The sequence below is a fragment of the Coffea arabica genome, chromosome 11e (genome assembly GCF_036785885.1).
Source record: "Coffea arabica cultivar ET-39 chromosome 11e, Coffea Arabica ET-39 HiFi, whole genome shotgun sequence".
In the NCBI taxonomy this organism is placed as follows: Eukaryota; Viridiplantae; Streptophyta; class Magnoliopsida; order Gentianales; family Rubiaceae; genus Coffea; species Coffea arabica.
Genome location: NC_092331.1, coordinates 11,207,254 through 11,350,600, shown reverse-complemented (window position 1 = coordinate 11,350,600; position 143,347 = coordinate 11,207,254). Strand labels below are relative to the sequence as shown.

Genomic DNA, 143,347 nt, shown 5'->3' with positions numbered 1-143,347 from the left:
ACATTTGTGAATTGTCGTTCCTAAACTAATTTTCATACCTTTAGATTAGCTGTTTTTAAGGGTATTTTTGAAAAATTTTACTGTAACAGAGTTTTTAGAGTATGTTTTGGAATATTTTTAGAAAATATTATGGTATATTTAAGAGTATAAGAGTTTCTAGAATATATTTTGGAATATTTTTAAAATTTTAAAAAAAATTAAACTAATTTTTAGATTACCTTTCAAAGTACTTTTTAAAAATTTTTATTGTATTTGAAAAACTAGTTTTTGAAAAACACTCCCATCCAAAACTAGTTTTTAATATAATTTTTGTTTAGGGATAATATTAGATACCTCCCCTTAGGTTTCTCTTAATATCACCTGATACCCCTAAGGTTTCAAAAATATCACTTACCTCCCTTACTTTAGTTATTTGTGTAACAAAATTTTTAAAAACCTAAACTACCCTTTCACTTACTAAATAAAAATGATCCTAAGTCACTTTGTTCACTTCAAGAAAATCATCACTTCAAAAGCAATCTCTTGTAGTACTACTACATCACAATGCTACACCCTATAAAAATATAAATTTGAAAAATAAAAATGATATTTGAAAGGAAATACATTTGTATCAATTTAATTCGATATGTTCAAAATCGATTTTTTATAAATTTACATTTTTTCCACCAATTTCTTTACCCTTGCTCAAACCATTAAATTATACCAATTATTATAAAAAATCAACTCAAAATAAGCAAATAAATAGTACCCCACTTTATCACAATCACAAAAAAGTAAAAGATAAATAAAATTTAATTTATTATAATTTATAATATAATATTGCATATTCATCCAAAAAATATGAGGAAGAGAGAATGATGGAAAAAAGAGAAAAAGAAGAAAGATGACTTCCATTTTTTTTTTTGAGCTTCATTTATTTAATATGTTGTAAATTATGTGTTAAGTGAGGGTTAGTATAGTCTTTTTACAATTATTAGGGGGAAGTAAGTGATGTTTCTAAAACCTCAAGGGTGCTAAGTGATATTAAGAGAAACCTCAAGGGAGGTTTCTGATATTATCCCTTTTGTTTAACAAACATCCTTATTCTTAATTTCAATTGGAAGTTCAAACTTTAAGTAGTTTAGTATCATTCCGTAAATTTAGGCCTTGTTTGAATTGTATTTTTCTGAATTTTTTTGTAGAAAAATTATTATAACGATTTGATATGTGTTAAATAAAAAGATGATAAGAAAATATGTTCACGAAAAAAGTAATAATTTTTCTTTGAAAATTTACTGTCCAAACAGCCTTGGCTTCCTTTAACTTTTCCGACAATCCCTGCCTGTCAGCTTCCTGCTTCCTTCTTCCCTTGTCCTCATACTCCACCTTGCAACAACCCCGTTCCATGCTACTTTTCCATATCCTCGCAACCCCTGAATGCAAATTGTCCCTTCTGTAGATGCTGCATCTTTGGAGCCAAATTTTGTGCATTATTTTCATATTATCCTTTCTAAACTAATTTTCGTAGTTTCAATTTGTCTTTAGTTTAAATAAAAACTTTAAGTAGTTGGAAAATATCCTTCTCCATTTCTTTAGTCATAACTATGATATAATTTTGATTCTAATTGCTCAACAAAAGAATAGGTAAAAATATTATATTTCTTTTTTATGCTCTAACAAAATCTAACAATTCTAATAGCATGAATAACATCCGATTATATATAATTCAGGTCCAATTTTAGATCTAGGTCTGGGCCGAAATTTAGAGCTATTTTTTATTTTCTGTGCATGGTGATTCCAAAAATTGAAGTATCTGATAAGTATATTTCATTTTTTTATTCTGGGTATGATTTGTAAATTTTACTTAGGAAAGCAATACAAAAAATATTGAAATTTTTGTTGTTCTCTTTTTGTATTTTTTTCAGTCAATTTTGCTAATTCGCTAAATTGTTCAACTATATGATTTGGAATCTTGTTATATCTTGGAGGATAGGAACTTAGATTAGTTCCCTTTTTTTGGGTATGATTTGTAAATTTTAGTTAGGAAAAGAATACAAAATTGTTGAATATTTCGTAATTTTGTGTTGGGTGTGTTAGTCAATTTTGCTAATTTGCTAAGCTGTTCAGCATGTGTGATTTGGAATATTGTTATTTCTTTGGAGGACAAGAACTTAAATTATTAGTTTATGTTAGTCAAAGATTGTATTTTGGTCAATTTTTGATATTGATTATTATGGATACAATTATTTTTAGTTTCAACTACGTATAAATATTTTTGGTATATTTATTTAATTGCATTGTTAGAGGGTTGAACATTGTAGGGATCTGTTTGGACAGCGATTTTCTTCAAAAAAATTGCTACGTTTGCTGTGAACACAGTTCCCTATCACTTTTTTATTTCACATATATTAAATCGCTACAGTAATTTTTCTACAAAAAATTCAGAAAAATGCAATCCAAACCAGGCCTAAGTAAAATAGGGAATAGAATAAAACTAAGGTATGCTACAATACCTAATCCAAACCTTATGTTTGGTATGATTAATTAATTGCATTTATTAAGAGAGCGACTATTATATGCCATGTCTGGGGCTACGTTAAAATTAAGGAATTAAAAGCAACAAAGCAATGCATGACATTATGGTGAATCCAAACCGAAGACATGAATCAATTTTTGAAAAAAAAAATAAATTAAAAATCTAGAAAAATAGGATGAGTAGTTGAAGGCTCAATATGTTTTGAGCCTATTGAGCCTTCAATAACGTAGGATTGAAGGGTGGAATTTAAGAAACAAAAAGGGTTTTGAGCCTAAAAGATCTCTAATTATTGAACTCTCAACCTTAACCGGTAAACCTTTTTCTCCGTGTTGTATCACAACGCGATTGCATTTGCACCTGGACTGCCACTCAAAACTCTTTTGTTGATCCGGTCTGGGGATTGGCTTTCAATGTTGTGGCTATGGACAGCAAGGAATTTGTCTATGTTTCAGCAGAGACATATCTCGGCTGCGGACATAGTTTCTGCTGTCTTGGCTTCTGTAAAGGAAGTGATGACAGGTTAGAGGAAGATCCCTTTAACTAGAGCCAACTGGGAATTGGCTTTGGAGCTTGGCTTGCCTCTGCGTCTTAGCTCGTGATGGTTAATTCGTATGCTTAAACAGTGATTAGTTGCAAGTAACTGGATTCTATGCATTCCTGTGCACAAGCTTCACTTCTGTGATCAGTAAGAACATATTTTGCTATGAGATTATTTATATATGTGAGTCACATTCACATTGAGGTCGAGGAAAAAAAAAATTTCTTGCTTAAGACCGCGCGTCACAGCACCATCACAGCTGTTGAATGAAGGATTGAGTGGGAAAATCTTGACAACTTAAACATAATTAAATAATACCATTCACCTGTTTGAGCGCAGAAATAAGAAATCATGCCATTCACGTTTTCGTGTACGGATGTTTGGATTTTCTAGATGCTGAACATCCACTTAAGATAAACTCATCTATAAAATGGTCATGTTGGATCCTTAATCCAACATTGGACTTATATGTGAATAATTATGTATTGCAAACTGTCAATTAAGGTTAAACCCAATTAAAGTGATCAAATATAGTTTGGATTTAATGTATCTAATAGGATGTGGGCCCTTTTATGTGTAGAAACTTATGGGCTCCTATTTCAATGATGGGCTGAAATAGGGCTCCAAAGGTAACAGGAATGTTACCTATAAATAGGGTTATGGTCCCCAAGTCACAAGTATCGTTTTAGTTGTAGTATTTCCTAATACCACAAAATACATCTTCCCTGATATCCCATCGTCAGGATAGATACCAGAGAGAAACTAAAGGCCTCTCTCAAAGGATTGGTGAATACCTGTTGACCTGGAAGGCCACCCCAAATATCTAAGGGATTCAAGGATCAAGTTTATCAATATGGATTCAGGTACGCTTCCGCAATTTTACAGTTAATTTATTTCTTAATAATCGCCATATAGATCTTGGGTTTAAAGGTGATGGATTTCACCAGTGGTTAGATTTAGATAACCACACTAACAAGTGGTATCAGAGCCCATATGGTTGATTATTGGGAAATAATTTGGATTTAGAAATTCATAATTTTTGAGTTTTTGTTCATATAGAACTATGATTAATTTTGGCTTTGCTTGCACGGCTAACAAGTCTTTGTTCCGTGGTTCATTGTCAAGTTCAATAATTGTTTCATGATACGGCTTCATGTTTCGGATTTGATATTTATTTTGGAAGTCTCGGTTGCTGATGGTATGAATTGCTGTGATAAACAATTGTTGTTCTAATGGCACGCAGTGTGATTTCATCCATATTGATGTCTTTATGCTTTCGTACAATTACATCAGATAACTCATGAATTCGGTCAACACTTGAAGTTAGTGGGCTCCATGAATTCTTACATATGAATTGATATGATATTTAAGTGGGCTCCATGGTAATCAAACTTTAGCCACGGTTCATTGGTATTTTAGTGTGCCAACTTCCTTTGTAAACCAATTTGGTTTCTGGCTTCGGGAGGTCTTTCGTCTTTTTCCCTGGTTTTAAGAATTAAAATTGACATGAAATATCCTGAGTTTCAATTTTTGTCCATAGTATTAATTTAGTTAATACTTGAGTTGTTTGACCTGTTTCTTTGTTTAAGGATATATATGCCTATATTTATGTTAAGGATATTAGGGTTTCTTTAATTTAAGTGAACCCTAATAAAGCTAATAAGATATTTAAGCCCTACAAAGTCCATATGTTTGGCCCACTATATATATAATTTTATAAAGTATTTATGGACTTAAAAAAAAAAAATTGGGCTTGAATAATAAATTGGGTCAAATTATGGATATGGACCTTTGGTCCAATAAGTTTTGATTCAATTAATTGTTTGATCAGAGTTAACTAAAGTTGACTTTGATCAAAATTTTGATTAATTTGTATAATTTTAAATTTGAATATTGGTATGATTATATATATTTTGGAATGAATTAATTGAAATAATATGCCACCAAAGTGACCTCTATTATGAAAATTAATTTATTTTAGAATATAACTAGTTGAGTACTTGTAATTTTATGAATATTGATCGGCCCAAAGGAAGGTCCATATTTAATAAAATTACATGTGCACTTGTGGTAATAAATACGTGATAATTATTTGGATTTTACATGTGATTTATAAATTGGCCCAAAGGAAAATTTATTTTTCGACATGTTATTATTATCAGTATTTATTACTGCACCAAGATATCACTCAGAAGTTAATATTTTTGTCCAAAGACGAAATATTAATGGAATATCGGTATCTTGAGATGGGACTGCCATTATTTGAATTTATTATTGTTTTGATTTATGTGAGCTTGTTTTAATTATGTTATGTTTTCTGTTCAGTTGCGAATGATCTTACAAATATTACTTCCAATATCAATAATATTCCTATGCTGAATGGCACAAATTTCAAGTCCTGAAAAGAAAATCTCTTGATAGTACTTGGAATAATGGATCTCGACCTTGCGTTAAGGAATGATTCACCCCCACCTCTTATAGATCAGAGTACCTCTGATGAAAAGAGAAATAATGAGAGGTGGGAGAGATCAAATCGCTTGTGTCTGATGATCATTAAAAAGGCCGTTCCAGAAGCATTCAGGGGAACAATGTCAGAAACGACTGTAACCGCTAAAGAGTTCCTTCAGGACATTGAAAAAAGGTTTGTCAAGAACGAAAAGGCTGAAGTTAGTACGCTCTTGACACGCCTTGTTTCAATGAAATATAGTAATTTGGTTTGTTCTGAAGTTAATTTAACTTCGGTACCTAGACACACATGGTGGTTAGATTCTGGTGCAACAACTCACATCAGTGTGTCTATGCAGGGTTGCCTGAATTGCCGAAAGCCTAATGATAGTGAAAGATATATCTACGTGGGCGATGGCAAAACAGTTCAAGTTGAGGCAATTGGAGTTTTTAGATTATTGTTAAAGACCGGATTTTATTTGGATCTCAATGAGACATTTGTTGTACCGTCTTTTAAACGGAATTTAATTTCTATTTCTGCTTTGGACAAATTTGGTTATTTTTGTTCATTTGGAAATGGAAAATTTGAATTGTTTCATGATTCAAAATTGGTTGGTTCTGGTTCTTTAATGCACTACGATAATCTATATTTAATTGACACAATTACCTCATTTAATGAATCTCTGCATTTGAGTACTAGAGGAGTTAAAAGAAAATTAGCCAATGAGAATTCAGCTGCATTATGGCACAAGAGATTGGGACATATCTCCAAACGGAGAATGGAAAGGCTTGTGTCAAATGAAATTCTCGGTCCCTTGAATTTTACAGATTTTAATGATTGTATTAACTGTATAAAGGGAAAACAAACCAATAAAAGGAGATTTGAAGCCAATAGGTCCTTAGACGTCTTAGAACTTATACATACAGATATTTGTGGACCATTTCCTACATCTGCTTGGAATGGTCAACAATATTTTATAACGTTCATAGACGATTTTTCAAGATATCGCTACATATATCTCATTTCTGAAAAGTCACAGTCACTAGACGTGTTCAAAAATTTTAAGGCCGAAGTTGAGAATCAACTCAACAAAAGAATTAAAAGCGTCAAATCTGACCGTGGTGGTGAGTACTATGGCAGATATGACGGTTCAGGTGAACAACGTCCAGGACCATTTGCTAAATATCTAGAGGAATGCGGTATCGTCCCACAGTACACTATGCCGGGTTCACCCACTATGAATGGTGTAGCTGAAAGACGAAATAGAACGCTTAAAGACATGGTAAGGAGTATGATATGTCATTCTACTTTACCAAAGTCACTCTGGGGTGAAGCACTTAAGACTGCAGCATATATCCTTAATAGGGTTCCAACTAAAGCAACTATCAAAACCCCTTATGAGCTTTGGACAGGGAAAAAGCCCAGTTTAAAGCATCTACACATTTGGGGATGTCCAGCTGAGGCAAGGCCTTATAGGCCTAATGAAAAGAAACTGGACTCAAGAACGATTAGTTGTTATTTTATTGGATACTCTAAAAGATCCAGGGGTTACAAGTTTTATGATCCCACAGCCAAATCAATTTTTGAGACAGGAAATACTCGGTTCTTTGAGGATGTCGAGTTTGGGGGAGAAAATACAGTAAGAGACATTGCCTTTAAAGAGGAATATATTAATATTCCCACAGGTGTCATTGCTCTTGCTCAGGACCCTATTCCTGAACTTGATCATGGCATAACAAATCAAGACAATGTCGAAGAGCAAACTGTTATAGAAGAACAAACTCTTCCTCTTCAAGAATCAGTGCCATTAAGAAGATCCACTAGAGAAATGAGAAGTGCAGTGCCAGATGATTACATTGTTTTTCTCCAAAAACATGAGGATGACTCTGGATTGATGGAAGATGATCCAATCAACTTCCGTCAAGCCATGAAAAGTTCAAATTCTCAAAAGTGGGTCGATACAATGAATGAAGAGATTAAATCCATGAAGGATAATGACGTTTGGGATCTTGTCCCATTGCCAGAAGGAGCGAAACCCATTGGTTGTAAATGGATATTTAAAATCAAGAGGGATTCGAAAGGCAATGTGGAAAGATACAAAGCTCGTCTTGTTGCTAAGGGATTTACACAAAAGGAAGGTATCGATTATAAAAAAACCTTCTCTCCAGTCTCTTCAAAGGACTCTTTTAGAATTATCATGGCATTAGTGGCATATTTTGATCTTGAGTTACATCAGATGGATGTAAAGACAGCGTTTCTCAATGGTAACATTGATGAGACGATTTATATGGTGCAACCAGAAAACTTTGTATCTGGAGATCCAAAGAATATGGTTTGCAAACTTAAAAAATCCATCTATGGGCTCAAACAAGCGTCTCGACAATGGTATTTCAAATTTCATCAAGTGATTATCTCATTTGGTTTTGAGATGAATCTAGTAGATGATTGCATATACCATAAGTTCTGTGGGAGCAAACATATTTTTCTGGTATTATATGTTGATGACATTTTGCTTGCCAGTAACGATATTGGTTTATTGTATGAAACCAAGAAATTTCTAATTAAGAATTTTGAGATGAAAGATCTTGGTGATGCATCTTTTGTGTTAGGCATACAGATACACCGTGATCGCTCTCGGGGTATTTTAGGACTATCACAAAAGGGTTATATCGAAAAGGTCCTTAAAAGGTATGGCATGCAAAATTGTAAACCAGGTGACACCCCTATGGCTAAAGGAGACAAATTTAGTCTTGAGCAGTGTCCCAAGAATGCTTTTGAGGAAAAAGAGATGCAAAAGATTCCTTATGCCTCAGCAGTGGGGAGTCTAATGTATGCTCAAGTATGTACGCGTCCGGATATTGCGTACATTACTGGAATGTTGGGTAGATATTTGAGTAATCCTGGATTAGATCATTGGAAAGCAACCAAACGGGTCTTACGATATCTATAGAAAACAAAGGACTACATGCTCACGTATCGGAAGTCAGATGAGTTAGAGATCATTGGATATACTGATTCCGATTATACTGGATGCAAAGATACTATGAAGTCAATGTCAGGCTATGTCTACTTGTTGGCTGGAGGTGCCATATCTTGGAAGAGTGCTAAACAGTCCCTAATAGCATCTTCCACTATGGCTGCAGAGTTTATAACTTGTTATGAGGCATCCAATCAGGAAATTTGGCTGCGAAATTTCGTCACAGGATTACGTGTAGTGGATGGCATTGAAAGACCACTCAAATTATTCTGTGACAATAAGTCAGCAGTCTTATATTCCAATAACAATAGGAGCTCGACCAAATCTAAACATATAGATATCAAGTTCCTGACTGTTAAAGAAAGAGTGCAGAATGGACAATTATCAATAGAGCACATCGGGACAAACTCCATGGTTGCGGATCCGCTTACTAAGGGATTGCCACCCAAAATGTTTCATGAGCATACTGCTCATATGGGTGTCGTATTAAATGATGTATAGTTTTAGTGGGAGTTTGTTATTTTAAATGCTCTTATGATATTTTTCAGTTATTAAGGATTTAAGGATATTTTATGCATAAATAAAGTTTGGATTTATTTGCACTCTAATTTTGGTATGGTTTGATCTCATAAAATTTAAGGTGGACCAGTTGGAAATAGGCATGTTTTGGTCACATTACATGAAATTTTTCATGCTACACATCCACATCATAATTCATGTCATTCAATTGCATTGATATATGTGACCATTGATGGGTCGAGTTACGAAATTGTAACAAAGGCCGCTTTGATCCTATATTGGTGTAATTGATGGACCGAATTGGTTGCAGATACATTGTGATAATGACAGTAAAGTTGAGCTCATACGGTTAATTGCAAAACATAATTATAAGGTTACACATATAGTCCAAGTGGGAGATTGTTGGATCCTTAATTCAACATTGGACTTATATGTGAATAATTATGTATTGCAAACTGTCAATTAAGGTTAAACCCAATTAAAGTGATCAAATATAGTTTGGGTTTAATGTATCTAATAGGATGTGGGCCCTTTTATGTGTAGAAACTTATGGGCTCCTATTTCAATGATGGGCTGAAATAGGGCTCCAAAGGTAACAGGAATGTTACCTATAAATAGGGTTATGGTCCCCAAGTCACAGGTATCGTTTTAGTTGTAGTATTTCCTAATACCACAAAATACCTCTTCCCTGATATCCCATCGTCAGGAAAGATACCAGAGAGAAACTAAAGGCCTCTCTCAAAGGATTGGTGAATACCTGTTGACCTGGAAGGCCACCCCAAATATCTAAGGGATTCAAGGATCAAGTTTATCAATATGGATTCAGGTACGCTTCCGCAATTTTACAGTTAATTTATTTCTTAATAATCGCCATATAGATCTTGGGTTTAAAGGTGATGGTTTTCACCAGTGGTTAGATTTAGATAACCACCCTAACAGGTCAGTCATTGTGCAAGTGAACTCACCAAAACAAACCTGCAAAAATCACTGAAAAGAAAGAAAAAAAAATGGCTGCCTCTTTGCAACCACTGTTCTCAGCAATAACATTCCTGTTGTTGATTGCTTCTCTGATTGGGTCCTCCGAAGCTGCCGGAATTGTCCAATACTGGGGCCGAGGCCATTCAGAACCATCAAGTTTGGCTGAGTTCTGCAGGCGAGAATTCGCTACCGACGTGAATATTGCCTTTCTGGAAGATTTTGGTAGCGGCCACATGCCTGAATTGAACATAATTCATCCTTGGCCGAGCGCAGCAGACATAGAATCTTGCCAGAATAATCAGACCAAAGTGTTTATTTCTCTAGCAGGACCATCGAATCTTTCTTGCGTCGAAGATGCAGAAGAAGTGGCAGCCTTTATCTAGAACACTTACTTAGGTGGTAATTCAACCTTCCGTCCATTCGGCACAGCTGTTTTAGATGGCGTAGAGCTTCACATCCACAGCGGAAACCCGAATTACTTGGATGTTCTTGCTCTGGCACTTAAGGGATACTCAAACGTAATCTTAGCTGTAGCGGGGGAATGTCCTATTCCTGACCTTTTTCTTGACCCAATTATCAGAACTGGAGTCGTTGATCAGGTGCGGGTGGAATTTTTCGACAACCCATCTTGTGAGTTTCTGCCTCCAAACGATACCAGTCTCCTCTTCCGGAGCTGGGACAATTGGTCTGATTATCCAGGCGTTCATAAATTGTACCTGGGAATACCAATAAACTCTTCTATCGCACCTGAGGGCGGTTACATCCCACCTAATGTGCTAGTTTATCAAGTTCTTCCCTATCTGCAGAACTCTCCTGTTTATGGAGGCATCATGGTTTTCCCCTACTTTGGTCACAGGGTAACTTTCAAGTCCCTGCTACGGTCCTATGCTCGTGCTGTCTGATCAGTTCCTCTCGATCGCTATCTACTAAAGGAGGCGAAAATGATAAATAAATAAACAATGGGTTGGTTATCCATGCCCAAGTAAAATAAAATTGTCGCATGAAGCTCAATCGTGCGCGTTTGACCTTGAAGATTACGGTTTTGTTTATAAGCATTTTTCTTTCAGTTGTTCTGTGTATCATTAGATACATATTCGTTCTCCCATACAAACATATTCATGCAAGAACCTCCATTGTTCGGAACGATGGCTCACAGTGACTTGAAACAGGCACGATGACTTGGAAGTCTTCGTGGAAATCATTACAACAATATAACTACAGAATATAATGGACGTAAATATTAAATGTTAAAGACAAAATATGTAGATAGATACTGCAACAATAACTACAGAATACATAATAAATTTTATCACTCGATGAAAACATGTTAATAACACTGCTGTGATTACAGAAAATCTGAGAGGATTAAGTTACATACTTCATGGAGTAAGTATTAGTTAATATCATTATTCGGCAATTTGTTGGAATAAACAGTCTAAGAATCAGTCAGGGTAGTTGATTAATAAGCTTATTTAATGCAGCCAAGTGACAGGAATACTACTGCCAAATCAATAATAACACTGGCTAATAATGATGGAGCAGTAGTGTTAAGGAGATGCGTACTACAGTTGCGTGCAGTCTTTCATACTACAGTCCTCCCAATCCAGTGACAGGAAAGGGGCGGGACGCTGCATACAGGCAAATTACACTTTACCCTCCTATAGTTTTTTTTTTTTGTACATAATCTTCCTATAATTTTAAAAGTTATACATAATCTCCTCATGATTTGAATTAAAGTATCAAAGTAACGAAATTTACAATCCATAACGGAGTCAATTAAAATGTCAAAAATGCCCCTATATAAAGTTGAAAATTATTTATTGACTACAAGCAAATTATGTATATATAGTGAAAACAATAAGGGAGTTATATAGTAAAACATTAAATCATAAGGGGGTTATATGGTAAAATATAAAATCATACGGGATTAGAGTATCATGCATATTATATTTATATATGTTGATCACTTCAACCATTTGAGTTTTTAAACAAGGGTAATTTTGACATTTTCTTAGGTTCCTTTACGAATGATCATTTCGGTCATTTTGACACTTTAATCCAAATTATGAGGGGATTATATATAACTTTTAAAATTATAGAAAGATTATGTACAAAAATACTAAATCACAGGAGATACAGTGTAATTTGCCTTTTTTTTTTCCTTTTGTTTTACATTAATTTCCATTTGTTCTCATATTCTTGTTTTCTTCCGCTTTCTTCTTAACTAAACATAAAAAAATCATTAATTTCATATTGGATTACTATTTTACTATGCCGGTATCAACTCCAGCGCGAGATGCGGGACTCGTCCCCAAATGCAAAATAAGTAGCAGAAGTAGGGGTAGCTTGCCCTTTGTGTCATTAAAGTTCACAAACATAAACGACACATCATCGAAAACAAAGTCGAAACAAGCTGCCTTATTTATGAAACTTTTATGCATCTTCAATTAACTTTATACCTAGCCAAATTCAACAATAAATAATCCAAATTCAACAATAAATTACTATAATTTGAATAGTAGCTTCAATTTGTGAATAAAAATCAATCAAAAAAGAGAAAAAAATTTTCACAATTACCATTATTGAATAACATGACCTTAGATATTAATGGATAACAAGAATTTCCCTATCCCTCTAACAAGGATTTTCAAAGCATTCCTAGAACTAATGGCCTGTTTGGCAAATGAATTTTTGGCTAAGTTTGTTTCCTACCAATTTTTTAACAACTTTAACTATAGTAATCTCAAAAAACTTCTCAAAATTTTTAAACTACATACTTCAAAATATCCAAAACACACAAAAAAATTTTCTTCCTCCTTTCTCGTTCCACCTCAACCCACCACCACCTCGGCCGACGCCGAAGGCCATGCCTTTTTTTTTCTCTCTCTCTCTCTTCTTCCTCTCCCTCTCCTCCCCTCTTCCCCGCCACCTCTCTCCCTCCTTCTCCCTCCCCCACCACCCTTCCCTTATCCCTTTGCCCGATCTGGTCGCACGACTAGAAAGCACCCGGAAAAGGGGGGAGAGGGGAGGGGAGAGAGAAGAGGGGGAAAGAGAAAAGAGCAAAAAAAATTCTTGTTCCAACTAGAAGGAGGAGGTGACAAGGGAGGGGGAAGGGAGATGAAGAAGAAAGGAAAGAAAAGAAAAAAGAAAGAAAGAAAGAAAAAGAAAAAAAAGAAAAGAAAAAAAGTTTTTCATTTTAAAAATTTTTCCTACAATTTTTACAGTAAGTTACAGTAAAATTTTAGACAAATACCTAAAAAACTCATTTGCCAAATGAGGCCTAAGTTTCACCCAGATATTTATTGGGAGTTATTTGCCAAATAGGGCCTAAGTAATATCTCATTCTCTTATCAACTTTTATCAGACTTTATTGAAATTGCCCAGTTTTTTAGAATTTCTCTCTTTTTTCACGAATCTTTGGGCCTGTTTGGACCCTTAGTTTTTTGGGAGTGTGTCTAAAACTTTACTGCAGTACACTGTAGAAGTTTTTGAAAAAATTTTGTAGAAGTTTTTGTAAGGTGAAAAACTTTTTTGTAGAAGTTTTTGTAAGTGGAATTTTTTTTTTCCTTTTCTTTTTTTTTCTTTCTTTTTCTCTTTCTCTTTCTTTTTCTTTTTCTTTTCTTTCCTTTTTCTTTTCTTTCCTATCTTCTTCTTCTTCATCCCAGCAGCAACGCAGATGCAGTAACAACGCGACGCAGCAACGCAGCCTCCCATCAGCCCAGCAGCCTGCTCCACCCCCAACTCCACCACCAGCCCCACCTCCTGCACCACCACCTGCTCCTCCACCAACACCTCCCCCAACGCCACCACCACCACTACCTGCACCTCCTCCAACTCCAGCACCACCATCGGCTCCTCCACCAGCACCTCCTCCAACGCCACTTTCCGCCACCCCTCTCCTCCCTTTCCCCTTCTCCTCCCCTTTGCCCTTCCCCCTCCCTCTTCCCTCGCCCGGCAGTCGAGCCCGACCTCCTCCACAAGCCAGTCAATTTTTTTTTTTTTTGCAATTTTCAGCCTTCCCCTCTCCTTCCCCTCCCCGCAATCTGGTGCGTGGAAAAATCCCCCTCCCCGGCACTGTCTAGGGCACCACTTCTGTGAGCTCAAAAACGAGGAACAGTCCAAGTGTATAGGGCACCGCTTTTGTCGGGCAAAGTGTTTTGGAGTTTCAAAACAAGATGCGGCAAAACGATGTCGTTTTGCTAAAAGTTTAACAAGGCAACCGTGAGTTTTTTGGAAGTTTTTTGGGTTCCTGTAGCAAAAGTTGTATAAAAACTAGTAGCAAACAAACTTGCTCAAAAACTTGGGTTCCAAACACCCCCTTTAATTCGTGATTGGGATCCATTCATGTAACATTCCTCATTGGGAGGATGTTCATGAAACCCCTTCTGCTCTTACATTTCCACTACCGTGTTATTAGAGATGCTTGAAAATCTTGATCGGTACCTTATGGTTTTTGTGCCTCACATAGGTGAGTCCCTCTCCCTCTCCAAGTTCTGTATTGTGGCCATCAATAGAATGAGCCACGCTAACAATACGATGCTAACGTTCAGATGGGAGAAAGGGATTAAACCTTGTATAACTATAGCTAAACCTCGCATTAAGATAATCCTTTTCATAACAAGCCCTACACCTTACATATCATATTAAATAGATGACTGCAACATACCTATGTCCCAACTGTAATGGATCATGCTATAGTGGGTTTTACTAGTTTTAATTTAACCCCTTTTTTGAGAAAACCAAATTAATTAGCGAAACCCCAAATTAGAATAGAATTCTAAGATTCTTCCACTTGAGCAACACTGATTGTTTCAAACTTGAGTTTGAAGTCATTTGAAATGTAAATGTCAAAATAAGTTTAGAAAATGACTCTGAGGTTAAACACAACTTTTATGGCCTTTATAAGAAAATATCTTAATCCAGAATTTTGTACAAAGAGAGTAATTGTTCCAAATTATAGATGTCTTTACATTATTTATTAATGTAGGACCTCCAAAATTACAAATACTAATACTCCATCAATCCAAATTCCATAGTGTGATAAAGTATAATGGGTTTTAACTCCCATGATCCAAGAGTAATAGAATCAAATCAAAACCTCGTTTAGTCCACTATATAGTCTTAAACCGACTCTATACAGGGTTTCATGTCCCCTTTGGTGCTTCTAAATCGAAGCCGCTTCACAAAGGAAGCATGTATAGGATTTCGTCCACTTAACCTCTAACACAAAGCCACTTTGCATATCAAGCAATCACTATTCAACGTTTACTAAATACTTATATGAGCTCATGTATAATCCTTAAATATGCACATATATGAGTAAAATCATATTCATAACTACATAAATCAGGGAATGAAAACTTTATCAAATTAAATAATTGGAAATTGTATACATAAGAGTTACGAGTTATTTGTAACTCCTACTGACCAAGTACAACCACATAAAAAGCACCACACATTTGACATACTTGTCAAACCATTAAAGTGTAAGCAACTTGGTCAATAATTACTGAACATTTAATCGTTGTAAGTACGTTCGTAAACTACATTATACTTATCAATCCATTCCCTTACTTTAGATAACTGTTAAAATTGTAAACATCCATATCACAAGCAGTCAAAAAATTTGACTCGTTGTCATGAACACGATAGTGGAAACATCAAATTTATCCAAGATCAATGTGAGCCTTTGAGCATTAAGATAAGACAGATATAACCTCCATTCTAGAGGATTTTAAATAACTTAATTACCCATAAGTCTAGTATCTACAGTCTTAATTATCCATGTAAATTATTTCAGCATGCTCAAAGAAAATATGTGATGGTTAGTTTCTCAAAAACTTTATTATTTCATTAGCAGATACACAAAACATAGACTAATATTTACCAAATTTATCCACCCATATAACTACTATGTAGGTAATATCAGTTTTTATACAATAAACTAATACAAAGATCACTCATTACAAATTGTATTAAATTCCACCTGAGGTTCTTAAAGATCATTTTTACTGCATTGCCTTTAATCCCAATTTATCTTTAGCCATGTAATATAATTGACATTTACTTTCAGATTTAACTTTGAAGGTATAATCAATGCAAAACATGAGTTCCAGCCATTCTTTATTTTTACTATATTAAAGGCATGCTAGCTCCCCAAGATCTTTTACACCAAAATTCTTGAAATATAACTCTTAACCGCACAAAACTTAAATTTTAGCGAGCTGATTGAATAGTAAACCATAGAGTATGAGCAAAATAAATTTGCTCCCACAAGTGTTCAGAATGGTCTCAAATGCAAAAATAAAAATAAAACTGTTACACCATGAAGGCCTTTTAAAATCTTAATTACATAAATAGACAATAAAAAAGTAGTGCACCTGTGAGGACTCGAAAATTTCTTTAGAATTTTCTCCCATTGTTGAACAATTAATTTATATTTCCTTCTATATTTTTTTACCTGGCAATTTAACTATTTACTAACCCTAAATTTCATGGTGATTTAATTAGTTGAGTCAAGAGTTTTACTTTTACTTTTAAAGTTAGAGGAAGTTATGGTTTTGGTGCATTTTGGTAGTGTAATCAATCAGTGAGGTGAGCGTGCTAAAATTGATGGATAAGAGCGGGTATTAAGTAAGAGGATGTATGTGATTAAAAGTGCTAAGAGTAAGTTAGTGAATCATAAGTTAAAACAAAAGTACAGGAGAGTTAAGGAAATAGGCTTGAACCGACGTGCGCCATTTGTTACCGGTTGAGTACATCACTTGACCGATACATTCTTACCCTAGTCTTCTTGTTTTTATTTCATTTAATCTTCCCTAAAATTAACCCTAAGCTAGCCGAAATTGTTGACCAAGAGAAGGAAAGAAAAGACAAGGAAAAGGTGAAAAATCTTGGCTCGCCAAGTGTCGACGATCCATGACATGTTGACTAAGAAAGCTTTCTTTCCTTCTTATTTTTCTTTTGGCCAAGCTTTCTCTCATTTTTTCTTGCCATGGCCGAAATTAGAGAGGAGAGAAAATTTCTCCAAGTTCCATCTTGATTCCTAGCTTGATTTTGTGGGGAAATCAACCTTAAACCCTAAATCCATCCATTGAAGGTTGCAACAAGGAAGGAAGAAGCTTGGTATGCTGTGATTTGGAGGGAAGAAAGATGTGATTTGCTACTCTCCTTAGGAATTGAAGGTAATCTTGGTAAGGAACTACTTTTTCCCTTTAATCTTGCATTTAAGTGGGCATATGACTTGAATATAGAAGTATTGTGGCTGATTTCATGGATTTGTGTTGTTATTGGAATTTTTCAGCTTTTAGTTATATTGTCCAGCCATGAATTAGGAGTTTCTAGCTTTGATTTGGATATGAAAGTTGAGATATGAAGATTTCTAGCTTTGGTATGAAATTTTAGCTTCAAAATAAGATTTCCTAACTTTAGTTGTGAAATTTCAGCCTTGGTAGAAAATTTTCCAGCTTAGGTATATGTTGATTATAGCTAGTTTGTGGCTAAAATAAGTACTCTATGTATCCTATACCTTGTGAATTTGATTTGGGGATGTCTTGTGGTGAGAGTGAAGCCTTGAAAATGGCTGGAAATCAGGGAAACTAAGGGGAAGTGCTGCTGAAAATTTTTTCGCAGGAGACATTGAGCAGTCTTGGAAAATCTATTATATCTTGGTGTAGAAAAATCCAAATTGAGTTCCGTTTCTTGAATTTGAAACTAGACTCATAGCTATTTTAACCATGAAAATTTCAAAATTTTTCTCAATTCTTATGAATATCTGTAATTTTCCAAAGTTGACTGAATTTTCATTCTTGTTCTATCTTTTTACTGGATAAAGCAGCTGCTTGGGTTTGGATTTTGACTGCCTTGTGGATAGAATCATGCAAAGGTGTCTTCTAAGAAATTGTAAATCTTTGAATCTATTTTTCAATGGTATAAAGTTTATAAATTTCAGACTTAAGAAGCTTGAGATATGATTTTTCAAATAGCATCGCGCAAAACTAGAAAAAATTCTGTTTTCTTAAAACTGTCATTACTTTCATTTCCAACTTCAAGTTGGAGTTGTTGAACCATTTTGAACTTGATTTTTCTTTCGGAATAATGTGACTTAACATAGTGGATCTCATGACACTTTATAAATGTGATTTTAGGACATGGAGGTGAGGTCGGAAGTGCACATGAGGCGAATACTTGAACTTGTACCGTGGTGAGTGTTCCTTGCATGTGTGTGCTTTAAATGACTATGTGAAATGTTGTGAATATTGCCAGAATGTTAAATGCTTTCTAATGATTGTTAAATGGATTTTTGATGGGCGAGTGTGTACTTCATTGCACTCGATCCAAGTCAAAGTGAATTTTCAATGATTGAATGCTACTTGTGCATGAATGTAAGTCTTTTGACTGAATTGGGCCCTTGTCCTTCGTTGTCAGTCAACTTGAGCCAGAAGCGGACTCGGTCGGGCGGCTGGTGACCTTGGGACAATGTTTGGTATACTTGAATATTGTCATGAAGTCTGGTGGAGAACTGGCCAGTGGATTCAATGCAATGAAATCAATGAATGAGTGACAATGAATACTGAAGGAGTTTTCACTGTCAAATGTTTTGAAATGACGAAGAAATAAGGGAAATGGTTGGCAACTAAATGACTGAATGAATGGCTCCAAGTGAGCACGTATCCTTCTAATGAATGAATGTTTATTTCTTGAATGACTGTTTGTTATTGTACAAAGTGTTCAAATTGTTAAATACCATACTTCCATGGTTTCTCTACCTGATTGCTTCTTTGGGAACCTCACTGGGCTTTTAGTTCATTCCTTTAGTTTTTGTTTTACTTACAGGAATGGAGGTCTGGAGCAATTAAGTGTGACTTAGAGTGTATAACCCTCTTATACTTGTACTCTTGGTTGATAGGATGTATTTTGGCATTTGACGTTGTATCATATATTTGGCTTTTGGGTTGTAAATAAATTTACATTTTGGTTGAATTGTAAAACTTAAATGTTATTTTAGAGGTTTAAATGATTAATCTTGAGAGTTGATTGAGTGAGTAAGTGAGTCCTGATGAGAGTTGGGCAGATGGTCCGCCAAACCCTTGGGTACGCCCTGGGGGAAGGTGGGATCGTCACAGGGAGTATGAGAGCCAAGTTCGCGTGGTCTCTGTGTGGGGTGAGTTTGGACCAAGTGGTGTTATGGTCCCGATTATATGAAAAGCGTAAAAAATTAGATGCTCTTCTTAAGCGTAAGCTGTGAATCATGAATGTTATAGGTATAAACCCTTTTTCTTGATACTTGGAGACGATAAATATGTACGTCAGGTAGGAATCTCTAATGTGGATGATTTACTCTTGGGACCGGCCAACTCGAGTTATGAATTATCCTCTTTCGGATTCTTGTACCCGAGTACTAAAAAGTTGATACTTTTATGATGATTACAAATGAAATTGAGGTAAGTGTGGAAATGTGATTAGACCATGCTTATATGAATTGTTTTTAACTCGAAAGAGTAGGTTATTACCTGGAATTGGCATTACTAATGATGTATTTGAATTTATACATGCAATTGAAGCAGTTTGTACTTTGACTAATTTGAGATGCTTGTGGATGAGGTAGTACAAGTGAATGTAGCCAAGAGAGGTCAAGGGTATGTAGGGCCTAATGAATTTCATCTTGAGCCTAAAGTAAGGCAACCTCTATCCCAGGGAGAAGTAGAATCAGTTGGTTCGATAAGGATCTAGGTTAGAGACTCAAGAATACAGGACGTGGGTGTAGGTAACTGGGATGACAAGCCATTTCTTGTTCTACCACTGCATGTATGCTGCTAGTGACGTGTCAATGCTAACATGTATGGTATCTGCTTTGTTTTACATGCTTGATTTTGATCAAGTTGATATGTAAAGTATATTTGTAACTTGATGAATGAACTTGGAATGCTATAAATATACTAAGTGCATTTCCTTATCTTTGACTGTGTGGTTTAAAAATATTTTTCTTTTGCTGCTATAGTTGATTTATTTCGTTTATTTACTACATAACCTTTTGGAGAAAAAAAGAGAGAGAAGGGTATGGAGAGTTGACAAAGTCAAGGATGAGGGGCTAGTCAAGAACATGGGGCTAGCCATGGATGTGGAGGTAGGCAAATACAAGAACCAAGAGAAACAAAAGACGCGTCGGCGGAGCAGCAACAAGAACCAAGGGCCGAAGCAGGGGATCAAGTAGTAACGACAATACAACAAATGGCTAATATCTTAGCGCAATTGGTAGAGCAACAAGGCCGAGCTCCAATGAATCAACTTAGGAACCCTGAAAAAGGAGAGGACAGGGCTCTAAAGCGTTTTCAAAAGTTTGTTCCTTCTAAATTTCTTGGAAGGCCTGATCCAAAGATTGCTGAGCATTGGTTGGAGGCTATGGTTAATATTTTTATCGCCTTGAATTATACGGAGGAAAGACAAGTAGCATTTGCAATCTTCCAATTTGAAGGACCAGCTAGGGCATGGTGAAATATTATCAGGGCAAAGTGGGAGAGAGAACAGACGGCATGGACTCAAGTGAACTTTATGAGAGAATTTAATGAGAAATACTTTCCACCTCTGGTCCAAGAAAAAAGAGAGAATGATTTTGTTAGGTTACACTAGAGAACTCTAAGCGTGGCCGAATATGAAGCACAATTCACTAAATTGTCCAAATTTTCTCCTGAATTTGTAGCTACGGAGAAAAGGAGGGTGAGACAATTTGTACAGGGGTTAAACGTAGAAATGCAAGAGACTTTGGCGGCTGCACAAATTAATACATTCACGGAAACTCTTGAAAAAGCTCAGAGTTGAAATTGCGAGGGTGCAAATGAAGGCTTTTCATGCGAGAAAAAGGAGTACACCAACTAGTACACCTGAGGAACCTAAGAAAAATGTAACGCCCTCCAAAATAAGTGATAGAGCAATTATTGGGCATATTTTGAACTGTTATTCTGTCCTAATTTTGGCTACTCACGGTGTTAAGTATTGAGATTTTACTCATATTTCATATTTGTGTAAATTATAAGTGGTTGGTGTTAAAAATGATCTCTTGAGGCAAATTTTTAGAAGACCCTTTATTTCATGGTGTGCCCACGCCAGAAACTGAAGAGATACACCTAAAAGACGGACCTGCGAGATTGGTAGAAAAAGTAGAAAATTAGGAAGTCAAAAGGGCTCGTGGGCCGCAAAGGTGCACAGGATTAAAACCCTTCCCCTAGAGGAAATAGGGAGCGGATGCTTTCTTTTTGGCGGCCACTTTGGGTGATTTGGCTAGAAAAAACCAGATTCACGTGTGATATAGAGATTAACTTTTAGTTTCTTTTCCCTGTAGATGATTTGGCTCTCTGCTTTTGTTTGGTACGGCTTCCATCAGACCTTTACCTTTACCTTTCTTTTGCTCTAGTATGAACACGAAACCCAGAGATAAGAAAGACTTTTCGTCTGTCTCCTCGCTCTCTCTTCTTTCCCAACTCGTTGGTAATTAATTGAATGATTTCAATTAAATCACGCGAGATTGATATGATGAAAAGTGGCTAGGTTTCTCCTCTACCCAAAGGTCGACGTGAAGGTGCGGTCCATAACATCTGTGAGATCTAATCGAATTTTTATTATTTCTTCCAATTCATTACTATTCGTGTGTTTTCTGGATTAATTGTCATGGATATTTTATTAATTGAGTATCAACGGCCAGATAATTAATTTAATCTGATAGCCTACTGTCACGTTAATTAAATTAAATCTGTAATTGTTCGTTTAGTTGATAACTAGTGGCAACCACCATAATTGGTTTTATGTTGGGAAAACATAAAATCTAATTTAAATAAACTCTCTTAACGTGTTTATTGGTTAGGGTTGGATTTTTCTAGTTTTAATGCAACTAGATAATTAAATTCCTACGGTCGTACCTAGAATTATTTTCTGGTTAGAGAAGCAGTCAACGGTCGTACCTTGACTGTCGAAAAAGTAAGAAAAAACTGACTGTCAGAGCTTGTTGATGGCTATAACCAACCTAGTGACAAATGAATGAAATATCTGTGCATCGATGATCATTTAATTGGACAGTACCTGAAAAGTTGATCCATTGGATAGAATTTTATTAATTGCTACTTTCCGTAAATTGTACTTGGTGAGTTAGATTTTAAATTTTGTTTATTTTATTTTCACTTTCATTCCGTTAAACATCCCCCAATTTTGTTCTATTGACTTGGAAAGAAATAATTCCTATCCATTCCCTGTGAAATCGACCCTACTTACCATTGTATGCAAATTTAATACTTTTATAGGCAATTCTGGTATATCGGATCAAAGCAAACTTTTTCGAAATAGGATGAATCAAGTAACTCATTGCACACCTAGGGTCCCTGCTCCAGTATTTGAATTTGTTCTATAATTAATTGTGGTGGTAACTAGAACTTTTTAGTAATTATTATTGCACAGGCTTGACACCTGTCAATTTTTTGGCGCCGTTGCCGGGGAACGGTGTTTTGGTTAATTTTGTTTCTTTCTAAGTTATTTTCTTTAGATTTTGTCTGGCATTTTTCTAATTTATGTCTCGTTTTTCTCGTGTAGGCAAATTGATTTTCAACTCGAAAGTAGAGAAGACTGCCCGTCGAACTAGGAAAGAGATTAGACAGTTCAGAGAGGAGCAATCTAGCATTGCATCTCAGAGATTGGATCCAGAGGTTGAGTCAACAGATTCGAGTGGTGATAATTCAAGTGACCCAAGCCAAGAGGACATCTCTATAACGAATGCAAAAATATTAAGGGAGTTGGCTGCTCCGGAATTGACCCAGCAGCCTTTGTGCATTACATTTTCAAGTCTAGCTGAGAATGCCTCCTTCGAACTGAAGTCAGGGTTAATTCATCTCTTACCCTCATTCCATGGCCTCTCGGGTGAGGAACCCCATAAACACATCTAGGAGTTCGATATGATATGTTCTAATATGAAGCTTCCAGGGATTACTGAAGAGCAGATCAAACTTAGAGTATTCCCTTTCTCCCTCAAGAATGCAGCGAAGGATTGATTATACTACATACTTGCAGGTAATATCACAACATGGGCCCAACTGAAAAATAAATTTTTTAAAAAATTCTTCCCTGCATCCCGGATTGCAAGTCTAAGAAAAGAGATATGCAGTATTAAGCAGTATCCTGGGGAATCTCTATATGACTATTGGGAAAGGTTCAATAAGTTGTACACTAGATGTCCACAGCATCAAATCATTGAACAACTATTGATCCAATACTTCTATGAGAGACTTCAGTCATTTGATAGAAGCATTATTGACGCTGCCAGTGGAGGAGCATTAGCGAATAAGACGCCAAGAAAAGCGTGGAAGCTTATCAAATCACTGGCAAAAAACTCTCAACAATTTAATTTTCATGAGAATAATCCTACCCGTAGAGTTAATGAGGTAGAGACGTCGTCCATTCAACAGCAGCTATCGGAGTTAACATCTTTTGTTTGGCAATTGGCTGTGGGGAATGTGCATCAAGCAAAGGTCTGTGAAATTTGCACACACGTGGGTCACCCCACTGACTTATGCCCTATTTTGCAAGAAGATGGGCTGAACAACTAAACATGGCTGGAGGCGTGCCCACGTCCCACAGGCACTACGATCCATACTCTAACACGTACAATCCGAGTTGGAGCAATCCGAGTTGGAGAGATCACCCCAACTTCAGCTATGGGAACAGACCACAGAATTCATTCTCAAATTGTCCACCAGGATTTCAGCAACCATGGCAACCAAAACCTCAACCTTCGTCCTCTAATTCAGAAAGCTCTTTGGAGGATATTATTAAGAATTTGGTCACGAGTACTGCTCAAATTCCAGCAGAAAACTAAATCGGGTATAAAAAATCTGGAGATTCAAATAAGTCACATGGAAACTGCAATTAATCGCTTAGAGTATCAAATTTTTAGAAAATTGTCATCGAAATCGAGGCAAACCCTAAGAATGTAAGTGTCATGATACTGAGGAGTGGCAAAGAAGTGGAGGGACCTAAGACTACGAACCTAAAGAGTAAAAGTGAAGAAGAGATCGAAAAGGAGATTAAAGAAGAAGAGGGCATTCGCGAAGATGCTAAGGTAAAATTTACTTCTTCAGCTCCTATTAAATCTAACTTACCTCCTTTTCCTTGCAAGTTGGAAAAGACAAAGAAACAAAATAAGGAAAAGGAGATTCTAGAGGTGTTTCGAAAGGTGGCAACCAATATCCCTTTGTTCGACGCGATCAAATAAGTGTCAAAATACGCTCAATTCTTGAAAAACTTGTGCGTCAACAAGAAGAGGTTGAGGGGGGATGAACAAATTGTGGTAGGTGAGAATGTTTCAGCGATTTTACAAAGGAAATTACCACCTAAATACGGAGATCCAAGTATGTTTACTATCCCCTGTAAGATTGGACGTTCTAATATCGAAAATGCCATGCTAGATTTAGGGGTTTCTATTAATGTGATGCCTTCTATTAATGTGATGCCTAAATCATTTTATGATTCCCTAAACTTATGACCTTTAAAAAAAAAGGGGATAATAATTCAATTGGCTGATCGTACATTTGCTTATCCGGATGGGATAGTTGAGGACGTCTCAGTGCAAATAGATGGATTAATTTTTCCTGCTGATTTTTATGTGCTTTACATGGATGATAGAAGTGCTCCAAATTCATCACCCATTATATTAGAAAGGTCATTCTTGAGTACTGCCCAGACTAAGATTGATGCTAGTAAAGGTACTCTCACGATGAAATTTGATGGAGAAATAGTTCACTTTAATATTTTTGATACAATGAAACATCCTATTAACTCCCATTCTATGTTTGCTATTCATGCTGCTAATTTCTCTGTACAAGAATTTTTTGAATTTGCTTGTAAGAGTAAATTCAAAATTGTTGCGAACAAATATCATGGAATGAAAGCAATTCATAGGTGAAAATGGGTAGAAAATTAAGAAAAAATGTTGCACTCAATGGCTATTTGGATCCCGGAGGAGCGCCACCAATTACAAGAAAAATTAAATTACATCCACATTGAAGAGTGGTGTTTAACGTCTAACCAAAGACGTTAAAGAAATGAGCTACTTGGAAGGCAATCCAAGAATTTTAATTGTGTTTTATTTCATATTCGTGTGTTCAAAATTAGTGTTTTTAAGTTCCTATTGATAAACAACCTATATTGTAGGTCATGGGTGTTTCTGTGCAATTTTATTTTGGGTTGGGATCAAAAAAATTCGTGGGCAGAAGATTTTATGTTACAAGATGTGCCCGCGCGTTGTATTCATCACACATGGGCTTTTGTAAAATTCGGTGGACAGAGGACTTCCACCTCCAAGGCGTGCCCACGCCACACAGCAGATCGTGTTGGGCATATTATAGGCAAACGACCTTACCTTCCAAGGCGTGGCCAACCTTTGCGACAACGAAAGTCGAAGCGACCAAAACCATCTCTAACCCCACTTTTCTATTTTCCTCTTTTCTTGTTTTGTCTGATCTTTTCAATTTTCTTTGTCTTAGTTTCTACTTTTCACTTTCCGTTGTTTTGTCTTAGTTTCAATTTTTACTTTTTCCATTTTCTTGTTCATCTGTTACCGCTACTGCTGATCCGCACGCCGTCACCGCCACTAATTTGTGGCCTGTGCAATCCCCCCATCGCTGTAGCCGTTGCCATTCGCCGTCGCCGAAGTTGCTCGCCAACCATCTGCTGCCCCGAGTCGCGATTTCACTTCGCATCCGCCGCCACCTTGCAGCGCTGTAGGTTTTTGCTCATATTCAGACGGATAATCAGGCAGCTTTCTTTGCTTAAATTGGATTCCAACTGCCTCATCCTCCTTCCCCTTAGTGTCTTGCTGCATCTTCTCGATAGTCAGTGTAGTTTTGCCCCCCTTTATCCTTACACTTTATTTGTCTTTGCTACATTGAGGACAATATAGGTTTTAAGTATGGGGGGATGGTTTCTATTATTTCATTTTGCTTAAAACACAAAAGAAATGAAAAAATGAAACAAACAGAAAATCAAAAAAATCAAAAATCAAAAAAATATGTAGTTAGTTGACTTTCTTGTTATTTCTACATTTGTTAGCTGCTAGAGCATGTTGCTATGATGGGTTGCACAATCAGGGTGCACGTGTACGTGGTCATATATGCTAGCTGTGCATTTTGTTTTTCTTTGACAATATCGTTGAATGTTGAATTTGCTGGACTTAACCCATTCTTGAAACCTTTGGGAGCTTTTTGAGCCATATGCGAGCACATTATTCTAGTTTGCTTCGTTTGTGTTGTTGAGTGGGTATCACATACGGTATTGACATTCTAGAACTTGCTATTTTATACATGTTGATACCACATTTTGTTGAATTGGATGCATTTGAAATGATAAGGGCATTTATGATTTAACCTTCTTTAATTTTCTACAAACCATGCCTTCATCTTGCCTCCCAATAGTGAACTAATTTGAGCTTTTATCCTTCTCCTTTGTTTGTTAGGTGTGTTTGATAACCCAGGACCTTTTTAAACTTTCTTGTTCAACCTTGTGTCGTTAAGAGATGTCTGAATTTCATTATTTGTGCAAGACAAATAACTCTAGGGTCGCAAGTGTTGTCAGAATAAAAGTCGTATGGTGCTAGTTCTGTGCATCTGAGATCGAAAAAAAAAGAGAAAAAAAAAACTATCGACAAGCTGGTGAACAGAAGACTCTAGCTTACAGGGCGTGCCCACGCCTTGCAAGATGCTCTTTGCGAAAAAAAAAGAGAACAAAAAAAAAAAAAAAAAAAGAGTTTCGACTCTTGCATAGTGGGTATAGCAAATGAAAATGTCTTGCTTGTGAAATTTCTCCAATAAAATGCTGAGGTTATGTAATGGATATCGGACATTTTCTTGACACATTACACCATATCTTTACCTTCTGATCCCGCTTTTTGCTCAAACCCCATTACAACTCTATTAAAGTCCCTTTGATTTTTTGTATTGAGTTCACTTTTGAGTGGTGGAGATGTGATAAATGTGCAAGTCTATGGTAATGTCATTCCGTGATGTTGAGTTGAGCGTTCATAGTATCTATACATTTTCTTGAAGGTGACAAGTATTACTGTTCATACTCTTTGGATAACTACCTGTCCAGTGTGATCTAATTTTGCCGACATTGTCAGGAATGCGAGATGCTTGTGTTAGTGTAGATCACTACATAACCGTTGCTATCTTGATTGTACTTCTAAGTTTTGAAATGCTTGAAGACAAACATTATCTAGGTGTGGGGGGATTTGATAGAGCAATTATTGGGTACATTTTGCGCTGTTATTCTGTCCTAATTTTGGCTACTCACGGTGCTAAGTATTGAGATTTTACCCATATTTCATATTTGTGTAAATTATAGGTGGTTGGTGTTAAAAGTGATCTCTTAAGGCAAATTTTCAGAAAACCCTTTATTTCATGGTGTACCCATGCCAGAAACTGAAGAGATACACCCAAAAAACGGACCCGCGGGATTGGTAGAAAAGGTGAAAAATTAAGAAGTCAAAAGGGCTCGTGGGCCGCGAAGATGCATAGGATTAAAACCCTTCCCCTAAAGGAAGTAGGGAGCGGATGCTTTCTTTTCAGCGGCCACTTTGGATGATTTGGCTAGAAAAAGCCAGATTCACGTGTGATATAGAGATTAGCTTTTAGTTTCTTTTCCCTGTAGACGATTTGGCTCTCTGCTTTTGTTTGGTACGGCTTCCATCAGACCTTTACCTTTACCTTTCTTTTGCTCCAGTACGAACACGAAACCCAGAGATAAGAAAGACTTTTCGTCTGTCTCTTCATTCTCTCTTCTTTCCCAACTCGTTGGTAATTAATTGAATGATTTCAATTAAATCACGCGAGATTGATATGATGAGAAGCGGCTAGATTTCTCCTCTACCCAAAGGTCGACGCGAAGGCGCGGTCCATAACATCTGTGAAATCTAATCGAATTTTTATTATTTTTTTCAATTCGTTACTATTCGTGTGTTTCCTAAATTAATTGTTCATGGGTATTTTATTAATTGAGTATCAACGGCCGGATATTTAATTTAATCTAATAGCCTACTGTCACATTAATTAAATTAAATCCGTAATTGTTCGTTTAGTTGATAACTAGTGGCAACCACCATAATTGGCTTTATGTTGGGAAAACGTAAGATCTAGTTTAAATAAACCCTCTTAGCGTGTTTATTGGTTAGGGTTAGCTTTTTCTAATTTTAATGCAACTGGATAATTAAATTCCTACGATCGTACCTAGGGTTGTTATCTGGTTAGAGAAGCAGTCAACGGTCGTACCTTGACTGTCGAAAAAGTAAGAAAAAACTGGCTATCAGAACTTATTGATGGCTATAACCAATCTAGTGACAAATGAATGAAATATCTATGCATCAATGATCATTTAATTGGACCGTACCTGAAAAGTTGATCCCTTGGGTAGAGTTTTATTAATTGCTACTTTTCGTAAATTGTACTTGGTGAATTAACTTTCGAATTTTGTTTATTTTATTTTCACTTTCATTCCATGAAACATCCCCCAATTTTGTTCTATTGACTTGGAAAGAAACAATTTCCTATCCGTTCCCTGTGGAATCGACCCTACTTGCCATTGTATGCAAATTTAATACTTTTATAGGCAATTCTGGTATATCGGATCAAATAAACTCTTTGAGAACATGGTAAATCAAGTAACTCATTGCACACTTAAGATCCCTACTCCAGTACTTGAATTTGTTCTATAATTAATTGTGGTGGTAACTAAAACTTTTTAGTAATTATTATTGCACAGGCTCGACACCTGTCAGTAAGAAGAACGGACTTTTCGCACTACCCACCATGGACATTAAGACAATTAGAAGAAGATTCTGCAAGAGGAGTTCAAATAGAAAAAAGGCAACAAGAGAGAATTTCTCGAGAAAGCCAAAAAAGTGGCTCCTCACTTGGCTTGTAGATACTGTGGAAAGACCAATCATATTGAGGATGGATGTTGGGTAAAGGGGTGAAAGTGTCTAATTTGTAGAGTACCGATCATCAAATTAACAACTGCCCGAATAAGCAGCCACGAGGGAATAATGCTCAACAAGTAGATAGAACCAAATCTAGACAAGCTAATGAAAGTGGAAACAAACCAAGAGTGCCAGCACGGGTATATACCATAGACAAGCAACGGGCTCCAGAGTCATCTGAGGAGATGAAAGGTAAAAATTTCGAGAAAGAAATTTTCTTAAGGAGGAGAGTGTGTGAGGATCCGAAAATTTCTTTAGAATTTCCTTCCATTTTTGAACAATTAATTTATATTTCCTTCTATATTTCTTTACTTGGCTATTTAACTATTTACTAGTTCTAAATTTCATGGTGATTTCATTAGTTGAGTCAAGAGTTTTACTTTTACTTTTAAAATTAGAGTAAGTTAGGATTTTGGTGCATTTTGGTAGCGTGATCAATCAGTAAGATGTGTGTGTTAAAATTGATGGATAATAGCGGGTATTTCATAAAAGGATGTATGTGATTAAAAGTGTTAAAAGTAAGTTAGTGAATCATAAATTAAAACAAAAGTACAAAAGAGTTAAGGAACTAGGCTTGAACCGACGTGCGCCATTTGTTACCGGTTGAGCACACCACTTGACCGATACTTTCTTACCATAATTTTCTTGTTTTTATTTCATTTAATCTTCCCCAAAATTAACCCTAAGCTAGCCGAAATTGTTGACCAGGAGAAGGAAAGAAAAGAAAAGGAAAAGAGGAAAAATCTTGGCTCGCCAAGTGACGACGATCGATGACATGTTGACTAAGAAAGCTTTCTTTCCTTCTTATCTTTCTTTTGGCCAAGATTTTTCTTTTTTTTTTTTTTTGTCATGGCCGAAATTAGAGAGGAGAGAAAATTTCTCCAAGTTCCATCTTGATTTCTAACTGGATTTTGTGGGGAAATCAACCTTAAATCCTAAATCCATCCATAGAAGGTTGCAACAAGGAAGGAAGAAGTTTGGTGTGCTGTGATTTTGAGGGAAGAAAGCTGTGATTTGCTACTCACCTTAGGAATTGAAAGTAATCTTGGTAAGGAACTACTTTTTCCCTTTAATCTTACATTTAAGTGGGCATATGACTTGAATATAGAAATATTGTGGCTGATTTCATGGATTTGTGTTGTTATTGGAATTTTTCAACATTTAGTTATATTGTCCAGCCATGAATTAGGAGTTTTTAGTATTGATTTGGATATGAAAGTTGAGATATGAAGATTTCTAGCTTTGGTATGAAACTTTAGCTTCAAAATAGGACTTTCTAACTTTAGTTGTGAAATTTCAGCCTTGGTAGAAAATTTTTCAACTTAGGTATATGTTGATTATAGCTAGTTTGTGGCTAAAATAAGTAGTCTATATATCCTATACCTTGTGAACTTGATTTGGGACTGTCTTGTGGTGAAAATAAAGCTTTGAAAATGGCTGAAAATTAGGGAAAATAAGGGGAAGTGCTGCTGAAAATATTTTCGCAGGAGACCTTGATCAGTTTTGGGAAATCTGTTATATTTTGGTGTAGAAAAATTCAAATTGAGTTCTCTTTGTTGCATTTGAAATTAGACTCATAGCTCTTTTAACCGTGAAAATTTTAAAATTTTTCTCAATTCCTATGAATATCTGTGATTTTCCAAAATTGATTGAATTTCTATTTCTATTCTAACTTTCTACTGGATAAAGCAACCGATTGGGTTTGGATTTTGACTGCTTTTTGGATAGAATCTTGCAAAGATGTCTTTTGAGAAATTGTAATTCTTTGAATCTATTTTTCAACGGTATAAAGTTTATAAATTTTGGACTTAAGAAACTTGAGATATGATTTTCAAAATTTTTTTCAATTCCTATGAATATCTGTGATTTTCCAAAATTGACTGAATTTCTATTCCTGTTCTGACTTTCTACTGGATAAAGCAGCCATTTGGGTTTGGATTTTGACTATTTTTTGGATAGAATCTTGCAAAGATGTTTTTTGAGAAATTATAATTCTTTGAATCTTTTTTTTAACGGTATAAAGTTTATAAATTTTGGATTTAAGAAGGTTGAAATATGATTTTTCAAATAGCGTTGCGCAAAATTGGGAAAAAATCTGTTTTCTTAAAACTGTCCTTATTTTCACTTCCAATTTTAAGTTAGAGTTGTTGAACCATTTTAAGCTTGATTTTTCTTTTGGAATAATGTGACTTGGTATAATGGATCTCATGGCACTTTATAAATGTGATTTTAGGACGTAGAGCTGAGGTCGAAAATGCACATGAGGCGAACAATTGAACTTGTACCGTGGTGAGTGTTCCTTACATGTGTGTGCTTTAAATGACTATGTGAAATATTGTGAATGTTGCCAGAATATTAAATGCTTTCTAATGATTGCTAAATGGATTTTCGATGGACGAGTGTGTATTTCATCGCACTCGATTCAAGCCAAAGTGAATTTTTAATGATTGAATGCTACTTGTGCATGAATGTATGCCTTTTGGCTGAATTGGGTCCTTGCCCTTCGTTGCCAGTCAACTTGAGCCAGAAGCACATTCGCTCGGGCGGCTGGTGACCCTGAGATAATGTTTGGTATACTCGAGTATTGCCATGAAGTCTGGTGGAGAACTAGCTAGTGGATTCAATGCAATAAAATCAATGAATGAGTGACAATGAATACTGAAGGAGTTTTCATTGTTAAATGTTTTGAAATGACGGAGGAATAAGGGAAATGGTTGGCGACTGAATGACTGAATGAATGGCTCCAAGTGAGCACGTATCCTTCCAATGAATGAATGTTTATTTCTTGAATGACTGTTTATTATTGACCAAAGTGTTCAAACTGTTAAATACTATACTTCCATGGTTTCTCTACCTGATTGCTTCTTTGGGAATCTCACTGGGATTTTAACTCATTCCTTTAATTTTTATTTTTCTTACAGGAATGGAAGTCTGGAGCAATTAAGTGTGACCTAGAGTGTATAATTCTCTTGTACTTGTACTCTTGGTTGATAGGATATATTTTGACATTTGACATTGTATCATTCATTTGGCTTTTGGGTTGTAAATAAGTTTGCATTTTGGTTGAATTGTAGAACTTAAATGTTATTTTGGAAACTGGAATGATTAATCTTGAGAGTTGATTGAGTGAGTGAGTGAGTCCCTGAAGAGAGTTGGGCAGACGGTCCGCCAAACCCTTGGGTACGCCCTAGGAGGAAGGTGGGGTCGTCATAGCACCTTATTTAATTATTTACAAACTTGTACTTTTTGTTTGGAATAAAGGTTTCATTGTCCTTCCGAAAATTAATGAACAAATTCAGGGCTAACATCTCTTCTTCATGTATGAGATATGCCAATAAAAATAAATTACTAAATAAATATATACATTATATGTATATATATTAAGTAAAAAATTATCCAAAAATCTATATTTCTTGAACAAATTATGTCTTACCGTTCAAATTTGAGCTTGATCGTGAACTCTTTAAATTTTACACGAGTTCAGCGTGAGTCTCAAAGTTGTAAGTTCGCCAAGCTCATGTACAATAGTTTACTCTAAGCTTGAGCTTGAGTAAACTAGTATTCAAGCTCAACTTGACTCCTTACCATGCCTAGATTAGATTATGTCTTTCTTCTTATATCCTAAATAAGAAAACAAAAAAAATACTCCTCAATAAACAAACTTGTTTAACAAAAATGCAGCATTCCTTTAAAAAGTTTACAAACATTGACCAAATTAGTTTATAACTCATGATTTTAAAATGAAGCCTTGTTCTAGTGACAAAATTAAAAAAAAAGTTAAGATTCCAGAAATAATAGAGTTTATATTCAAGTCTCACACTTGCCATTTGTAGTTTAACAAAATATTAGTATTAATTCAATGTTCTATTGGAGATAATTATAGCTTATTTTGTGGGTTATCATACTTTTGTAACATAACAAAATGTTAATACTAGTTATAAACCCATGAATTCGTATAGGTAATTTTTATTTTCAAAATGAATGGAACAAATATTAATTCAATAGAATAAAAAAACAAATTTTATAAACCTAAAGATACCATATATAAAACAAAGATTTGAAGGTGGATCTAGAATACTTAATGCATGAACAAATTGATATTTAATTTATATTGAATCATACTCTATATTCAATTTTGCTTATTCTAACTAATGGTGGTAAAGTAACATGTAAGAGAATATTTTGGCATTCTTCTAATATGTAATTAATTAAATTTCTCTTCGATACAAATTAGATATTTGAATGTATTTATAGTTTTTGTTTTGCAATGGTCTAATTATGGTGAAAGAGGACAAATGTTTTCCCTATACCTTAATTTCCTAAATTGATCACACTGTTATTGATTTGTAATTGACTAATTATAAGAAAAAGGAATATATAGCCTCTTAATTTTTAGATTGGAAAAACGAAGATACTAACTTTTCATAGGGATGGATCACAAAAATGAAAAGAATAGAATAAAATAGAATAGACAAATTATTTTTGAACAATAAAAAATCTAAAAAAGGTAGCTAAAGGAAAAAGAGTTTTTAAATTTTCTTAAAGAATAATAAATAAAAAATTAACTTGAAAGGTGACTTTTTTATTCTTGATGAAAAACAATTAAAAAAAAACTAATAGAACTTGTTATAATCAATGCTTTTTTATTAATTGTGCTCCTTCCTTCCCCTATTCCCCTTCCTAACCATTCCCTCCTACCCAAACCTAGTTGGCCAGGATTGTTATAGTCAATACTTATAGAGAGACTACTCTGAAATATAATAAGTTACAAATAGAATTGATCCCAATAGAGAAAACATGATTTTTTTTTTATAAAAAGAACAATTTCATTTAGATATCTGCGCTACTGCAATCTAACAATTCCGTGTCCATGTCTTCAGATAGTTAGATGATCAAATATAATAAAACATGTTTCAAACCCAAAGAAAAATTTAGATCTAGCCTCCAGATTTGATTTCTTAGATCTACCAAATATTTGGTCTCATCAACTAGAAAAAGGAAGAAAAGCAAAAAAATATTCTCACAAGAATATCATAGGAGAGAATAAATATTTCACAAGAAAAATCTAGGGGAAAAGAATCTCTCACTCGGAGAATTTATTCAAACAAAGGAAATAACACTAAGAAAAGAGCTCCATCCCATAGGGAAAGATTAGATTGTCTAGTCTTTAGTTGAATGAGATATTAGCTAGTAAAGGAGTTTTAAAGAGAAGGAAGAGAGAATGAGTTTTGAGAAAACCTGATAGCTACTCAAAAAATTTAAGAAAGAACAATTAATTAGACGATCCAAATGTAACATTATGAGCAATATGTTATATATTGGGACATGATGATAGAAAAATGCAAATTGTCAAAACATTAGATATAGATACAGTGACAGGATTATAAAAAATGTTAAAGCATTAGGTAAAAAGGCCAAATAATAGAGTGTAGAAATGTAAATGTCTGTAGGATTTCAAATTTGCTAACCACGAACTGAAAAGAAAGAAAAATGAACAAATTATTCAACTAGAGAAACTATAAGAAAAGAAAACTATAGGTCTATCAATGAAAAATAAATCTAGAAAGGCACAAATCTTACAAACATATAAAAAGCACAGAAATATTACATTGATCAAGATTTACAAATAAGGGAGTAGAAAAGAAAAATGTGACATTGTCCAACCCTTACATAAAATTTTTATTGATAAATTCCCAATAGATGCTCAATTTACACTGATTAGAACATTTGCCAAGTGATGATTCGGTTTTGATTTGACTCTTAAACCCTTCTCTTTCCCCTTAGTAAATTCTATTGAAATGAGGAGTTAAAGGTATAGCTCACATCATAGGAGGTGGTTTCACAGATAATCATAAAACTCCAATTTTATCGAGGGGTATCGAAGCTACAGTTTATAAGAACTCTTGGTGATACAGAACAAGGAACCCTTGGTTATTCAATCTATTGTTCTATATTTAATTACCTAAAAGTTAGTTAGGGTTGTAATTTTAGTATTATTTTTATGTGTTTTATTAATGTTTTCATTATTATTGGGAATAATGACAGATGACGTTGGCCCTATGTCGGGCACGAGACATCGTCGCCGCCAAATATGTAGCTTTGTTCATTTAGGGTTTTTAGTGTTATTTGCTTCCTTTTTAAAATAAGACTCATTATGGCCTATAAATAGGCATAGTTAGGGCTTTTGTAATCAAACTCTTTTCTCCAAATTAAAATATATTGTTGGTTTTTTTTTTATCAATTGTGAAAGTTTCCTCTCTTTTTCATTAATCAGTAATTCATGGTTGGGTCTCATTCGTGTAACGTCTTCCCTTGGAAGGGTGTTCGTAAAACCCCTTCGTCTCCTATGCTTCCATTATTGCATCAAATGATATTAGAGCAGGCTTCTTCGGTGATAACTACTAAAGTATCAACTGTGCTACGAGCACTCCACCATCACTTCAATCACATTGAAGATGCCCTTGACAAGGCATTGGTGATGGCACGACAGTTCTTGCAACACAATAAGAGATATGTTCGTCAAAGGTGCATAGTTGGAAGATTCACTCCTTATGATTCCAATGTTCATGCATTCTTTTCAAATTCTCATAGTTATCAGATCTATGACGATCGTCGATAGAGGATCACTCAACAGCAACATCCAATTCACAAAACTGCAATACCAGTTGTTGTGGAAAAATTTGTACCTTTAAAAGTATTGAAACTCGAGATCGAGGACGAATAGGAATATATCTATGAACTCGATGGTGAAAAGGTTAACCTTGTCCCATCTTTCTCATTTGATGAACCCCAAGTCGAGTTTGACTCTACAAGTATGAGGCTTGATGGATTGGATGAATGTGTGGACATGAAGATTGATGAAATCTTCATCTATCCACTGCTAGATTCATCTCCTATCTAGTCTGTTGTCTCTATCAGTATCCTAAGCTAAGAAATTATTAGTGTTAGTGAAAAAGTTATTTTTGAAAAGTTTTTGTCTATTAATAATTTTCGCAGAAAGCCCAAGCAGGTGGAGTACCATATCCTCTAGGGAAAGTTCGTCCAACTTGTATTGACAAAGGTAGAAGATGGAATTGCTGGGTTTGAAATCTTCTTGGGATTTTTTAGTGTTCATGGCTAGATGCAAAAGTTCCTAATATTATTTAGGCCTTACAAAATGCATGAAAGAATCGTCGACTTGTCATCCTATACCTATGTTGAAATACCCTCTAGAACTTGAGGGTAAGTTTTTGTTAAGTGGGGGAGTCTAATATAGAACAAGGAACCACCCCCCCTCCCGTTATTCAATCTATCATTTTGTATCTATAGATGTGGCAACCCCACCTCCCCTTAGGGAATAACCAAAGGTTTGGCGGATCGCTTGCCCAACTCTTGCCCGAACTCACTACATTTACTTCATTAAATTCTCAAAATTAACTGTTCAAGCCTCCAAAATAACATTTAAGTTATACAATTCATTCAAAATTCAAACTTAATTACAACCAAAAAGGTAAAACGTAAGATACAACATCAAATGTCCAAAATATATTTTATCTACCAAAAGTACAAGTACAAGAGGGTTATACACACTAATTCACACTTAATTGCTCTGGACCTTCACTCCTATAAGGAAAACAAACTAAAGGAATGAGCTAAAAGCCCAATGAGATTCCCAAACAAGCAATCAAGCACATTTAACAACAACCAATCAAAGGAAACACTTAGAGCATTCAAGTAACAACAACACATTCAGTAAAAGGATACGTGCTCACTTGGAGCCATTCATTCATTCAGTCATTCTATCTCTTTCCATTTCTTCCTTATGCCTCCGACATTTGAAAACATTTGAAAATAAAACTCCAATAGTGATCATTTTATTCAATTAGTCATTCATTTATTGCATTTCATTCACTAGCCAGTACTCCACTTGACTTCGTGGTCATATTCGAGTATACCAAAATAGTGGCCCAGAGTCACCAACCTACCCGACCGAGTCCGCTTCTGGCTAGAATAGGCTAGTGATGAAGGGCAATGTCCTAATTCAACCAATGCAATAAAGTACACATGGCTTATATTCATGCACAAGTAATATTCAATCATTTGATCATTAAAAATTCACATTCACATAGATTGAGTGTGATAAAGTACATACTTGTCCATTAAAAATCCATTTAACAATCATTGGAAAGCATTTAACACTCAAACAATCAGTCACAAATAGTCAACATAGTCACTTAATACACAAACATACAAGGAACACTCACCACTTGATCACAATCGTTTCACTTAAACCTTGATTCATCCTCTTAGGCAAGTTCAATATATCAAGAATCTAACTATCTAAGGTCAATATAAATAATGAAATGTGAGTTTCGAAGCGTCACTTAGAAAACAAAGAAATTTGCAAGTTTAACCCCCATAGAGCTTATCAAAAGTGCAACGTTTTCTTATTCAAATCAAGGGGAAACCTTGTGCATGATAAATCAATGTTTCAGGAATCATATGGAGTACAAGAATATCAATTATAGTCAAACATTTGAAGAAAACAAGGCAAAACCTTCAAAATGCAGAGTTGGAAATTCCAATTAGAAAATGGTTTGGAGAAAACTCATTTCGTTCCTTTAAACTTCTTTATTTTGGCTCAAAATCAACATACATATGAAGAGTAAGGTTTTAACAAATGTCTTGAGCAAGACTATGTCAAAATCACCACAAAATAGAAACTCAAACTCTCCCTCGCTCAATCTACCAACCAAACAAATATTTTCCAGCAACCTGCCGCAAAGTTTCTCTATTTAACCTCCAATTTTGAACCTTATTTCCATGACAAATACACACTAGATCATGGTTAATACCTCATGAGGCATGTGGCATAGATTCTTGGCAAAGAAATCCATTACAATTCCACATATATATAAAGCTTCAAGTAACTATATCAAGGCTGGAATTTTGCCTGTCAAAACTGGAAATTTGCATACCAGGACTATAAACCACATATCAAAGCTTAAAATTTCATATTAAGAGCTAAAATGGCATAACAAAACTGGACATGGCATCTCAAGGTTGGAATTAACCTGTCAAAACTGGAAATTAACCACTAAAGCTGGAAATTTCACTTTAAAGCTGTAAAATTGTATATAGCAGCTAGAAAACCCCATATCAGAGCTAAAACATCTCTTATGAAAGCTGAAAATTCATCTCGAAGCTGAAAATTAAACATTAAAGCTGGAAATTCACCAAACCCTAACAACTTCACCAAACCCTAGCAAAACCATAAAATTACTATAAACATACTTCCTTTAATTTCAATCAGAACATATCTTGTATAAATCTCAAGAAACAAGTAAAAAGAGATGTTATCTAGAAAATTTACCTCATACCCTAAGATAACAAGCAATTCAAGAGTTTTCTTCCTCAAATAACTCTACAAAAGGCTCACCTCCAAGCTTAACTCAAGGTTTATTGGAGTGGATTAGAGTTGGTCTTTGGATTTTTTCACAAATCAAGCAAAAATGGAAGTTTTTCTCTCTTCTCTCTCTCTCTCTTAGGTTCGGCCATAAGGAAGAAGAAAGGTGAAGGTTATTGGTTCAGTTTTGCAAGATAAAGACTAAGAATAGTCATGGTCAAAGCATGCTTAGATTAATGACACTTATTGGCTTATGGTTTCATTCTTATCTCTTTGCCTCTCTTGTGTTTCTCATAACCAATCCGTCTTGTGTTCCTCAAATTCACTCTTAACACTTCTAATCGCATAATTCCTCTAACACTACACCCGTTCTCGTCTACCAAATATAATGCGTACATCTTACTAATCGGCCAAACTACTATAATACTCTACGAAACTTAACATGCACCAAATTATAAAAGAGAAAAGGGAAAAATTCTTACTTAATCTTTAAAATTACCATAAAATTAGGGCTAGTAAATAAGCAAGTAAAGTAAAGTAAAATAAAATATAAATTAATTTTTTTTCCAAAAATAAGAGAAAATATAAAACAATTTTTCGGATCCTCGCATTCTCTCCCCTTAAGAAAATTTTATCCTCAAAATTCTAACCTTCATGGGATTCTGGAATTGGTTGTTGATCAATAGCATATACCCTTGCTGGCACCCTGGATCAGTTTCCTCCCTCCTGGATATGTCTCAAAGTATCCTATTCACTTATTGTATGTTTGACCCTCTTTGCTGCTTTCTCGTGCAGTTTTGATTTTATGGTCAGCACTCTCACAAATCAAGCACTTTCACCCCTTCACCCAGCATTCATTGTCAGTGTGATTTGTCTTCCCACAGTATCTACAAGCCAAACGAGGAGCCACTATTTAGCCTTCTCGAGAAATTTTCTCTTGTTGCCCTCTTCCTACTTGATTTCCTCTTGTAGAACCTTCTTCTAGTGTTCCTAGTGTCCGTGGTGAGTAAAGTGGAAGGTTCACTCTTCTAATTTTGGAAGATGATACGTCGTCGCTAGGTTCCACAGACTTACTGCTTGGTGCATCCTTTTTTCATGTTTGGAAAGCCTTTACTTGTGCTCTCACATTCTCAACTTGCTGAGTTTTCTCAAGAGCTTCCGTAAATATATTGATTTGAGCTGCCACTAGAGCCACTTGGAATCCTATATTCAATCCCTGTATGAACCATCTTACTCTTCTCTGTTCCGTAACCACCAGTTCATGAGCAAATTTGGACAATTTAGTAAACTGAGTTCCATACTCAAATACATTTAAAGCTCCCTGAAATAGCCTGATAAAATCATTCTCTCTTTTCTCTTGGACCAGATGTGGGAGGTAATTCTCATTAAACTCCCTTACGAAGTTTATCCATTTCCATGTCATCTGCTCTCTCTCTCACTCTCATTTTGCCCTGATAACATTTCACCATGCTTGAACCGGTCCTTCCAATTGAAAGACAGCAAAAGTCACTTGCCTTTCTTCCGTATAATGCAAGGTTGCAAAAATATTAATCATTGTCTCCAAAGATATATCAAGGCTGGAATTTTGCCTCTCAAAACTGGAAATTAGCATAAGAAGACTATAAACCACATATCAAAGCTTAAAATTTCATATTAAAAGCTAATAGGCATAACAAAACTGGACATAGCATCTCAAGGCTGGAATTAACCTATCAAAGTTGGAAATTAACCACTAAAGCTGGAAATTTCACATTAAAGCTGAAAATTTGTATATAGAAGCCAGAAAACCCCATATTAGAGCTAAAACATCTCTTATGAAAGCTGGAAATTCATCTCAAGGTTGAAAATTGAACATTAAAGCTGGAAATTGACCAAACCCTAATAACAACTTCACCAAACCTCAACAAAGCCATGAAATTACCATAAACATGCTTCCTTTAACTTCAATCAGAATATATCTTGCATAAATCTCAAGAAACAAGTAAAAAGAAATGTTATCTAGAAAATTTACCTCAAACCCTAAGATGACAAGCAACTCAAGAGTTTTCTTCCTCAAATAACTCTACCAAAGGCTCACCTTCATGCTTAACTCAAGGTTTATCGGAGTGGATTAGGGTTGGTCTTTGGATTTTTCTACAAATCAAGCAAAAATAGAAGTTTTTCTCTCTTCTCTCTCTCTGTTAGGTTCGGCCATAAAGAAGAAGAAAGGTGAAGGTTTTTGGTTCAATTTTGTAAGATAAAGACTAAGAATAGTCTTGGTCAAAGCATGCTTAGATTAGTGACACTTATCTGCTTATGGTTTCATTCTTATCTCTTTGTCTCTCTTGTATTTCTCATAACCAATCCATCTTGTGTTTCTCAAACTCACTCATTCTCATAACCAATCCATCTCATAGCACCACACTCGTTCTCGTCCATCAAATATAATGCGTACATCTTACTGATCGGCCAAACTACTATAATACTCTACGAAACTTAATATGCACCAAATTATAAAAGGGAAAAGAGAAAAATCCTAACTTAACCTTTAAAATTACCATAAAATTAGGGCTAGTAAATAGGCAAGTAAAGTAAAATAAAAGAAAATATAAATTAATTTTTTTCCAAAACTAAGAGAAAATATAAAATAATTTTTCGGGTCCTCACAATAGAGCTATCCAAAAGTTAATTAGGGGTTGAATAATGTGGGTAGTTATAATATTTTATTAGTTGTTTTAGTACTATTTTTATGTGTTATATTAATGTTTTCAATATTATTGGGAACAATGGACGGATGATATTGGGCCCTATGACCGGCCCTATGTTGAGTGCCGAACATCGCCGCAGTTAAATACATAGTTTTGTACATTTAGGGTTTTTAATGGTATTTGTTTCTTTGTAGAATAGGATTCATTGTGGCATATAAATAGCAATAGTTAGAGCTTTTGTAATCAGACATTTTTCTTCAAATTAAGATATATCATTGGTTAGTTTTTGCCAATTGTGAGAGTTTCCTCTCATTTTCATGAATTGGTGATTCATGATTAGATTTCATTCGTTTAACATCTCCTCTTGGAAGGTTGTTCATGAAACCCCTTGATCTCTTATGCTTCCGCTACTGCATCACTTGGGTAGTCCCTCATGTTTTCAATTGGATTCAAGATTGAGACTCTATTTCTTCAATCGCTTTAATTTCTTATTGGAGATTCCTTCAAAGGGATGCATTTTCATATATCTTATTTGTGAGAGCCCGTAATTTTTTTTAAGTACTAGGTTTTATTTTTTCTTATAATTGCACGTTTTTCCACATTTTATTGATTTGAGAATTTGGGAAAATAATTTTTATGAGTAAATATAGTTTTTGGATGATTTTTCTAGTATCGGATAGTTTTTGAGAAATTAAGAGCGTATGTGGGATCCACTAGTGCGAAAAGTTCGGAAAAATTCGGCCAACGAGGTTAAGTTTTGGATACTGGATTTAATTTATCGGGTGTTAAGAAATAATTAGAGGATGCTATTTGGATTGGTGTGAGAGGGAACAAAAAGATAGAGATGCATTAATTAAGTGACAAGTGTCACTTGGCTATTGGGTGGACCATTTGACTACTATTCCATGTCTTACCAATTGACTTAAATAACTAAAAATTCACCAAAAATTCCTCATTTTTCTCCCCTCTTTGGCCGGCTCTCTCTCTCAAAAAGAAAGAAAGAAACTCTTCAAATTTTGCTTCCATGTAGCTCAAATCCATCCAACCAACCATTGAAACTTGCCATTTCTCCATAAAACCTCTTCAATTAGTGTTAGTGAGTTGATTTGTGGAGTTATTTGAAAAGCTAAGAGGACCTATTGCTCTCTCTCTCTTGTTTCTAAGGTGACTTGTGAAGAACCACCCTCCTCCCTTAATTGATGCTTCAATCATGATTAGTGGTAGTATGAGATGCAAGTTTATGGATTATTTCTTGATTTGTGGTTGAAGTGATGAAATTTTATTATTTTTGGGGATTTTTCTGTTTTAATATGAACATGATTGTGTAGCTATCCATGATGCTTGGAAATAGTATATAATGACTCTAGGAGGTGGAAAAAGTCGGTAATTACAACCAATTTCTGTTTGGAAGAAAAATTGACAATTTAGGGTTTTTATGAATAACATTCTGCCTGAATTTATAGCTCCTAGTTAGAGGCCGAATTGGCCTTGGCTTAAAACATGAAAGTTGTAGGGAATGAAATTTTAGAGGTGCCTAAAAAATTTCAGGTCAATCGAAGTAACATAGAATGAGAAAAGTCAAAATTACCCTTGCTATCAAGGTTTACCCGAATGCAAGAATTGCGCCTGTAATTGGTTGTTTTGGCTGGAATTGCTTCCGAATTGGTTGTTGAGGTCTTCTGATGAAATGTAGCCCTGTTTCTTAGCTTTCATCAGGCTTTGGAATTTCTGGATTTGGACTTAAGTAGGCTGAGTTTTACACCAGAATGCATTTTGTGAATCTATTTTACGTTTTTGGTGTAGTATCTTGCATTTTTGACATGATTCCACTCAAAACTGGGTTGAGTGACCTTCTGCAATGTTGTAGCCCTGTCTTTTAGCTTCGAAACGGTGGGTCTTACACCTTCATCCGATACTCGTTGTGCCTTTGGTACCATTACCGCAAAAAAAGGTCAAAAACTATTTTTTTTTCAGGGCCAAAGCTAATTGCATTTCCGCATTTTTTGGTTTCCTCTAATGTTTGTATATGCATAGGGAACCCTGTTTTGGTAGTAGGTAGAATTGGTTTATGACTTGTAATCGAGTATTATTGTGTTTATTTGAATAGTTTAGGGCTTGACTTTCATATCCGGACATTTCTTAGCTAAATTTTGTACTTGAATGCCATTAAGCCTAGTGAACGACTTTTGGAAATGAAATTATTTTGTGTGAGATGTTAGGACTGATTTGAGGAAATAATGAAGCCATTAATGGCTGGAAAATAGGTAAAAACAAGGGATATGCTGCCGGAATTTTTTTCTTGAAAGCTAGTTGGATTCCGACTTGTCTTTGGTCCAAGTGCTTTTTGCCGCAAAATTTTATAACCCTTTTTAGTTTAGTTTTGCGTTTGGTTTATGAAACCCTAGATATTTCCGTCCATCAGTCCAAATGCCCCGTTTCGCTTTAAAGTCATTTTTATGCGTTTTACTCATTCTTTATTGGGTTTCTTCGATTTCACCTAATTGGTTGTGCTATATTCTTTCTCGTTGAATCTTAGGTTTTCTCGGTGATTAAGGATACTATCCAGAAGGATATTTTGCACTTTATTTTGCATAGTTAGGTGAGTGTTCCTTGTTTGTTAAATGCTTCTTGACTTCATAACTTGTATTATTGATTGATAACCTGTTAAGTGCTTTTAATGATTTCCAAAACGAGCTTTCTAGGCGAGGGTGTACTTTATCGCACTCGACCTAAATAACTGTGCAATTTTCAAGGATTTAATAATTGAAATGCTAGTTACACATGAATGTAAGCCTTTTGGCTAAACTGGCCACTGTCCCTTGTTACCGATCGACTCGAGCCAGAAGCGGACTCGGTCGGGCGATATGGTGACCTGGGTGAACGTTTTGGTATACTCGAATATTACCTTTGTAGGTTGGTGGAGGTTGGTGGAGCCTGGACAATGTCCAGGAGAGGGTGAATGAAATGAACGAATGAACGAACGAACGAGGGTTTATTTACAAAAATGAAATTTTCAAATGATTGGAGGAATAAGGGGAAATGTCAGGAGAACGAATGAATGATCGAATGAATTGCTCCTTGTGAGCTATATCCTTTTCATGAATGTTTTATCGCTTTCTATTGTAAATGTTTCGTGAAGTTGTGATATTCCATGTTAGTGTATTGGATTGATTGTTTTATTATGTGTTCGGAACCTCACTGAGCTTTTAGCTCATCCCTTTAGTTTTGTTTTCCTTAGCAGGGGGAGGCGAGCAAGGACGAGAGCTCTGTATAGACTAGCTTGGTCTAGTTCTTTGATTTTGTAATGGTTCTCGCCCTAGTGCTTGGCACGGGCTGGTGGTATGGTTTTGGGAACCTTTGTATATTCGACGGTTGTACTTTCTTTTGAGATCGTAATGTATATAAGTTTCGTTTAAGTTTTTGGATCATTGCTATATTTTCCGTATGGGCTGGATCTGGTTTTTGCTCGAGGATAGAAGTGATCGACTGAGTCCCGGCGAGAGCTGGGCAGGCGGTCCGCCGAACCCTTTGGTTCGCCTTAGGGGAAGGTGGGGCTGTCACATTATTTGTGCAGCACCTTTGAGACAAGTTCACTCCTCTCTCTCTCTTTCTCTCTCTATTTTTTTTTTCAAATACCTGATGACCTTATAGACTGGCAGAATATGAGGGAATGGATAAGGAACAAATTTCATGTTCCGTTTCTTGTTCTAATGATGTTTTGGTTATGTTTACTAGCAGGATGGGAATTTGTACTTTGTTAAGATGTTTTGTTTCTCCATAATTATTTACTAACATGCCTGGCAGCTCCTTTCAACATGAGCATGCAGAAACTAAGCAAACCGCTTGAGCATAATTATGGAAAATACGATGGCTTGTCCTCTTAGATTTCTTTTTCTATTAATACAACAAAAAAATATTAATTAAAGAACCAATCATGCATTCTTACTTAGGATATCAGGTTTCTTATTCACCTCCAACAATATAAAGGTGTAGAATGAAAGTAATCAATGGAAACAATAAGAAAATCCAAGTGTTTGTCCAATTAATTTCCAAGTAACCAAATATGGAGATAGTTAAACAATTAGCCATGAACAAAATAAATAAATGAATAATTAGCCATGAGAACTACCAAATACTCATCCCTAGTTTCTATGGCTCTAATTTTTGTAGCCTTCTTTTGTGCATCATTCAAGGTTACGAAAAATAGGCTTTCACCTAGAATTATACACCCTAGAGAGCACTTGATGTCCCTGAAATGCTTGATAGAATGATCCTTAGGAGTGTAGACACAAAGCATTCCACATTCCAACCCTAAAAGTTCACCATTTGGAGATATGCATACTGCTTTTGTCAAAGATGAGTCGAAAATTTAATTCGAAATACTTACTTTTTATTCCAAGATGCTCTACTATCACAATTTTCCTCCATAACCCATACTTCGCATGAATAGCTATGAAAATTTTCACAAATCAAGCAAAGGTTCCCCTCAAGTGCTCCCAAAATTGTGAATGAATTATAAACATTTGGTTGATCCACCTTTCCAAATGTTTCTGTTGCTAGATCAAAAGACACCAAAGGTCGAAAATCTGCTTGATCCAAATCCCAATAGAGCTTCTCATTCACAAATATCCCATCAAAATCCATGGTTCTCTTCTAAGATTTAGCCTTGGTGCTATAAACTTAGTACTTAGAATCACAGCCCTCACTGAAATAAAAAATGCCTACAACTACTTTATAATCGTCATTCAATTCATCATACCCAAAACAAAAATTGGCGGAGTTGATACAAAAACTAGTCGTTCCCAAATTTAAGCCTATATCAAGCAACTTTTTGAGATTCTTGTACATGGGTTCCACAAGTACAAATGTAAGTGATTAACAACTATGAAAATCAACCCATTACAACAATACACATGTGAAGAATCCAGCTCTAAGTAATTTTCCTTAAAGGGAAAATCAAGATAAGGAGCATTAGTAAGATCTTTTTCTCCATTCAATAAAGATGGAAGAGAACAAAGTTTAAGATGCCTAAGACGTTTTTCATCAAAATCCTTAATGAGGAGGTGTTGTTTTTTGACATTGTTGAAATTCAAATGGTCTCTAGGAAATTGTTTACTTGAGATCAAGGACAGCCATGATTTGATGGACAAGATCATGTGGACTATAAAGCATGGCTTTTTCTGACTGCAAAGATTTGAATATGGCTGATGTTGATTTCCAGCAAATTGTTTGGTCTCTATGGAATTTGGACTCTAGGGTTTGAAACTATTCCCTGCGCAAACCTCTTACAACTTTCTGATACAACATTATTGGGAAACTAAGTGAGCTAAAGGCGTGGTTTTTTAATGGATCTGATTGGAAACACTTCTTTTGCAATACCGTCAGTCCGAAGATGAACTGTGGCTTTGAAGCATGAATTTCGATTCAGAGGTGACCTAAAATTGGCTTAACAACAAACTTGTGACATCTTAAAACAAGGCGTGCTTTTTTTTTATCACATGGCAATAATTATCCTAGTCTACTCCTACTCCTACTCTAATCTACATTGGGGCGAGAGGGGAAGAGACCCAATGGGGCCTAGAGAAACAACTAGGACCGAACCGATGGGGCAACAAGGTGTTCTTGATGAACCAAAAACAAAAAAAAAAATAGTTAAATGCACTAATTCTTGAACTTTACATTTAGTTGCACTTTACCCACTAAAATTTTGTTTATAGGCACGTATACTCCCTACTTGATATTTTATGAAAAACGTGCCCTTTACATATCAATATTTTTGGGTACTTTTTCTCCTTTTTTATTTCCTTCTTACCTTGTTCCTTTTCATTTTTTTTCTTATTCTCCTTTTTCCTCATATGACTGCTTATTTTCATCTTTTACTAATATTATTTGAATATTAATTTTAATGTACTTGAACTTATTCTCTTTTATATCTTTTTGTATGTTCAATTTTTTTGTAGTTATAATAATCACAAATGTATGCTAGCTATATGCAAAACGTATTTTGTATTTTGTATAGTATTCAAATTGTTTAGATATATCTAAAACAAATAAGCTTATAATAAATCAACCATTAATAGTAAAAGAGACAAATAATAAGATTAAAATAAAAAAATTAATGCAATCTACTATTGGTTAATGACACTTTTTTGGAAATATTTTACACATTAAACAAGAAAAAATTTCTGCATTTTTTTATTATATTAGTTATTTCACAAATATGATCTATTCAAATTTTAATCAAGGATAGGGGGTAATTTTGTTTAAGGATTTTAGGAGTGATTCAGGGGCACGACTAGCGATACTACTAGAGTTATAATCTTCATATCGGAGCAATTTTTATTCAAATACCAATATTACCCTTAGTTGGTCAACCTCTTATATTGCCATTAATTTTGTTGAGATCTATTGTCCACTGATTACTCTTTTTCTTCCGCTTTTATGCAACGTGTATCTTTTTCTCTCATTTTCTCTCGAACTCCTGCCTTCAAATCTCTCTATATCTTTCCTATTTTACAATTTCTTTTCATTTTCTTGAGATCTTTGCAAAATGTGGCTTACGACCTTTTGTATAATATTCTTTCTATGTCACTTTTGCTATTTTTGCATTATTATCAGTAAGCTTTTTCCTTCTTTTTTTCTTTTCTTTTTTGGTTTTATTCCATTATGTTTTCTGTCAAATAATCTTTGCTTATAGTTTTTTGGAGTGATCATAAATTTTGATTAAATTTGGGATTCAATTTTGTTGCAATTATAGTGAGATTCAAGTTCTCATCTTTTGAGTAATTTTTGTTGCAATGATAGCAATATCATACGTTTTTTTGTTTTTTTTTCTTTTTTTTTTTTTGCAATTCACTCCACTACTATCAAATTATAGATTGTGTATAAACTTTTATTTTAGGTTTTGTATTACTATGAATTTGGGTTCAATTATAAATCATGAGTATGTCTTGTGACTTGTTGCTTGCACAGGAGTAAATCATGAGTTTTTCAATTATTATATCAATCTTAACTTCAACATGTATCCATATTTTTAATAACTAGATTAAAGTGATTTAAATTGCATTATGTTTTACATCCTATAAATATTGAAGGAAAAGTGCATCTACATTTTTTTGGATTATTTTCATTTAGATTGTTAGTTGCTTGAGTTAATGTTGTATTTGCAAAAAAAAAATATCTTTTAAATACAACTTTGAAAATAAAAATAATAAAAGCACTTTAAAGCAAAAGAAGTACAATATAAGTAAGGATTATAGTAAAAAACTTAAAACCAAATCAGTGAGTTGTGAAAATAATAGATAAATAAATTAAAGAGAAAGAAGAAAAAGGCTAACTTGTCAATTAATTAGAGAGAAAAGAAAAAAAAAAGAAATTAGTGGATAATGAGTCCAAGAAATTAGTGGATAATGAGTCCAATAAAATCAATGAGAATATATGGGACTGACCAGTTAAGAGGAATATTGGTATCTGAATAAAAGTTACTCTGGTAAAAAGATTATCGCTCTCGCACTATTGCCAACCCAAAGGCTCCCATTACAACATATAAATAACACCTAACTTACCATATGATTGCACACACTCATATTTTATTACCCCCTACATCTAGATGTTTTCCAGAATTAGTTTCACTCTTATAAAAAAAATTAACACTTGAAACTATCTTAACAAGTACCCCAAAGGTACTCATTAGCCAAACCTTTATTTAATTTGTTCAGTCAATAAGTCTCCAGGAATTCTAATAACAAAAAGGGAGTTCTATTATCATTTGCCAATTATACACATAGTAAAAAGAATTAATAAAAGTGTTAGTTGTTTTGTTTAGTTGGCATTTACTTTTAAACTTTAAATAACTATGTAGTCCAGTTTGTTTTTACTCGTTTAGGTAACTATTTTATATTCGTTTAGTTGGATATACTATCTTATATTTAAATTTTAAAATAGTTTTTTAAAAATTAAAAATCGTATGTGAAATTATCTAATTGCTTATATATATATATATATATATATATATATATATATATATATATAATAAAACAATGTTTTAAATCCGATTTTGATAGGTTGCTAAATTAGCTACTCTAGCCTTCTGCGAAATAGACTATCTATCTTTTTGCCACGTAGACGTCCTAATATTTTTTTTATTCTTTTTCTATTTTTTATGTAACAATTAATTCTCTTCCTTTATTACTTTCTTATTTATAGCACAATTCTTATTTATAGTCAATTTCGATAAATCTATTAATGAGACCTTATATAAATTTATATTAAATGTATCTTCTTTATTTTTTTTGTCAGTAAACTCATACCTTTCCTTTCTAATCATCTTTAATCACGTAATGTATTCCTATTATTGATTTAATTATTTATTATTATTACCAAAATTTGAACACAGTATGTCGTGTTAATGCTCATAGTGATATTTTTTTCTTTCATCTTCCCTTTTCGAAGATTCATATAAATATAAATTAATTCTTTATTCACTTTCCAGTTTGGTAATTTGTTGACTTGTTCTCATATTTTGTCAAATGGAAGTGCAATCTTTTTGTCATGTTAATTACATATATATTAATTACGTTTTCTGTAGATTTTAATCTTTATCTGTTTTTGGTAACAACAAATTACAATCCTTTTTTACTCCCTGATTTATAGTAAATTTCAAATAGCCTATTAATTACCTAATTTATATTCATTTTTATAATGTATCAATTTGTATAACAAGTGCCCTATGAGCACTCGTTAAGATATATTTCAAGTGTCATGTTTTTGAAAATATAAGATTAATTAAAGAAAGTAAATAAATACAAAAGATGGTAGGTAGGATATTAAATAGGGAAAGTATATAAATGTAAAGGAAGGTAATAATTGTTAGTATGTATATATACGTAGTAGAGTAGGTGAATATTAGGTGTATCAATGAGGGCACCCATTAGAAAAACCCTTTATGCCTTACTCTCTTTTTTTGTCAATAGTTTTCCTATTTTAATTCTCTATGATAACATTCTCTATTCCTATTATTGGATTCCTAATTTATTACCATTACTAAAATTTAGACCAACTTTCATTTTTTCTTATCATTTTATACTTTCTTATTTACAACAAATTTCAATTTGTTAATTCTTTACATACGGTTACATTGATTATTTATTATCGTTACTAAAATATGGGAAATTTTATTTTTTTTCTATCATTCTATACTTCTTTATTTTTAGTAAATTTCAATCTATTAATTCTCCACTTTATATACATTTACATTGATTATATCTTTCTTGAATTTTTTTCTCTATTATTTGACTTGATTGCATACTTGTATATTAAAATTTTGACAATTTCTATTTCTAATGAATCTATATTATATAGTTTTAGCATATTACTCATACAAGTACATTTAAATTGTATAAATAGTCATTCTTTCCTCAAATATTCTATTAATTTTTATGTTGTCTCCATTCAAATTTGATTTAGGCCAAATTAGTATTTATATAAACATGGGGTTGTAAAAAGTTCTCCAAATTACTTTTTTAAATTTTTAATAAATTGAGCAAATAATAAGTTCATCATTTATTAGTTTACTTTTTAAAATTCTTTTTAGTCATGACAGAATCAAATATTTAATTGAACTTATTTCCTAATATATCTCATTCACTCATATGTTGACTTACAATCATTAATTAGAGTAAAAATAATTGAATTATGGGATAAGATTCGACTGAAACAATTATTAAATTGTTATAAATCAACCATTTTTAATATGTTTAATTTCAATGTTTGTCATACAATTAGTATGTTGAATTTTTTGTAATAGTATTTTAAATTCTTTTATAACAATTTTTGTAATAGTAATACTAAAAGATAATCCAAATTTAGCCAAAAAACAAAAAAATAAACATCCTAAGTCTATTATGTACTACAATATAATTATCTCTTTCATTTTACAAAGTTTTTTTTCTATTTTTTCATTTTTCCATTTTCCCCCATAATTCACTCTTTTCTCTCTTAAACACATTAAATGTTGTTGGCTATGCCTTTAGTATTACTCTCAATCCAATATGGTATTATTTGAATTTTTACGCAAGTATTATCTTTTTTATTTTTTATCATTTTTGCTTTACTTATTTTTCTAAAATGGAGGAAAGGTCCAAGCTACTAAAACATAACTAAGTTAAAATATAATTGACAATAGCTATAAGGAATAAAAGGAAATTTTTTTTAAAAAAAATTAAGGGAGAAAAGAGGGGAAGAAGGAATGGGGGCAATTGCCCACCTTCATATGTACATAGCTCAGCCCCTCTCTCTAATATGGATTTTGGATCGTTTCAGGGAAATAAAACTTCATCCATGAATTTCAATAAGTTGACTACTTGTACAACTAGTGAACTTCACCTCGTTGTGTCAAAAAAATTTCCCTTGTGCCCCACCAATTCTTCCAAAAGATGGAACAAAAGGCTGTGATATCCCAAAAAAAAAACCTGGGTAATCTATAATTATCAAATTGGCAAGAGATTCAAAGCATTACCAAATTTCTAACTTATCAAGTTAGTGGGGAAAATGGTGCGTGAGTTAAAGTATGCGTGAGTTCCACTTAAGTTCCATAGGTGCAGTCAGAAGTCAGCAACTGCCTTTTGGTTGTATTCGTGGGGTTCGTTTAGGTGTAGTTTGTGAAAATTCTTGCTAAAAATTAGAAGGGAAAATGAGTTATGAGTTAATTTTGAAGGAGTTTGAAATGGTTTTTTTTCCCAAGAGAAAGGTGGGAATAGTTGACATTTGGATATTTTGGTGACTAAAATTGAAACTTATTATTTTTAATATTGGGAGTAGTAACCAAATACCACGTTTATCAATATTGAACCTTCCATTTTTCATATCCCAAATTCTTCCAATCTACAACCAAAGAAAAATGGACTTTTACCACATCTAAAAAGGAAAATAAAATTATAGTCCAACACATGAAAACTTCATTAGATTATGTCCATTTTTCTTGCATCCAAGAAAACAAAAAACAAAAAAAAATACTCCACAGTACAATAACTTGGATAAGAAAACTACAAATTTCCTGTAAAACTTACACAATTATTAACCTATTCAATTTTTATAGCCCCTGATTAAGCCTTTATCTAGTGATTGAAACAACCAAAGCTGAGATTCAAGGAACAGAGATATTATGCTCAAGTCTCACGTTTGGAGATAATTATAGCCAATTTTGTGTGTTATCATACTTTTTTAGTATACTAAGTATATTAATACTACTTATAAACCCATTCATTTGCACAAGCAAATTTTGATCTTCAAAATTAAAAATTTAAACAAATATTAATTCAAAAGAACTCAAATAACAAGTTTTATGTGTCTAAAGATACCAAATATAAAATAAGGACTTGAAAATGGACCTAAAATAGTTAACCCATGAACAAATTAAATCTTACTTTGTAATTCAATTATGCTTATTCTAAATGATGGTGATAAGGCATAACATGTAGGATAAGATTAGGGGAATCTATTGATATGTAATTAATTTATGTTTTCTTGAATCAAAGTAGGCATGTGAATGTCATTGTAGTAATTGAAATGCCATTGTTTTTTTATATTTTTTTTTGTTGAAAAAACCAATTTTATTATTAAATTTACTAGAAATTGTCCAGCACGATTTCTTTAACAAGGTCTAGTGGTGCATTTCAAAGAGAATCAACCAATAATGTGGCCCTTCTGCAGATAAGTCTTTTTCATGTAATAGAGATAGGATGACCAAAGAAGCATCCCCTTCAATTAGTAATTAGAGGGAAGGAGATACTAATTAAGTTGTGGTGATGGATCCCAAAAAAGAAAAGGAAAAATGATAGACAAGTTAATTTCGAATCTCTATGTAAAATAAATTAATAATATAAGTGCAATAAAAGTTATATTTATTTGAAGAATAAAGAATGGAAAAGAAGTATTAATTGAAGAGAGAGGAATCCGAAAATTGCTTGAAGAAATAAGCAATTGAAAAGCAAAATTAGTTTAGGAAAATGTTATTTACACTCCATTTTTTGTTATTTGCACTCCCACCGTTTGTTTTATCATATAATCTAATGAATAAAAAATTATATAATTAGGATGATTGCGGGAACGTGATTAACTAAAATAGAAGTGCAAATTACATTTCCCTTAATTTGAAATGCGATTTTTTAATGCTTAAGGGATAAAAGAATTTAAAAAAGAATCTAATAAAACTTAGTATAGCATTTTTTTTTTGTTTGACAAAATAAAACTTGGCATAGGTAATGGTTATGAGGGCATGACTTTGGCCTATAATAAGTTGCAAACATTCCAAGTAGAGAAAACAAAACATATAACTACTCAAAAATGTTAAGAAACAAATTTTCACCAAAAAAATGTTAAGAAGCAAAGGATTAATTAAACAATACTCTAAATAATACTATGCAGATTTGCTAATCAATAATTAAAAAAAAAGGAGGAAAATTTAACTAGTGAGAGAAGTAAAAAAAGAAAGAAAAGGAAACTATACGTTGATTCGTGAAAATAAATCTAGAAAGGCACAAATTTTACAAATTGGTTAAAATTTACATATAATAAGGGAGTGAAAAAGATAAATGATAATTGACTAAAAGTTTATATAAAATTTTATTGCTGAGAAACGAGTGCACATTTTATTGCCCAAAAAAAAAAAAGAAACAAAACAGAAATAGCAAAATAAGGAAAGCAGAGGGACCTAAAAATTAGAAGTGAAGTTAATTTATTATAAATGACTTTTTATTATAAAGCCTAATTTTGACCAATTTGACAATAATAAGTTAAAGACTGAAAATTCCAACTTCTTCTTCGTTGGTGACGCCGCCACTTATACGCGCCACCGCCGGCCGCCGCCAAACACCACCACCAAAAAGGGCTTCTTCACTCTATCTATTGAGCTTATAGGAAAGTTGGAAGTGGTTATGATGGCTACTTCTTCAACTCCTTGTTGCCGCTCTTCTTCTTCTTTTGCTCTCAGCATTATCATCCCACCCACAAAACCCTCAACTCTGTCCAAAACTCCTCTTCTCAGAGCCGCCAGATGGAACCCCTTTTCCCTGTCTTTGCCGTTCCCCAATTCCTTCTCGTCTGCTACTACTACTTCTTCCGGTTGCAGCCGCCAGGGCCGCCTCGTATCTGCTATGGCAAGGGGCGGTGGTGGTGGTGGTGGTGGTACCAGTACGAGTAGTAGTAGAAGTAGTAAAAAGGAGCAGCAGCAGAAGAAGAAAGTGGAAGTAGAGGACGAGGAAGTGGAGGAGGAGTTGCCCTGGATACAGGAGAAGGCATTGGACTTGGTCGAGTTCACGGGCTCTGTTACCCAAGCCCTGCCCGGGCCTAGAGTTGGGCAGAGCTCCTTGCCCTGGGTCTTGGCTGTTCCCTTGGCTTATTTAGGGATCACCTTTGTCTTTGCTTTCGTTAGGACCGTCCGGAAGTTCAATTCCCCCAGAGAAAAACGTCGTCAATTGGTTAGCATTTCTACCTGCATTGCAGAGTTTTTCTTTCTGTTCACTTCTTTTTAGTTTTAAAAAAGCGTGCTTTATGCCTTTATCCCGGAATTGTCTGTTAACAATTTAAATTCCATGTTTCTTCGAGCATTTGTATGTATGTGGTTCAAGAAATGGAAGTATAGTGTGTATGAGGTATAGGATTGAGCAATGCATGCACTTGTGCAGCTTTTTAGGAGTATGTGATATCCTTGTCGCGCCTTAGATAGGGGATGATTGTTGGACAAAAAGTAGTTGAGCAAGCACGTGATCGAGAGTTTGAAACAATAAAAAGCAAAAAAAACTTCTGGATTCCCTTATGGCACGAGACATTTGTATGTCTATTTCTCTAGGTTTGCAATCTGGATCATGGAGTTCTTGCGTAGGTAAACGAAAAGTCGAGTGGACATGATTATAGCTGTGCCACATCTGAGGCTCATTACAATAGCAGAATTAAGTTGTGGCTGTTACTATCTCTATGAGATTGTGGAGTTCTTGCTTATGCCAGTGCAGTTCATTTGCATCTCACAGGAGTTTGACGATGATAGTGCATGTCCCGCTTAAGTCATTGTTTCGCTTAAGTCATTGTAGCATGAAAACATGTAGTCAGTTATTATACAGGACAGGTCACTCTAACATTAGCAGACTAACTGTGTCCTCAACTTCTCAACCAGAAAAAGATTATCTTGTCTTTCTCAGTGTTCCTCATCAGTCATCTCGTGATTTGCAACAGCTGGAACAGTCAATTAAGTGGTTTCTGATTGATATACTTGCACGTCTTCATACAGTGGTATCATGTTTGATTGCTTTTGTAAATTTATGACTATCCCTTGCTTTTGCACTACAATGTGTTTTGATGCGATCAGGTTTATCTGAAGAACGTAACCTAATGTTATCCCTCCTCTATGTGGTTTAATTTGATCACCCTTAGGCGGGATGAATTAGTTTTCTCTCATAGTTAACCTCCTTAAAATGAAATTTTCAGGTAAATAAAAATGCTACGCTATGCAAATCAATAGATGAGCTATTTGAGAAGGGAAAAGATCAAGTCGATCACTCAGCTTTGAAGGGTCTGATGCAGAAGGTAAGGTTCTCTCACTTGCATATGTTCCGAGAGACTCTTGTATCTCTGATTTACATGTCATGTTTGGAAAGAAAGAAACCTCTTGAATACGAGTATTAGCTGCCATCTAATAATTATTTATGTGTATGTTTGGAATATATGCTTGTATGATTTACATAAAGTTTCACGTTACATGCTCAGTGATTTGTATTTACGCCTTGATGAGTGATTTGTATTTAAGCCTTTCTTTGACGAAAATGCCTTTGGAATTCTCAATGTCTAACTCGTTGTTCCCTAGGCCTGTCCACTTTCTTCTCTTGCTCTATTGTGCCTGTTCCATTTCTCCTTTTTGAGTATCTTCTCTGCCCTACCAGCTTCTCTCTCCTTTTGCCGGGATTGGATTCAGTCCTTTCACTGTATTTCTCTCACTTCTCCCAATTATTTGGGTTATAGTAGCATGTGTTGCTACTTCTATTTCTTTTATTTATTAAACCTTCAAATTTGGACCAGCACATACAGCGGACCATCAGCACCACTGGCACGCCTTAGTTGGTTACTTTTCTTTAGCTGCAACCCCCCCCCCCCCCCCCCCCCCCAAAAAGAAAAAAAAAAACCTAAAACCCCGAACCTCACCCCCAAGCACATGAAAAGAAAAAACAACCATTTTTTTTCCTAATTCAGATAGATAAGAGCGTCCTCTAATACTTTCATTTGGAGAAGTACACTAATGATCCTTCAGTTTTACCAATAATTACAAGGACGTTCCATGAGTTTTCTTGAATTACATTGTTTTTCCCCATCATTCTTATTTTGTGCAACCTTTAGAAGCACTCAGGTGTTTCATTTCTGGTTATATTTGTGTTCATATATATATATAGACACACACACACACACACATATATATCAACTAAGATGATGTAATAACTTATGAAGTCTGAAAAGAAGTTAAACCCTAAACTCCTGCACAAAGGTGCACTTATGGGTATTGATTAGTTAAAAACACTTTTTTCTATATTGCGCTTGACCTCTAAAGTATCATCTTGTTCCTAGGTTCAGGCAATGCTTTGTTAGTTTCACTCTTCCTGGACTTGTAACCTTAAATTTTGCTTTTGACAAGATGGATTATCTTACTATAAGATGATCTAAAATATGTGCTATTTTTTTTCATCAATTTTACTGTTTATTCTGTTTCTCTGTATGCATACTTGTCAGGGAGTTATTTTCCTTTGACAACATAAATACTGTTTTCTCAGACAGGTTTTGACATGGAGGAAATTTTGCGAAAATATATTCGTTATGTGTTGAATGAGAAGCCATTCAACCCAGATCTGGTAGCAAATTTGATTCAACTGAGGAAAGCATCAGGATTGGATGATTCTCAAATAGCTGGAGTTCTCAATGAGATCTCAAGACGGATTGTAAAAGAGAAAGGTAACAAACTAGTATCATTGTGGTTGCACTTCTATTCTGTACCATCCTCTTGTAATCGATGAAATGAACTTAGGACTGGAGAAGAATGTATTGAATTATAAGATCTCTTCGTTATAGGTAACAAAATTCAACATGGCAAACTGCTATATGTCAAAGTATAACTATCTATAACATGTAAAAGAGAAAGGTAACAAAGTAGTATCATTGTGGTTGCACTTCTTTTCTGTACTACCCTCATGTAATTTATGAAATGAACTTAGGACTGGAGAAGAATGTCTTGAATTATAAGATCTCTTCGTTATAGATAACAAAAGTCAACATGGCAAACTGCTATATGGCAAAGTTTAACTATCTATAACATGTAAAACCAGTAGGGTTTTAAGCAACCACACAAGAATTGCATACTGGGCTTTTCTGAATATGATAGACATCGCATTACATTCTTTCCTTTCTCTTTCTCGGCAGATCTACGTGTTCTGTCACAAACTTTTGTATTTTGGTAAAGGCTATCAATTGGTGGAAGAGGAAACAGAGATGATTAACAATTTCTTTTTGTCCAATTAATTGTGTAATTTATGCGGTTCCCCAGTCTCTAGGAACCTTATTGCTTCTTCCAGTAATCTTTTTGTGCATGTTGGATGAAGGAGCAGCCAACAGTCTGGATCACTTTATTTCAGCAAGCAATTATGCCTCATAAATTGATGTAGTTAGCCATAAATAACAGTAAAGGAAGACATTACAGGGCTTGTCCAAGTCTTTATGAAATGTAAAGTTGGAATATAAAATAAGAAAGTTTAACGAAATTGATGCAACAGAGCATGTATTAAGCGACAATATCTGCTTTGTCTGCTTAGGCAAATAGCCTACTTTACTTCTCTCTTCTTGTGCCTGCTGCTTTGTAAGGCTTAACAGGAAATATTAAGTCATAAGCATGTTCCTTTATGTCAAAGCCTTGTGGTTCAGATGTCTGTGTACAAATGTGGTGGATAATCATTGCATTTACTGATATTGCTCGTTGTATCCATTTTTGGTGGCAAAGGAGCCAAAAACGACATGTTCTTTGATCTTCTTTTTCTGCCTTCTCTTACTTATGATCTGCATAGATATTAACTTCAAAAGGCAGATATGCTTACTGCTGCATGGATGTTAATAGATGCTATCTGCCTGCCTTCATGCTTATGCAGCATCATTATTGACTGACAATGGTTGATTGCATTTTCAGGTCCTGTTGTGATGGATATGTCAGGATATTCGGAGAAGGGTTTCAAGAGAAAGCTTGCAGTACAAGCTCTGTTTGGGAAGGTTTTTTATCTGTCTGAGGTAAGGTTGATAGCTCTTTGCTGAAATGCTTCGATGTGCACCTTGCATGACGAGTTTGTTTGTCGTGTTATTCTGGAATCACTGTTTTTGCATCGTGTATTATTCACTTACTAAGCATTTGTAGTTCCTTTTTTGCCCTTTCTTCTTATGGTTTATGGTAACTTTCTACCAGATTTCTTCTTATGGTAAGATGTGGGGAGTGGTGGTAGCAAGTGGTAGGGGAGGAAGAAGGGGTGGGCCGGGGGGGTGATATTTTATTTTTATTTATTTATTTATAGATGTAAGGTTGTATTTGGGTTGTTTTTGTATTGGTGTTACTGTAGACTTGTGTTTGAAATACAAGGGCTTAGTTTGGATTGATCTTTTGTTGAAAAACAAGTTTTTGGGATATAACGCTACAGTAATACACATAACTTCAACAACCTCAAAAACACCAAGAACAACCTCAAAATGCCAAAAACACCAAAAACAACCTCATCTACAGTAAATGTTTTTCACTTACATTGCTACAGTAAAATATTTCAAAAATACCCCTAAAAACAGCTAAGGATTCTCATTATCCCAAAAATGGGAATCCGTACTGAGCCTTAAGGATAAACAAATATACTGTAACATTTGGTTTATTCAAAAATCTGCCCCAATTTCACAAAGTTGGAAGACAGTTTGGTCTTCACATGATTTTAACTAGGGATGGCAATTTCCGACACGACCTAAAAACACGACATAAACCTAACACGAAATTAATTGGCTTGAGTTAAGGTTTCGCGGGTTCGGGTCAGAATCGGGTCGAACCCGATGAACCCGACGCAATATGATCTGATAACCCGTTTTACAAATTAAAAATAATTTAATAAAAATTATTTTATCTAACTAAACTAAGTTATTCTTTTTTTCCAAAGGCATTAATCACTTAATCCTAAATGAATTTATTTCACTTGTGTGAAGTTGAAATTATTATATATTTGGACAAATAATGTATTATATTATTTTTTACTTTTATACTGTTTTAATTTATTTTATATTTGTTTTGGGATAAAACACTTTTACAGTGTTTTAATTTATTTTAGATTTGGTTTGAGATTATTTATTTAAAATTTTATTACTTGATTATGTAATTAGTCTTGTGCGAAATTGGTTTTATTAGAAATTACAGTGATAAATTAATAAATTAAAATTAAGTTTCGGGTCATTTCGGGTTGGCAGGTCAGCGGGTTTTTTGTTATATCTGGGTCTCAACCCGACCCGCCAACCCGATTTTCGACCCGATTGCCACCCCTAATTTTAACTCCACATACTTAGTGTGCTAGTGATTAAATTAAACTTCAGAGAACTCCATGTCGTTCTCTGTGGGTGTGTTTTAACTATGATGTACTAATTATATGTAGATCGGTCTTGCTCATGGTCTATCCTAGTTACCAAGGCATTCCTTCTTTTCTTGAAGTTCACATGGATCTCTTCTCTGAGCGGCATCTTGTTTGAAAAGCCTCCCTTCTACACTGTAGTTTCATCAATGATATCTAAGCATGTCTAGGAGGAGAAAGATTTTCCTGTTGAGTTGTAATCTTAGTCTAGTATAGGACTTGTTCTAAGCCCAGTTTGTATCACCTATATGCGTTTTGGTACATTTTAATGCATTATTTAACTCTTTTTACCTCTGTACCAGCTGCCTGAGTTCTGTTCAAGGGATAGCTCGTTAATTGTCAAAGAAATATTTGGAGTTGCAGAGTAAGAATCTCTGGTGGAATCTCTTGGCCATTTTAATTTAAAACTTTCTACTCAACTGACAATTTGTTGCTTTTCAATTCTTTCAGTGAGGATGCAGAAAAGATCAGGTTACACACAGTTCCAGAAGCTGGGGATCTGGATTCGCTGGAGAAAATGGTTGATTGGTCAGAATCTGAAAATTCTCCAGATGAATCATCCAATGCGCCCTGATTCTCACCAAATATGCAAAATTTTGGCAAATTTGTGATGGGATGTAATGCAAATGCAGTAGGATCAAGGAATGCTCGGATACTATAATGTCTTCGGTACAGTCATAGTTGGACATGTTCGAGTTTACTAGTTACCTAGGATAAAGGAAATTTTGATGTGCGAGTCACCGTAGTTTGACAGCTGCAATTAATTTTTCTAAATTATTCTGCTTGATCACATATTTCTTTGTTATTTGAGCTATCTTGGAGAAATGCTTTTATGGGCTATTGCTAATGAGAAGTATCCTGACCTTTGTCACAACAAACCAAGCAAAAAATAATCATGCTCAATTGCACAAGCAAACAGAGACTCGTGAAAGTGCTCCAGTTCTTGGTCTTAAAAGACAGTTGAAGTAACCAGTTTCATTGGTGATATAAATGGTCTCTTGGTATCCTCTTAGTTCTGAGTCTGATTTTGCCTTCGGAGCTTCATGGCAAATACTGAGAGAACATTGCAATAACTTTTACCATTATTAGTTTCTTCCATGTTGAAAACGTTAAATGTAAAGTAGCTTTTGACCCTCCAAATCTCAAAACACCTCTTTCAAGAATCACTCATTCACAAGCAGCACTAAAAAGCATTGGAGGCCCTTCTTGCTCAGTTAAAACCAATAAGGGGGATCAATCTACAGATTGTTATTAACGTTTACAAAATGCCTCTAATCATAAGAACACTTCTTGGTGGTGTCTTAGACCTAAAGAAATCTCTTGGTAATAATATGAAATAGACTGGAAAAATGCCCCATGGAAGTTAGTATTTAACAAAATGAGGTTCCACGGAATCGAATAAGTACATTCTGTCTTAAGACTTTTGTTTGGATTTTTTGGATTCTACAGACCAAAGGGGAGGGTAAACTTTGTATTCTTTGGATGGTTTTTCCTCTTTCTTGATTTCATCGTCCTCTAAAATGTCCTCTGAAAATGCATCAGCATTTGCTTTGATACAACTCTGCAGAGCCACAAATGGTCTAACACAGTCTGAACCCTGCAGGGAAAAGTAGCAGACAAACTGAGAGGCTGCGACAAAAGACAGACATATGGACAAAAGGAGGAAAAAAATATATATGAAATATGAACATCCTATATTGATGGCAAATGCAGTATGCATAAAGGAACTGTGATTGTGCATTTGCTTATCCTATCAAGCATTAACAGTGTGGAAGTTGAATGCAACACTTTCTTCTTCTTGAATGGCTAAAAGAAAGGACAGATCAATATGAAGATCATATAACCCAATTCAATACACAGATCAAATATAAATGCATATCTCAAACCAAATAATTAAAGATTTGGAAGTGCGGATCATAAGGTTTTCAAGCAATAACTGCCAACAACTTGCTCTGTAAAGAGTATAGGATTAAAATTTAAGAATACAGAGTGACTACATAACAGGGCCAAATTTCCTGCTAAATTTTAGCTTGGAGTAGTTAACACTCGAGTAAATTTTAATCTGCTATAGAGCTTACATGGCCTGATTGCAGCGTAAGCTGGGGCAAGCCGCGGACAATTGCACCAGCATAGACATGTGCTGGTGTATGAGAGCGAGCACAAATGTTCACATCAGCAAACATGCATACTAGAACATGAGAGATGTGAAGGACACGAGATTTCTTGGAAAAACCAATTTCATGTCGATTATCAGGTCTTCCTTTCTCAAGATTAAATCTTTGAGTGCCAAGGTAAATAATAGTTTTGATTTAGGGGCTTTGATAAGGTTGACTTCATCTCATTTTCAAGTTTATTCTCCTCTTGCAAAGTATAACTGATGTGGTCAAAATTTTGGCTTTAGGTTTAGTTGCAGTCTCCCACCAATTTTCAACCATCACAAGTCCTCGTGAAAAACAGAAGAGACGTGCAAGGACGGGCTCCAGACAACATAACAGGGATTATTTCTCGGGCAATTGCAGCTAATTCCATCTATCTATCTCCTTCTATATATAGCGCGCACACACATGGGGAGCAAGAGGGGAATGTGGGTATTTTCTGGAGCAATTGTGGCTGATTATCCGGCCCATTCGATCTCCATCTATGTCAGATTTGGTTTCTAATAAGCTATAAAAAATTGCCCTAAAAACCCCACAACCATATCAACACTGCACAAACATTTGTTTCTGGCCCTGATCGGATTGAAAAATCATACTTCTTACACTTGGATTATAATGCTAGTAAGCACACCAATTAGATAGTATGTTAGGCCAACTCAAAAAATTGTATTTCAGGTGGTTTGCCAGTAACTTGAATTGCATACTGAATCAGTGCAAGGCAGAAAAGGGGGGGGGGGAAGAAGAAAAGAGAAAAACCTGAGTTTAAGTTTTGGTAATTACCTTCTCTGGAGCATTGCTCTTGAGGAAACAGAGGAAGGCATCAGAGAACTGGAAGCCACAAGGACCAGTCCTCAAATGAGCAATGCAAGGGCATTCCGGTGCTCTTTGAGCTTTTTCCTCCACTGACTATAACATTTCAACGATGCCAATTTTAGAGACACATAAATTTCAGTCAGTCCCAAGTCTGAAGCGCAATATATTAAAAACAAAATCCCCAAAAGCAGAAAATTGTATCAGCATGCTTAATAATCGCCAAATGCTGCAGCTTCTGCACCCCAAAAGAAGAAAAAGAAAAGTTAGCAACTTTTGATCAGGGTTTGGGGTTCAGGGTTTAAGGCTCGTCTATTCAGTCCAACATCAGGTCAAATTACAAGAAGCAACAATCTAGAAAAGAGAAAGAAAAGAGGAGTATTGGACCAGCAATCAAAGAATCAAGAGATGAATTCGCTGAAGAAGGGTTCTTTTCGTCCTCTGGGGCTGCTGCTTGGCCTTGTACCTGTCCCATGTCTCATCGAGATTGGATGCTACGGAGATGAAGAAAGAGGAAAAGGCAACAGCAGCAGCCAAAAAGTTGGGATGGACGAGAATTTTGAAGTTGGAGTTGGGGTTGGGTGCTATATGCAACCCATGTAAAGTTGTGGAGTGATTTGCAATTAATCTGTTAAATGTTATTGTGCCAACTGCCAACAGAATTGGAATGGACATCAAAGTCCAGTGTAGGCCGACGACGGACGGAACTCTCTATGCCCACCCACTTCTGCAACAAAACCACCGAACTTTACATTTAATTTCTCATTCTTTTCACTCCTTCCGCATCGTCATTTTCACCACTCCCAACCCCAGTTCCCCTTTTCTTCTCCTTCTCCGTTCCCCCATTCCTCTTCTCAATCAGAAGAAGAAGAAAGGAGAAAACAACAACATTTCTTGCACCTAATTTTCCCATTTTCAATTTACCAAGAAATGATGATTCCTGCTCAATATCTCACAAAATCCCCCACCAATCCTTCTCCTCCTCCTCCTCCTCCTTTGTTATACCCTTCTCGTCATCATTCTAACACTAGAGTTTCCGTCATCAAATGTGAATCTCAATCCCCACTGGAACTAAAACCCGACAATTCCCTCAATAAGACGAATTTCAAGGCCACGACCACAGGTGCGGGTGCTGGTGCTGTGGGCCCTCCTCCGCCGTACCCGGGCGGAGTGGGGCCTTATACGGGGAGGGATCCGAACGTCAAGAAACCAGAGTGGCTGCGGCAGAAAGCTCCGCAGGGGAAGAAGTACGATGAGGTGAAAGATTCCTTGTCCAGGTTGAATCTCCACACTGTCTGCGAGGAAGCCCAGTGCCCTAATATCGGGGAGTGCTGGAATGGCGGCGGAGACGGCGTCGCCACCGCCACCATTATGCTGTTGGGGGATACCTGTACCCGGGGCTGTAGATTCTGCGCTGTCAAGACGAGTAGGAATCCGCCGCCTCCCGATCCTATGGAGCCTTACAACACTGCCAAGGCTATTGCTAGCTGGGGGTATCTATCTAAACACGTTCTTTCCCCATTTTTGTTGTTAGATTATTATAATTTCCAAAACCTTTACATGGTAGGTGCTGATTTCATGACTCTTTGATTCATTTAGTTGTTGGAAAGCTGTGATTAATTGCTAAGAAATGCTATGGTATGGTTACTGATAGATAATGAGGAAAGAATAGAAAAGAAAAGCATCTAGTGATAGGTGGTCTATTTCAAGCTTGCTGAGCCCGGAACTTTATCAGGGAGAAACACAAAAGTGAAGTTGTGCAGAACTTCTTAGAAACATGATAAGCATTTGTTTAAATATGATGATTTATTTGGCACGAAATAACTCTATGATTAAATGGATTGGATTGATAATGAAAATACTGTGCAGACTACATAGATTGGTTTAATGTACAATTCTTACTTTGTGCGATATGATGGCTTCTTATGGTAGCAGTATTATGAGGACTGAAAGAGCTGAGTCTTCTTGAAGATTGAATACATGTTAGAGTCACAAACCGTGTGTAAATGATTGTTCGTAGATTGGCTTGCTAACTCTGAATTTGTTATGAAACACAAAAAATAGCACCAATGTTGACATCTTAAAACTTCGAAAACGTCTAATTTTTCTACTAGTTCCATCCAGAGCATAATGAATTAATGATATCATACCTTTTGACTCCTGTTGCAGTCAACATAAAATTTGATTGCTTGAACTGCAAAAGGTTTTATCTTGCAGAGTGGATTATATTGTTCTAACCAGCGTTGATCGTGACGATCTACCTGATGGGGGGAGTGGCCATTTTGCTGAGACGGTAAAAGCAATGAAGGTCTGGACTATCTGAATATTAGACTTTTATTACGTTTCCATTCTTAACGACTAAAATTGATATGATCCATATATGAAGGTCTATATTTGTTTGGAAAAACACAGAGTCATATGTTAGAAAATCTCTTCATAAGTTATAATCAAAAGTCTTACTTAAGTTGCTCAATTAGCCTTGCAGATGCTCAAGCCTGATATTATGGTCGAGTGTTTAACTTCCGATTTTCGGGGTGACCTAGATGCTGTATCTGCTCTAGCTCGCTCAGGCTTAGATGTTTTTGCCCACAACATTGAGACTGTCAGAAGACTTCAACGTATTGTTAGAGATCCCAGGGCTGGGTGAGTTCTTTAGTTCTTTGATGCTATCTAAGGAAAATAGTATTGTGGTGTTGTTTCTAGCAGCTTCTTGCAAAACTATTGATGTAAAAATAATTTATCGTTCTATTCATCAATCATGCAATAAATTAGCATTGGGTGACTGAGATTTCTATGAAACTATGTTAATTGCTCTTCAAATGCTAGTGCTTTGAAGAATAAGCATTTAGTTTAGTGGCTTCCTAATCAGTTTTTGTGTCGAAAGTCTATATGTTATGATGACTTGTGTGATTATCCAACTGCCTACCACTTGAAAGCACTAGTTCTTAGGGATCATGCTCATCTATATGTACAGGTAAACTAGCACACTTCATATTTTCTCAAATATTTTATCCTAAGATGAATTGAACTCCAAAATAGTGACCTTTGCTAAACAGTTTAATTATGTACTAGCTTAATGACTTGTTGGAGCTAAAATCAGTAACAAAAATGTTTATGCTAAACAGTTCAATTATGTAATAGCTTAATGACTTGTTGAAACCAAAATCGGTAACAAAAAATGTTTAAGCCAAGTTACTAGTAGTAATTTGTGTGTTATCTGGAAATTCCAAAAATTATCGGATGGGATGTTGGACAAAGACTTGAAGTTCACAGTATTGCCCTGTCAAAGCTGCATCCCCATTTGTGACGTCTTGCTTGGGATTCAAATCAATTCTCTAAGCTCTTCATACTTACCAGGCAACGTAGAGGCAATCTAGGATTCCAGACTTCAGGTTGTTATCCTCTCTAATGTGTTGTGCCACCACGTCACCTAAAATTAGCTGTTAGAGGAGTAACTTATTTTCAAGCATTCTAGCATCCTTCCACATGAGATTTCAAAATAATCTTATTGTCGGGCTATCGAGAAATTTGGTGCTCTTTTTTATCCAGGAATGTACTTCAATTCCCATCATATCATATCTATGATATGACAAGTGGATTAATCTTAGTGATAGTTATATGAATGTCTTAGTGCCTGTTTGATAACATAAAAAAGTGCTGAAACTGAATTCATTCAGACATTCAGATGTTGTGGGTGTTTGATAAATAAAAATTCACCTGCTGAACTTATTAAGTGGTACTGAATTTGTATGTATTTTTTTCAGCACAAGAATCGTAGCTGAATGCTTAATTTGATAAGAATCAAGAGATTTACTTCAACTACTTTATCTTATCTACCAAATATATCCCTGTTTGTTAATTACATTCAAAATCCTTATCTAATTAAACAACCTAATATTTCCTATTTAAAATCCTTATCTAATTAAACAAAACAACCTGATATTCTCTATTCAAAAAAATTTTTTAACAATAGTATTTTTTTGCAGTAATTTTCATCCACAAACATTTATATTTTGATATATATATTTTTTTGTGCAGATAAATATTATTTATGTGATGCAACTTATCCACACACACGTGGCTTTATGACACCATATCGAAATATTAGATATTGGTTGTCTGATTTTCGAAATGCTTCTCGTCCAAGATTAAAAGAATAACGCTTTAACCAAGCACATGCAAGATTGAGAAATGTAATTGAACGTGCTTTTGGAGTATTAAAAGCTCGTTTTCCCATTTTCAAAACGATGAAACCATACCCTTTTCCCACACAAAGAAATATTGTCATTGTATGCATTACTCTTCACAATCATTGTCATTTTCATACCTAACAATTTTAAGTTAATTAAATCATAGGTTCTATTTCCTTTTTGGATTAAAAGATAGAAGGGCAAAATTGTACAATTTAGCTTCTTAAGCATTAAGTTATGAATATTTATCAAACAGTATAAACAGATTCAGTATTAAGATTCAGACATTCATATATCTCTTTTCAGTGCTTAAAATTCAGCAAATTAATTATTTCAGTATTCAGAATTCAGAGTTCAGAATTCAGATTCAGTGTTATCAAACGGAGCCTTAGTAATTTGCTGTCTTATACATGCTTGATCGTGGTGAGTGTTTGGCCCGATGGCTACCCAAGATGAGTGAAGTTGGCATTTGAATAATGGTGCTTTTGTTGCTTAGCAATGAACATTAGCTTTTTGCAAGTTGGGAACACATCTGAATATTAACTTCTTAAGGATGATAGCACTTCTAACTGTTGAAAATCTTTAGACCATGGATTATGCTAAATATCTTATTTGATGCAGATATGAACAAAGCTTGTCTGTTTTGAAACATGCAAAGCTAGCCAAGGAAGGGATGATAACTAAATCTTCAATTATGTTGGGACTGGGTGAAACTGATGAGGAATTGAAGGAAGCCATGGCAGACTTGCGTGCTATAGATGTCGATATTCTGACACTTGGACAGTATTTACAAGTGAGTGCAAATGTGCAAGCTATTCTTCACCATGATTTTTGAGAAGTAAGATGATCTAATCTCGAACATGTAACACGTCAATTAGGAAACTAGGTTAGTGTTAATACCTCGTTTCATATTAATCTACATCATCTTACTCATTTTGCTTGTACATGATGTTGCATGACCTGTAGAGGAGCCATAGACCCATCGTTTCACATTGTTCTATATCCTTTTAACCCATTTTAGCAATATTCTGACTAGATTATCGTTAGAAATATGCTTATGACACTGTATAGATTATTTTGTGTTGGTGTTGTTTTGCAGCCAACTCCGTTACATCTTACTGTCAAAGAGTACGTCACCCCGGAAAAGTTTACCTTCTGGAAAGAATATGGAGAGTCTATTGGTTTCCAATATGTAGCTAGTGGACCCCTGGTGAGTTTTGCATCATAAGGAGCTTAAATCCTCAATCACTTAAATTAGCATAAATAACTATTGGCATAATAGTATGGTTAATAAACAACTGCATTCTGTGAAGTTAATTTTTTTCCTGATTTATTTAATATTTCATGTGAAAACGAGGGTCTGGATGGATTTTATCACTGTTTGAGATTATGCAAAGCTCTAAATCATTGTCGAGTAACAAACTGACATTTTTTCGCTTTATCGAGAACTAAAACTTGTGTGCTATTGATAAAATCCCATTTTGCCTAATATTTGCAAGACTTGTCACTTTCATAGGTTCGATCATCATATCGAGCTGGGGAGCTGTTTGTGAAGACTATGGTGAGAGACAGGGCAAGAAGCACATCTTCCGCATCTAGTACATAGTTTTCATTTGCTTTAGTAGCAGTAGTCTTGGCAAATGGTGGACTTGAAACACGTTATTTACTTGATTAGAACTGCTTCTTTGTCTGCAAATGGGCTATGACAAAGTGCGCTTTCTGAGAAGTTGGTCAACTTTTGGTGGTTGCATATTCAATTTTGACAGGGTGGACAAATATATAGGTGGAAGTACTTGTATTTTCCATTCTTCATCTAGCAGGTCATTTGTTTATTTTTATTTCTGCTTTGCTTCCGTATATATGTTACTCAAAGTACATTGGATTTTGACAATCATCTAAGCAGCAGAAGAGATGGCTGGCACCTTGTACATTCTTGAGATTGGGCAATAGATGAAAATTGGACACCTTTGGAACGTCATGAGGTGATGGTTATGGTTCAACACTCTTTAAGATGAGCAGAGCAGAAACTGAATCTGAAAGCTCGTCCTTGTTTTCTTGAGGGCTTCAAAATCTATTGCCTGAACTGATGCTTAGAGCTGATCTAAACTTATCCTATCTGCTATTAATATCCACATACAATTCATTTCAACTATTAGTATAAATTTACTACATGTACCAACAGCACCTTGTACATTGACAAGTAATTATTTTGTTCAACTATTTTGCTACGTGGATGGTTAGAATGTATCACTTCCTTTATCCTATATATATATAGGTTCACTCTTCTTTTGTGTTCATCTGAAGTCATAGGCTCATTTCTTTTTCAGAAGGGTGGTTGGTTTATTAGTTCACTATTATACCCATATTTAATGTGGATATTTATCAACAAATATGTTACTCCATTAGTCAGATATTTTAGTTGAAATTGTCATCCCTCAATTCTGCTCATCAGACATCGTAAATTTGACTCAAAATTTTCAGGAACACTTCCTTCCTTTCCTGTTCTTGGGCCACATTCACAAATGCAGAATTCATACTCAATTCTGAGATGATTCAACACCTCTTTGGCAAGTGTTGTCTTCCCAAGACCAAGCATTCTAATGATTGTTGGGATTACTTCTAAAGTTGATCCGATTGGAAAGAGATAGACCAAGCATTCCAATGGGTTCGTCTTTCATCAAGAAGACGGACTTTCAATGAACAGCCACCACCATGAGAAACAGAGAAGACCATCCACAACAGTGTGCGAGCACTCGATTGGTATATTATGAGTGATGACAGGAATATGGCATCCAAGAATCTTGAATCAAAAAATCTTCCATAGGGCCGTCTCACTTGTAGTTGTAGGTGCCTCATTTTTTTTAACTTGGATGGATGATATCCTCTTTCTAGAAAACAAGAAGGTCCTACAAGTCTAGAATGGGCACTTTGATTTATTTTTAGGGTTAATTACAGAAACCTCTCCTGAGGTTTCTAGCAATTTCACTGAGCTCCTCTAAGATTTAAAGAATTACACTTACCTCCCTTGATCGATAGTTTTAGTAATAAAATCTTAAAGTAATATTGATTTCGACAATTTTTTAAATGAATTCCCAAAAATGCCCCTGTGAAATGAGTTTTAATTTATTTTTCTACACAATTATAAGATTATTTAGTATAATTATAAGGAAAAGATGCCAAATTTTTCATACCCATATCTACTATGATATGATAATAATTTTATTACTATGATATGATATTCTTGCTGGTATTTTATTATGGATTTAGATTTATAAGATAGAAAAGAACATGTTGAAATAATTCATTTAGAATTTATAAATGTTTAAAGTAGTGGGATTATCATAATTTAGTAGTGCTTTTGTGCCATTTCTTTTTGATTTATTGTTAATTTTAATACCAAAAAATAGAAAACAAAGATCAACAAAAACATTAGATTATATATAAAATTAACTCGTCAAAAAAATCACTAGTTTGATATTTAATTATAGAGCAAATTATTCGGTTGGCCACTAAACTTTTGCGATCGTTGAGTTTTGGTCACTTAACTATTAAAAGTCTGGTTTTGACCACTAAAATGTATAAAGTTAAGACGCGAGCCCATTCTGTTAGATTTAGCCGTTAAATTCGCCGATCTGGCTGTTCGCACGATTTCCAAGACAAAAGGCAGGGTCAATTTAGGAAGTCCAACGTAGCACTTGCATCTCTTGCTCCTATCCTATGCATCTGTGCTTCGTCTTCCTTTTATATATAGAGACATAGATTGCCTTCAGTGATGCTCCTTTGGTCTTCACCCCCACCCAACCCTCTCTTCTTATCACATACATATCCATCCGCTCTGGCGAAAAAGAAAAAAGGGAGATGGCTTACCCAATACTGCCTTTACTAATTTTGAGTCTGTCCTTCTCGTGGATTCCGGCCAAGTCAGATGCCGCAGCCGCAGCCACTAGCTTCATCCGGGCCAAATGTAGAACCACTGCCTATCAATCTCTGTGTGTCAAATCCCTTTCGACTTTCGCCTCGACCATTCAGAGGAGCCCGAACCAGTTGGTCCAAACGGCTCTGTCCGTGAGCCTAGACAGGGTTCAGTCCACTAGAGCATTCGTGGCTAAGCTCCCCAAATTCAGAGGGCTGAAGGGTAGAGAGTATGCAGCTCTGAGGGACTGCTTAGAACAGATGGCCGACAGCGTGAACCGGCTCAGCAACTCCGTCTAGGAGCTCAAGAACTTGGGTAGGGCCCGGGGGCCGGAGCTATTCCGGCACATCAGCAACGCACAGACTTGGGTGAGTGATGCGCTCACTGACGACAGCACCTAGACGAAGAGAAATTGACCCAAAGCCCTTGCCATCTTAAACTTGAGAATAGTTGATTTTATTAATTATAGAGCGAATTGCGCGAAATGTCACTAAACTATTTCAAAGTGCCGGTTTTGGTCACTAAACTTTTTTATTAGCGCGAAATGTCACTGAACTAGTAAATCTGTACCGTTTTGGTCACTCCGTGTATTTGTGCCGTCAGGAGAGACGGAAATCAACTTTTTGAGGGGCAAATTCGTCTGCACAGTCTTTTCCTTGAAACTCTCCACCATAAATCACTCTCAAATGTCAGACAACTCGTAAGTTCAATTAGGAAGTGCAAACCCTTATCCTGTAATAGATTTCTTCTGCAAATATGGAGTAGGAGGGACAATATACGAAGTTGCAATTTGCTGGGAATGTGTTGAAGCTTCATTGGAGGAATACCTAAGAAAAGAACTCCGACTTGCAATTTGCTGGGAATGTGTTGAAGCTTCATGAGAGGAAAAGGCAAGGAAACAACTCCGACCTGCTCTTGTGGCAGTAAAACCAATTTGAAGACTTCATGGACTGATAGGAACCCGGCAAGGAGATATGTTGAATGTGCTAATGGCAAGGTAAGTGTGTGAAGATATAGGAAATTCGTTAAATTAGGTTAATGTTTAATTGTTTAGACATTTATCGGCTAAAAATAATTTGGATAATTTTTTTGTAGGTTGATGGCTGTGGTTATTGGAATTGGTATGATGAAGAAATGTGTGAGCGTTCGAAACAAGTCATACCCGGTCTTTTAAGAAGAATAAATAGGGTGGAAACCGAGAATGAAACTTTGCGGCAACAAATTCTCAAGTTGCAAAAGAAAGCTGAGAAAATGGAGGATAAAGTAAAAAATCTGAAGGAGAAGCTTGGAAGAAAGAAAGTGAAAAAAATGGTCATTGTTCTTTTTGTTATGGCCTGGACAATTGTCAATGCATCAATGTGGATTTGGGGGCCTAACAAGGGACAGAAGTTTGGAAGGCTGCAAATTGATGGCTACTAGAGTATTGTTGTACTTCAAATCCTAAACCAGTGTTGCTCAATGTTTTAATACACAGCTCGTTTTTGTTGAGATTGTAGTGTTTTTATTACACCTCATTTTGGTTGGTGTTGTTTACACCATGGATGTTTGAAATTGTAATTTATGAATAAAAGACTGAAGTATTAGTTCCAACATATGGGTGGTGCAAAAGAAAAGTAGCTCACAAATGCAGAAAACATAAAGCCAAATACAACAAAAGAGATAATTATCATTATCATTCCAAACAGCTGCTTTACAAAAGAGATAATTGTCACTGTCATTCCAAACAACTGCCAACAAAGTTAGCCATGTTTCACATATAAATAATCTGGAATTGTCCTAGACATAGAATACATCCAAACAAAAGCTATGCAAACAAGTTCTTTAATCTGATCTTCCACTTCTACTTCTACTGCTCCTTGATGTTCCAGCCCATCTACCAATCTTGAATGGAGGCTCTTTGCCCAAGTACTCATAGTTGGTGTTGATCCTTATCTTGTCAATTTCAGACAGCTTTCTCTTTGAATGGAGAGACTGTTTGTTGGCCGCTGTAGTAGACTGGTCGGTATCATTGACAGGCCTAACTCTCCTCACCTGTACACAAGTACAATAAATATTAACAATAGCTATTTACCATAGTAAAATTAAAAATAAAATTAGAAATAAATTTTTGCACCTACAGGTGTCTTAGTCTTTCTAATCTGCTGCTTTTTCGTACTACTACTGGCAGCTTGTGCATTACGTTCAGCATGTGAACCAATGTCATTATGGGAAGTAGTTTGCTCTTCAGCTCCATGTGGCTGAGAATTGACACAACTTGAAGAATATCCTTGAACTTCCACATGAGCAAAATCAGGCTCCTGAGAATTAGCTCCATGTGTTGTGCTTGAGCCATTGTTGGTGCCCTTTGACTTTCTAGCATGTTTAGGAGTTGGAGCAGGTTGACTGCAGCCTTCACCTCCATTATTTTCTGGAACACTTTTGCAGGTAGCAGCATTGTGGCCTGCCTGACCACATCTTCTACAGTGCATGATCACATGCTTTTTAAATTTTTGCACATTATTCGTTCCCACATGAACACCACTTCTATTTTCAGAACTACCTTTTCTTCTTGCTTTCTTGGGCCTACCAGGTTGGACACATGCAAGTGGAGGATCTAATATGGGAATATCACTCTGAGGCCATAGAGACTTTCCACTAATTGGATATAGTACATTCTCATATATTTGAAAGAATAGATCTCTACTATAACACTGATCGGCATAGTCATTTGGGTTCCTACCAATTTTTAAAATGGCAGAAATTGCATGGCAGCAGGGGAGCCCACTAATTTGCCACAACCTGCATGTACAGGTTCTGTCTCTTAAGTACACAGCAAATTGTTCCCCCTTAGGTCCCCTAACCTGATATCCCCCCTTCCCATTTGATATTGGCTTCCACTTTCTAGAAAACTTTTCCCTCTCCTCAATCAAAGCCTTTATTGCTGGTCCCACAGGACCACTACATTTTCTCATCCAACATACTCTATTTGATATCCTTTCCATCACGAATTCTCTAATCCACTCAACCATCCCAATCACTGGCAACTCTCTAGCATTTAATATATGAGAATTAAATGTCTCTGATAAATTATTAACCAGCATGTCAGATTTCACGTGAAGTGGAAAAAAAGCCTTACACCAGTGATGAGGTGGTGCAGCTCTCTTGACCCACGCGTGAGCTTGCTGGTCATATGCTCTAAGCTCTTCCAAAGCTGCCTCATAGAACTCCACTGTTGATGCTGCTGCAATGCTCCAGAATTTTTCTTTAAGCACTTCACCAGGGTGCTTTTTCTTGAAATTTCTGTACATATGTTGTACACAATATCTATGGCCAGCTTCTGGTAATAACTCCAGCAGTGCACTATCAAGACCCTATAAAAGAGTTCTAAGTTTAGTCACTTGCAAAAATTATCCTATACAATACATGCTATAAGGATAAAGAACAGTACTCCTAACCTTCTGTTGGTCTGAAATAAAAGTGTATTCACTGCTAGTTGCTGGTATTTCTAGATCACCAATCAGTAAACTCAAAAACCAAAGCCATTGTTCCCGAGCCTCCTTCTCAACAACTGCCCAAGCTAATGGCCACCAACCATTATTTGGATCTGCCCCAATAGCAATCAACAACTGCCCTGGATATGCCCCCTTAGTGTGACAGCCATCAAGAGCAATAAGGGGCCTACATCCCTCTCTAAATCCCTTTTTCATTGGTCCCAAACAGCAGTAAAATCTCATGAATCTGGGATTACTTTCAGGATCAGCTCTTGGTGAATACTTGATGTCTATGGTGGTGTCAGGGTGAGTTTTTTGTAGTTCTGCTGCATACCTCCCAACATCAATATACTGCTGAGATGCTGACCCTTTGATAGCAGCCTTAGCCATTGCAAGTGCTTTGTAACCTTTGTTTCTTGTGATCTCGCAACTATATTGCTCATCTATACTCTGTAACAATTGCCTAACAGGCATGTTCATGTTGGATCTAACAGACTCTTCAAACTTGTCTGCTACCCAATTGGATGTCATGTTTTTGTTTCTCCAAGCATGGCTGCAATTGGTGTGGACATCGTAAATTGTTTTAACTACAAAGTCTTCAGTACCCAAAGCAGGAACGTGGCTAGCATAAATGTACCACTTACACGGATCTGCACATTTAGCTCTCATTCTTGTTTTGTCACTTGTATACATGTATACAGGTCTTCCACTTATAATTGCATAATTTCTGAGAGCATCTCTGAACTGTTTTTTGGTTCCAAATTTTTGTCCAACATGAAAATGGGGATCTGTTCCATCTCTGCTAGCATTGAAACTAGTGTATCTCACAGGAACATCTTCATCTTCTGAATCTGGATCACTATTTAATTCCCCTTCCACAATATCATCCAATAGTGGGTTGTGTTCAGCTTCAGTTTCAGGACCAGCTTCTGTTTCAGCTTCAGTTGCTGCACCTTCTCTATTTTCACATGCTTCAGCTTCAGTTGCTGCCCCAGTTTCTGTTACAGGTTCAGTTGCTGCACCTTCTCTATTTTCACATGCTTCAGCTTCAGTTGCTGCCCCAGTTTCTGTTACAGGTTCAGTTGCTGCACCTTCATTTGTTGCACCTTCACCTACTGCACCTCCATTTGATGCACCTTGACCTGCTGCCCCTCCATTTGATGCACCTTCAGTTGCAGCACCATTATTTGATACACCTTCATTTGCTACACCTCCTTTTCTAACTCTTTTTGTAGCACCACAAACGGCCTCCGACGTACGAGATTTTCTCCTATCTCTGTTTCTTCTATTCCTGGAACTGTCATTGTCCCTCCTATTCTGACTTGATGGAGTTGGGTCATTATCAACTTGGCTATGCATTTGTGGCTCGGACTCCTGTGTATTGTTGTTGGCCTGTTCACATCTCCTAGAAGAATTTTGGTATGCATCTTCATCTTCACCAGCATGGTCATGTGTCCACTCTAAAGCTGCAACTGATCTACTAGCTTGGACTCCTTTTCGTTGTCTACGAGGTATTGCTGCCTGTTGTGTAAGAATTTCACCATCATCCAAGATCTCCTCTATTACCACTGAACTCTTTGTCTGTGATAACTGTTCCAATTCCTTTTTCTTCTTCCACTCATATATTTCCTCAACTGTTAAATGATGACAGTATACTTCCATCAACTTGTACTCATTAACCCAACCACAGAATTGCATAATGTCTTCATCCGTTTGAAGTTCCATCAGTCCATGGTTCAAATCCCCTCTAGGGTCAATGTAATAATATAACATAGTATCGTTGTGCCCACACTTTTCCACCATTTTATTTATTTCATGAATCGACATAAAATCAGCATGGCAAAGATCGAAATAATCAATCTCTCCACCCACATAACTCTTGTATTTCTCTCCCTCAATTTTACCGCCGTGGTGGAGTTTAATCGAAAATGCAGGTATATCAGGAACTGCAACAACAACGACAAAGGCAAACAACATGATTCTTGTTAATCACCATTTTTTATTGTTATACATGCTGTTCTTCTTATAAAAATACTTAACCCCCATTTGTTAATTAATCCGAATCAGACAACTGCATTTTGAAAAGTTTATTTTTTTCATTAAATTACAAGATAGAGGGTTCTTGTAGGACCCCTTGCAACCCACTTATACGACAAAAAGCGAAGTCAATCGTTCTTATGTCATTTTCTAAACAACTGGATCACTTCAGCAAACCCTAAACCCAATAAAAACTCTCACTAAATACTTCTTTATACTCAAAACACAAACAACACCATTAATCAAGCAAAATGTGTACGGATTGTAATATTTCTTACCGTATAATGTGTACGGATCAATGAATTCATCCCTTTGCCTTTTCACCCATTTCCCTGCCATCGATGATCGATTCTTCACAGCTAATCTTCGTCTTTTGCCGGTTCTTTGAGTCTTGTCACTGATTACTGTGAGAAGAATGGATCAATTTTGATACTTTTCACTGTCATTGTCCACATTCCCAAAAATTTTACCAACATCCCAAAGCCCCACAGTTAAACCTTTCACTTACCAGATGAAACTCTTCCCACTAAGGCTGTGCAGACGAATTTGCCCCTCAAAAAGTAGATTTACGTCTCTCCTGACGGCACAAATACACGGAGTGACCAAAACGGTACATATTTACTAGTTCAGTGACATTTCGCGCTAATAAAAAAGTTTAGTGACCAAAACCGGCACTTTGAAATAGTTTAGTGACATTTCGCGCAATTCGCTCTTAATTATATGAGCTAGCTCTACTTCATAATACTACTCCACTTTGATAAGTTAAAATTATTAGAGATATATTATAGCTTACGTCAAGAAAAAATATTTAAAATTGGAAAGAAATCTATGCACTACACATAGAAGCTGAAAAATGGATTAGGGAGCCCAGATTGGGTTGAGGGCCTGAGGTAAAACCGTAGAAGGGCGAAGACAGGATAAGCGTAGTATTGCAGTAGCAAGCGCCGTGTTGTGTTTGTTTGTCCTCCATGGAAATTTTGGTCTCACCCACGCCGCCGGCTCCTGGCATTGCGAATACGAGAGGATTCCCATCTCACGCCGCAGCTATTAGAAAGAGGAATTTGACGCCCAGGTCCAAGCTCAATCACCAAAACGACTCCTTGTTCCAAGCTGCAATTGAACGTGCTTCTCTTCGTTTCTAGGAGACTCTTCCTAAATTAACCCTGCCTTTTGTCTTGGAAATCGCGTGAACAGATAGATCGGCGAACTTAACGGCTAAATCTAACAGAATGGGCTCGAGTCTTAACTTTATACATTTTAGTGGTCAAAATCAGACTTTTAATAATTGAGTGACCAAAACTCGACGATCGCAAAAGTTTAGTGGCTAACCGGATAATTTGCTCTTAATTATAATAGAAACCTAGAGGTAATAGTGGTAGATCTATAGTTTTATTAGTGAAAATTTTAAAAAAAAGAAATAAGAAGGAAAAAGAATGAAAAAATAATTTTAAAACTCATTCTAAGTATAAGCATACCAAATAAAAGAATTTCATTAAAATATTTAAGGGTAAATTATCATTTTAAATGACAAGCGAGGTATGTGTAATTTGTTAAACCTCAGGAAACTAAGTGAAATTGTCAGAAACCTCAGGAGAGGTTCCCTAACCAAAATATTAAATTGATGTTTTAGCATATATTGATGTGGTGATTAAATATTTTGCATATAGTATTAACTTTTTTGACGTAAATATGAATAATATGTGAGAACATTGTTGATAAATTATATATGCATTGCATCAACTCATAAATAATCACAATAAAAACAATTCAATAAAAAAAATATTGCTTATGACTGAGCTTCCAGAGTCTTGAAAATCATTCTCTATTTTTTTTAATATGTTATCTAATAATTCTTGTTTAGGATAGGAGCACAAATTTTTCAAGTTCATAATCTCCCCACTAATTTGTAAAGACACGAGAAAAAAGAAAATCGGTGGACAATGAGGGTGCATGTGGGCCTCCACTGCCCATCCCCGGCCCAACAAGGGGAGGCATCCATGTTTGGGCCAGATTTGAATCACTATAAATACTTGTCCGACTATGTGAGAATGCTTGAAGAAAGAAGAAGAAGAGAGGACAATGGGAAGCACCGGCGCCGTAGGAGCGGCTCAAATTCCGACGAGCTTTGGCCACGAGCTCCGAGCATGCCTTCGCTGCCGTCTCGTCAAGACCTACGATCAGGTTCTGCCCAGTTTGTAGTTTTTCCTCAGGGTAACTGATTAGGGTTTTATTATTCGACAAAATTGAATTTTTTTTTTGGGTTGTTGGAAATTGAAATTTGGATTTGTGTGGGGGAGCGTAGTTCAGGGAGTCGGGATGCGAGAACTGCCCGTTCTTCAAGATGGATGAAGATCATGAACGCGTTGTAGACTGTACTACTCCTAATTTCACTGGGTAATTTCTGTTCTATAAGAAAAATGTTTAAATTTTGCTTGAGTTTTGATTTTCTTCTCGATTATGAAGTACCATTATTGTGGCGATTAGGATTATCTCTGTCATGGACCCTACTCGGAGTTGGGCTGCTCGTTGGCTCCGCATTGGTATTATACTTATAACATTTACCCAAGCCCTTCTCATTTTATCTATATACACTCATATATATTTGGGATATTGAGATGCTTTATACGCATGTTTGCATGTTTGTCTGTCTGCGTCCTGCATTGGTTGGTTGGATCCTTGTTAGGATTTGCTTAGTTTTCTTGGATGAAGAAAGCTTTGCAACTGTAAAGGCCATTCCTGTTGTCACTTAGGAAGCAATAGAAGTTGGTATAGGTGTGCATTTTGATTTTGAGGTGCTTAGGGTCTGCTTGTTTTGCCCTCCAATTGATTCTTCTATTTTATAAATTATGTTTCACAATATGATGGTTGTTTATTATCCGTTTATTTGAGACTTGAATGTGCATAAATTCAAGTGTATCTGTTGAACTCTTAGTGGGCATGCACAATCTGTGTGAGCAGGCTAGATTCTTTTGCAGGATTTGGCGGATGACTTTGTCCTGATGATCATGCAATTATTTCTTGAGTTGTCCTTTTGCTAATTTACTATCATAGGGAGTTGTTAGGTTTATTCTCTGAAGAAAGCCAGCAGAAGTTAGACAACTTCTGACATACTGCGTGTTAAATGACCGTCTGCAAAACAACACGTACGAATTAATAGTCCGCATCCCTTCCTTTCTACTTTGATCTGAAAGAGTTAATACCTTAGTGCAAGTTAATTCAGATGTACATTCATACATACTGAACAAGTACAAAATTAACCTTCCTATTGAAACCTATAATGATGACAATTTTATAGATGTCTCATCAATTATGGCTCTGTTCTCATCAGTGAGAGTCGAGATTCTATCAATTTTTTTTCTATCAATGAGAGTCTCATCAATTATTTTTCTATCAAATATTCTGAGATTCAAAAGCACCTTCAGTTACTTTTGAGAATCTCTTTTTTCTTTAGCTTAAGTGAACTAAGATTATCATGGCAAAAGAACACTTAGAAACAACTTTGGTTCTAGAAAGCTAGAATCATTCGCTTTCCAGTAAACAGTTTGCTTTTGCAATGTTAAGTTTTGGGCTTTTTAGACAATAATTTTTTTTATTGACTGTAGCATTTTGTTTCCTAGAGTACCTCATGGCTTCTCCTCCTGTGCAAAATTTCCTGTGGGCTTAGTGGTATTCCCATTTGTTTAGTAAAATTTGTCATGAAATTGGCTTGCCTGGATGCTCTACGCCATAGCATTGGTACTAACTCTGGATCATGTGGTTCTCTGGACATTCACAGGAAAATTTGTCCCAGGATGCTACACTCTTGCTGTCTCAGAAGCACTTCCAGAAGACCTGCAGGTATTCATTTATCAGGAGTTGCAAAACAAATTACGCATGAGATATGTTGTTGTATGTTTAACTTCTGCATTTATGCTTTTGATATACTTCCAGAAAAAGAAGTGAAGAGCCAAAGAAAAATACAGTTATATAATTGGTTACTGGACTTTTGTTCCTTGAATCTGAATGGGTACTATTTGAAAAAGGCAACTTGGAAGGAAACTAAGAACTAATGATTCCTTCACAGAGAACTCTAATTTGTTTTGCTGCAGCTTCGGTCTCCTGAATATGACTGGCTTATTGGGTCAAGAAATTCATGTTTGTTAGGATCATACTCGCTCTGCTAAATAAGTAACTCATTTTCATACTTTGGCTCTCGTGATGATTGAAGTGTTCATTGGGCCTATAGTTTTGTTGGTCCAGTGGACTGGCAACTTTGCTTTGTATAAATCAGAACTTTAAATGAGCTTTAGAAATGCCCAAGTTGTTCTCTGTAGAATAATTTTGCGTGTTAGATACTGCAGAGCTTGGTGACAAGAGCTCCTTCTGTAGTTTGCTTGTGTATAATGCCTTTCAGTTTTAGGTGGTTTATGTTAGGTTTTCTTAATGCTAAAACTTACTTTAACTAGGTCAAAGTCAAACTACTCTCTGTTGTCTTCATAATAAACATTATAGGCTTTGGCGTGTTTATAGAGACAGGATTGCTGCAACATATATATTCTGTGATATTTTAAAGGTTAAAAATGTGGTACTAGTATAATTTTGACGTAGATAGCAATAACTTGCACCAAATGGTCCTACTGTTGCAGATATAGTCACATTTGCTAGTTTAAAAATTATCAGACATATGCGCGTTATGCCATTAGGAAAGCTGTTGTCCTATTACTTAGTTATGTCTTTAATACCTAAAATTTGGCAAGGGTTGCATCTTTAAAACAGCTGGTTGATTTCCTACGTATTCTTTCTTCACATTGTTTTTCATGTTGTACAAAAGAGATGTATTCTTTTTAAGTTCTTGCTTACAAAAGAGATGTAAAGTCATACTGAAACTCAAATTTCAGTGTGCCGAGTCTGGATACAACAGTCAATTTTAGTTGGTTGCTAGTCTTCTGACATAAGTCCCTCTGTCGTTCATGAATAAGTTGAATAAGTTAAGTCTACCTGAAATCAGCTTTGTTGACGCCGCTCCTTAGGCTGGAGGTTAACATGCTTGTTGAAGGGAAAATCTCCCCTTTTAATGTCGGACAGTCAAATCCTGAAGTCTGTTTTTTATATGTCAGCTTTGTGTTTTCTCATGTCATTTCTTGTTACAAACTTGTCAAAAGTTAATCATTCTTCTCTGGGCAGACACTGTGTGAAGATGAACGGGTGCCATACGTGGCACCAAAACGAGTATGACTGTTGCAGAACTACCATACCTCCAAAGAAGTCCTCTGGAAAGAAGTTATATTAGTGTATCTTGGCGCATCATTGCTGGGTACTTTAGTGTGATCATTGTATATCCTGTTTCTAGGAAGTAAACTGGAATTATGTGAATATGTTATCTACCTTGAAGTATTTTAAGATCTGATTGAACTAGTCTTGATTTTTGTTACTTGCATGTATACTTGCAAAGCTTTGAGGCATTTTGAGCCTTAGCTGAAAAAGGGTTCAGCAATTTTCTTCTTAAGATTATCGTGGAAAATTCGGGAATTGTTTCATGGTATGAAGCAGACTTTGATATTCCAGTGGAGATGGTCTAATCAGGTATTTTAGTAAAATTACCATGCTTATCAGGTTTGTTGCTGGCTTCTGTTTTTTTTTTTTTTTTCCCTGAAACTTTAGAATTTGTATTAATTTGAATAAACTTTACACTTAAGTGAGCGAAGGCTCAGGTATACTATATACAAAAGGTGCCCTTTGACACTAAGGATACAACCATTCCTCATAATGCTGTTTGCCTATGGCAATAACTATGAATAAACTTAGAGCTATTTATATTCTCATTAGTGGCTAAACAAAATGAGCATTTCTGCTTTGTGATGTTGCTGACTTCCATTTACAGTTCGCTCTTTCCCATTTGATCAGTGTGGGTGTGGAAACAGACTACTTTGTAATGTGCTAATAGACAACAAATTTTACTACTTAACGTTTCACTGAAAATTCCTATTCACCCGCCTTTATTCTTTCTTCTCTTAATTTTTCAAATTCTGGCCCGTGAATGATTGAGAGGTTTCCGGCTATGAGTAGGTACTCGAGTTACAGACTTGCAGGTTTCTTTCGTAGAAGAAACAAGGCAGGAACAAGCTTTTGTATCAACAATGGAGCACAGAAATGTGGCATTCTAATGGTTACCAACATTTGTTAAGCATGTCAGAATAGCATGGACTCTTGTGAGAGGAAGAAAAGGGACCGCAAGAAAATAAGCCAATGAGTAAGAATCCTAGCCAAGAAAACATATTACTAATAACGAGTAAGAAAAAGAAAGGAAATTCATTTTCGCACTTTTCATTTAGCCTCTAGCACTCCAATTCACTCATTAAAAATATAGCATTCTTAGAGTACCTCTAGCACTCACTAAAAATACGGCCTTCAAAGAGTGCCAGAGACTAATTGAAGAGTGCAAATATCACTTCCCAAAGGAAATGGAGCAATTGTAGTTCAAGGTCACTTGGGGAATCTTTTAATCATCTTACAATATTTACCTTGCACTTGGGGAATCTTTATCATCTTAAAGAACCCTAGACAAACCCGGATCATGATTTTGGGCTGGGTTTCGATTTTCTGAGATGTTCTTCCTAAGGTCATCTAGACCTTTTGCTCTGAGAAGGGGCTCACTGATTTGACCCATATTAACAACTTGACACCTGACAAAGTAGGGAGGCGATGGCATAGGATTGCAGATAGCTACCAAGTGATCGTGTTAAATTCACTTTTTCAGATACAATTAAAGTTAACCGGGGTTTCTATCCCACATCGGTACTGGGGGGTTGGGGTTTGGGTAGATAAGTCTCCTGAGAGCCTTCAAAAGTGTTGCCGGCTTTTGAAGGTATTCTCGGGACATAGGTTTGTCTAACAAATTTCTTGCTTTCGTAAGAAAATGTCAGAAAGATACAATTAAAGTTAACCACCAGCTCTTGGGCTGGTGGCCAAGGGCTTGGTGGGGTGGGAGGCAAGAGTTCAGTTGGTTCAAACCTTGCCTCCCACCAAAATGCCACTCTCGTGGCTCTTCTTCAAATTCAGACGGGTGCACTATGCATCCGTCTGGTCCGATAATGGTTCTGTCCCTATCGGTCTCCCGTAAGCTCAGTTGAGCCTCCCAATAGTTAGAGTAGGAGTAGGAGTAGAAGTAGGGATGACAATTGACAAAATATATATATATATATACAATTAAAGTTGGTTCTCCAAATTATAAATGCCCTCGATTCTCTCCTATTTGAGGTAACAAAAACAACGCCCTCCCTCGCTCTCTACTATTTTTTCCTGAGCTGTCTTACTAATTTAAACATCGGAGGTGAAACAGGGGACAAGCCCCCATCTCTGCTGCTTCTTATTTGCAGGCTAAAGTCTCGCCCCTATCGGATTTTGACTACACAAAGGGCACATTTATTCTACGAATTTTTTTTAAAAGAAAAAAAAATCTTAAAATGTATGTGCATTGTATCATTAGAATAAATTCCCGAACAATATTTTAGTGGAATTGGTCAAATGGTATTTCCTATTTCCTCGAGTCAGCCAGCACTCGATAAACACATCAAAAATGGATTATTAGATACACATACGATTATACTTCTCCCTAGACGATTTGTCTTGTATTTATTGAGCACATAATAGAAGAATCCATAAATTTTCTCGTATCATTTGGTTAAGAGCTCACGGACCAAAATGTATATCTTAAGTATTCATGGGGCCTCAAAGTAGTTTCTTGAAATTCTAAGGGTTCCAAAAAAAAACGTTTAATCAAACCGTGAAAAGGTCAGATTCGTAACAGCAGGTATATCAAAACCCAGAGGTCCTCAGGAACCTTCAAGAGTTGCCGGCTTTTGATGGTTTCCTGTGGAGTAACTTTACGTATTTTACAAAAGTCACTCTGTCGAGTTTGACAAAAAAGACATGACAGCCGAACTGGGGTGTGTGAGAGTTCTTACTTAAGGCTTAGAAGCCATCCTACTTAGCTGTGTAGTCCAACATCGAGTTTGGGGGGGGGGGGATTTGGGTAGTATTTAAGGTCCTCAGGAACCTTCAAGAGTTGCCGGCTTTTGATGGTTTCCTGTGAAGTAACTTTACGTATTTTACAAAAGTCACTCTGTCGAGTTTGACAAAAAAAAAGGTATATCAAAACCCAGGGATGAATTATTCTAGCTAGCATTTACTTGGTAATTGGATGATGAATCTTAGAATTAAAGGACTGGAATTGAAATGAGTTGCAGAAAAGAATATAAAAGAAAGAAAGTAACGAGGAAACATCAATTATCCAACACATTTCGGGTCCTCACAATTCGATTCGGTGTGGCCCTCACTTGACAAATCCATGGAAATTGAGAGAAACGGGTTCGATGGTGATGGACCATTGGGCCGCTAGCTTCGTCGAGCGGGCTGTCACTGTTAATACCGTCTACCGCTAAACCTCCGCTCACTGTAACTAAGCTAGTAGGAAACCACGTGCTGGATCACCAAACTTTTTATTCTTTTAGGAGTTTTTGTTAAAATATATATATATATATATATATTATAGTATTTTGATATATATAAAGTAAAAAGGTGATTAAAAATGTGAAAAAAAAAAGTAAAATTTTTTTTGCAGAAAACCATATTCCAATTAAGGCTGTGACCAGACCTATATCTCTCTCCCTTTTTTTTTTTGGATACGGGGCAGGAGCGGTCGTCAGGCCGACCGCTCCTGAACGGTCCTCTCACAAGCAAAAACATGAGGAGAAAAATGATCCACGTCAAGAAGGCTTAAGAAGGGGCAAAAACGACGCCGTTCCAAATTAAAAAATTTGGGCTTCCAAACGGAATCAGACGGAGCAAACGGTAGAGTTGAAATTTTGAAAAGCAAATTGAAATTTTGAATTAGCCGCACAAAACGAAATTGAGGGAAGAGGCTTGGCGTACTCCGTCTGAAGATAGGGAGCTCAGTTTTCTTTTTTCAGAAACCTCGTATCTCAGTTTTCTTTCTTAGAAAACTGTAGCACAAAATTCACAGAGCTGAAGGAAGAGGCTTGGCGTGCTCCGTCTGAAGATAGGGAGTTGACAGAAAACTCTTATCTTAGTTTTCTTTTCTCAGAAAACTCGACACAATTTCCGTCCGAGAGTGTTACCGAGAAACTGAGAAGAGACTTTGGTGACTGGGTCAGCAAATGTTGTATCCATTTTAAATGCTTACAAGGCTTGCAGGAAGGTAGAAGCAAACAGAGAAAATTCAACATGTCATAAAACACCAGATTCTGTCCTTCAACTTAATAGCAGAAGCAGCTGCACTCTCTGAATTTGGTGAAATGTAGAGTGTATTAGCAGACGAAGGTAACGTGACTGAACCATATAACTAACTGTGGCCAATTATTTGTCATCCAAATGCACATCTGTTAAATGAAAGATGAAATTAGATTCACTGAAGACATCATATGAAGATGATAGAAGAATAGTAAAATTGTACCGTATCTGTGTGTGTGTGTGTGAGCATTTAGCTTTTCAGTGATGAACTATAATGGGATAGTAGTCATCGGAAGACCCAGGGGTATGTATTGAAATCAAGCGGAATTAGTGAAAGATGAGAGAAATAAAGTCACATTTAACAAGTGAACGAATGTACATCCTGTTGTAAATTAGTTACATGTTATAGGTACTGTATTACAATTGATATGAATCATTGTGCATCTAATAGTTGGTCCATACTCATGACACAATCTTAGTTTGCCCTTCTCTCCTGACCATGCAGTGTGTATATAATGGAGGTGCAGAATTAAATGAGGTAAAACAGAGGAAAAGACCGACCTATGTGAATAATAAATGGGTGTACCTGGTGTTGTAAGTAAATTACATGATGTAATAAATATATTACAATGAGTAGAAAATGCTTATTTGGCCCTCAAAATATAGAAATAGTAAAAAATACGGAGTTGGCTTAGGCGGTTGTCATTGACGAATGACATAAGGTCCAGTGAACAAAGTACCTAGAACCTAAATATAATCATCCGAGTGGATGTACATACAGTTAAAATATACTTACAACATGTGACCAACACATTACAATATGTATAACTTATTGTACACGGAGTTGTATTTGTACATACATAATATCGTTGTCTTAGAGTATAATAGGATTTGGTGTACGAGTATTTGTACAATATTAATCATATCGATGAACGTAATAATAGGATTTGGTATACGAATAATGTGTGTAACATAACACATTATGAATGGTAATATACATTTATGTTGTCGTTTATGTACATACCATTCATGAACTGCTGCAAATTAAGGTGTTTGATGCATAATTAGTAGGAGCAGAAGTAACGGATTGTAACAAATTGGTAGAAGATAGGACCCCTGAATTAGAAATGGAGTTCAATAGTGAAGAGGATGCGCACAAGTTTTACAACAACTATGCCTTTAAAACGGATTTTAATGTATGCAAAGACTATCTAAATAAAGACAAAGACGGTGTGACGACGTCTAGGAGATATAGTTACTGCAAGGAAGGTGTAAAACGCAAGTACGAAGGTGATGTGATGCCAAAAAGGACACGAGCGCCGACGAAAACAGGGTGTGGAACTAAAATGGTTATTGTGTTGCTTAGAGAGATAATGAAGTACCGTGTACATGACCTTATCTTAGAACATAACCATGAGTTGCACATTGCTTAATGTTCGCACATGATGCCATTACAAAGAAAAGTGAGTGAGGCTCAAGGATTCCAAGTTGAAACAAGCGAGGATGCTGGGATTTCATTGAAACAGAGCCATGAGCTTATGGGAAAGGAGGCAGGTGGGATGGAAAATGTGGGATATACTCGGAAAGACCTGAAACGATATCTTCGTACTCGACGGGAAAGGAGTTTGAAATATGGAGAAGCAGGTAACATGCTGAATTATTTTCAAGAGCAAACACTCGAGAATCCATCCTTTTTTCATGCCGTACAGCTGAATTGTGAAGGGCAGATAACTAATATCTTTTGGCCTGATGTTCGCGTTGACCATTTTATTTAATACCATAGAATTTAAAGTTATAGAATCTAAGCCAGCAGTACAAATATTAAATTAAGAACTTTCACTTAAATGTAGTATTGTATATGCATGTATTGTATTCCATTCTTGAGAGCATGTGGGTCATTTATGGATTGATAATGTCGTCATGTAACTGCAGGTTGAGTTAAATGAGCTGTATAACGTTGCTGTTAGCAGCCAACGAAGAATATTAAAGATTGCAGAAATGCTCGCTTCTCAGCCAAGAGCAAAAGCTTCCACTTCTGGGCCTGAAGCATTGGACAAAGGAAAAAAAACCTATACAGGAGGACTATACAATGCACAAGAGTCCTGATACCGAAGAAGAGCTGGAATTTCAATCTGCCAAAGAAGGGGGCAACGATGAGGAGGATGATGCTGATGAATTTGATGCGGAAGGGTCTGAAGAAGTTGAGTATAATGCATTGCAGAGTGAAGAAGACGATGCTAATACGAGGACAAATATTGAAGCCATTCCAAACCTAGAGCTGAATAAAGATGTAATGGGCATGGAGAATCCAATTCCTACCTCATCAGTCGTATCCGATAACATCAGTCAGGGATTGCAACAAGGGGCCACCATGACAACAACTGAGCAAGGAAGCATTATACACCTTCAAGAGCAAGAGCATGAGCAATATAGGTCAAATGTCATAGAACTTGCCGAAAAAGATCAATCAACGGTGCAACCACCTTTGAACGCTAGTGCATCGACGTCACATCTACATCCGCTAGAAGCACCATGTAGGTTGCGATCATATGGTCGAAAGTGGAAAGGTTGGTACAGTTATAATATTCATAAGGTTCTAATTCAAATAACATGACTGTAACAACTATATACACACACGGTAACTCTGTTTATACCATCATGATGCTATGTATATGGGTCTGAATTGTCACTAGTCATCATTCAAAACTTGTAGGCATAGTGTTATAACACACCAATGTCAGCTGCATATAAAACGGACACGACAAACTGAATTGAGTATAATAATTAAGTATGACTTTATTTCAACCACATCCAGATAAGCCTAATGTCATGTTAAGCCAATTGGGAAGTTACAGTGTGTTTGAAAAACTGTTAGTTACATCGTGTTTGAAGATTGTTATAAAATAGTTATTAAGAAGTTACAGTGTGTTTAAAGATTGTTACGAAAAAAATTACTTGGGACGTTACAGATTAAAAATTAATACAAAACTTCATATTTAAAGACTGTTTACAGTGGGTTTATAGTTTGTTATAAAATTAGTTATTGGGAAGTTACAGTTTAAAAATTAATACAAAACTTCATATATGATGACTGTTAGTTACGAATTGTTTGTAGGTTGTTACAAAATAGTTATTGGAAAGTTATAGTGCGTTCAAAGACTGTTACAAAATAGTTATTTGAGAAGTTGCAGTTTGAAAATTAATACAAAACTCCATATTTGAAGACTATTGGTTACGAAGTGTTTGTCGGTTGTTACAAAATAGTTATTGGGAAGTTACAGTATGTTCAAAAATTGTTACAAAATAGTTATTTGGGAAGGTATAGTTTGCAAATTAGTACAGAACTCCATATTCGTAAACTGTTAGTTACGAAGTGTTTGTAGGTTGCTACAAAATAGTTATTAGAAAGTTAAATGTTATTGAAAGTTGTTACAAAATACTTCATTGGGAAGTTAGAATGTGAAAACTAATACAAAACTCCATGTTTGATGATTACATGTTACAGTGTGATTGTAGGTTGTTACAAAATAGTTATTGGGAAGTTATAGTGTGTTTGAAAATTAATACAAAACTGTTTGAAGAGTGTTAGTTACAGTGTGTTTGAAGGGCGTTACAAAATAGTTATTGGGACAGTTACAGTGAGTTTGAAAATTAATCGATTGATGTTTCTAGACTGTTAGTTACATTGTGTTTGAATACTGTTACAAAATGCTTTACAATTTGTTACACAACAACAGATAAATTGTATGTGAAATGCATGTTCTTTATTTTTTAGGAGGTCCTGACGTTGAGATGAAGCACAAGTCTACACGTGCAACAAAGAAGAGCATCGTTCTGCGGTCAGCGGAGTTCATTCTACCTGCACCTGTGACAGTAAGCATGTACGATAAAAATGTGGTTGCATATGCATGGGACCCCAACAAAAATCCCAAGTAAGATTCTTGACAAAACTATTAATTCGATCTTGTGAGCCATTTTCTTCGATAAGTACGCATGTGGTTCATTGTAAGATGGCCCAGGAAAATAGTATGAAAATGGATGAGAATTGACTTCATTATTACATGTCCGTTTTTTGGAGTACGATTATTTTTTATTAGTAAATCGTTCAATTGTGGCTCGGATTTGATAGGGACATACTTATTCAAATGTTTCAATTCTCACTGACACGGCTTGACTTGAAGACACTCGAAAATGGCATGCATGTATCGAATCGGGTCAGTAGTTTATTATGTTTATTAAAAAAATTTGAGCGTCAATTTATTGATTGATTAGTGATACGTAAACGCAATTGTAACAGTCAATTACATGTTTTGGAAACCATTAGATATTGATTAGGTGGTTGACATGTTTGCCCTTCTCATGAATTGGGGTGGAAAAACTACCAAAAGTATGAAGTTTGAATGCTACATCGTTGAACCTCTAGCAGTTGTGAGTTTGAAATTTGGACTGTATCCTATTATGTGCTAAATTTTGTCAGCATCATATCTAAATTGGTATTACGAGCCAACGCACTATTACTGATGTCTTTTACACTGCTCATACTCGTCCATGTTATTGGTTGCAGGAAGGAATTTTAAAAATGGAAAAATTCAATAAGCTGTCTGATGCCAGCTTATCTGCCAGCTTATCTGAAGGGTAATAGCACAAACAAGAGAAGAGGAAAGGTTAATCCAATATTAACTAGTTGTATTATCACTAGTTGTAACATCGGGGAATATCTAGTTGGAATATTATTCAGTTTTAAATACAGCAGACGAAAAGCTGCTGATTGCAAATTCATTGGTTATAATGAATTGTAACACACACCTAACTGGTTGTAATACAATCCGTACATAGTGAAACGTACAGGTCACTGATGTGTAACTCTTTATACACGTGACTCTAAATATTGGTGCACAGGTCATTTCATTACAAAATCTGCATAATTTGTTTTATTGTCTGAACAGATTTGACATAGTTCAATGGCATACATCGAACTCTACAGTTTCTACTGCCATGACAAAATTGTTTGGCCTGGAATGCGTTGTCTAGGCATATTTTAGCACATTGTGAGGGTCCTGCGCACTGTAAAAGGGCGTGGTTGCAGTATTATATCCCAGTTAGAGAAAATTTTTTTCGTTTTATTCTTCACACTTTCCATTTTATTCTACTGAAGGGTAACAATGAACCCGTGCCTGAAATTTGTTATTAGTATTCTTCAATCCTCCTCTAACTTCAATTGCAGTGTCATCAATAGAGGGTTCACACAGAAATCAAATTCTTGGGTGCCAAAGAACAGCCAGTAGATTGCATGATGTTCAGGAAGATCTCGCTAATTTAATGAAATGTTCGAGAAGATCTCGCTACATCAATTGTTTTGGGGTTCAAATCGGCCATCTCTATGTTCTTATTAGATACTTACTAAAGTGTCTAAGAAATTTTATGTGTTGGGGGGAGGACTTATTGTTTGTACCGAGGGCAATAGCACATACAAGAAAAGAGGAAATGTTCATCGGATATTAACTAGTTGTAGTATCACTAGTTGTAATATCAGGGAATTTCTAATTATAATATCACTAGTTTTAACTAGATATCCGAAAAACTGTCAATTGCAAATTCATTAGTTGTAATGATTTGTAAAATATACATAACTGGTTGTAACTCAAAATGTACATCGCGTAATCAAAATTTGTTGTATTTTAAATATTAGTTACCCTATTTTCAAATTAGTTCCAACGAAATATCATGTTCTTCTACGAAACTGTTACTTATTATGTGGTCAATGGGAACCAAGCCGAGCCATCAATTGTAACTTCATTTCTATACTGAAGGAGTAATACCTACTGATATAAGCTTGTGATACTATCCGTAATACTCATCCTTGTAATACAAAGATCCTCGTACATCAATGGTGCCTGTACAACCTCGTCAATAAGTTGTAACAGATTATTAATTGCTTGTAACATACATATGCAGAATTTTCAGGTTGGAACAGCCACTTAATGTCTCGTTCAAAAAGTATAGTTACACATCATTCATCAATCTCATTCTCGGGAGAGGCCACATCAACGCGTAGTTGCAATCCCTGAGTGTTATTTCCTCCCTGAAATGCGAAACGATGGCAAATCAGCAAATATTATTAATGAAACATACAATTAATGATATACGATATCCAAGTCTCCAATTAACAATATTACATAAACATGTGCTTTAATGATAAAAGTTTGTCACCTGCGGTGATGGTGCAAATACATGATATGCATCAACATCACAGTGTGTTGAAATTGCCGCACGCTCCTCTTACATTACGTAGTATAAGTAATTGGCTGTCCACAAATCATTACCAGTGCCTATATTGCTCACTTATAACGTTAAATTAGACTAGACATTATAACAAAAATGATATATCAGACCATTAAAATATCTCTGACGGCGTTATGGTTGAAAAAAATAGATAATTTGGGATGCATCCATTCTGTAGGGACACTTGCAGGAGGCCCCTGATTAGTCAAACGGTGGAGGTTCGCATAATAAAAAATAATATGTTATTAAAGCGAACAGACGTTAACTACATAATTTGCATGATTTGACAACGTTCGGGTGCCCACAATTACAATTAAAGAAAAAAAGATAGTTCTACTACACGAATAAGAAGGTCTTTATTTTAACTACTAAATATATGCATACCGTTTCACTTTCATCGATATCAGGAGCAACAGCGTTTGGAGGGCCATTCACTGTCTGACTCATTGAATGGGTCTACGAGTTTCGTATGGGCCAATTCATTGTATAAGACAAATAAAATAGGTATATCAGAAGGGATGACGGCCATAACAACATTGTCACACAATGTAACATCAATGTAACTATTTATGCTGTTAGAAACATCTAAATAAAAGCAACAGTCATGTCCATTTTATACTAATCGAAACAGAATCAGTAGATGAACAGCATCCCATAAACATGTATTCCTCAAATGAAACAGATGTCGGCTCCGATTCTGAGACCTACAGTATTGACACGGCAATAATATTATTTCATAATTAATGGTACCTAAACTTTAGTTAATAGTATAACGATAACTTAGTTTTAGCATAAATGTTCCCCTAGTACCAAAATTTGATCCATACCGTAGTCTGTGTAGTCCTTGACAGTCTAGATTTTCTTTTTACTCTGTCAAATTTATCAACCCAACTTCGCATCATTCTAATTTTCTTCCCACCACCTCATTTTTTAATGCCTCTTGCGACTACTGCCTCCCTCATTTCATTTACAATTTCAATTTTATCCTATTTCTCGACATTCAGATTTTTTTGATTTTGCAAAGGTTGCTCTTCGCTTTCTGAGAGGAAGAGTTCAACTCTCTTTGCCAAATCGGATGTGACAGTGATTGCTATTTTACTGGTGTCCTCCGACATTGCTGTTCGAGTTGCGACCTTAATCATGGCTGGAGCGAGCTCCCGATAACTAGTTGAAATGATTGCTTTTGGATCAGCTATAATTTCCCGTCCTTACCGATCAAAACAGTCTCCAGCTCGAGCTCTTCTTGTCCATCGTCTCTTAACGTATTCAAAAGGAATTGTCTTTATGCCTACGGTATCAAACACCTTCAATGAGTGTCCACACAAAATTCCTTCATTCTCGTATTTTTTGCAACTACAATGTACACTTAGATCATTCCGATTGAATACCACTATTCTTTCAGATCCTCCATCATATCTCATGACCGCAAACTCTACAAACATCCCTGCATCTTGTTGTCTCAATATAACCATAGCTGTTGACTCGCCATATTCATTTTGGAATGCAACAAATACGGTGGGTGAATACGTCTCTGCTGCATGTACAAGCACAGGTGTTTGCCTCAACCCAACCATAGGGAGCTTTTGCCTCATTTCATAATCTGCGATGAGTTCATTATGTCTCTTATCATCAATCACTCGATTGAAATGTCTAAAGAACTGCACAAGATCATGATCCAGTTTCAAATGATTTTTAATTGCTACATTTAGGCTTTCGCTAAATTGGGTGCTTTGCATTCCCGCGGTCTATCTTTCTTTCATCATACACCTTGCCCACTCATCACGAATTCGATACAACTCGAAAAGCCATTTATTATTTTCAAGATTGTATTTTTTCACCATCGCCTCCCACACCCTATTGAACTGTTCCACTTCTTCAAACTCATACATGCAGGCACCAAACATGTATGGAATATCACTATTTTTCTTGTAATGATTGCCAAGATGTTTCATAAAATTACGCCTTATGTGAAACGTACATAGACCGTGAAATGTTTCTGGCATGACAACTGAAAGAGCGGCTGCCATGGCGTGATCTTGATCGGTTAATATGGTATTTGGACGCTTTCCGCACATTACTTCTAGAAATGTACCAAATACCTATTTGAAAGAATCTATAGTCTCATCACACATAAGGGCAGCACCGAATATCACAATTCGCCTATGTTGGTTAAAACCCACAAACACTCCAAGTGGGAGGTATTCTTTATTTATTTTGTAGGTTGTGTCGAATGTGACTACGTCTCCAAAAAAGTTGTAATCAATTAACATTCCTACATCAGGCCAAAAGATATTAAATATCTGCCCTTCACAATTCAGCTGTACGGCATGAAAAAAGGATGGATTCTAGAGTGTTTGCTCTTGAAAATAATTCAGCATGTTACCTGCTTCTCCATATTTCAAACTCCTTTCCCATCGAGTAAGAAGATATCGTTTCAGGTCTTCCCGAGTATATCCCACATTTTTCATCCCACCTGCCTCCTTTCCCATAAGCTCATGGCTCTGTTTCAATGAAATCCCAGCATCCTCGCTTGTTTCAACTTGGAATCCTTGAGCCTCACTCACTTTTCTTTGTAATGGCATCATGTGCGAACATTAAGCAATGTGCAACTCATGGTTATGTTCTAAGATAAGGTCATGTACACGGTACTTCATTATCTCTCTAAGCAACACAATAACCATTTTAGTTCCACACCCTGTTTTCGTCGGCGCTCGTGTCCTTTTTGGCATCACATCACCTTCGTACTTGCGTTTTACACCTTCCTTGCAGTAACTATATCTCCTAGACGTCGTCACACCGTCTTTGTCTTTATTTAGATAGTCTTTGCATACATTAAAATCCGTTTTAAAGGCATAGTTGTTGTAAAACTTGTGCGCATCCTCTTCACTATTGAACTCCATTTCTAATTCAGGGGTCCTATCTTCTACCAATTTGTTACAATCCGTTACTTCTGCTCCTACTAATTATGCATCAAACACCTTAATTTGCAGCAGTTCATGAATGGTATGTACATAAACGACAACATAAATGTATATTACCATTCATAATGTGTTATGTTACACACATTATTCGTATACCAAATCCTATTATTACGTTCATCGATATGATTAATATTGTACAAATACTCGTACACCAAATCCTATTATACTCTAAGACAACGATATTATGTATGTACAAATACAACTCCGTGTACAATAAGTTATACATATTGTAATGTGTTGGTCACATGTTGTAAGTATATTTTAACTGTATGTACATCCACTCGGATGATTATATTTAGGTTCTAGGTACTTTGTTCACTGGACCTTATGTCATTCGTCAATGACAACCGCCTAAGCCAACTCCGTATTTTTTACTATTTCTATATTTTGAGGGCCAAATAAGTATTTTCTACTCATTGTAATATATTTATTACATCATGTAATTTACTTACAACACCAGGTACACCCATTTATTATTCACATAGGTCGGTCTTTTCCTCTGTTTTACCTCATTTAATTCTGCACCTCCATTATATACACACTGCATGGTCAGGAGAGAAGGGCAAACTAAGATTGTGTCATGAGTATGGACCAACTATTAGATGCACAATGATTCATATCAATTGTAATACAGTACCTATAACCTGTAACTAATTTACAACAGGATGTACATTCGTTCACTTGTTAAATGTGACTTTATTTCTCTCATCTTTCACTAATTCCGCTTGATTTCAATACATACCCCTGGGTCTTCCGATGACTACTATCCCATTATAGTTCATCACTGAAAAGCTAAATGCTCACACACACACACACAGATACGGTACAATTTTACTATTCTTCTATCATCTTCATATGATGTCTTCAGTGAATCTAATTTCATCTTTCATTTAACAGATGTGCATTTGGGCTAATACACTCTACATTTCACCAAATTCAGAGAGTGCAGCTGCTTCTGCTATTAAGTTGAAGGACAGAATCTGGTGTTTTATGACATGTTGAATTTCCTCTGTTTGCTTCTACCTTCCTGCAAGCCTTGTAAGCATTTAAAATGGATACAACATTTGCTGACCCAGTCACCAAAGTCTCTTCTCAGTTTCTCGGTAACACTCTCGGACGGAAATTGTGTCGAGTTTTCTGAGAAAAGAAAACTAAGATAAGAGTTTTCTGTCAACTCCCTATCTTCAGACGGAGCACGCCAAGCCTCTTCCTTCAGCTCTGTGAATTTTGTGCTACAGTTTTCTAAGAAAGAAAACTGAGATACGAGGTTTCTGAAAAAAGAAAACTGAGCTCCCTATCTTCAGACGGAGTACGCCAAGCCTCTTCCCTCAATTTCGTTTTGTGCGGCTAATTCAAAATTTCAATTTGCTTTTCAAAATTTCAACTCTACCGTTTGCTCCGTCTGATTCCGTTTGGAAGCCCAAATTTTTTAATTTGGAACGGCGTCGTTTTTGCCCCTTCTTAAGCCTTCTTGACGTGGATCATTTTTCTCCTCATGTTTTTGCTTGTGAGAGGACCGTTCAGGAGCGGTCGGCCTGACGACCGCTCCTGCCCCGTATCCCATGCATAACCACGTTTCCAGAAGCGCGTGGTCAAATCTTGCAGCGCCATGCGCAGGCGTGATTTTCACCGTTCATAATAAATAATTAAATATCTGTGACGAATACGCAGATGATTTATACATAGAAGTTGACCTTTGACCAAAAAAAAAAAAAAGAATACGCAGATGATTTCATTTTGATTCCATATACTGAAGTGATTGCTGCCTCAGTAGTCAGTTCCTTGTTCAGTTCTGCATTGTGCAAATTCTTCCACTTCTTTTTTTTTGAAAAAAAATTATCTCTCCTTTTTTTTTTGTACGTTTTAAGTTATAATAATTAGGAAATGTTTAAGACTATGACAGAAGTTCTACTAGCTAATGGAAGATTTTATGCTACTAATTATGGTTTGTTTGGATAGTAGATCATCAGCATATTTTTAACCATTTTTTTATCTCACATACATCACATGAAAAGAAGTGTTACAGTATTTTTTTTATAAATAATTTATTATCCAAACACACGCACATATGTATTAATATATTAGTGTCCAAATAATAAACGGTGACAAATGTGTTTGGATTGTAAATTATTTGAGATAATTTTGTGAAAAAATACTGTAACACTTTTTTGATATGATGTATGCGAGATAAAAAGGTGATTGAAAAATGCGTTGATGCTGCAAACATATCAGTGCGTGTAAAGAAGGTTTAAATAAGGTGAAATAATTAACGATCCAAACAACAAACCATGGAGAAAATGATACATGCAAAATGTGTCGGATACGAGCAGAATTTCTGAAACTTTTGTCAAGATATGTACAAGGACATGACAATCAAATAATTAGTGATATACTCAATCTTTATTCTATGTCTATCTGCTATACCTAAAGTATATTTTTGTGAAAATCCTGCATGTATGTAAGTTGTATTATGAGACTAATATATACTACTCCCTCCGTCCCACTTTGATAGTTCTGTTTCTTTTTTCACACAGTTTAAGAAAAAATAGTTAATTTTATTGAAAAAGTAAATTTAGATTGTTATTTTCCTAAAATACCCTCACATTAAATAGAGTACAACTTTATGGGAACTTGAATTGATGGTAAAAAAAGAATCAACTCTCATTAAATGGGGTAGGTTTATAGTAACAACAACTTACATTGAATAATGGCATTTTAGGAAAATTAAAATACAACTACATTCTTCAATTGGAAAGTGGACTACAATTTGGGACAGACGAAAAAGGAAAACAGGACTATCAAAGTGAAACGGAGGAAGTAATTTTTTGTGTTTGTTTCTAACTTTTTAAGATGTATGTCGTTTAGTATATAATTTTTTTTAAAAAAAAATATATAGGTACTAAATAAATAAATGGGATACAATACAATACAAGTAATCCTATCTACTTAGGAATTAGGAATAGTAGGAATAGAAATGATAGACGCTAAGGTAGCAGTAGTGGACTAGTAGTAGTAGTGTAACAGTTGTTAGTAGGAGTGAGGCACGTGAAAATGCTGAGTGGGTAGGATTAGGAAGCAGCATAAAATTTGATGATTTTAGGCATATTCTGTTGCCTGCCGCTGCTGACCAATCCCGCCGCTTCAATCTTGCCTTGTCCTGCCGAAGACTAAAAAGCGAAAGCTCCATTCCCACTTCCACTTTCTCCTACTTCACTTTATACGTACTTTTTTCTACTCGTAGCAATTAACGAACAGATCCATTCAATTAAAGAAAATTACAGCAGTTAAACGCATTTGTAGTAGTATTAGTATAAAAAGAAAAAATCTTGAACAGCAATCACTAGACAGCAGGACAGCACTAAGGAAGACTCTTCTTTTCCTCCTCCTAAAAGGGCTTTGAGGGTTCTGTGTCTTTCTCAGTCTCTGCGGTTTTTTTTTTTCTTTTGGGTGAGTCTATCACTGCTGCTTTGCTCTTCTTGTTGTCTGTTTAATGGCTTGCTTGTTTCTGTGATTTCTTGTTCTTTTTTTTGTTGTTGCAAAGTTAAAAAGGGTCCTTAATTGGGATCTAGATCTTTTTCGGTCTGATGAAACTTACGGGTAATGTTTTCTTGCTTCCATTTTTCTTGCCTTTCTGAATCTCATATGTTGCTTCCTTTTTGTTTGATCGGTCCTTTTCATGAAAAAGTGCAGTCACTGGGAAAGCACTGTCATTCTCCCTGGTTCAGCAACCCCTTCCCCCTTCAAAATAAAGATTAACAAAAATATAGACAGGAAAAGAAAGAAACAAAATCATTGGGATTTCTCCTTTCAATCCCTTGAAGAACACAATTGGACCATGATTGATGCATTTTTAGTTCGTCCTCTAGATGTATGCTGCCTTTGAGCGCATTCCACCACTTGCACGAATGATTACAATCCATTCTTGCATTCGTCTACTTGAGCATGTTGTTATTTAGCCCTTCTGCTAATCTAGCTGCGTTTGCTTCTTCTAGGATTTAAACAGTCGCCATTTAGTTGTTTGCCGTGTTTGATCGGACGAAAATGTCTAACATAAACATTGAGGGCATTTTGAAAGAGCTTCCGAATGATGGCCGAATTCCCAAGACAAAGATTGTCTGCACTTTGGGACCGGCTTCGCGATCTGTCCCAATGTTGGAGAAGCTTCTACATGCTGGGATGAATGTTGCCAGGTTCAATTTCTCCCATGGGACCCACGAATACCATCAGGAGACCTTGGACAATCTCAGAATTGCTATGCATAACATTCAAATCCTGTGCGCTGTCATGCTTGACACAAAGGTCCGTGATTTAAAGTGCTTTGCTGTTTTCTCTGCAATTTTATTTTGTGTTTTTCTGGTTGGTTCTTGCACTCTTGATGAGCTTGAGTAATAGGATGCTCAGATGTATACGTGCTTGCCCGTGAAATTCCAGCTTTGTGACGCTACTTAAGATCAGAGAATCATCAAGCTCTGCCATAAAAATTCATTGCCTTTCAAAGTGCCAAAAGTTGCAAACATTTTGTCTTTTCCCCGACTCATTTAGTCAGATATGTGCAATGAAAGAACTTTTGACTAGTGGCAGGTTATGCCTACAATTGAGGTGAAATATTTTCTTTCTATCTGTTTTTAACATCATTTAATCCATGAAATTACATTAGAAAATATGACATTAATAATGTGGCTATTATTCATGTGATCATCTTGTCCCAAATCTAGTTTGTAAGGATAAGGATAAAATTATGTAATTTTTCCAACTTCTTCGCACTGAAACTTTCTTGATGCACTGCTGAATTATGTGTCTGTGTCTGTTTGTATCAGGGTGTGATTTTAGCCGAGTTTACTAAAGTATTTTACTAGTCCTGGAGAATTTAAAATAAGAATACCCCCATCCCAGCTTTCGAGCCTTCTTCAGAAAGAAAAGATATTAGGTCATAGGCATGATATTGACATATGAATACAATTATGAATTGTTTTTCCCAGGTCAGCAATGCTTGAATCATCAGGACTTGAATTCTTCCCTTTGCACTGCAAGTTTGTGACTTCTATTTCCTTTCCAAGACTTGGGTTGAGGTTTCATTGACCTAATGGTTTTCCCAAGACCTGGATGGTATCTTGCAACCTTCTTCTACATGCTATCTTTGGAGCTAAGTAACATCAAAATGCTCCCAAGCTTAATCCTGGGTTTTCTTGGATTTAAAGTTTAATGATCTCTAGATCATTTTTTCTCCGTAGTTGCTATAGACTTTCTTTTCTCATCAGTCATTGAGTATGAGTTTTTAGTTGGCTGGTTTGTGTGACCTCTTTCCCAGAACAATCTTGAACTGCTTTATGATTTCATGTACTCGTAGTTGTACTATTCAAACGTGTGGAAAATAACACTACTCTGCACTGCACTAGTATTATTCAAACTTGGTCAGGGAATATAATACTCTATCCTCATGTGGTGCAGGGGCCTGAGATCCGAACTGGTTTTCTGAAGGATGGGAAGCCTATTCAGCTCAAGGAAGGCCATGAAATTACTGTAACCACAGATTACGGCATAAAAGGAGACGAGAAAATGATTTCCATGAGCTATAAAAAGTTGCCTGTGGATTTGAAGCCTGGAAATATTATCTTGTGTTCAGATGGCACTGTCACACTTACTGTTTTGTCCTGTGATCCACAAGCTGGGACAGTGCGATGTCGTTGTGAGAATACTGCTATGCTAGGAGAGAGGAAGAATGTGAATCTTCCTGGTGTTGTGGTGGATCTTCCGACGCTTACAGAGAAGGACAAGGAAGATATCTTGGGATGGGGAGTCCCTAATAATATTGATATGATAGCTCTCTCATTTGTGCGGAAGGGATCAGATCTTGTTAATGTCCGCAAAGTTCTTGGGCCCCATGCCAAGCGCATTCAGCTAATGTCAAAGGTATGTAGATTTTTTTCTCTTTGGAGATGTTATCTGCTATTTATAGCACATTTGAAAACCAAAAAGGAAAAAGAAATGTGTTTAAACTGCAGCATTTTCCTTGCTTCCTTATTGCATGCAAGTATTGTAATTTCTTCATTCGTTTAGCTGTGGTTATTAGAACATTGATGATATGATTTTCTTAGCGAATGCTTTCTCTTATTCCAAAGATTGACTCTTGCTGCTTAAACTGAAGGTTGAGAATCAAGAAGGCGTTATCAACTTTGATGAAATCCTACGTGAGACAGATTCCTTTATGGTTGCTCGGGGTGACCTTGGAATGGAAATCCCTGTGGAGAAAATCTTTCTGGCACAGAAAATGATGATATACAAGTGTAATCTTGTTGGTAAACCTGTGGTAACTGCTACTCAAATGCTTGAATCCATGATTAAGTCTCCACGACCCACTCGTGCTGAGGCCACTGATGTTGCTAATGCTGTCCTAGATGGCACTGATTGTGTAATGTTAAGTGGGGAAAGTGCTGCTGGGGCCTATCCTGAGATTGCAGTGAAAATCATGGCGCGTATTTGTATCGAGGCAGAATCCTCCCTTGATTATGGAGCTATCTTTAAGGAGATGATAAATTCAGCTCCATTGCCAATGAGCCCACTGGAGAGTCTTGCATCCTCAGCCGTCCGCACAGCTAACAAGGCTAGAGCAAAACTAATTGTTGTTCTGACACGTGGTGGTACAACAGCAAAGTTAGTTGCCAAGTACAGACCAGCTGTGCCAATTCTGTCAGTAGTTGTCCCGGTGTTAACAACTGACTATTTCGGTTGGAATATCAGTGATGAGACCCCAGCAAGGCATAGCTTGATTTATAGGGGCCTGATTCCACTTCTTGCTGAAGGATCTGCAAAAGCAACTGATTCAGAATCAACTGAGGTGATTTTAGAAGCTGCTTTGAAATCTGCCACACAGAAAGGGCTGTGCCAGCCTGGTGATGCAGTTGTCGCCCTTCACCGAATTGGAGCTTCGTCTGTTATCAAGATTTGCTTGGTCAAGTAAAGTGGTATGTCAAAGCCATGCATCACCACAATTGTGTCCCATGGACTAATGTTTTTGTTTCTGTTCGGCTGTTATCCTCATATTTGACAAGTACATGCAGCAAGACAAACAATTATGCGTTGCAAATATTCTATTTCCAGTATCTTGTCTTCGTTGAGTTGAGAAGCACTTTTACTTGGTTGGCTTTATAAAGAATCATCCTTCTTCCTAGTTTTGTTCAGTATTTTTCAGTTTATGTCAGCATCTAAGCTCCCTCACAGTTCAAAAACAAGCTCAAAGCAAATAAATATACCCACGACCCCAAGTTTTGCCCTTAAATGTGCTCATTATTTCATTTCGAGTGACCCCCTATTGAGTTGTGTTGACGTGTGCAGTGAAGTCTTGCTATCTGTATGTTTTCATAAATGTTAGTGTGAAGAAATTGTTTGACAACTGAGGGTCGTTTGGAACATGCAGGCATCCTTTCCTGGATACTGGCTCCATAAATTAACGAGTAGAATGGGGATTCTAAGCAATGCCATTTGTTCTTTCACAGGGAGAAGATATTTGATGTTGCATATGTACTTTGTAGCATGTAGATAAGGTATTTAGAATTTTGTTGTGCCTTCATACTTGTGACTGAAGACGGATGAGAAGGAATCAAGTTCTCTGCTTGTCTTCGATATCATGACATGAATAATGAATAATACTTGTATTAACATTTTTTCCCTACAATATTCATGAGGCTAGTTACTCTGCTGCATTTGACAAAAAGAATGTAGAGTTATGCTTATTACAGAAATAGGCTGATTATAAAGCTTTCAACTATCAGTGGAGCCTCGTTTACATTTGAGATTGTTCTCCTTTTTGAAATAGCTGGAATCTCAAATTCGTTTCTGGTGTCCACTTACAGGCGATTGAAGGGGAAAAAAAAAGATGTTTAGATATGTCTTCAGCCTTCATTTTTTTCTTCAATCTATAAATATGTTAGGCGTTTTTTGGTTGGGACAAAGGAACTAGAGGCAGAGATGAACACTCAGCAGCAGTCATTTTAAACAAGCTAGAATACGTAGAAATCTATAGAAGATAATAAAGTTCTAGTTTACTGCAATCTTGGGCACATCCATGCTGCTGGTGGCATGTATCTTTAGAGCTTGAGGAAGCTCATAGTGCATCTCAATCTGTTCATTGTCCAGGTGAAAAACTCCCATGTCAATAGCTTCCTAAGGATGATAAAGATCTCTGTCAGTGTTGTCATCTGTAAAGTGTATATAGAATTTGGCTGGCAATTACAGATATAGAGTGGTTGCCGAAACTCTGGATTTCAACCCATTCGAACTCGTCGATCACTTGATAGCTTGTAAACCTTGAACTTCAGTCACCTGGAGATCATATTCTTGATAATCCTGCAACCAGAGGTGAAGCCTACGGACTAAAAGTAGTTCTCCTTCCAGTGATTCAACTAGATACGAGGCCAAACCAATCTGCAGGTTCTTGTATGATCAAGTATTCCATTGGAGCAGCACCTGCATACCTATCATGACCAACAATAAATCTATGTTCAAATTCGAGGGGGTCTTCAGCGTCTTTGCTGCCTGATGATTCATTATGGCAACTGTAGTCCAAAGCAACAAGCTGATTTTTGCAGTTTACAGCATACAGCCGCCCCTTGTAAAACTGAACGTCACTCGCATCCAAAAACCGCCTGCAGGGCTAATTCCAAGACTCGTCACCTGACCTTATGAATCCCACAGCTTCTGCTGGTCCCTGGATTGCAGCAACCACGTAATCATCTGCCTGGATACAAACAAGGATCACAGGACAAAGTTACCTTGCGAATGAAGTTCTCAGGGTTAAGTTTGTAGCCCGTGGATTCGGGAAGAATTTCTGGATGTACCGGGGACAGATAAGGGATTGGTCAATGTGATGGAAAAATCTTCTTCTGCAAAAGCCCACCAGCCATAGTGGATAGTGGTATACCTCTTGTTATCCTCGAAAACACTGCACAAATTACGGTGTTCTTGACTTCCTGTCCACAGGGATCAAGAGCATCGGGGGGCTGTTGCTGGCTTGATTCGATACGGTTCAGTTTTTGATTGAGAGCCAATTGAACGCCATTTTCTGCAAACGGTACCAAATCGTATGTAATCCGGGATCAAAACCAACTTGCTCAGAATTGCATCAAGAATATCGACTGCAAGATTAGTCCAATCTACTACAGAAACAGATGATCCAGAGTCTGATTTAATATAACCCATGACAAACACCACATGCAAAAGAACACCGTAACTCGCCTCACATTCCAAAACCCTTAAAACTTGCAAGGAAAGAAGAACCAGTAGGAACCGAAACTCAGCCTCGCATTCCAGAGAGAGAGAGAGATGGAAATGCTATGAAAAAAACACCATGGGAGGAAAACACAAAACTGCCCATTAGTTCTTCGAGAGAAAGATGTGCCTGTCAGTTCATTGCATCATTTGGTGTCTGATCAATTCCCTTCCCTTTCCAATTGACTAGTTAAATTTTTGCACGATCAAGTTGAGTTCTTTCTGTTGATTTTACCTCGATATTCTACATCCAGCACATTAAAACTTCAACAGGATGAGATTGCAAATTCTGAAATTGAAGAGACGAAGAAACTCACAATTACCAATGAAGACTTACTGCCGAAACCTATTTTAAACATAATGTTGGAGATTAGCAGTGAAAGACCTAACAAGCATCTCAGAGGACACCACTACAAAGTTTGGTGAACTCCTTAGCAAGTCCAACCAATTACCATCCACAGCTGGTAAGCGAAAACATAAAAATATGCTGCAGGAGAGCAAAAGAAGCAGCCACTGCTTACCCAAAAAGAAAAAAAAAGCTAGCCCACTAAACTTAAAAGGCTCAACTTCCGTAGCCCTTTCATCCATAAAATACACAAAAGAACACTCAACTTTGATTCCCCTTTTCCGCCACCCCAAAAACCTCACAACATACAAATTTTCACCACCCAAAGAACTCAACATAATCCATTCCTGTTTTCCTTTGATTCCCTTTTTCCTTCAAACTGTGACTAGATTGCAATCATGGACAATGATATTTTACAGCTCCAGAAAACAGTCTTAGTTTAGCTACCAGCCAGCTAGCCTGGTGTAGGGTGCACGAAGAAGCAAAACTGGAACAGTCAATACAGTACATTAAGAATTTAACCACTTAATACTGTAGCTACAATCTACATCCCAGAGAACAACCACACACTGATTCATTTTTTTTCTTTGCTTTATTCTGTTTACTCAATTATCCTCATCCAGAGGTAAGAGTTACACGGCAGCAATAATAAGGGCAAGCATCTGTTTGAAGATACAAGCTACATTACAAACTAGCTCACCACCAACAGCACCTGACACTGAACGTAGGGTCATAACTGCACAACGTATTCCCAGAAAGGGGAGCTGAAAGCGACCAGAAGCTTACATTAGACAGATTACATCTGGAGTGTGACTGAAAGGACTTCAATTCTGTGCTTCAGGCATTTTCCTACCAAATTCCGATCAGAGATTATAGCATGCTAACTAAGCAGTTAAAACACCTCATTGCGCTAATTTCTTCAAGTGTTGCAATAACTTAGTTTTGATCCATTTCCGGTCATATGGCAGGTAAGCCTGGATTGAGTGCTCATAGCTGTACACAGAAAACTTGGCATTAATTACATCGTCAAAACACAGATTGACAAATGTGCTAATCATCCTATTATCAATCACTATCTACATTGCATAGGGTTTCAAGTATAAGAATGGAAGAATGACTACAATGTTGAGGAAAGAATTATGCCTAAAACCTACATGCTGACTCTACATGACAGAAGAGTGAGAGCTTATTAGCAGCCAAAAATGTCCCAGATTTTTCCCACAATTTCCAGTAATTGCTAACAAATACTTCCGAGGAAAAATAATGACTTGACAACAAAATTTACATGATCAGGTGATGGCAATGCAGCAGTTTAGTTGCATACACTCGCAAACAAGTGTTAGCAAATTTATTCTTTTTTGTTTCCTAATTATAGCTGTGATTGAGCAGCCAAAAATATTCATGAATAACAGACACGAGTACAGATACATTTACAAACAAAACGTGGACAAATAGGCAAGCATGCACATACAACCAAAAAGGGGGGAGAGATAGAGAGGGAGAGATACACTAATGCACTCATATCCGCAAGGCCATCAATAAAATTATAAAGATCTGAAATATCATAGTTGATGTTCCTGCTGGATGGGTTTAGATCCTTGAGTTTCCTTTCATATAGTCCACAAATTCCTGCAGTCATAGCAACAAAATGAGTTAGTTGAGACAACCCTGAAACAGAATATGAAGAAATAACTTCAAAATCAGTGCCTGGACATGAGTTACCAAAGCCTCTTATCCAGTTTATAAAAATACACAATCTCCAAATTGCCCCTATCAATGTGCTGGATTCAGTTAATGTTGGCACAAATCTATCAAACCTAACCAATTAGCCAGAATGAAAAATATAACAAACATCAGAGTCCTATATATGCTTTTGATTTCGTCCATTACAGCAACGGTTTATCAGCAACACAAATAGAAAACTGCACAAGCCAACCATCTGCAGTATTAACGCTTGAAACAGTAAACAGAAATCAGCCGAAATGAGGTCACCCCCAACAACCAAAAATTGCTATTTCTTAAACTGTCACAATCTCCAGGAAGCTCTATCACATTATCATGCTGCCATAGCCTAAGAAGCGTATGCATTCGTTATTATCAAGTCATGATACATTTAACAAAGGTAACATCGTTACTAGTTCTTTGACTACTACAATATTTATTATGTCCTCATAGGAAGAAATCTATGATGCAATAAACATGAATATTTCAAGTGAAAAGGTAGGAAAAATTATAAAGCGTTACTTATGTTTTGCATGTGTCTGCATAATATGCATTTATGCATTATTGATGCAGTAAGTCTCAGACCTATGCTGAATTGAAGGAAAGGGACAGGAACGGTGTACAACTTTTGTAACAGGTTCTAAAATGGTCTGCTCACTACTGTAAACACTTTTGAACACAATTGATAACTATTTTGATGGGCCTCACACATGATGTTAATCTTATATGGACAGTACATTTTAAAAATTCAAAATTTGAGCCATCTTGGCAGTCAACCTTTCCAGAATAAATGCTTTAGCAAGCCTTCCTCATGAACTAGGATGGTTTTACTGAAGAATAGAGAACAATCAGCAGTTTATTTTTCGTTTTGGCAATTTGAAGGAAAAGGGGTTTGACTAAGTGTAGCTATGAAACCTCACCACCTAAGCATTCTTCGAATCAAACCAAGGACAAGTTTGATTTACACAAGATCCCAAAGAGGAGAGAAATTTTTAGGACTAGGACCAAATTTCCTAGTCCACATTGGACTAGAATATGTCCAATTGCTCCAGAGGGAGACTAAGGTGTTCCTTCCTTATAGAGGCCCCTGAGTACATTCTCTTAGGATTTGATCTAGTATCAATGACGGCAGCTGTTTTTCCTCTCCTCCACCCTCCCCAACAGTACTTTTGCTTAAATATACTTGCAGAAGACAAATTTACTTTTCAGGGGTTTCATAGGTATCATTCCAAAAACCTAGTAGTAGAGCTCGTGGGCTCAAAAGCACTTTTAGCACAAGTTAAACAATGGTGCTTCTGAGATACCCTTTCTGTCTTAAAAAATTAAATTTTGAACCTTTTATCATAATTTTAAATTGAATGAGGACAGAAATACATTAACAATTTTGACAACCATCTACTATCAAACATAAAGGTACTTATGCAACTACCTCCTAACTACAGATTTAAGCACTTTTGAAGGACTTTCTCTGAAAACTCTTGTAAGTGAACCCGCCACAATCTCAAGCGGGGCCTTAAGCGAGTGCTTCCAAATTATGTTGCTCTTACACACGTAGAAATCTTAACAGAGGTCCTTTAAAGAAAAAAATTCACTGAGTTCTCAATATGGGGATAAATGACCTTCTTTTAGTTCTAACTTCTAAGGCATGTAGCTCTGTGTGTGTTTGTGTAATAGGCGTGCTCTCATCATAGCAGGACAAATTGCCCTCTACAACAATAGCTGCTCAATCATATTACAGGCAGCTCTCTTATTCCATCATGAAAGTTAAGCTTCAGATAGATCTTAGATTTACTCAAAAAGTCACCTTGATATACATCACTGACATCATACTATTATTCAACATTCTCCATATTTTCTAGTGAAAAAGTACTCAACTATCTTTTCATATATTTGCCCGCATCTTTAGGGAAATTGCACAAGCTATACAGCTCATGCGGTATTTCTGGGCATTTTCTGAAATTCTCCGGCAACACTAAACAGAATATGCATCAGGAATACAAACACAGGCATTAATACAGCGCTACAATCTAACAATTCAAGCACTCACAAATTCTAGACTTATTATGTTCTTGCTATCTTTTTTTATATATTGTTAGACAGAAAAAAAAAAGTGTTCAACGTATTAGTTATCTCAAAATACTTATCCTTTTAAACTAAAATACAGGGGGAAGCATACAATTATTAGAACTCTAAGTAGTATATGCAGTCATACAAACAAGCAGAAAAGTCCCATTCACCATTTTAGGTGCAGAACCATATGTTGTAAACTGTAATTGCTGACAACATTAAATGAAAAATGCAGCTGTACATGTAGTGAGAAGATACCATCCATTGCCTGACTTATAGAAGCATAATCCATGAAAGTACGAGTTGCTCTATTCTGAGATGTCTGCATAAGGACAATAGTGTGCCTGTTGCCTGCCTGCAAATAAGAGTAGAATAACGTTAAGCAAAGTAAGTCCAAGTTTGAATAGCAAAAGTATTATCTCCAATCATCAACTTAATATTTTCAACGGTATAGAAGCTCCCCAATACAATTGAAGGGAGGAAGTAACAATTTTTGTCTCTAAATGGAGGTATATGTTCAACTAGTTCACTTTTGGTTTGAATTCCATATTTCATTCCAACACATACAAACTAACCTCAGATAGTACTAAATAAAATTCCAAACTTCCCAAGTTTGAACACAAATTTGGATCTTTGTGCAAGACAGAAAGACTCCTAGATTGCCAAACTTATCAATCTGTTCATCAATTTGCTACCAAAAAAAAAACTCATTCATCCCAAGTATTTCATCTTCCGCCCATGAAGACTAAAAATCCCAAGCTGCTTTCGACATTTACCAATTGACATTTTTGTACTTCAAAAAAAAAACCATAAATCAGCGAAAATGTAAGCATTTCACCGCCATCCCCCAATAACCAAAAAAAAGAAAAAAGAAACCCCGCCAGGTCCGACCTAACAAACCAGTTGCGCCATATGAAATTCAATGACTATTGTCGAGTAGCACAATCTACAAAAAGTTTTAGCCAAAAATCAAGACTTGCGGCTGATTTCAGCCGTAAAAGGGCAAAAAAGAAAAGGAAAAAGAACGGGAATAAAATACAACAGATAGAAGGAAAACCAAGCACAGAATAAACAATTACAGCAGGTTAAGCAAGCACTCATTCGATACTACTGCCAAAAACAACAAACTATCAAAAACTCAATGCGGTTGAGCTGAAAATTCGTTAAATTGGGAAATTTAGAGCGAAGGCCAGTTAAAAGGCCAAGTAAACTCAATTCTAGCTCAAAAAGTTGCAAGCAAGAGAAAGAACTTCCGATACGACGCAGTGACGAACACCCAAATAGAGTCGTGTACACCAAAATTGCGTGAAAACAGAAACCCTAATCACCAAATACGAAATAAGGACAAAAAAAGGGACTATTGAAAATGGAAAAGAAATGCGAAGAATGAGTAATTACCATTTCCGAAGCCGAGACGACCGAAGCGTAATGCTGCTCCGCTCTACTCTACTGTCGCAGGTAAACTTTCTGTGTGTGTGTGTGTGAGAGAGAGAGAGAGAGCGCGCGGTGGGCGGTGGGAGTCCTAACGAGGAGGAAAGGGCAAGAGGTAGGCGTGTGAATGACTACTGTTGCTGCGGTATCTAATAAGAACTCTTCTTGTTGGCCCAACAAAATGGGTTAATTCCACTTTGTCCCCCCAAACTTTGGATGATTATCCACTTCAGTCCCTAAACTTCAAAATGGAACACTTAAGTCCCTAAACTTATAAATATCTCCCACTTAAGTTCCTAAACTTATAAAATGGGACACTTAAATTCCTAAACCCTTATAAAATAGGACATTTCGACCACCAACGACATTCAGGATTTGTTAACAATTTTCCTTAAGTGGGAGGTATTTATAAGTTTAGGGACTTAAATGTCCCATTTTGAAGTTTAGGGACTGAAGTGGGTAATCGTCCAAAGTTTGGGGGGACAAAGTGGTATTAACCCCAACAAAATTGAAGTGTGCATGGACTCTTGCTCTTATTCTCATTCGAATCAAGCTCGAGCACATTTCAATTTTTGACGTGCGCGATACGCTAGTTTAATTTAATTTCGTATACACATATTCAAGTTCGATTAGGTTATGAGCACCTAGAGCTGTTAAACGAATCGAACTGTTCGATAACTTGATTCGTTTCGACATGTTCGTGTTCGTGAAAGACTCGTTCGAAATCTTAAACGAACCCGAGTTTGAACGAATGTTTTTGTTCAATTAATAATTGAGCGAACACGATTCGAACATGAATTTTGCTTAACGAGTCGAACACGAACACAGGTTTGGAGTTCGAAAATTAACGAACGAACACGAACGTTGTTCGAATCGCTTATCGAACAGAGCTCAAACATGAGATACTCGGTTCGATTTGGCTCGTTTACAGTTCTATGAGCACCTATTGAGAGGTTGATCTTCTATCTTATATTGAAAGGACAAAATTCTCGGGAGATTATCTTTTGAAATTGACTCTTTTAAGATATTACGTGTTTATATAAGTTGGGTTAAAAAGTTATTTAATTGAGTAAACTTTTCTTTTATCTTATATCTATTCGATTGATTGAACGAGCGATCTCCTCTTTTGTCTTGTATCAAAAGTACGAGGCATGAAATTCTCCACTAACTCATATTACGTGCTTATGCAAGTTGAGGTATAAAGTTATTTCATTGAGACGAGACATGAAATTCTACACTAACTTTTGAGACGGATTTTCTTAGCGTGCTTATTTAAGTTGGATGATCTCCTCCTTTACCTTAAAAGTATGGGGTCTGAAATTCTTGACTAACTTTTGAGATGGATTCTCTTAAAATATTACGTACTTATTCATATTGGGTTACAATCAATCTCTACCTTTTAGGCACAAGCGATTGTGTATTATGTTACTTCTTATTTTACTAGTTTCAACCTCACAAGACAACGCAATAACCCATCCATGTATCCTAATTAACATCACAGACGTGCATCTAATTCAACAAATTCTGTATAGGTTTTCTTCATTCATCAGTGCCAAGCTTCAGGTTCTCCCACTACTCCAATGCAGTTGGTCCAGTAATTGTGTACATAATGTACATTACCTTTTTGTAACCAGTTGGCCAAACCGACAGAATTTAAAGTCCATTACACAAAAACCCATTGCCATCCGTGAAGGCGGAAACAAATTATAAACTCACGGGATGCGCAATACTGCTTTGGCTACATTATATCGTTCCATCTTTATGATGTTCATGGACCTATTAATCAATAATGATCAGCGGTTGGCTATGGTTATAAGAGTCCTCAATCAATTGCACGGCCACATTTAGTAACCAGCTATATATCCTTCGGAGCAGAACCAGATTTTGGAATGCCAGACAGAATATACCACACATAAATCCTCAAAGTTCAAGAAATCTTTTAGCAGAAAATGAAACCGAATAATACCCCTGTTGGCTGAGTATCGACCTGATTACAAAAAGAATCTCATTGGCAGCAGTAGATTCAGAACCAAGAACATTCACTACTAATGCCTGACACAGGTCGTGCCCACAGAAGAATTTATTCAAACTTCATCTGTATTACTCTACAGAGCCAGCTCTTTTATGATCCAAACCGCTCAGGGGAAAACCGAGATACATGAGTTGTAAGGTGCGCAAATGGGGAAAATCGAACAAAGACCTTTTCAAGCATCGTCAAGTGCAAGAACTCCAGGGAGAGATTTGCCCTCGAGAAGTTCCAAGCTTGCACCACCACCCGTTGAAATATGGCTCATCTTGTCAGCAAGCCCGGCCTTCTCCACGGCAGCAACAGAGTCACCACCTCCAATGATTGTTGTCACTCCATTGCCGCTAAGCTCTGCCAATTTTTTTGCAATCGTCTGACACAAAGAAAATATGCCAAACACGTTTATCTAATATGCAAAAGGCATCAAATGCACATTAAAATACAATTAAACATATCATACATCTGTTCCTGCGGCAAATTTCTCGAACTCAAAAACCCCCATTGGTCCGTTCCAAATAATGGTTTTTGTAGTATCTAAAGCTTCATTAAACGACTTGATAGAAACAGGTCCAATATCCAATCCCATCCAACCATCAGGAATTCCAGAAGCTGGAACAACCTGCAAGATGAGTTCGCCCTTTTCAAAACCATAAAAACTAACCAATGCTTACAATATAGGAACAGAAACTAATAACTCCAATCTATCTCAATGATCTTAGACCCACACAATATGAAGACAAACTACTTAGGAACCGATATTAGATTTCTGTGATTGTAGGAGAGAGAGAGAAGTTGATTTCTGACCTTGCTGTTAGCGTCAGCAGCAAACTTGTCAGCAGCAACTACATCAGTGGGAAGCAACAAGGACACTCCTTTGGCCTTAGCCTTCTCAATGAGTGATAAGGCAAGATCAAGCTTGTCCTCCTCCACAAGTGAGGATCCAACAGAGTGCCCTTGGGCCTTGTAAAATGTAAAGATCATTCCACCACCCAGTAAGAGGATGTCAACCTTAGCCAACAGTGACTCAATAACACCAATCTTGGTTGAGACCTTTGAACCACCAACAATTGCAGCAAATGGCTTCTTGGGATTTGCCACAGCTCCAACGAGATAATCAAGCTCCTGAAGAGGGGATGACAGGATGAAATTTACTATGCAAATTGCGCATGCCCATGAAGAAAGTGAAGAGTTACCAAAGTGAAAACTAACCTTCTGCATCAGAAATCCGGCAACAGCAGGCTTCAAGTATTTGGCTACTCCTTCAGTTGAAGCATGGGCTCTATGGGCAGTTCCAAAAGCATCGTTAACATACAAGTCTGCAAGAGAAGCCAACTTCTTTGCAAATTCGGGATCATTCTTCTCTTCTTCTTTGTAGAATCTCACATTCTCCAGGAGCAAAACACCTCCTTCTGGCAAGGTAGCCACCAATTTCTCAACTTGTTCACCAATACAATCATCCGCCATCTTGACCTATTGAGTACAGATATAAAATGTGAGTGAACAGCCTCTTAGCCTTTGAAAATTAAGCAAGAAAGAAAAAAAATTGGAAGTGCACTTAACAGCATACCTCAACACCAAGGAGTTCAGAGAGCCTGCCAACAAGGGGCTTCAAGCTGTACTTTGGGGTGACACCTTTTGGACGTCCCTGAGACCCATATCAGAAAAATACATCATTTCATTTGCTACAAAACCAAAAGCTGACAATTACAAGATCAAAACAGCAGCAATTCATAAGCAAAATCCAAATAGACCCAAAACTCCAAGGATACACAGTGAATAATACGGCTCCCACATAATCCTTGTCCCTAGAGTAATTTATGCGAGGTAATCTCAAGATTGGGTGGGAAAACCAAGTTCATTTCGGCCGTTCACATTGATCAACAAGTTTTATATGTTTAAAGGTATAGATTGCACTACGAAAAACAATCAGAAACAAGAAAAATACCAGAATTTACAAAAGAACTGAAACTTGATGGAAAAAAGGAATGCTCATCAGTTTGAACACCGATTTTGGCTTAAACTTGATTTATCAAACACAGACACATTTGCATAATCATAAAAAGAATATACACATCAAATGAATTGAATTGAGATGGATCTAGTATTAACTGATCTGAATGCAGAGTAACATGCAAGAATTGGGAAATCAGGCAAGAACATCCATCAAATAGCTCCAAAATGTTCACAAGGTAATGTCGAGTGCTGAATACTACTAGATAGAGATACATACAAGGTGAGAAGATAGGATGACTTTAGCACCGTAGCCGATCAAGTATTTAATGGTTGGGACAGCGGCACGGATCCTGGTGTCATCGGTGATGTTGAAGTTGTCATCCAAAGGAACGTTCAGATCCACTCTCACAAACACCCTCTTCCCCTTCAGATCAGCTTCCTTGAGTGATCCAACGCTCTTTTTTGTAGCCATATCTGATGTCTCTCTACTGGCACTATTACTGCTACTGCGTACCCTTAGTACTATTCAACCTGATGGTGTATGTATTATCTAAAAGGGGAAAACCAACAATCAGATGTCCGGACGGATGAGTAAAGTTAGTATTTGGGGAAAAAGAAAAATTCAAATGGCAAATTCATCGATCAATTTTTTTCTATTATACACCAAAAACACAATAAGAAAAATAAGAGTAACTGAATTGGGTCCTGAGAAAGGAAGACTATTAAACAAACATCATTGACTAATGAAAGTGAGAACTTTACTGTCTGGTTTGGGTGATTTGGGGAAAGGCCTAGGATATTTATTATGTGTGGTATACGTGGTATTGAGATTGGAAGGAGTGAGCATAGCAGGGGGTGGTGGGAGTACTACACAATGTGCAGGTTGAGGTCCCTATCACATTCGTGCGTTAGCTAGTAAAAGTTCATTTATTTATTGAACAGTCAAGCAATATCGTGAAAAGGTTCATGGATAAAAGCAAAATGAATACAACCAATGAGAAAAGTTTTATCAACAAGTTCTTGAAAAGGTAACTCAAGGCCATGATAATCGTTGTAACTATTACTACAAAAATAATACAAGTCTCTATTCTGGATTTGCACACACAACATTAAAACAAACTCCAGTATCAGCAGGCAGAACAAAGAGGCTACAAATCCGAAAGAATTAACAACTCTTAATGATCAGAGTAATTTCAAATAAACAATCAACCAAATGCCCTTTGCTTATATGATGTGCCAGCAATGGCTATATCATTAAACTAATAACAGCTGTAATTTCACAAGTTCATTCAATGTGTGCAATGCAGATCTTGAAGAAATTTTTTTTTTTTTTTTAAAAAAAAGCACGTATAAAACAAAAATACAAAGTCACCAAGGAAAGAAAACAACAAAATCATAACTTTGTTCAGAGCAAACTCGAGAAAAGCAGAAAACAGATTTTTCTGTTAATAAAATAACAATAAAAAAAAAGAGTAGCTATGACTTAAAAAAGTGGAAATTAAGGGAAAAATATTGAAAATTGAAAACACGGACAACAAATTGAAACAGTCGAATAAGGTACCTAAATCCTAGAAACTGAAAAACCTTACAACCCAGATCTCAAATGTAAGAATCCTTTGAGAGCTTTAACCAATTAACCACCCAAAAAAAAATTAAAACAACATATTATATATTGCTCTCCATTAGAAAAAGGGGAAAAACATTAAAAAATGCTAAATCTAAATGAATACCAAAAGACCCAGTTTCTGCAAAGATCAAAACTTACAGATTGAACGAGAAGAAGAAGAAGAAGAAGCAGCAGCGGTGCGAGAAATGTTTCTCTATGAAAAAAAAAACCCAAGAAAATGGTCTATTTATCAGCTTGAGAAAAGGATCTGAAGAAAGTTCTACTAACCGAGGCCTCTATCCGTTCTCGCCCGAGCGTGGCCCATGCAGTTTTGTCAATGACTTGACTAGCGGCCCAAAATGAGTGTAAAAGAAAAGCAAGTACTTGTCACGAGAGTGACACAAATTTGAAATATAAAAATATAACCAAAATATATTAGATTTTTTTGGGTAAATTTTATAAAAATAAAATACATTACATATTCTAATATACTAAAATTTAATTTATCTCAAATTTTATTTAAAGAGGTGACGAGTGACAATGATAGTTTAGTGATTTAAAAAGCAAATGACAAAAAGGGACATGTGACTATTTAACATTTCATCATTTAGTCGCCAAAATTTTCTTTCTTTTTTTTTTGCCAAAAAGAGCACTTAACTCATAAAAGTATACATTTGTTTGTTATTCCATTAACTTTTGATGTTTAGATAGTCGAAATGGCAATCACATAATCAGTGCGCTTAATTTTTCAATCGTAAAAGTATCTCATAATCTTTTAAAACGCATTTGAAAAAAATGAAGAACCTTCTCAGTTTCCAAACTTTATCTATTCTCTTCAGATTATGATTGCAATCTTTAACACTGTTTTAGAAATCTTGATTGATATCTAGAAAGAGGGTCCATTTGAATTAGCTGTTTTTTAGGATATCTTTGAAAAATTTTACTGTAGCAGAGTTTTTAGAGTATATTTTGGGATATTTTTAGAAAATATTTTGGAATATTTAAGAGTAGTGGAGTTTTTAAAATATATTTTGGGATATTTTTTGAAAATTAAAAAAAATTAGACTACTTTTTAGAGTACCTTTGAAAAACTGAAGGATCCAAACAGAGGTTTAGAAAAGTTTGATAACTTTAAAAATCCTTATGTTTTTTAAATATGCATCAAAGATTGTGAGGCATTTTTGCCCCTAAAATCCAAGTGTACTATTCAAGCGGATGCATTTCTAGCTATCTTAATACTAGAATTTAACAAACTGACTTAAAAATATATACTTTCACGTGTTTAATGGCCTTTTTGATTAAAAAATGTTTGGTGACCAAATGGTACGATTTTAAATAATTGAATGACCATTTTCTGCTATATACTCTAGTTTAAATAATTGTAGCGAATAGGGATTCATATGTTGTTTGCAAAATTTGTTATCCAAATCAAAAGTTAAAAAGAAAAAAGTATATCAACATCTCTCAAGTTTGAATTCTTACATGCATTTGTACGCTAATGAACAAGTTTTAATGCATAATACATAATCTAAATTTATAGTTAAAATCTTATACATGAAAATAGAATATAAACTTACAATTGATTCCCCTGGATGTAAAAAAATGCTCACCATATTCTGTGTTTAATAGCTACCTGTAAACTGTTAGTCGAGCCGAGTATCTGAACGCCGAGCTCGACTCGTGAAGAACTCGAGCCAGGCTCGAGCTCGCTCGATCGCGCGGATGAGCCATAATATACACTCGAACTCGACTTGAAAAATGGAAATGTGACTCGAACTCGAGCTCGAGCTCGACTCGTTTATCACAAACGAGCCAGGCTCGAACGAACTAGAGCTCGAGCTTGAAATATCTGTCCGAGCTCGAGGATCGATTTCGAAATATTTGTCCAGCAATTAGTTATTACGAAGTCCTGCTCCAGTATAATTCCATTCAATAGATCCAAAAATTTGTCCAGCACTCAACAAATACGAAGTCCAACATAATTCCATTCAATACAGATACACAAACTCCAACCTAATACCATGAAGGATTGCATTGGTTGGAGTTAGGCTAATTCAACCTAATAAACGAAATATTTGGCTACGGATGGTAATGATTGGCTAGAGTTAGGCTATCCAAAATCAACAAAAATTGATAGGATTGACAACCAATGCCACTCACATTCAAGAATTTACAAACTCTAATCACATTTCATCCGAGACAACATATAAGACCATAACATCCATACAACACAAACTCTAGAAATAAAAGTCAACAAATACACAAACTACAACCTAATTTCATACGAGACAACATCGATAAGAGCCAATATACCATAACAGGTTTTGTCCAGCCAAATAAACGCACAAACTGCAGCCAAATAACTATGTAAAACACTGCTACACAGCTAAAAAATTGTCGAACTTCAGAAATCACAAGAAAAAGTACAGCAACCCCTTTAGAAATCATAAGAAAAAGTACCGCTTCACAACTCCAGCTTCACAAATCACAAGAAGCAGCATCACATATTCCAGAAAACAGCCTTCAAATGTCCGAAAGATCAAAATTTTCAATTGTAGATGATTCGAAAACATCGAATGGTTCCTACAAAACGAAAACAGGAAAGTTACAACTCATAACAAGATAAAATGAGCTGCCAAAATAAACAACTAGTAGAAGAAATATTTTACTTACACGAGACTTGTTTTTTAACCCATGAAGATTGCAGATCCAATCATTCCCACAAAGCAGCATTTGCACAGTTTCAACAAACATAGAAGCACGCCTATCATCTATTATTCTACCATCAACACTGAAAGTAGATTCGGACGCCACGGTTGTAACTGGAATAGCGAGTGCATCACTTGCCAATCTTGACAATATAGGAAACCTCCACCTTTCCCCTTTCCACCAACCCAAGACATCAAGATTTGCATTTGCATCACAAACATACATGCTCTCTTCCAAATAGACATCTAAATATGATTTTTCAGGGGGAGCCTTGTCAATTTCATTAACAATCATCTGAAATTTTTCTTTTCCAGTTAGAACATTAACTCCAAGCTTTTTAGCAACCCCTTGGGTAGATTTACTTGTAATTTCTGCATGTTTTCGTTTTCCAGCTTCCCTTTGTGGTTCCTCACTATGAGATGAGATGTGAGCATCCACATATTCATTATAGAGGTCATAAAGAATGCATATAATCTCATCAATGTACCTAGGGGCTGCATCCTCTCCATAAATAACTGAGAAAGTATGATTAACAAGGACCATTTTGTACCTCAGATCAAGAATAGCACCCAAAGACATCAAGATATTGCTTTCACCCCAACACTTGTCAAATTTTTGTGCCATACTCTTGGTCATAAACCTAATATGATCAGAAAAATTGAGAGCTTTTTCATTTAATAGCTCTTTAATCCTATACAAGTCTACAAGAAAAAGGTTAGCTGTTGGGTAATCGATTCCAGAAATAACATTGGTGATCTCATAAAAAATACCCAAAAATTTACATACTTCTTCAACTTTCATCCACTTGTACTCACTTGGGACATAGTGAAACCCAGGATCAATGTACCCATACCTGGGAAATACATCCCTAAACTCTAGAGCTGAAGCCAACATCAAATAAGTGTTGTTCTACCTAGTTGGGCAGTCCAAAATGAGCTTTTTAGAAGGCAATTGAAGCTGTTTTTTTATTTTGGCAAAGTCATTGAGACGAGACTCTAAATTTTTCAAATATTTAATCCCCTCTCGAACAACATCAATCACATCAACAATTTGATTAAACCCATCTTGAACAAGCAAATTAAGTATATGGGCACAACACCTAACATGAAAAATTTTTCCTCCAATGCTCAACCTTTTTCTTAGAGAGAAATCCTCTTTAAGTCTCCTAATGCATACATCATTATATGAAGCATTGTCCACAGTTATAGTAGAAACCTTATTCTCAATCCCTCACTCAAAAAAAACACCTACTTAAAGCATCAGCAATAATTACTCTTGTGTGAGGAGGTGGAACATTACAAAAATTTAGAACCCGTTTTTGCAACACCCAATCACTATTAACAAAATGCCCTGTCACAACTATGTATTGAATTTTTTTACCGGAATTCCACAAATCTGTGGTTATACTAACCCTATTGGCACATTTTAATATATTTCTCAGCCTTTTCTTTTCAGGCATGTAAGTAGTCACACAATCTTCCTTTACTGTTTGTCGGTTAATCTTTTTATAAAATAGAGATGCAACTTTCATGAACTTGTTAAAAACAACATGGTCCAACATAGAGAAAGGATACTCATGTATAAGAACCATATGAGTTGCTAACTCTCGTACTTTAGCATGATCATAGGAGAAATTAGTTATAAAAGTTATACCATCCGAGGGTCCTTCGGTAAAGGATAACATTTGCTGCCTCTTTTGATTTTCCTCCCCAACAGCCAACCTCTTTTATAGACAATTTTTGAGATGACGCTTGTGTTGAGAAGTAGCTCCAGATGGGCTTTTGGCAAATAGTTCTTTGCAGCGATTGCACTGCACTTTCAATGTTCCATCAAGCTATTTTACTACCGTCATATTCTTTCATATTGTTGACTTCTTTTTCCGTTGTTTTTTTTCAAACAGATTTGCTCCTTCAACAGGACCTTTTTCCCCTGTTTCTGCTCCTTCATTATGCTGCTCTATCATTCTGCTGCTCTAAGTTATCTAAGTCCAGCTCTTTTTCGCTCATCTCATCAGCATTAGACTCCACCTCAAGTTCTTGATCTACAGTTTCATTTCCAACCTCCATAATAGGACTTGTTAACGATCCTTGGTGTGAATGAAATGGAGGACTGTACATACCTATTATTTAAAAGGGAAAATATACTTGAGTCAAGTCCATAAGGAACATATGCAGGAACATATGCAGTCAAGTCCATATGATATTTAATAACTCAACCACTTAATGCAGTGCATTCTGAAAGTTAACAAAAACTTCTACTATCAGATAAAGTGCTAGATAACAAAAACTATTACTTATTTACTATCAGTAACTATAAGAAAGACTAGTTCTTTGCTCAAGTTAATCCGAATCAAACTCAATCAGGGTGGTCAACATCTGGGAAAGCCAAAAGGGAGAAAAGTTGAAAGTTGGACTGCTCCCTCCCTCCCTCGCACAAGGCCGTGTAATAACATGAAAAATAAGCAAACACTATATTGGCTGTTTAATATTGATAGCAGGTTCTGAACTCTTGAAAGGGGATAATACTATTTTTTTGACACAAGCAAAAAGCAGCAGTCCTTTCCAGGGAATTATATATGACTACATTCGTTTGGAAAGACCCTCATCATTGAATCCCTAACAAAATACAGTGCACATTATCTGAATGGTTACCATAGAACGCTTATGAATTCTAGTAGACAAAGAATTAATCTGATAAATAATCAAACATCACACAGCTAAAATCCGTAATCAACAAAATCCATTGACTGAGGAAGAGTTTTAAGCTTTGTGGATAAGACCTACTAAGGAGGCCAAAAATGTGGCTCTAGCCCAATCGCAAGGGCCAAAAGTTCCAGCTAGCAACTTTATTACCAGCATGGCTCAGGAAAAAATAAAACTCCAGTACTGCTGTAATTACATATTTTCTATGCATCTATTTTACTCTTTATTTATCATGACAAGAAAACTCATCAAAGTCCATTATTATTATTATTTTTTTGGGGCCGAAAGTTCTATCTTTCTATATCATCAAATGATTTGATTATTGTAATTTATATAAAACAATAACAAGAAGTTTGTTACTACTTGCAGATCCCAAAGATAAGAGTTGCTCTGGTAGTAACATATGAGGATTAGGTTCCTATCATAAGGGAATTCTTGTCATGTTAGGATAATTTACCTACGAAAAGAGACAACACTTACCAGAAATCACGATGGATTAGAGAAACCAGTCAAATTGGACTGGTCAATGGTTGCTTGAGGTGATTTTTGGTGGAGGCCAGAGAGCAAAGATTAACTGGAGATGACTGATTTTGGGCGTGGCAGTGGACCGGTTGTTAATGGAAGAAAACAGAGATGCTGGTGGACTAGTTGATTTTGGTGGAAAGCAGGAAGGCCAACGATTGTGTGGAAAGTAGGAATGTTGCTTTGTTGGAGTATTGCTGGCTGTGGGTTGCGGCGGAGAGGGAAGTTGTTGGCTGTGGGGTGCGGCGGAGAGGCAGAGGCGGAGAAGAAGAATGAAACGATGCAATCGAAGTATCGAACCCTAGTCCAAATTTCTGCTCTTTAACTGCTAAAATGACAAAAATGCCCTTCTTTGTCAAGCTCAATCAAGCTACTCGATAAAGAAGGGAATTTGAGCTTACTCAGCTCGATAACTAAACGAGTATATTTTAAGGTCGAGGGCGACTCATTAATTGAAATTAACGAGTCGAGCTCGAGACTTATCGAGCAGAGCTCTAATGAGTTTTCGAGCTACTCGTTTGGTTTAACAACTCTACCTGTAATAAGCAACAGTTGGTGTGTGGAATCACATGAAACTTTATGAAAAGTCAAAATCAGACAAAAGGCCCAATGGTCGAACCGAGTAAAAGACCCGGATGGTCGAACCGGAAACCGCCCATCAATGCCTTACCCAACCCAACCGCCAACCGCATCTTTGCAGAATCAAAAGGGTTTTGGGGTTTTGCAGGTTCCACCGCTGGAGTGGTTTTTTCCGGCGTTGAATCAATCGCCGAACCAAGAAAACTGGGAAAAAATGGGGAAAGCTAAGAAGGCACCGAATTCGCCGTGATGAAGAAAATGGTCACCTCCAAAGCCATTAAACAGTAAGCTCTCAGCTCAGCTTTTTGCTCCTTTTATGTATCTAAATTCACAATTGGTCAGCTTTTTTTTTTTGGTATAAATTTGCTCATGAATTGAAATTTTCTTTATGCTCAGGCATAAAGAGGAGGTTTTGAACCCTAACAAGAAAGATTTGACTAAGGAGAAGCTTCCCAGAAACGTGTATGCATTACCCCTTTACTCCATTTTTTTAGTTCAATTTTTTTTATTTTGTAAATAATTCTTTTAAGAGGGCAGGGAAGGGGAGGGAAGGCTGGAATAGAACAATCATTCTGATGCAATGAAGAAGGATTTTAGTGGTGGGTTTTGTTTGATTCGAAGAATTATTCTTGTATAGTTTTACTTTTTGGAAGAGGGGAGGGGATGGAAGGATGAAGAGGGGAGGGGAATGTGGATGGTTGGGATCCAACTCTTGTTCTAAGATGAGGAATAGGGACTGTTAATTAGAGGATTATGTTCAAAGATTTTGCCTTTTTTGGGATATATTTTTCATTAAGTCACTGTTTGTGTATTGATTGAGTGAGAGTTGTTGATTGTGTGATGCAGACCAAATGTTTCATCTGCACTTTTCTTCAAGCACAATACTGCATTGGGTCCGCCGTACAGGATATTGGTCGATACTAATTTTATCAATTTCTCTATTCAAAATAAAGTGAGTGCTCTGGATTTTAGTTGCATATGTTCTTGGTGTTGTATATGACAAGTCTTCGCTTGATGATATTTGTTAAAGGAGATGTAATGCTTTAATCAGAAGATAACCATTTTTATGATTTTGTATTTGGTGCTGTGATTGTGGTGCTTTGCCCTATCATTTATAGTGAATCTTTTGTAAAAAAGGATTTCTTTTGGAAGGGTGCTAAAATGTGGGTTGATACATGGATGAAACTATACACGTGTTTATATAGTTTAGTTTTCTTCTTTCTTATCTAAGAGCCTAAAATGGTAGTTAATTTAGTTAAGATATTAGCATGAAACGTAGCAGAGATTGTAAAATATGTCCACAAAAGTAGGTTAATCTACAGTTATATTTGGTCTTAATTTTGTTGAAAGACAATGGTTCCCACCGGCCACATTTTATTGTGGGGTGGAGTGGAGGGGAACTTTGCTTTTGCATAACAGATGAGATAGGATCATTGCCTTTGTGAGGACATATTGAGTGAAATACTGATTTCCTTGTTGGTTTTAAACTTTCTATTCAGTTGGATTTGGAGAAAGGAATGATGGATTGCTTGTATGCAAAATGTAAGTTGAAGCATGCCATCTAATCATTTTTTCTGTTGTTGCTATCAACATTGTCTATTTGTCAATTTTGTTGTTATTTTTCTGTTTTTTCTCTTCTCCTTTTTATTATTGTTACTAAAGTTTTTTAGTGTTCTGAATGGCTTCACTTTAATGTTTCTGCTCAAAACACAAGAAGGTCTATTTTTGCATCTTCTTGTTTTGTAAAATCGGGTAATCAATTGACTATGCTATCAAGTTCTTGTATCTTGATATTTCTGCTCATAATTTAAAAAGGATATGGTTGCGTCATGTTGTTTCTGTGAAACGGGGGAATTGATCGCTCAAGTGAACTTTATGGTTGATGTAATGCAACAAGGAGCTCTACGTCATTTGCTTCTGGGAACTGGAGTAAAATGAGTAGTCTTCATTTTCTATAGGCAGCTTATTTTTAGTCAACCACATGAGAACTACATCTTATCCTGTCATGTATCAATTAGAGGAACAAAAAATCAACTCATAGCTCATCTTGTGATTTTCAAATATCCCAGAAGAAGTCACTAAATTGAAGAAGGGGGGGGTAAAAACTCTCCAACATAGCTGCGGAATGCCATTCTATAATGGGATTATTGGTTGCTGAAGCTAGAACTCTCAAGATTCCTGAGTTGTCAACGTGCACCTTGCTTAATTGCTGTATACTGTGCAGAAAAGAATCTCATAATCAAAATTGAGTTTGTAGACATTTTATCTGTTGGTCTAGATATGTGCTGAACATTTCTGACTTCTCTGTTTTATGCTGTCATTCTTACCAGTTTCTACCCAGAACACATTTCTTAAGCTAATAACATTTATTGATCTTTCTACAGGCACTCCTTGTATCACTGACTGTGTAATGGCTGAGCTTGAGAAGCTGGGTCAAAAATATCGTGTTGCTTTAAGGTATAATCTTGTTTCTTTACCTTTTCCTGAACTTCTGTTCCCATAAAATGCTTTTATCATTTAGCTTAGTGTTTGAACAAGCTGAAAGAAAACTCAGATTGTCATTACCCGTGTTTTTGGTTAAGAACGTGGTAGATGATAATAGATGATATATTATTTTCACATATTAAATTTCTAATCCAATATTCTTCATGTCTTTTGGTTGCAATTCTGCATGGTTATGTTATTGAATAAGGTTATACGTTGGTTACGTGGTCCTAAAACTTTGGTCTTCATAAGAGGAAGACCAATTTGGGTAAAAAATTAGGCCCTTGCATTTTTAGATTGTGAATAAATCGTGATATGCTCTATAGGAGAATTACTAATTAACTACCAAGTGTTCTTTGTATCTTATGCATAATGCATGTTAAATTTCTATGCTTAAGAATAACAAACTTTTCTGTTTTTGCTTTTTGCTTTTACCAGAATCGCAAAGGATCCTCGATTTGAAAGGCTTCCTTGTACGCATAAAGGAACATATGCTGATGATTGCATAGTAGAAAGGGTCAATCAGGTATAATCTCACTTAAATAAATTCTGTAATTTGTGGTGTCTCAAAACTAAGGTAAACTGATCCTGTTTATGTATTTTTTTAATATGTATGTTTATCACACATGAAAGCTTTCTGAACTTAATCTCCAATGAAGTGATGCTGGTTGCTATGTATTATTACTTGTCAATGGGAGCGAATGCAGAAACTAATGGTTAAGCTGTTCCCTTGCTTTTATTCTTTCCTGCTCTAACCTATTGTTTGCTGAAAACAGCACAAATGTTACATTGTTGCAACATGTGATCGAGACTTAAAGCGAAGGATACGGAAGGTGTGATATGCTTGATTATTAATTTCATGTCATTTTACTGTTCTCCAGAATTGGAATGTAACTGAGGTTTGATTTTCAAGTAGGTCCCCGGTGTACCAATAATGTACATTACTCAGCACAAGTACTCCATCGAACGGTTACCTGAAGCTACAATTGGTGGAGGTAGGCTGACTCCATGTTGCGTTATTTACAGAAAAGCATACACAACTTAAGAAGATGGCTGTGCTTGTTTTCTGCCTTGAACTTACCTTTGAAAATTGTCATATGCTGGTGCAGCTCCAAGACTTTGATACTAAAAGGCCGGTGATAGGATTCAGAGCAGGACGCACAGTTTCTGGACCATGGCTGTGGCGCACAGTTTGGTTATAGGCATCCTGAAATTGCTGTCCGAGGTCGTCCTTTTTTGGCTGATCCATGATGCGGGTCAGAAATTTTTTAAATGCTTGATTCGTATGTTTCTTTAGATGTACTTTGAATATTGTTGCATCAATCCCATGCACGGCTTGTGAAGATTACCTTAATTCGTGAAATGTTACAAGACAAAATCACAACATGCTTCTGGTCTAACTTACATTCTAGAGATATTAGCGAATTCTACAAGAATCGGAGTTGAATTGAGTTTGTAAATTTGCATGGATGGTGAAACCCCACTATTCAGATTGGGATTCTAACAATGGAAAGCGAAGATGGAATATGCTTTTGTCCTTTGCCTTTGGTTCCACTTCCAACTTACATAAAGGACCATTTCCTTTTCCTTTTAGTGTAAGAGACAAAATTGGATCGAGGGACACAAAAGAAAGCTGGTGTAAAGTGGTTTCTAGTGTTTTGTGATGTTATTGCTTGTGGAGTTGATTCTTTTCTCTTTATCGCGTGGGAGGCAGTGCTAGCTCAAAAGCTATAACATGTAAGAGTATCTTCCAAAGTTTGTTAATAATTGCTAGGACCATAATCACTCTTTAACGGGTGTAACTGAGTTGTCTTGAAGCATCTTCTTTACACAAGTCTATAATTCAAGAGGGAGGTACATGTTTTCATTGTTTGTTGGTAGAAAGGGCTTAGCATATGGTTTTGTGGTCGCAAGTGGATAATGGCAAAAGCACTTGAAACAAAGAGCATTCATGTTCCAAGGAGGGAGGGAGAGAGGATGTTGATTGAGTTCATGTTCTTCTACCGCGACTTGAGCATGTATTTAACCAGTCTTGTTCTCATCAAGAACAAATCCTTGGGTTCATCCGTGCAATATGATGTTTGGTAAGAGGGTTTTGGAATGGAGAATTGAAATAAATTTCATAATTATTGTTTGGATTACTACTATTGGAATTGGAATTTTGAAATCATATCTAAAAATTCGGAGTTCCCCAATTCCCTAATAACCTGGAGGGTTTTGGACAAAACCTAAGTCTGATTCCCGTTTAGAAACAGGGCATGTCCCTGCCATTCGTTAAAATAATTAATATATAATTATATATACATATATATATAATTATATATAATATACATTATAATTATAATTACATATTTTATTATAATATTAGTATAATTATATAATATATTTAGAATAATAAATATATTTATATTTATAATTATTATATACACATATATAATATATTATATAAATATTATATTATAATTATTTAATTAAATATAATTATATTTATATAATAGATATTATAAATTTATTAATATTATATAATAATATAATAATATTATTTATAAATATATTTATAAATGTATATTATATGTGCATATAATTATAATATATATGTGCATAGAATATAATAATTATATATTATATATTTATATTTATTATTATAAATATAATAATAATTATATTTCATATGTAATATACATTATAATTATATAATATATTAGTATAATTAATATATATATATTATATCATTATATATTTATATTTATATAATTATATTTAATTATATAGATAATATTTAATGTAATTAGTTACAAATTTATAATAATGATAGTATTAGTTATACGTATTATATAATGATATTACAAATTTTGAACTACCTTTTCAGTTCACAACTACTCAAGAAAATTCATATAGAATAGCATCAGCAACTCTTAAACAATCAGATACATATTATTTTGATAAAATTTTAGAAGATCTATAAACGTCAGATCAGTGTTTAGCATATATACAAATAGAAGAATCTAGATTAGTAAAAGTAGCACATCACCATCCCGCATCATTTCTCAGAAATATTAGACAAGCAAAAGTAAATTTACTTTGGCACAGATACTCTGAATTAAAATCTATAGAAAGACAAAAATTAGAAGAAAAGGAAAAATATAAAAACAGAAGGAATTCCTGTAATAAGATCTGTAGAATATCTAATTAAGCAATATAGGTCTTTAACTGGAGCAAGTATGATATTTTTTATCTGGTAATATATGGTTATTACCAAGAAATATATAACTTGAGAGGTATATACACACATATATATGAGATATATATGAGAATTGTAGGCTCTATATATGAGGTATATACACACATATGTATCAAGTTAGCAAGATTAAGATTTTGATTAGTTCTTGAAAAGATACCGGTCTCATAAATTTTGGCCATTGTCCGCCATATAGCCTTTAGCTTTTTGAAAATTTTGGCCATTATCGGCCATATAGTTCTTTGAAAATTTAGGCCATTGTCGGCCTCATATACTAGACACCGGATTCCAACCAAGTTGAAATTCGCAAAAATAATTAGGAAACACAAGTCCGGATTTCAAATCCAAACAACAAGCCTATAAAAGCACCAGTCTCAAACCATTGTTGAGTACGATACTTTCATAACCTATAAATTACAAAGCATTCTATATTCAGTCCAAAACACTTTTTACAAAGGTTAATCTTTCAAGTCATCTTATTATTGAGAGGAAAGGGAAACATAGAATAGAAATTAGTACAGCCTACCCTAGATTTAATCCAAATAACCGGAAACTTTGAGAGAGATACCCTATTTTGGAATCTTAAAAGTCCAAAAGACGGTGTAATACCCATCATAGCCGTTTGGTCAAGAGTACTGCAAGGCGTAAGGGGAAGATCTGATGAGGCAAACATCTAAAAACAGGATTCCAACTCTCATAGCATCAGAAGGAAACTTTGGAATAAAAGCAAGGAAGGTATAATTTCTGTAACCTCTATCAAGTACCGAGTACTTATATAATTTTTAAAACTCATATACTTTATAATTTCTGCATATAAATTCTATATGAATTTTGAACTACCTTTTCAGTTCACAACTACTCAAGAAAATTCATATAGAATAGCATTAGCAACTCTTAAACAATCAGATACATATTATTATTTTGATAAAATTTTAGAAGATCTAGAAACATCAGATCAGTGTTTAACATATATACAAATAGAAAAATCTAGATTAGTAAAAGTAGCAAATCACCATCCCGCATCATTTCTCAGAAAAATTAGACAAGCAAAAGTAGATTTACTTTAGCACAGATACTCTGAATTAAAATCTATAAAAAGACAAAAATTAGAAGAAAAGGAAAAATATAAAAACAGAAGGAATTCCTGTAATAAGATCTGTAGAATATCTGATTAAGCAATATAGGTCTTTAACTGGAGCCTAATAGTCCAACCATTCTGGGAGTTTGGTACCAGATAAGTTTGGTATCAGAACTTGCCGTCCTGGTGAGTCTGATTCCTTAAGTAAAATCAAAGATAGATAAAAGATTAGAATATTTAGATTTAAAAATAAAAAATAAATCTAGAAATATAATAACTCTAGATAATCATAAACATAACTGTTATTTTAGTAACGTATATAAGCATAGTTTACACAGTTTAGAAGATAAAAATTATAATAGTTTAGTTGACCTAATAATATCATTAGCAGAATCCTTAGAAAAACATAAAGAAAATAATTCTAGAATAATAGAAAACTTAGTAGAATCATTAAAAAATAATAATAAAATAATAAAAACTTTAGTAGAAAATCAAGACTACATAAAAGATCAAAATAATAAAATAATTACAAAAATAAGAAGTCTAGAACAACTCAAAGAATATAAAATTAATAACAAAATATTAGAAGAAATTAGTCAAAAATCAAAAGAATTAAAACAATCTTATAATCAGGTAGAAATACTATTACATAAAATAGAAAAAATAATTTTGAGTTAATATATGAGCAGTACTAATAAACCACTTCCTTCACAGCATGCTTTTTATCCTGAATTTATAAAAATATTAAAAGAATTAAAATATTACCACCAGGAAACATTAGGGTTAACAGATTACTTAGGAACCAGTATATCAAATAAAACATATCCTAAACAAAATAACGTGATAATAGCCTTGTTAGTATCATTACATAAGAAAATAGATGCAGTAACAGAAAAAATTAGAGTTTTGCAGATAGATAAATTTGAAAAAGACCTAGAAGAGATTACGGATCAGTTTAAAAGACTACCAGTAACAAAGAAAGAAAATAAGCCACATCTTAGTAACATATTCTCAGTAAACCCCAAACCACAGTTAAAGATCTGGTACCAAACTGATCTGGAATGATTCTACTAAGTTTTTTATTATTGGTCTTTAACTGGAGAATTTGGAATAAATTCTGGTATATTAGCCTGTTTTGATAAAAAAATAGAATTTTCTTCTAGGTATATGTTATATGCTAAATATTGCAAACTATAGAACCTGGCTCTGATACCAAACTTATCTGGTACCAAACTCCCAGAATGGCTGGACTATTAGGCTCTAGTTAAAGACCTATATTGCTTAATCAGATATTCTACAGATCTTATTACAGGAATTCCTTCTGTTTTTATATTTTTCCTTTTCTTCTAATTTTTGTCTTTTTATAGATTTTAATTCAGAGTATCTGTGCCAAAGTAAATCTACTTTTGCTTGTCTAATTTTTCTGAGAAATGATGCGGGATGGTGATTTGCTACTTTTACTAATCTAGATTTTTCTATTTGTATATATGTTAAACACTGATCTGATTTTCTAGATCTTCTAAAATTTTATCAAAATAATAATATGTATCTGATTGTTTAAGAGTTGCTAAAACTATTCTATATGAATTTTCTTGAGTAGTTGTGAACTGAAAAGGTAGTTCAAAATTCATACAGAATTTATATGCAAAAATTATAAAGTATATGAGTTTTAAAAATTATATGAGTACTCGGTACTTGATAGAGGTTACAGAAATTATACCTTCCTTACTTTTATTCCAAAGTTTCCTTCTGATGCTATGAGAGTTGGAATCCTGTTTTTGGAGGTTTGCTTCACCAGATCTTCCCCTTACGCCTTGCAGTACTCTTGACCAAACGGCTATGATGGATACTACACCGTCTTTTGGATTTTTAAGACTACAAAATAGGGTATCTCTCTCAAAGTTTCCGGTTATTTGGATTAAATCTATGGTAGGCTGTACTAATTTCTATTCTATGTTTTCCTTTTCTCTCAATAATAAGATGACTAGAAAGATTAAGTTTTGTAAAAAAGTGGTTTGGACTGAATATAGAATGCTTTGTAATTTACAGGTTATGAAAGCATCGTACTCAACAATGGTTTGAGACTGGTGCTTTTATAGGCTTGTTGTTCAGATTTGAAATCCGGACTTGTGTTTCCTAATTATTTTTGCGGATTTCAACTTTGTTGGAATCCGGTGTCTAATCTATGAGGCCGACAGTGGCCTAAATTTTCAAAAAGTTATATGGCCGATAATGACCAAAATTTTCAAAAAGCTAAAGGCTTCTTCAATTTCTCCTTCAATTTCTTCTGGCTGAGCTCTTCCTGCCATATAATCATTTAAGTACTGCTGGAATAGTTCTGGATAAGTTGTTTGAACTATAAAGTCTTTTTCCAGATTATATCGGTAGGAAGTGTAGATCTTCTGAATTTTGTTTTCTGCTGCCAATCTGAAGTATGACCATCCAGATTTAAAATGTCTATAGGCTAAGTGCATAGCCTTTGAATTCCGGAGTTGTTCTTCTAGTGTTAAAGGACATTCTGCTATTATTATCCTTGCTGCTGCTGGTGGAGTTGGATAAACATTGCTAACTTGAATCTTTATTCTATGAATTGTTGGTTCTAAATCAATGAGTCCAATCCATTCTGCTAGTGCTGATTTAATTTTTACTTGAACCCATTGTCCATAATTTAGCATTTGTCTACAAAAATATGCTAAACTTGTTCCTAGCTGATATGAGTCATCTCGATCAGAAATTCAAAATTCTTTTAAGAATCCACAATCCATTAAGAACTGTGATGTAAGAATTATTCTTTCTTAATTGACCATAAGGGCTACTGGAGTATATCTGTGTAGTTTAATGGATGCTCTGAATATGAGAAAATCAAGTGTATGTACACAATGGTTTCTGTATTTCTGGTGGTCACAAGGTTCTGGATTATTTGGGCATTTTTTATGGGGATTGATCCAGTAAGATGGGCTGATGTTAAGGCTGTAGTTGGTATTGGGTTTGGTTACTATTTCTTTGAAGTATTTTTGTATTGTTTCTAATTTTGCTAAGTGCTGGGCTTGCACTTTTTGGCTGATAATTTCTATGATGGATAAAGGGAAAGGTTCTAATAAAGAATAAGGCCTAAAAAACATTCTGGGCTTAAGAAACTCAAAGGGTCTATTTGAGATGGGTTGTTCTTTTATAAACATCTCTTTTGCTGGGTCGGATGAAGAACTGGCCATTTGTGATACTGTATGAGACAGTCTTCCTTGTAACTCCCCTATTTCAGAAATTTGTGAAATTATTGTATCACTTTGTAATCCAGATATTTTTACACATTTCTTTGAGCTGCCCTGTCAGAGAATGAGCTTTTTTCTTTTAAATTTTTATTTTCTTCTTCTAGATTTCTAGATTTAAGATTTAAGCTTCTGATTGCTTCTTCCATAACCTTACAATGTCTACAAAATTGAATGCTATGAGTATTATCATATGCTACTGAATCAGAATAACTTCTACCACTATTGCTGCTACTAGGGGCTTCTGTACAAGATTGCACTGGCACCCTCATGCTATCCATACTAGCTTTGCTATCTACATGAAAACTGATGCCAATATTTTTTCTAGCAAAATCCAAGGCTTCATGGATGCTATGAAAAGCTTTCCACAAAGGATTTTGAAAATCTTTAATTTGTTCTACTACTGAAATCCATTTGGAATAAATTTCAGGTGTCTTACCCCGAACTATTGCATAATATGAAAAACTTTGTTTTGGTAGATTACTGAAATAAAATGCTAAAATATTTAAATTTTTAATTCTATCAGAATTACTTCTACTATTCCAGAGGTTATCTAAGATATCCTGTTGGATTTCTTCTAAATTACCTTCCTCACAACTGAAAAAATGTAAATTGGATCCTTTAGGATACTTGTTAAGTTCCCATTGGCCAATTTGTACTTTGGGTAGCTGCCGTGCCATCTTCTAAAAGATCAAAAGAATTGTTAAATAGACGGGATAAAAAATCTGCTAAGTTATTATCTTTACCCTTAATATGTTCGAACTTAACTTTATATCCATTACCTATAATGCTGTCTACAAAATTTAACCATCTTCTAGTAGAACTTCTTTTTTCATTGTGTTTATCAAAAAACTTTTTTATTGCCTCGCAGTCTGTTCTAATAGTAATTTCTGATTTGTTAAGTATAAAAAGTCTAAAGTTGTCTAAACTATATTTTACTGCTAATAATTCATTGTCTATGCTGCTTCTGTTACCTATTTCCTTATATTTGCCACTGGCATATCTACAAATTTGTTCACTATTTTTGCTACTATATTTATTTGGTTTTGCAAAAAGAACTGCTCCACATCCTATACTACTGCCATCACATTCAATTATTAAATAACCTGTATCTAAAGGTAATTTTAAATCTGTTAGTTTACTTATTATTTGTTTTATTGCTTGGACCGATTTTATATCTTCTTTATTAAAATTTTTTTGTCCTTTTAAAGATGTTTTGTTGTATAATGGTGCTACTAAATTATTTAAATTTTTTATAAAAGGTCTGGCATAGTTTAGTAGTCCTAAAAATTGTTGTAATTTCTTTGTTTCTTCTATTTTATCTGGAAATTCTAATACCTTTTTACAAATATGTGGTTGTAATTTTATTTTTCCTTGTCCTATTTCTGTTCCTAAAAATTCTATATTTTTCCTAAAAAATTGTGCCTTATTATTACTAATTATTATTCCATGTCTAATAAATTCTGCGAAAACTAACTTTAGATGTCCAACATGTTCTTCTTTATTTTTTGAAAATACTAATATATCATCTATGTATACTATGACAAATTCTTTATATTTGTTAAAAATATTATCCATTTTTCTTTGGAATATTGCCGGTGCATTTTTTAGTCCGAAAGACATTACTAACCATTCAAAATGTCCTAAAGAGCATTTAAAGCTGTCCATTCTATACTATCTGTGTGCATTCTTGCCAAAATCCTGATTTACAATCAAATTTGCTAAAAATATATCTATACTGAATTCTATTTTTTAGCTCATTTTTATCTGTTATATCATAACTATCCTCTTTATAAGATATCTGGTACCAATAATAATATACCAGGCTAATATAGATGTGGTATTAACAAAGAAATTAGTATCTCATAACCTGTAGAGATTAGTATCTCATACAGAGCTTGCCGTCTCATAAGAAGAAAGTAGACAATTATTCATGCTCTACGAGACGGGATAAGTCATGCCATAATTAATTGGACACTTATTGTTTGGATTGTGATGTTCTATACAAAATTTTTTACGTTTTTCATAAATACATTTCTCAGTTATCTTTTTACCTCACATACATTAAATCATTATAGTATATATATATATATATATATATATATATATATATATATATATATATATAATTACAAAAAGTCCTAAAAATAGCAATCCAAACGGGTCAGGATTTCTCATTTCATCTAAAATAATTATTTTAAATTTGATTAGTATAGGATTATTCATCAAATAATACGAGGGTAATTCTTACATGAATTTGTTGACAACAGATGGGATGCATGCTAGTAAATTACAGCCCCATCCCCTAAATCCCAGAAAGTACACACCAAAAGATCTCACATCAATGGCCATTTGTTGGAGACAATCGCCAAATCTGCATGGTCCTCCTTTTCCTCATTTCCTATGTACTTTAATACTAAATTTAAAACCCAAGTCCAACTTTATTTTTAAGAGGATAAGGTTCTATCCAACCACGAAACTTTTAGGCCCTTAAAACATCTCCACTACTATATAAATAGTTGCCATGAAAAGTTGCATGTCTTAGCATAGTTATAGTGGTACATAATAAACTTATAGATACTTAAAGATAATCTACATATTGACACGGATAGTGTAATGTAAGTGTTTTTAAGAATTTGCACAAAGGTCTGTCTAACGAATACTTACCAGACATTTATTAAAATAGGGTTCAGGTATTAATATCTCGACCAAGCAAAATTAAATAGGAAAAGTGTATAAAAAGTAAGACGATAGTTGTTATGAGTATGTACCTTTACATAATATATTGATTGAGAACGATTTAGGTGTACAAATAAATGCCCATTTAACGCCTGTCGGGAAAATACTAATTTGAAATTTTGACAACACACAAAATCTTTTTTCTTGCTGTTTCTAGTATTGCATAGAATGCTTGAGATTCAATAGCCATTGCATCTTCTAGTAGTTGATAGGAGCGTGGTGGTGTTACTTGTCAGATACTAGGAGGTTGAATCTTGGCACATTTACAACCAATACTGCAAACTTCACCTGTCACCCCAAATAATTGTACTAGTGTCACTAATTGCTTTGTCTACCTTGTTTCCATGTCTTAATTGTTCCTCCTCGTACTACCTTTACATTCACTGATTAAATGCACCTACTTCCGTTTGCAATTGACTTTGCAATTTGTGATTCTTTTTTCTCACGTAATTGATCAATTGGAGTTGATTTGATGTATCACTGCTATTAATAGAAGGCAAAATGAATAAAACTAATCATGCAAGTATATTAAAGAGAATGATGTTACTCAAGTTCAATAACTTAAGCAATCAAGACTAGAAAGAAATTTAGATTTCTTAATTTCATTCTTGTAAGTAACAATTACCAACTTAGTTACCACCTATATTGCTAAAAGAAAAGACCTTTTATTTTCTTCTTCTAGATTTCTAGATTTGAGATTTAAGCTTCTAATTGCTTCTTCCATAACCTTACAATGTCTACAAAATTGAATGCTATGAGTATTATCATATGCTACTGAATCAGAATAACTTCTACCACTATTGCTGCTACTAGGGGCTTCTGTACAAGATTGCACTGGCACCCTCATGCTATCCATACTAGCTTTGCTATCTACATGAAAACTGATGCCAATATTTTTTCTAGCAAAATCCAAGGCTTCATGGATGCTATGAAAAGCTTTCCACAAAGGATTTTGAAAATCTTTAATTTGTTCTACTACTGAAATCCATTTGGAATAAATTTCAGGTGTCTTACCCCGAACTACTGCATAATATGAAAAACTTTGTTTTGGTAGATTACTGAAATAAAATGCTAAAATATTTAAATTTTTAATTCTATCAGAATTACTTCTACTATTCCAGAGGTTATCTAAGATATCCTGTTGGATTTCTTCTAAATTACCTTCCTCACAGCTGAAAAAATATAAATTGGATCCTTTAGGATACTTGTTAAGTTCCCATTGGCCAATTTGTACTTTGGGTAGCTGCCGTGCCATCTGCTAAAAGATCAAAAAGGTATAGTTTCTGTAACCTCTATCAAGTACCGAGTACTCATATAATTTTAATTTCTGCATATAAACTCTGTATCAATTTTGAACTACCTTTTCAGTTCACAACTACTCAAGAAAATTCATATAGAATAGCATTAACAACTCTTAAATAATCAGATACATATTATTATTTTGATAAAATTTTAGAAGATCTAGAAACGTCATATCAGTGTTTAGCATATATACAAATAGAAGAATCTAGATTAGTAAAAGTAGCACATCCTTCTGTTTTTATATTTTTCCTTTTCTTCTAATTTTTGTCTTTCTATAGATTTTAATTCAGAGTAGCTGTGCCAAAGTAAATCTACTTTTGCATGCCCAATATTTCTGAGAAATGATATGGGATGGTGATGTGCTACTTTTACTAATTTAGATTCTTCTATTTGTATATATGTTAAACACTGATTTGACGTTTCTAAATCTTCTAAAATTTTATCAAAATAATAATATGTATCTGATTGTTTAAGAGTTGCTAATGCTATTTTATATGAATTTTCTTGAGTAGTTGTGAACTGAAAAGGTAGTTCAAAATTCATACAGAGTTTATATGCAGAAATTATAAAGTATATGAGTTTTAAAAATTATATGAGTACTCGGTACTTGATAGAGGTTACAGAAATTATACCTTCCTTGCTTTTATTCCAAAGTTTCCTTCTGATGCTATGAGAGTTGGAATCCTATTTTTGGAGATTTGCCTCACCAGATCTTCCTCTTACGCCTTGCAGTACTCTTGACCAAACGGCTATGATGGGTACTACACCGTCTTTTGGACTTTTAAGACTCCAAAATAGGGTATCTCTCTCAAAGTTTCCGGTTATTTGGATTAAATTTAGGGTAGGCTGTATTAATTTCTATTCTATGTTTCCCTTTCCTCTCAATAATAAGATGACTAGAAAGATTAAACTTTGTAAAAAGTGTTTTGGATTGAATATAGAATGCTTTGTAATTTACAGATTATGAATAATAATTACCATTGTTGATTTAATAAGCATAGGGTTATGAAAGAATTAAAACAATAAGCATATATATATATATATATATATATATAGTATTAACAAGTAAGATATTACTTGTAAATTACAAAGCATTCTATATAATCATAAACATATATGATTTACAAATAAAGCTGAAGTATTATAGTGTAAAGTATTTTGATTATTTTGGTAATTACCAGTTATTTACAAAGCATTCTATATTTGTAGTACAATAAGCTTAACTTATATATAAATCTGAGATTATAACAAAGCATTGTAGTAATATACAAAGCATTGTAGTAAATTCTTGGTTATTACAAAGCATTAGTAACTCTGATACCAAAATTATTGTTAAAATTAATAACAAAATATTAGAAGAAATTAGTCAAAAATCAAAAGAATTAAAACAATCTTATAATCAGGTAGAAATACTATTACATAAAATAGAAAAAATAATTTTGAGTTAGTATATATGAGCAGTACTAATAAACCACAAAAATTTTAAAATGACAAGTTGGAGATCATTTACAGGACCCAGTAGAACAGTTAATGAAAATACACAAATAGGAACTAGTGTATTAAACATAGGAAAACAGTTAAGAAGAAATAGGAACATGTATTTAGAAGAGGCAATAGATATAGAAAGAGATTTAGAAATATACAGAAATAATGAAATAAATTTATTAAATCCGAGAACTTTATATTCAGTAGGATTTCTTAGAAGTAATACAAGATTATTTAGACAAACTAGAGAAGAACCAGTAAGTGCATTAACAAATCCAGTAAATCTAAGAATAATAACACAACAAAGTATAAAGCAAATCAGAAGACAATATACATATATGCATATAGGGTTAATAGTTATAGGAATAAAGGGCTTAACAAGAAAAGGATTAGGAAAAAAGGTATTATTAGCAATATTAGATAAAAGACATAAAACAGTAGAAGATGCATTAATAGCCAGTATAGAAGTAGATATGAACCAAAATGGAGAAATATTTTATTGTAGTCCAGATTTTATGGTAACCTTAGAAGATATTAAAAATTTAGAAATAGGCATACAAACTAAAAGATATGAAAATTTTCAAGGAGATAATTTAACAATAAGCATAGGATTTATAGGAAGATTAACAAATAACAGTAAAACCAAATACAAGGTAGATATTAAACCAATAGTAGAGGCTATGGCTAGTAAGGGAATAAAATTAATAAGACCAATAGAAGTAAGTTCAGAAAATTTGGCAGGAGAAGAATGAGAAATTAGTAAATTTATAGAAGAAAATAATCCAATCATACCAAAAGAAAGTATAATATATAAAAATAGTAAAGGGAAAACAAGTCTTAGGTTCTATAATTATGAATCAACATCTTTAGGAACAGAAAATGAAGAAGTAGAAAGATCAGATACAGATTTAGATCTAGTAGAAATAAATTTGATAGAAGAAGAACTTGTAGAACTAGAACATAAAATTATTTATCCAGCAGAATTAAATATGATTTTAACAGAAATAGAATTATTTGATTTAGAAAGAAAATTAGAATCAAACGGACAAATAGCTTTAGATGAAATTTTATATTATGATTATATAGGAAATATTAGAGTTAAAAAAGAAGAAGATGATATTGAAACAGTTAGTATAACATCATATAGAGAATTAATGGAACAAAGCAGTGGAAGCAGCCAACCAAAAAATATGCAAACTGACACTAGCCAAGAAGGGAATATTAGAACATATGAACCAGGACAACCACCTAGAATAATATATAATGAATATAGAGAACCAGAAGAAAAATATAACCCTAGAGGAAAAAGAAGACCATTAGAATTAGAAATAAAAGAAAATTCAGTAGATGAAAGAAAGACTTTAATGTTAACATCCTATGACCCCCAAATGATAGAAGATGTAATAGGTAGCTAGAAAGCAAGAGTAGTTAGAAATTATATACAAAAAGGGTTTGATCATAATGTAACAGAAATGTATACATATTTAGAAACATTCTCTAGGAGGAGTAGCAAGAGCAGCTTGGGAAGCATTTAAACAAAAATTCCCAGATAGATTACAATAAGACCAGACGCATGGAGTAAATCCCATGAATTTTGTTAATAAGTAACAAGTCCAAATAGAGGAGGAGTTCTGACACATAGAATCAATAAGAAAAATAGAACAATTATCTATTAGAAATTGGAAATATATTAAACCATTTTTATAAGATTTCTTATATCATAGCTGTTTAGCAGGATGTTTTTATGATGAAGGAATTATAGAAAAATTATTTGCTAAGTTACCAGACGATCTAGGAAAGAAAATATATACTTTATATAAAGCAACACCTATGGAACCAACATTAAAAAATGTAAGTACAGCTGTAAGATTCATAATTAATAGGTTAGTAGAGGAATGTACATTTATTAAAATACAAAAACAATTAAAAGGAGAATATAGTTTTTGTTCAGAAATATATACACCACAAAAATATGGAGAAAGAGAAAAAGAAAAAAGAAAATATAGAAAACCTTATAAAAATTATAAAAAGTACCCCAGAAAACAGTATTATCTTAGGAAGAGTAAAGCTAGAAAACCATTTCTTAAAAAGGAACATCATGTTAGAAGATATAGACCAGAACATACCTATGGGAATAGATTATCTTATTTTATTTGTAAACAACCTAATCATTTAGCAACTAATTGCCCAAATAAACATAATTCTTTTAACAGAGAAGCTCATTTAGTAGAATTATTTTCAGATGATCTAATAGAAATAGATGACAATATATTAGAAACAGAAAGCATTTATAGTATAGTATCAGAAGACATAGATTTAACAGATTTTATAGAACAAGAAGATACAGGATTTATAAATGAAATCTTAGAAAAATCAGAAAATAGAACTATTATGGATAACATATACCTAGAAGAAATAAAAGAAGATTTTAAAAAACTAGACGACTTAGATCTAGTAGAAGTAGAATGTACCCATGAATGGGAACATAGAAAAGGTAATTATAGTAAAACTTGTTATAATTGTAATAGATACCTAGCAATAGAATTAAGATTCCAATGTCAATTATGTTATACAGAAGGATGTAAATTTTGCCTGGATAAATTAGCACAAATATACGTTTTATTAGAACCAGTTAAAAAGGATAAAACTGAAAATACCGTGCCCTTAGAACATTACCTAGAAAGAAGAATAAGAATTTTAGAAAATAAAATAGAACAATTAGAGCAAAAAATAGAAAATTTTGATAAAGGAAAATCAATAGAAAGGGAAGTATATATAGAAAATGCTGATATAGAAATTTTTCCAGAATTAATAAGACATAATTATGATTCTGAATTATTACAAGCAGGAATACCAACGGTAACTTCCATTGAAATAAAAACTAGAATAATAATAGGAAATTTTGATACAGAAGTTTTAGCGATAGTAGATACAGGAGCAAGTAATATAGTTATCCAACAAGAACTAATACCAGAAAAATATTATGAAAAAGCATATAATGTTAGAACTGCAAGGCAAATGGATGGTAGTACTTATACTTATGACACTGCAATTCATAATAGTCTCTTATTTTTTGAAACAGATAATAATCACTGCACACCACCTTATCCAGTAAAAGAAATATATGTTAGAAATTTTTCTTATCAAATGATTTTAAGACTAGCCTTTATACTACAATTATATCATGGCATGATTATTACAAGGACAGGGTTAACATTCTTAAGAGACCATACTTTACCTTATAATACGTTCATTACACCAGGAATACGAAAAGACAATAAAAATATAGAAAATCATAATTGTAAATGTAAAAGAGCAAAAGATTGCAAATGTAACCACATAGAAACTATAGAAAAAATAGAAGAATTTAATAATATAGAAACTATAGAAAGCATAGGAGAAGATTTTAATGAAATAGAAATAAGTTTAGACCTTTTACAAAATGAGAAAATCTATAATATGTTAGAAACAGGACACACAGATATAGACCAATTAATAAGTAAGTTAGAAAAACTAGAAATTTTTGGAGAAAACCCAACCATTCATTGGGAAAAAGATAAAACAGAATGTAAGTTAGAAATTTTAAACTCAAATTTAAAAATTAGTACAACAAAAATAGAAGCTAGTAATTAAGACATAAAAGAATTTGAAATGCATATAGGAGATTTAAATAAATTAAAAATAATCAGAAGAAGTATCAGTCCATATAGAAGTGCAGCATTCATAGTTATAAAACATAGTGAAATAGTCAGAGGAAAAAGTAGAATGGTAATAAATTATAAAAGGTTAAATGATAATACTAAAGAGGATAGTTATGATATACCCGATAAAAATGAGCTAATAAATAGAATTCAGTATAGATATATTTTTAGCAAATTTGATTGTAAATCAGGATTTTGGCAAGTAAGAATGCACACAGATAGTATAGAATGGACAGCTTTTACATGTCCTTTAGGACATTTTGAATGGTTAGTAATGCCTTTCGGACTAAAAAATACACCGGCAATATTCCAAAGAAAAATGGATAATATTTTTAACAAATATAAAAAATTTGTCATAGTATACATAGATGATATATTAGTATTTTCAAAAAATAAAGAAGAACATATTGGACACCTAAAGTTAGTTTTCGCAGAATTTATTAGACATGGAATAATAATTAGTAATAATAAGGCACAATTTTTTAGGAAAAATATAGAATTTTTAGGAACAGAAATAGGACAAGGAAAAATAAAATTACAACCACATATTTGTAAAAAGGTATTAGAATTTCCAGATAAAATAGAAGAAACAAAGAAATTACAATAATTTTTAGGACTACTAAACTATGCCAGACCTTTTATAAACCATTATACAACAAAACATCTTTAAAAGGACAAAAAATTTTTAATAAAGAAGATATAAAATCGGTCCAAGCAATAAAACAAATACTAATTAAACTAATAGATTTAAAATTACCTTTTAATAATTGAATGTGATGGCAGTAGTATAGGATGGGGAGCAGTTTTTTTTTGCAAAACCAAATAAATATAGTAGCAAAAATAGTGAACAAATTTGTAGATATGCCAGTGGCAAATATAAGGAAAAAGGTAACAGAAGCAGCATAGACAATGAATTGTTAGCAGTAAAATATAGTTTAGACAACTTTAGACTTTTTATACTTAACAAACCAAAAATTACTATTAGAACAGACTGCGAGGCAATAAAAAAGTTTTTGATAAACACAATGAAAAAAGAAGTTCTACTAGAAGATAGTTAAATTTTGTAGACAGCATTATAGGTAATGGATATAAAGTTAAGTTCGAACATATTAAGGGTAAAGATAATAACTTAGCAGATTTTTTATCTCGTCTATTTAACAATTCTTTTGATCTTTTAGCAGATGGCACGGCAGCTACCCAAAGTACAAATTGGCCAATGGAAACTTAACAAGTATTCTAAAGGATCCAATTTACATTTTTTCAGTTGTGAGGAAGGTAATTTAGAAGAAATCCAGCAGGATATCTTAGATAACCTCTAGAATAGTAGAAGTAATTCTGATAGAATTAAAAATTTAAATATTTTAGCATTTTATTTCAGTAATCTGCCAAAACAAAGTTTTTCATATTATGCAGTAGTTCGGGGTAAGATACCTGGAATTTATTCCAAATGGATTTCAGTAGTAGAACAAATTAAAGATTTTCAAAATCCTTTGTGGAAAGCTTTTCATAGCATCCATGAAGCCTTGGATTTTGCTAGAAAAAATATTGGCATCAATTTTCATGTAGATAGCAAAGCTAGTATGGATAGCATGAGGGTGCCAGTGCAATCTTGTACAGAAGCCTCTAGTAGCAGCAATAGTGGTAGAAGTTATTCTGATTCAGTAGCATATAATAATACTCATAGCATTCAATTTTGTAGACATTGTAAGGTTATGGAAGAAGCAATTAAAAGCTTAAATCTTAAATCTAGAAATCTAGAAGAAGAAAATAAAAATTTAAAAGAAAAAAGTTCATTCTCTGACAGGGCAGCTCAAAGAAATGTGTAAAATATCTGGATCACAAAGTGATACAATAATTTCACAAATTTCTGAAATAGGGGAGTTACAAGGAAGACTGTCTCATACAGTATCACAAATGGCCAGTTCTTCATCCGACCCAGCAAAAGAGATGTTTATAAAAGAACAACCCATCTCAAATAGACCCTTTGAGTTTCTTAAGCCCAGAATGTTTTTTAGGCCTTATTCTTTATTAGAACCTTTCCCTTTATCCATCATAGAAATTATCAGCCAAAAAGTGTAAGCCCAGCACTTAGCAAAATTAGAAACAATACAGAAATACTTCAAAGAAATAGCAACCAAACCCAATAACAACTACAGCCTTAACATCAGCCCATCTTACTGGATCAATCCACATAAAAAATGCCCAAATAATCCAAAAGCTTGTGACCACCAGAAATACAAAAACCATTGTATACATACACTTGATTTTCTCATACTCAGAGCATCCATTAAACTACACAGATATACACCAATAGCCCTTATGGTCAATCAAGAAAGAACAA

General features: G+C 35.1%; 11 protein-coding genes, 2 long non-coding RNA genes, 1 other non-coding gene and 2 pseudogenes across 19 annotated transcripts; 9 read left to right on the top strand and 7 right to left on the bottom strand.

Moving 5' to 3' along the window:
* The first annotated feature begins 9,962 nt into the window (after nt 1-9,962).
* Nucleotides 9,963-10,997, top strand: LOC113718141 (acidic endochitinase-like; annotated as a pseudogene).
* Nucleotides 10,998-23,094: 12,097 nt separating this feature from the next.
* On the bottom strand, nt 23,095-23,201 carry LOC113719812 (small nucleolar RNA R71). Its single transcript, XR_003455053.1, has one exon. It is a non-coding gene; the product is annotated as a small nucleolar RNA R71 (small nucleolar RNA).
* Nucleotides 23,202-29,742: 6,541 nt separating this feature from the next.
* Nucleotides 29,743-32,113, top strand: LOC140021700 (uncharacterized). The gene is made up of 3 exons (XR_011825612.1): nt 29,743-30,027; nt 31,213-31,268; nt 31,901-32,113. It is a non-coding gene; the product is annotated as an uncharacterized lncRNA (long non-coding RNA).
* Nucleotides 32,114-35,259: 3,146 nt separating this feature from the next.
* On the top strand, nt 35,260-60,511 carry LOC140021632 (uncharacterized). Its single transcript, XM_072072904.1, has 7 exons — nt 35,260-35,541; nt 53,813-54,526; nt 55,530-55,628; nt 56,861-57,038; nt 58,261-58,358; nt 60,022-60,083; nt 60,170-60,511. Exons 1-7 carry the CDS (start codon nt 35,260-35,262, stop codon nt 60,291-60,293), a joined length of 1,557 nt encoding a protein of 518 aa, XP_071929005.1. The 3' UTR covers nt 60,294-60,511.
* Nucleotides 60,512-60,889: 378 nt separating this feature from the next.
* Nucleotides 60,890-63,228, bottom strand: LOC113718142 (uncharacterized). Its single transcript, XR_011825096.1, has 3 exons — nt 63,073-63,228; nt 62,656-62,923; nt 60,890-61,316 (listed from the first exon to the last, which is right to left on the bottom strand). It is a non-coding gene; the product is annotated as an uncharacterized lncRNA (long non-coding RNA).
* A 151-nt stretch (nt 63,229-63,379) lies between these two features.
* LOC113719621 (lipoyl synthase, chloroplastic-like) lies at nt 63,380-69,172 on the top strand. Of its 4 annotated transcripts, XR_011825094.1 has the most exons (7): nt 63,384-64,178; nt 64,903-64,993; nt 65,171-65,328; nt 67,497-67,668; nt 67,975-68,085; nt 68,392-68,658; nt 68,779-69,172. XR_011825094.1 is itself a non-coding variant. In XM_027244870.2 (6 exons), the coding sequence occupies exons 1-6, from the start codon at nt 63,616-63,618 to the stop codon at nt 68,479-68,481; spliced, it is 1,185 nt and encodes a 394-aa protein (XP_027100671.2). In that variant the 5' UTR covers nt 63,384-63,615; the 3' UTR covers nt 68,482-69,172. The 4 variants fall into 4 exon arrangements, 2 of the variants coding, with proteins under 2 accessions (XP_071927980.1, XP_027100671.2); XM_027244870.2 differs by having other exon boundaries at nt 68,392-69,172; XR_011825095.1 differs by lacking the exons at nt 68,392-68,658; nt 68,779-69,172 and having other exon boundaries at nt 63,380-64,178; nt 67,497-67,761.
* Nucleotides 69,173-72,609: 3,437 nt separating this feature from the next.
* On the bottom strand, nt 72,610-76,634 carry LOC113718143 (uncharacterized). The gene is made up of 4 exons (XM_027243061.2): nt 76,574-76,634; nt 74,223-76,204; nt 72,906-74,138; nt 72,610-72,819 (listed from the first exon to the last, which is right to left on the bottom strand). The coding sequence occupies exons 1-4, from the start codon at nt 76,632-76,634 to the stop codon at nt 72,610-72,612; spliced, it is 3,486 nt and encodes a 1,161-aa protein (XP_027098862.2).
* Nucleotides 76,635-78,319: 1,685 nt separating this feature from the next.
* On the top strand, nt 78,320-81,689 carry LOC113717706 (transcription elongation factor SPT4 homolog 2-like). Its single transcript, XM_027242500.2, has 5 exons — nt 78,320-78,476; nt 78,598-78,689; nt 78,780-78,835; nt 80,071-80,132; nt 81,459-81,689. The coding sequence occupies exons 1-5, from the start codon at nt 78,375-78,377 to the stop codon at nt 81,507-81,509; spliced, it is 363 nt and encodes a 120-aa protein (XP_027098301.1). The 5' UTR covers nt 78,320-78,374; the 3' UTR covers nt 81,510-81,689.
* A 3,335-nt stretch (nt 81,690-85,024) lies between these two features.
* Nucleotides 85,025-89,661, top strand: LOC140021734 (uncharacterized). Its single transcript, XM_072073039.1, has 3 exons — nt 85,025-87,167; nt 87,456-88,090; nt 89,299-89,661. Exons 2-3 carry the CDS (start codon nt 87,613-87,615, stop codon nt 89,457-89,459), a joined length of 639 nt encoding a protein of 212 aa, XP_071929140.1. The 5' UTR covers nt 85,025-87,167; nt 87,456-87,612; the 3' UTR covers nt 89,460-89,661.
* LOC140021631 (protein FAR1-RELATED SEQUENCE 12-like) lies at nt 86,651-86,956 on the top strand. The gene has a single exon (XM_072072903.1). It carries the CDS (start codon nt 86,651-86,653, stop codon nt 86,954-86,956), a length of 306 nt encoding a protein of 101 aa, XP_071929004.1.
* A 4,738-nt stretch (nt 89,662-94,399) lies between the features above and the next one.
* On the bottom strand, nt 94,400-94,705 carry LOC140021630 (protein FAR1-RELATED SEQUENCE 12-like). The gene has a single exon (XM_072072902.1). It carries the CDS (start codon nt 94,703-94,705, stop codon nt 94,400-94,402), a length of 306 nt encoding a protein of 101 aa, XP_071929003.1.
* A 3,231-nt stretch (nt 94,706-97,936) lies between these two features.
* LOC113717851 (pyruvate kinase, cytosolic isozyme) lies at nt 97,937-102,458 on the top strand. 2 transcript variants are annotated; one of them, XM_027242675.2, is made up of 5 exons: nt 97,937-98,233; nt 98,779-99,085; nt 100,235-100,696; nt 100,932-101,748; nt 102,201-102,458. In XM_027242675.2, exons 2-4 carry the CDS (start codon nt 98,828-98,830, stop codon nt 101,742-101,744), a joined length of 1,533 nt encoding a protein of 510 aa, XP_027098476.1. In that variant the 5' UTR covers nt 97,937-98,233; nt 98,779-98,827; the 3' UTR covers nt 101,745-101,748; nt 102,201-102,458. The 2 variants fall into 2 exon arrangements, with proteins under 2 accessions (XP_027098476.1, XP_027098475.1); XM_027242674.2 differs by lacking the exon at nt 102,201-102,458 and having other exon boundaries at nt 97,938-98,233; nt 100,932-101,954.
* Nucleotides 102,459-104,945: 2,487 nt separating this feature from the next.
* Nucleotides 104,946-109,794, bottom strand: LOC113717853 (enhancer of rudimentary homolog). Its single transcript, XM_027242678.2, has 4 exons — nt 109,584-109,794; nt 108,444-108,540; nt 105,905-106,025; nt 104,946-105,389 (listed from the first exon to the last, which is right to left on the bottom strand). Exons 1-4 carry the CDS (start codon nt 109,584-109,586, stop codon nt 105,299-105,301), a joined length of 312 nt encoding a protein of 103 aa, XP_027098479.1. The 5' UTR covers nt 109,587-109,794; the 3' UTR covers nt 104,946-105,298.
* A 1,735-nt stretch (nt 109,795-111,529) lies between these two features.
* On the bottom strand, nt 111,530-115,584 carry LOC113717852 (phosphoglycerate kinase, cytosolic). 2 transcript variants are annotated; one of them, XM_072072986.1, is made up of 7 exons: nt 115,490-115,584; nt 113,873-114,145; nt 113,210-113,287; nt 112,852-113,112; nt 112,447-112,764; nt 112,103-112,261; nt 111,530-112,015 (listed from the first exon to the last, which is right to left on the bottom strand). In XM_072072986.1, the coding sequence occupies exons 2-7, from the start codon at nt 114,065-114,067 to the stop codon at nt 111,821-111,823; spliced, it is 1,206 nt and encodes a 401-aa protein (XP_071929087.1). In that variant the 5' UTR covers nt 114,068-114,145; nt 115,490-115,584; the 3' UTR covers nt 111,530-111,820. The 2 variants fall into 2 exon arrangements, with proteins under 2 accessions (XP_071929087.1, XP_027098477.1); XM_027242676.2 differs by having other exon boundaries at nt 115,361-115,500.
* A 1,875-nt stretch (nt 115,585-117,459) lies between these two features.
* On the bottom strand, nt 117,460-121,409 carry LOC113718144 (zinc finger BED domain-containing protein RICESLEEPER 1-like). Its single transcript, XM_027243062.2, has 3 exons — nt 121,093-121,409; nt 117,875-120,029; nt 117,460-117,784 (listed from the first exon to the last, which is right to left on the bottom strand). The coding sequence occupies exons 2-3, from the start codon at nt 118,802-118,804 to the stop codon at nt 117,725-117,727; spliced, it is 990 nt and encodes a 329-aa protein (XP_027098863.1). The 5' UTR covers nt 118,805-120,029; nt 121,093-121,409; the 3' UTR covers nt 117,460-117,724.
* Nucleotides 121,410-121,770: 361 nt separating this feature from the next.
* On the top strand, nt 121,771-125,737 carry LOC113719733 (uncharacterized; annotated as a pseudogene).
* The last annotated feature ends 17,610 nt before the right edge of the window (nt 125,738-143,347 follow it).

Excerpts from the sequence above, each read along its gene's own strand:
- LOC140021632 (XM_072072904.1), top strand. The coding sequence starts at position 35,260 with ATGGTTGGGTCTCATTCGTGTAACGTCTTCCCTTGGAAGGGTGTTCGT. Across the intron at positions 57,039-58,260 it reads ACGGATTGTAAAAGAGAAAG|GTCCTGTTGTGATGGATATG; the intron begins GTAACAAACTAG and ends TTGCATTTTCAG. Across the intron at positions 58,359-60,021 it reads AGGTTTTTTATCTGTCTGAG|CTGCCTGAGTTCTGTTCAAG; the intron begins GTAAGGTTGATA and ends CCTCTGTACCAG.
- LOC113719621 (XM_027244870.2), top strand. The coding sequence starts at position 63,616 with ATGATGATTCCTGCTCAATATCTCACAAAATCCCCCACCAATCCTTCT. Across the intron at positions 64,179-64,902 it reads AAGGCTATTGCTAGCTGGGG|AGTGGATTATATTGTTCTAA; the intron begins GTATCTATCTAA and ends TTTATCTTGCAG. Across the intron at positions 68,086-68,391 it reads ATGTAGCTAGTGGACCCCTG|GTTCGATCATCATATCGAGC; the intron begins GTGAGTTTTGCA and ends TCACTTTCATAG.
- LOC113718143 (XM_027243061.2), bottom strand. The coding sequence starts at position 76,634 with ATGGCAGGGAAATGGGTGAAAAGGCAAAGGGATGAATTCATTGATCCG. Across the intron at positions 76,205-76,573 it reads TGATCCGTACACATTATACG|TTCCTGATATACCTGCATTT; the intron begins GTAAGAAATATT and ends TTGTTGTTGCAG. Across the intron at positions 74,139-74,222 it reads TTATTTCAGACCAACAGAAG|GGTCTTGATAGTGCACTGCT; the intron begins GTTAGGAGTACT and ends ACTCTTTTATAG.
- LOC113717706 (XM_027242500.2), top strand. The coding sequence starts at position 78,375 with ATGGGAAGCACCGGCGCCGTAGGAGCGGCTCAAATTCCGACGAGCTTT. Across the intron at positions 78,477-78,597 it reads TCGTCAAGACCTACGATCAG|TTCAGGGAGTCGGGATGCGA; the intron begins GTTCTGCCCAGT and ends GGGGGAGCGTAG. Across the intron at positions 80,133-81,458 it reads CACTTCCAGAAGACCTGCAG|ACACTGTGTGAAGATGAACG; the intron begins GTATTCATTTAT and ends TTCTCTGGGCAG.
- LOC140021631 (XM_072072903.1), top strand. The coding sequence starts at position 86,651 with ATGGAGTTCAATAGTGAAGAGGATGCGCACAAGTTTTACAACAACTAT.
- LOC140021734 (XM_072073039.1), top strand. The coding sequence starts at position 87,613 with ATGCACAAGAGTCCTGATACCGAAGAAGAGCTGGAATTTCAATCTGCC. Across the intron at positions 88,091-89,298 it reads ATATGGTCGAAAGTGGAAAG|GAGGTCCTGACGTTGAGATG; the intron begins GTTGGTACAGTT and ends TTTATTTTTTAG.
- LOC140021630 (XM_072072902.1), bottom strand. The coding sequence starts at position 94,705 with ATGGAGTTCAATAGTGAAGAGGATGCGCACAAGTTTTACAACAACTAT.
- LOC113717851 (XM_027242675.2), top strand. The coding sequence starts at position 98,828 with ATGTCTAACATAAACATTGAGGGCATTTTGAAAGAGCTTCCGAATGAT. Across the intron at positions 99,086-100,234 it reads CTGTCATGCTTGACACAAAG|GGGCCTGAGATCCGAACTGG; the intron begins GTCCGTGATTTA and ends CATGTGGTGCAG. Across the intron at positions 100,697-100,931 it reads GCATTCAGCTAATGTCAAAG|GTTGAGAATCAAGAAGGCGT; the intron begins GTATGTAGATTT and ends CTTAAACTGAAG.
- LOC113717853 (XM_027242678.2), bottom strand. Across the intron at positions 106,026-108,443 it reads TATAAGTCAGGCAATGGATG|GAATTTGTGGACTATATGAA; the intron begins GTATCTTCTCAC and ends CTATGACTGCAG. Across the intron at positions 105,390-105,904 it reads GCGGATATGAGTGCATTAGT|CTATGAGCACTCAATCCAGG; the intron begins GTATCTCTCCCT and ends TTCTGTGTACAG.
- LOC113717852 (XM_072072986.1), bottom strand. The coding sequence starts at position 114,067 with ATGGCTACAAAAAAGAGCGTTGGATCACTCAAGGAAGCTGATCTGAAG. Across the intron at positions 113,288-113,872 it reads TCATCCTATCTTCTCACCTT|GGACGTCCAAAAGGTGTCAC; the intron begins GTATGTATCTCT and ends TATGGGTCTCAG. Across the intron at positions 112,262-112,446 it reads CTGCTGACGCTAACAGCAAG|GTTGTTCCAGCTTCTGGAAT; the intron begins GTCAGAAATCAA and ends CTCATCTTGCAG.
- LOC113718144 (XM_027243062.2), bottom strand. The coding sequence starts at position 118,804 with ATGTTGGCTTCAGCTCTAGAGTTTAGGGATGTATTTCCCAGGTATGGG. Across the intron at positions 117,785-117,874 it reads GGTTAAAAAACAAGTCTCGT|GAACCATTCGATGTTTTCGA; the intron begins GTAAGTAAAATA and ends TTCGTTTTGTAG.